The sequence below is a fragment of the Lissotriton vulgaris genome, chromosome 10, assembly GCF_964263255.1.
Source record: "Lissotriton vulgaris chromosome 10, aLisVul1.2, whole genome shotgun sequence".
NCBI classification, from domain to species: Eukaryota; Metazoa; Chordata; class Amphibia; order Caudata; family Salamandridae; genus Lissotriton; species Lissotriton vulgaris.
This window is the reverse complement of record NC_141698.1, coordinates 626,328,166-626,472,344: the sequence shown is the minus strand read 5'-3', so window position 1 is coordinate 626,472,344 and position 144,179 is coordinate 626,328,166.

Sequence of the window (144,179 nt, the reverse complement as noted above, 5' to 3'; positions counted from 1 at the left end):
TTAAGTCTGTCCACCTCTTCCATATCTTGAAGTGCTTACGGGGGCATCCTCGTGCTTCAAATACTGGTCGTTCTAGACCCATACAAAAGTCCAGTCCGGCTCTCCATGCACTCGGGGGGGGGGCCCTCTCATCCTTCCAAGCTCGGGCCAGATCCCTTTTGGCAACCACTAGCCCCAACAACAACAAGTGACGTTTATATATGTTCCCACCAACTCCCTCAAGGATGTGTAGTAGTCCTAGGCGATGAGTGCGTGGAAGGTCCCAACCCAGTACTTCAGACAGGCAGCTCCATACACCCCTCCAGAAACCAACTATTCTAGGGCACGACCATACCGTATGGAGCAGCGTGCCCACCGCAGCCCCACAGCGTAGACATTCCGGTGACCCAATCAGTCCTGCCTTCCACAGCCGCTCACGGGTGTAGTAAGCCCTATGGAGAATTTTGAATTGGATTAACCTAACCCGCATTGCAATGGCAGACCCCCGCGGGGATTCCAGGGCCTCCCTCCAATCATCCTCATCTAGGGGACCAATGTCTGCCTCCCAGACCGCCCTCAGGGGAAGAAGGGTGGAGGAGCAGTGAGTGACCATCGTTTGACAAATACGGGAGACCTTCTTATCTCCGAGGTCACCCATGAAGACCTTCGCCTCAATTGGACTACATTCAGGAAGCGAGTCTAGGTTGGCAATGCTGGGTGCCAGTGCATGTCTAAATTGCAGATAACGAAAGAACTGGGTCTGGGGCATATGGAACTCTGTACTGAGCTCTTGGAACGATTTGAGCGTAACCCCGGACATTACATGTCCCAGCAACGAGATCCCGATTGTGTCCCAGCCGCCAAGTCCCGACAACGTGGTAAGTTCGGGGAGTCGTCCATTATGCCACAGCGGCGTTTCTGCAGTCAGTCTACCCCACCAGCCCATGCGACGTAACGCCTGTCGCCACACAGCAAAGACAATTCTTGTAACACTTGGCAACGTCCGCCGCAGCCGGGCTGAGTAGAGGATCATATGGAGCGTATTGTCGCCCATTAATGCGCGCTCTAGGGCATAAGCCGGATCGCCGCTGTCACTGTACCACCATTCATTCAGGATTAGTAGGTGGGAGGCTTGATAATCGGACAGTAGGTCCGAGGTGGCTAGGCCCCCACAATACGTGGATAAGAAGCATGTACGCAGCGCTACCCTGGCAGCCCCCCCAGCCCACAGGAAGCGGCCCAAGACAGAGTTGACCTGCCGAAATCACTGGGGTGTGATGGGGTGGGGGAAAACTGCGATAATTTTAACAAGGTTCTTGCTAATATGCCCCCCTATATTTCTAGCTCATTGTGTTGCTTCCAGGTCTTGTTTCCTGAGTCCCTTGAAGTACTTCTGGTTCAGTTTCAAGGCTGATTGATACAATGAATACAGATTAGAGTTGTATAAAAATGTTGCCATCTGTCTTTAATGCACTCAGCTTGTCTGGTTTTGCTGTTAAGCTTGGATAAACAGTACTAGATGATATTTAGCAGTTGCCAAAGTTAACTTCTGCAGCATGTGGTTGCAGTTTTCTCTGGACTGTTAGGTTGAATCATTGCAGCACACCATACAATTGGTGAGAACTGGAAACAATTGTCAGTTTAATAACGGGGTCTGTGCCATACTCAGCTTTATCACATACAATACTCTAAACTAAGCACCTGGATGTCCACTCCCATGTGTAGGCTGTTAAGTTCCATAACATTTATATAACACACTTTAACCCCTACCGGGTGAAAACTGTTTAGTTTTGCCTATCGATCTCAAAAGGAAGAATGGCTGAGTGACACCCACTAGGATTTAAACATGCGACCATGTGGTCATGCACAAAACTTAGAGTGAATACATTAGTCCACGGAGCCACCAGATCAAACACAGCCCGCAAGCAGAAGGTGCACTCAACAAAGTAGGGAAAAGGTTAGCCAATGTCTCTGATATTTCTTAAATTGTCTAAGTTTAAAAATGTGGCTACAGACGAAAATATTCCTCTAGACAGATAGACAGACAGACATTTGGATAAATGGTGTGGAAGTATGTTTTGACTAAACAAATGTTCTATGAAAAGGAAGAACAAATTTTTTCTGCTTCCTTGATTATAAAGATCCTTCCAACAAGCTGTAAGTTGGATCCAATATTGGTGCTGAACTTAGGGCCTAAGTATGATGCAGTGGGACCGCCACTGTCAGGCCGTCGGTAGCTGTCCCACCGCCATCCAGCCCATTGGATCCCACCACTGTATTAGGATGCAGGCGGTCAGAGTTCGGCTGTCGGGGGAAAGGCCGCCGTGTTCGACAGGATCAAGGATATCGTCAGGGTGGCGGTCGGACTCCTATTCCCTGCAAGGGTGGCGGCGCCTGCTCAGGCACCGCCGTACGGATTAGGATGTTCTTTAAACCTGTACTTTAATGGCAGTTCACCCACCATGAAAAGGCAGGCAGAAAGTGAGAGCTGGAGTCCAAGTGGATGGGAAAGTGTTGGATACCTTTCCTGAACAGCAGGTCACTAGATGGAGCTGTATTGTCTCAGTATAGAAGATATGGAATGCTGCTGCATGCTGAAGTCCGGCGCGATTCAAGAGCTCTAAATTTTCTGGGGATATTCTGTTGTCAACGTTGTAAATGTAAATTGATACTTGTATAGCGCACTACTCACCCGCAAGGGTCTCAAGGCGCTTGTACGAATACCGCTGTGGAACCCATCCTGGCTTTCCCTGTGAGGTGTCCACTACTGGACACCCCCAAGGTGGAGGCCAGGCCTCCTTAGCGTTGTGGGGGCCGTTGTGGAGTTTAAGCAAGCTATTGCCCCGAGTAGCAGAGTGCGACTCTATGATTGGAATAGGCACCAAGGCGAGAATTATCAGGTCCGTGGAATTTTGAGCCCAAGACACGCCGAGGCGGGGAATTAAACCCTGGTCCAGGAATAGACCTCTGCATCAGGGTCTGCCGCCCTAATCATTGAGCCACACTTCTCCAGCTCTCAAGTTAGTGTAAAGCGCATATAACCTCAAAACTTGGGTGGAAGGTTGATATTTTTCAAAATCGCAAATAAACATACCCATCCCATGGAATCCAACACTGTTTCAAAGTCAACCATGAACTCTGCATCCCCATGGCTTTCTTCCTTATCTTCCACAACATATCCACTAGTCAAAGTCTGTTCTTGTTTCTCCTTCTCTATCAGTTTTATTCCTCGTTCTTGGCTTCTCCTATTTTCTTGCTGTGTTTTCTTCTTTCCTACTTCACATTTCCTTATGTCCTAGCTCGATATCTAATTTTGTTCTACTTTATTACAAATGAATAGCATTTTTCATTTTTCCAAATTTCTTCCTATTGTCTTGTCTCCTTTTCCTCTAATTTTTTTTAACTCTCTCCATGTGGCTTTTTTCTCATCTCCAATCTTTAACCTTTCCTCTGTTTTCATTTACTTACAATTTATAGCGTTTTCCCCTTTTCGTGACACTAAATCATTAATCAAACTTGTGAGATATCTGAATTAGTTATGTACTTACCATTGGATAATAGAGTTAACTTGCAGTTTTCTGCTACAAATCTTGATACTGCCAATTCAGCTATTCTTCCTTCCAAGATGAACACAATGAGTACGGTTGAGTACTAGCCAAACATATTATTTACATCATGTTAATCTTCTTTTTTGGATTTTTTTTTTTAAAAAGCTCTATTGTTCCAGCCAAATCTCACTGAATGATGCCAAGTATCTAGCATCAAACAAAATACTTAAATTCTGAATTTATGAAACATTATTACATGTGTAAACAATGTTTCTTTCACCAGAATCCTTCAAGGAGATTCCTCTTTGTTTTTCTGAAACTGCACAAACTGAGCAAGGCCATGTGGAAGACTGATTATGGGGAAACTTATTTATTAGTAAAATATCACAATTTCGTTTCAGTAATTTAAGTAATAACATACTATGTAAGATAAAAGAGCCTCTCTGTCTCTTACTGGCAGCTGTTTGGGTAGGAGTGATTTAAGTATAGTTTCCGATTATTTGATTAAAGAGACGCATTTATTTAGTTGGTCACACTTAGATATTTGCCGGTGAAACCTCTGCTTTTATGCACTTCTGTAGATATCACAGTCCTTAGTCCTCAGCATAAAGCTCTTCCTGCATCTGCCTCGATGCTCTCCTCTTTAAGGATGGGGGGACGTTGAAGTTTTCTTCTGCCAGGCCTCCAAAGCCAAATCGATTCAAATTGGTCGAAAAAAGGTTAACCTTCTATTTTTCTATCCTTTATTGTCATTTGGAATTACAAAAAAGCAAGATTATACAAAAACAAATATTACAACATTACAATATAAACTAGGGGAAAGCAACAACATAACATCCAGTGAGTGAACTATTCTGAGAGACAGACAGACATCTTTGTTCGATTAATAAAACACAAACACAAAATTAACTCTATGCTCTCATATGTAAAAGACAAATAAAAGACAGAAACACAAGAAAATTGGCCAACAATGCACGATCCAGAAATCTATTAAAAAGCGACAAAACCAGATTAAAAATGCAAGGATTTAGCGTGATTTATGGATGATTTTAAAAAGCTCGCTACAGCTTTGCATGCACTTGGGGAACCTAATGCCTTTAAATAAAACAAAGGTGGTTTACCTTTAAAAAAGGCCTTACCTTTTAGTGCAGATATCATAAATAGTTCTCTAAAACGATTATAAAACGTGAAAAAACAAAAAAGTGCACGAGTGTTTGAGGCGAGGATTCACCACATGGGCAAATTGGTTTCGCTTCCTGGATGTACGGATCTAAAGAAAAGCATAAAAGGATTCAAATAGAGTATAATCAAAATCTCGTAAGACCAGGTGTAGTTTGAATTATTGCATATTCCAACACAGATGGCTTCTTCATGACTATCGGTAGTTAAGCATGGGCAATGACGTCCTCCCTAACCTATAATTTGTCTGCTTGTATTATACTTTGTGGGCTAGTAAATAATTCTGGCTTTCAAAGCGAGATGGCTATTTTTTTAAGATGCTGTATCCAAGGTATCCAAGGCCTATAATCACAGAGTAAATAGTCTCCGATAACAGAGCGCTTCAGTGAAGCATGAGGATGTATTCTAACAGTCAGCCATAATAAAGTGGGTGTTAATTTAACAGTGTCCTCTATATAACCCAAACCTAATTCTTCATGCAGGAAGACATTTGAGTTGTTGGGTGGAAGCCCCAAGAGCTGCCTACAGAACGATTTCCTTCTACTTACAAGTTCTGGCTAGACTGATATTCCCAAATGGGCTCCCCTTAGATCAGAATTAGGATATAATTGCAAGTGTATGTTTCTCGAAGTGAGAGGATTGGTTTGTTTCCAATCTCCTGGGCAAAACTAAATAGGGCGCATACAGCTTGATCGAATTTCACTCACCTGGCATAAAGGCACAGTGCCCATGAGATTAAGGAGTCAAAAGTAATACCCAGATATGGAAAATGCGCCAACTTGCCTTAAGATCTTGCCCTTGGTTGATATAGTTCTAACTTTACTATTAGTTCTGCCACAGACCATGTAGTAAGTTTTGCCAAAGCTAGTTTCCAAGTCCAAATTTTCCACAAATGCCACAAAAGAGTCAAACAATGTTTAAAGGCCAGTGCTTAATTTGAGCTGGTGGGCTGGTGCTGAGCACCGTCACTTATTTCTCAGGGCCAGGTGTATTGTAGGAGTGAAAAATCAGGTAGGGGGTAATGAACCACTTGTCCTGTGTTCCCAGGGTCTATAATAACGTTGGAACGGCCATTGTAGTAAAACCCTCATATGCGGACACAGGTGTCGGACGGTATATCTTGGTTCTCCGTCGTTCAGTGCTGCAACAGCATTATCATTGGGTCTTTTCCTTTGTAGTTATGCTGACCTCCGCACGGAGGTAGACCAACTGGAGTGACAGTAGTGGCCAGGAATGAAAAGAGGGGGTGTGGGTGCTGAGGTGAATGTGAATAATAAAATTCCTTTTTACCAGTCTCTCGTGTTTTTATTCTGTAGAACACTGGTTGAGGAAGCTAAAAACAAATGTGTGCGTTATCGAGCCTAGTTACTAGCCCTTCGCACTGGTGAAAAGGATCGACATGTTTCAGCCTCCTGGTGCCTCCTAAGCTCTGCTCTCCACTCACCCGAAGTTCACAGTCACCTGACCTGATTCAGCGCAGATCCCAAACACCGGCAGGCCTGAGTTAATTTTATATGTTGCCCTGGACAGTGCAAGCAGTGAGAAGGGAACGGCAGCGAACAGAACCTGAAACATTCAGAACAAGTGCTCAACCGCACCTGGCATTAAACGCTGCTCACTGCTGGCATGCTTCCCTGCACGGAGACCATTCTTCCCCAGCCAGGGTCACTCATGTAAAGTGTTCCAATATCTTCAGTCTAAATAGCGCTATATAAAACTGAGCATGAATTCCTCATTTCCACTCCCCTCCTATCCTCCAAGACATGCCCAGAGTTCTGCTGAGATGCTACAGTCAGCTTCTTAAGAGCTGTACGGTCCGGGGTACCATTTCATGCCAGGTGTGATGTCCCCTTCGGTGCACAAATTTGAAGCTGTACTGGCAAATACGTCATTCTCATAGCGCTATACGTTTTGAATGGCAGACTGCGTCAAGAGTGTTGCTTATATGGTGATATTTATTGGTGGTAAATGGGCAATAGGAGAGTCCAATAACTGCCATGTCAGTGTGCTGTGTGGAGGGATGGTGTTTTTTCCTTGTTTTCATGGCAGTGGTGCAGAGGGTCCACACACTGTCTTTGCATGGCTGCTGGGCTGTCTTTGGCCCGGTGCGGAAGGTGCACACGTAGGGAACTTACCAAGGAGGAGGATGCGCTGTACCTACTATTTGAGTCAAAACTTTCAAAATCTGTGAGACATAGTGTAGGCTGCAATTCTTTTAACTTTCAGAGGGGTGAGCTTAAAAACCCAGGGTGGTGGGGGGGGGGGGGGGGGCGGGAATCGGGAAGGTGAAACACTTCAGATAGGTAGAAAGGTGGCTTGTGGAGGGAAATCTACAGATGAGAGGTGATATTTCCATTAGCCTAAAATCATTTTAGGCACTATTGAGAAAATAACAGGAAAGTCATCAATTTTCAAGCTATATGATGATGGAGAGAGTGCCTGGATGCAGGGGCTGGTGAGTCAGTGGAGTAATGTATTAATTGCATCGATCTGTGTTTGGCCTCATAGTCATAAGTTCGAAACCTGGCCAGGCCATGCAGGCTTTCATCCTCGAGACAATATGAGTATTCTTAAGTTGGAAACACAGGAGTGAACATGCGTTACACAAAATACACATTATGAAATGGAAGCAATCATGCAAAACAGTGAGGAACAGAAGCAAGAAAAGGTGTTTCTAGTGAATGATAGCAGGGGCATAGGGACCAGTGGTGCAGCCGGTACAATGTACTGTAGCCCAGAGGTGGGAGGGGCCCAGTCTGGCCTGCACCAAGTGAGGATATTTCAGAGGGTGTCTGTGTCCAGGATGTGCAGTCCTGGTGTCATCGGTGGCTCCAAATGCTGGAGCTTAGTTTAGGAACCTGCACACTACGCTGGTAAAAAAATGTCGGAAGGCCTTGCCAAACTCAGTTCTACTGCTCTCTTCTGATGGCCAAAGCACAATAACTCCACACAGGAATCCTGCTATTTCCAGAACACCAGCGCATCCCCACGTCTCTGCAAATGCTGCTCTCTCCTAATCCGTAGTTTTCACTGGCTGGGATTCAGTGGCCCTTCACTCACAGCTCTGCTGTGCCACCTCAGCCCTGAACTCTGGCCTTTAACTGACACTTTTATCTTTTATTAGGATTACCAAATGTGATGCCACAAAACATATTTTGATGGCGTAAATCCTTAACACAGTTAAAGAATTGCTATTGTGTGTCTTGGACAGCACAGCTATGCATTGAGGAGACAGGCCAAGCATGATACAGCCCTGTCACTCCTTAACTGTACATAATGAATTACTGTATAGGTAATAAGCAGAGGTGTACTCCTTTCTGTGCTCTCCCTCAGTATCTGCTTTTCTTTCGCCCCTTCACACCTCACTCCTTCCCTTCTCTCCATTCTTCCTTCTGCCCTACATCTGTGTTTCCTCTTAATCGCTGCGTTTTCATTTTTCCCTCTTTCCCTTCCACTTTCCTTTCACATGCTGTCTGCTCTTCTTCCCTAGCCTTTCTCCTCTTTGCACTTTTCATTCTCATCATGTTCAACTTCAATCTTGAACTCCCAATCTCTGCTTTCACTTCTCTTCACATTCTTTGTCTACTGTATCTATCTTTGCCTTCAGACCTCTCCTCCTTCCTCACTCTCCCTTTTACGTTTTTTCCTTCTTGAGCATATATTTATTTCCACTCCAGGAATCTGTGTTTGATGTCAGGATCATACATTTAAATCTTGGTATGGCCGCTCAGTCTTTTTTTCTGAGGTCAATAAAATGAGTGCCATTGTGCTGGATACCAGCATTTTTATTCAGTGTCAAGGCCTCCTCTGGTGAATATGTGCTTTTCAAGCATAAATGGTTTGTTAAGGACACAGATATGTACGTTAATCTTTTGTTTTTCAATTTCTTTGCAATATTATACAGCCCTTATTCCCTCTGTCCTTCCTTGACCCAGTACCTTTCATACACGTATCCATTCCCCGGACCTCCTTTCTTTCCTTCTTGCCATCTTTTTTTTCCCTTGTTCTCTTCCTCAGAACCTCCAGCCATGCCTCCTTTCCTCTTTCCATTCTTGCTTCCTTGCACTCACATCATTCCCCATCCTCCCTCCCTTGGTGCATTTCTAACTCTTTTTGTTCCTTACTTTATTTCCTGTTCCTTCCTTCATCCCTTCTTTAATTTCTTCTTTTCTTATCTTCAACACGTCCTTCTGCTTTTCTTCCTCATTTCCTTTCTCCTTTCTATTCATCCATCACACATCATCCACTTCCTTTCTCCCTCATTCCTTCTATCCCTTCATGTCTTCCTTTCACATTCTTTTCTTATTTATCCATTACTCATTTAATTCCTCACTCCAGTTCTCACCTTCCTGCATGCATGGGTTGCTGTCTTCTGTAATATTTTCTTTCCTTCTTCCCTTCCTATCTTTTAAATAGCACAGTACAAGTGCATTCTCTTTTGTTTATAAAGCTGCCCCAGGCCATCACATGACCCTACTAATGCTAAATTTTGAGCCTGTTAATATACAAAAAGAATAGCATTGGGGTAATCACACCCCTGACGAACCCAATTCCAAGTGCAAATGAATCCCTTGGGCCGTATGTCATTGAAGCTGTGACATTATTCTTAAAATATGTAAAAAAAAAACATTAGGGTCTTGCCCATCCCAAATTCACTCAATCAAAGGCACTGCTAAGATCCTTTGAGGTAAAATCAGATGGCCCCACTTGGTGAATGTATATTTTCTGACTACTAGATGACTAGATGTAGGTTGAGGCATTATTTAACTGTACTTAGGCTGGTTCTAAATCCGTCCTGGGGCTAAGTTAGGACATTCTTGTCCTCGAACAAGCACTGAATCCTTCGTAAGATGGCCTGCCCGACCACTTCAACTAGTCAATACAATAAAGAAATAGGGCTGTAACAATGGCTCTATTTTAAACACAGGTACAATTACCAGACCTTCCAGCATTTGACGATTCACGGAATCATTGCAAAATCAACTGAGGAGCGCGATGACCGCAAATTTACCATTTTGGCTGCAAAAAAAGGTCTCCCATCAGACAGCAAAAAGACGGTGACTTCATATTGGCTGTATGCATACACGTCACTACTTACCGCTGCATAGCCATAATAGGCTTATAGCTGCTTCCTAATGCCGCATTACAGTTTTCCTGAACTGAGTACAAAAATGCATGTTCTGAATAGGGCTGAGAGAAGCTAAGGAAAATCAGGGCATGCCACCTGCTCCAGGGTCCAGTTGGGGCCTTGGTTCAAAGTTTACATGCAGAGCAGAGCTGGGAAGGGCCTTATAAAACCTTCCCTATCTCAGAAAGCTATTTTTATGACTAACCCTGCCCCACGTTAGTGCTTCGAGAGAGCCGTGGTCTGCTGCTTGTTTCACATTGGCAAGTTTATTTTTTCATTTTTTAAAGATCCACTGCGTGCAAAGTACTCATATATATTATTGATAAAACAAATCATCAGCGTATTATTACCAGCAATGGCGTAGTGTCTCTATAAATCTGTTTAATGGGCTCTTTAAAGTTAATTTGCTTGATGGCGTTGGAAACACACACGACTGGTAGATTGACCAGCAATTGCATTCTAATCAAGTCAGTCTCTGCATGCACCTGATGGCTCAGCTCAATATATATATTGATTAGGCCTGGGTGGTGAACTCTGCTCCGTTTGCAGAGTTTGCAGAGTTTTCCGCACCCCAGGAAGCACACGGAGTTCTGAGTTTTTTCCTCTCTCACAATAAGTTGGCGAGCAAGGAAAATCCAGTGCTAGACCAACACCCAGCGAGATTTCTCAACGAGGGTGGTCGCAGATGGTCGCGACTGCTTGCGCTGAGAAACCATCCATTCGTGTTGAGGAAGCTGCCTCTCGAGTAGCAAATCTACATGAGTGGCAGAATGAGGCAATACCCTCTTGTGCTGCGCATCGTGCCGTTCTCGCTGATTTTCCAGCACGTGGCAAACACCTGGCACTACAAATCAGCATGAGCGGCGCAACCTAATGCACTCCACCGCTTGCGCAACTCCGTGTAGCGCAGAGGAGTTTTGGGGTCACTTTGCAGAGTTCAGCATGGCAGAACTCTGCAAACTCCACCCAGGCTGAGAATAAATCAGAAATAGAGTGACTTTTGACAAGGATGTGGCCTCAAAAGTAGCAGAACGAGTCAGTCATGAGACTGCCTTGGCGCCATTTCAGACGTTTGTTGGTGTGAATCTGTTTTTCCCATAGGCAGGCCACCTCTCACCCGTGACAAATTGAGTAGTTGCTTAATCACAAGTAAAGAAAATGCACACAATAATGCCTTGCTGCTAATTTTGCTTTCTTTGAAAGACCATTTATCATTGGGAAAATTAATTCACTTCACTGCCCTCTGGAGCAAACTAAATCTATTTGCGTCCGCCCACATGCTTATTTCAAAGTGGAATACTCTGCTAAAACAGTTTCAATTGATTTGAGGCTGAAAAGGAATGATCATGGGTCAAATAAAGTACTGCAATAATGCAGAAAAATGAAGATTTTTGTGCTGCAAAATTTTAAAAATCTATGCCGCAATATCATGGGGGGGTGGGGGGTCTGAATTACACCTGCATGTTGAGTTACTGGCAGAATTAATGGCATAGGTGATAACAAGGGTTTTGAAATCTGGATTATGCTTATAAAGGTCCATAGGCCCTGTTTGGACTGGGGGCTCTGCCTGAGGGCTCTCTAGGATCGCAGTGGTCAACATTTGTAACTCAAACTTGATGGACAGAGGATACGTTGGTATTGATTTGACTGATTTGCATATGGCTGGGTGCAAACTGAGGGGGCTTGGTGTGCGAAATAATAATGGATTGGGATAAGGCCCTAGTAATTACCAGTGGCTGAGATTAGTTCAAGCATTCCATCCATCACTTTTTTGTATCCTTTAGTGTGTTGGGTATGCCCAGACATGGGTCATGTACACACTGTGCCACTGAAACCAAGCCCTAACTAAAGCAAAACCGGACCTGGGTTGCTTGTTTTCTGGTTCAGGGTGGACATTTCCTGGAAGTTCTATCTGAACTCTGCCTTTAGGAGGAGGGTCAAGATTGATTTGCATTTTGCTGAGTCAACTGAAGTGGTACAAAAGGGGGTGGTGATGGACCAATCAAACACTCACACCCAGTCAAAAGATCTGGGTCTAATCCATCACCGTTCTTTAGCCCACTCTGCCACCCCAGTTCAGACATGGCTATATGCAAATCAGTCTGACCCTGTGCCTCATGGGAACAGTCCAGCCCGAACTGCCAAGCCATGTCTTCCCTGGACCGGAAACAAGCTTCTGAGGACCGGTTTCTGGCATTCCAGCCGTCTTCAGCCCTGCTTGCTTGAATCCAGTGGCAAAGTGAGCAAGGGACCCACGTCTGAGCATACCCTGCCACACTTATGGCGGCCAAAAGCGGTACAAAAGGGGGTGGTGATGGACGGAGCATCTGAACCAATCAAACACCCACACCCAGTCAAAAGATCTGGGTTTAATCCATCACCGTTCTTTAGCCCACTCTGCCACCCAGTTCAGACATAGCTATATGCAAACCAGTCTGACCCTGTGCCTCATGGGAACAGTCCAGCCCGAACTGCCAAGCCATGTCTTCCCTGGACCGGAAACAAGATTCCGCGGACCGGTTTCTGGAATTCCAGCCGTCTTCAACCCGGCTTGCTTGAATCCAGTGGCAAAGTGAGCAAGGGACTCACGTCTGAGCATACCCTGCCACACTTATGGCGGCCAAAAGCGGTACAAAAGGGGGTGGTGATGGACGGAGCATCTGAACCAATCAAACACTCACACCCAGTCAAAAGATCTGGGTTGAATCCATCACCGTTCTTTAGCCCACTCTGCCACCCCAGTTCAGAGTCAACTGAAGTGGCATGGTGTGCAAAATTATGATGGAATGGAATGTGTCCCTGAATAATTACCAGTGGCTGAGCTTAATTCGAGCTTTCCATCCATCACATTTTTGTACACATAACATGTGGCAATTTTGTAGCACTGTCTCCGAGTGCATTTTGTGCCAGTTCAAACAAAAGCTAAATTATGTATTTACTTATTGGTAATCAATAAAGGCATGGCTTACTATCCTATCGCTGCAAAAAATAAGCCCAGCCTTAGATTATCTGTGGATCTGTTTCTCCATATTAGGTATCATGGAAATAGCAGCAGACAACTCTCTTCCTTGAATTAAAGCACTGCCTACAGACTGACATTATGTTTCTGCCCTAAGTTCCACTTAGTGAACTCAAGCAGATACCACTGCCCTGGACAGAATGGCATATATGGCTTCTGTGTCCAAGCCAGTTTGATATCATGATTCATCACTGGGTTTGCGATGATGTGGACATAGGGCACAACAGCGTTAATGTAACAGGTAGGTCATGACGTTTGGCAGACCTGCTCTCTGCAACGTCTAGGTTGCATTTTTTAAATCTTATTACGATGTAGCCAGCCAGCAGAGCCCATGGGGCCCTTCTAGAATTGAATGTGTGGGGCCATCCATCACAACATTGATTGCAACCAGAAGGTGGTGTGTTAACCATCAGATGTTAAGGAGATCTGCCAGCTTGGTGGGGGGGGGGGCAAAGATGGTGACTGGGGCGGATGTGGAGTGAGGGAACTCCGCTTTGCATTCCTTACAGTATCCTGTCATATCTTCACCCAGCACTGTTCTGATATGGCGCGCCACTCACCTGAACATCAGGTTGTCTGCAGGAGTGATGATTGTTCCTCTCTCCTTTTGGAACACCTCTTTGGACTACTGAATGGCCACAGGAGTTCCAGTAGGTGTCCCAAAAGGGATGGGGATTTGGAAGAGAAAGAGAAAGAGAAATAAATATGTAAACACTGCTACACCACACAGCCTGGTCCAGCCCAGGACACCCACGTGGGATCTGTATGTGCTGTGGCTTCGTTGTTGCAGAATTATCTAAGGGTATGGACAGTGCTTAATTTGTAAAATATCAAGTGCCAGGGTTCTGGACGGGAGGCCACTGCAGCCTGCACCACACATCACCCTTGTCATCCTTCCAAAACAACTACTAACCATCTCTCTCACATGTAAATGCAACAGTTCAGATTATTCCAGGTCCCCAAAGCTAAAGGTATGGCTGGGGAGGCAGGTATATTGTATTCCTAAACAATGTTGTTCTGCTCATCTCTAAATTAGATGAGCAGCACCACCATGTGGTAGACTGCTCTAAGTATGGTATTGACAATTTGGTACTGATGCCGAGCACCGGAAACCAATTAAGTACCGGTGCAGAGCACTGGAAAGCACCGGCTCAAATTAAACACTGGTATGGAAATGACAATGGATAAGTATAGAGACACTTCTGGGCCACTACATCATACTCACAATTGAACATACACTCTCTGTTAGCATAATCACCTGGTATTCAAATGGGCTCTTCTTACTCTCTCATCTACATCAATAGAAACAAGCACTGGCATCCAATAGAATGTCTCTTTCACGTCTGTGCTGTTTTGCAATATTCTTCATGGAATAACTCACAAATAAAAATACTCAAAGAAAACAAATCTAATGACCTTCATCAATACCAGGTCCTATGGATTATAAATCATCCACAATATTCTATACACTATACACACCTTGGTCGTGCTTCAAAATTCATGCAGGGTGTGTGTCATACAGTGCTGCAAGACACATTACACTTTTAACATTAAAAAAAATGCACGAAACACCAAACACACGTAGAGCATGTATCATACAGTTTTGCAAGGCACACTGAACTCTTAGCATTAGTATTCATGAATAATTATACACATAGATCGATTACACAAAGACACGTATGGTTCACAAGTATTGGAGCATATATGCTTATGCAATCAGTTCTATGAATGACGAATGTCTTAATCATTTACATCTAACAGAATTTGTTGCCAGGGCTGAGCAAAACAAAACACACACTTTACATAAAATTTGGGGGCATATTATCAATAGGGCTCCCGGTTTTATGGTATTTATTTTTTAGCCATTTCCGTCTATATTTATCCATATTTATATTTTGGGCATTTTATCTGTATTTACCCACGTTTATTTTTCCCGCAAGTAAAAGACAACGCTGCAGCTAGTATTTTTCCACCTTTATTTAAACTGACAAGAAGTGTATTTGTGAGTGGGTGGGGCAAATTTTACTATTTTCGTTGGTGCATTGAAAACGGCTTTCCTTGAGAAGCTATCACCAACAGGTGGGGGGGGGGGGGCGCAGTTCATGGGACTTTCTTTCTTGTTTACTTATTTAAAAATGTTTCTATTTAAAAATGATATAGACCGTATAATTGTAATTTTAAATGTTGCCATGTCTGCATAATGTCCAACTTAATTAACTAAACTGAAACTGCACGCTCAATGAAACATTAATAAATCCTGCTGTAGTGTGTGAAAAAAAACTAGGGAAAACGTATTGGCTTTTCTAGACAAAATATATGTATCAGATAAATGATTTTATGTAATGGTTCAGTGTGCATTTGAGATGTAATACAGTCCTGCACTGCAATGCAAATGATCTATTGGAGGTGGAATGATACAAAATAACAGCCTACTATGGCCAGAGGTGAGAAGGTAGTGGTCTTCTGTGGCAGCTGGCAGCTTTCTTCTGGCGGCGCTGGGTATGGCCTCGGCGGGGGAGTCACAGTCGAAGCACGGTTAAACACTTTATAACTAGCAAGGGCCAACATTATATTTTTGTGCATTAGTTTGCATAAGGTAGTTGTATTAGGGTGGGCAGCACTTTAACCTCTCAGTAAGGGTTCCACGCAAGTCTTTTAGCAAATGTTATTGAGGCAGAATAATTATGTAGGAGAAATAAATGAAGGAAATACTTTTAAGAGAATCTGTTGTCAAATGAAGACCCTCACTCCTGTAAGGAGTGAGTCGTGGAAGTCCAGTGTTGATGTAATGAGCATTACTGGTAAGTCATATAGCCACATGCACCAGGTTGGTACATGTAAAAAGGTCATGCACTATAGCCTTCCAAGTCCCTAATATAGTTACACTTCACACGCTGTACTGTTTTTCTCTCTCTAAAAGTGAAATCTCTCATGTATAGTCAAAGATTCACAATTTTAGAAAAAAGGGACACAGAGATATCTTGGGCTGATGTGGTTTATATTGCAGCAATCACTCTTTAATAGCTCTGCTACGTATTGGGATAGATTTTTACTTAAGTGTAGGCATGTGATTATTTGCCTATCTTTGTAACTCCATAGAGTGGCGGGAGGCCAGCAACAAACATAAACCACATTTAAAGTTCTCCCTCCAGCGTCAAACGGTTTCTCTGTCTTGTTTTTATATTATGCTCCATTGGTGGTGATGCTCAGACAGAATCTGTCGTAACATCTTTAAATCATACAGACTTGCACCCGAGTAAACAGGTGCACTTCGAGGTGTATGTCACAGGAACTGGAGTACGGGGGAAAATAACGCTGTGTCTGTCATGTCGTCACCGGACCTGTAACTAATTAAACATCTGTCTTTTCAAAACTCCCCATGAGCCTGAATGCATGCTTCGCAGCACGTCTTAAGCATGGCGACCTCTCTCTTTTACAATACCTCCCCCCTACGTCGTGTGGCAGAGACAGCTTCCCGGCCACACACCAAGAGTTTTTGTGCTGCCAGCCACACCCGAGAACGTCACAGGTCTTTAAAAGACCAATCACTTGTTAATGAGGCTTTGTTTAAATACTGATAACACCAGAGGTGATTGCTCTGTGAGCAATCACCATACCATCCTGTTTCTTTCAACTCTCTGCTGGAGCACGCTGCGCCGCAAAATGTGCTAGTGTTTTCCCGTTTTTACATATAAATACAGACAAAGGAAAACTTGTTTGCCGTCTGTATTTATATGTAAAAATCTGTTTAAATGGAAAACCAGGAGCCCTAATTATCAAGGACCGGTGTTAAAATTATCGCCGTTTTATCGGCAGGAAACTGCCGATAAAACGGCGATAATGGGCTTGATAATACGCCCTTGTTAATTCCCTTAGAAGCCCATGTCCGTGTGTTTACATGGGCTTCTATGGGAATTAACAAGGGTGTAATATCAAGCCCATTATCACAATTTTATCTGCAGTTTCCTGTAACTAAATAGGCAGCCTCGCGCCTGCGTGCACGTAGATGCACTACGCCATGCAGCAGAAGAGTGCTGCCTGCCCGGTCTTCTATTTGGCAACCGCTCACTGATTAAAAGCCACAAGTGAGTCAATCGGTGGACTGAGCCCGCAAGCCAGCCAACAGTGGCATGTCGAATGATAAGGGCAATTAGCCAAGGGATAAGGATGAATTCATTTGGCATGTATAGTTTATATATGACTCGATAGTGAATAAAATGATGGCATTTGAAATTTGACCCTTGATGTTTTAGGACTGGGTCACATTAACACAAAATTTCAATGAATCCCCCAGCACGACTTGCATATTAAACATGCTCACGTAACGTCTTTGTACACATGCAGAATTACAGAAAATTGCAGACCCTAGTAGATACCTTTTATCACAAGGATAGGTAAATATATACAAAATAGTTACAATTGAGATGATGTAAAACACAGATGGTTACAAAAATTCACAAAATCGTAATTTGAAATCGAACAGACCATAATGGTTAAGGCCCTTAAACTGTCATACGAAGTGGATTGTGCATAATGGAGCCTGTTTGATGGAAATGACTTAAACAGTCACATTGGCTGACAGAGGCCGAGACAATGGGTAAACTCATTATACAGGTGTCAGTTTATAGCAACTCCATTTGTCTAGTAGTCTCCTCAAGTTCGTTCAGACCCATATTCACTGTGTCTAGACAATGGATCCATTTACATTCCTTCAAGTTCAGGGAGGATACCATTGAGCCTCTTCTCGGATGTGGTTGTATTTTCTCTACTACCACCCATTAAAGGCTATCCGGGCTATGGTTCCTACATTTGAAATGTTCCACTAGTGGTGCTCCTTGTACATCACATTTGATCCTGCTCGTGTGTTGTAATATTCTGACCTTCACTTTTTGTGTAGTTTGCCCTACATACAGCATATCCCTTGGACACCTAATTGCGTAAATCAAGTTTGTACTATTGAAATTAGTGTATTGGGAGAGATTGTATGTCCTACTGTCATGTGTAACAGATGACCCTATAACGGTCTGGGGGCAGGCTTTGTAGTGTCCTCATCTGTGCTGTCCCATCAGGGGGGCACATTCCCAGTTGGCTCCTGAAGTCTGGTGGCTTAGGTGGTTCTAGATAGGCCTTTACCACCGTGTCTTTAACATTTCTTCCTCTCTTGAAGGCAAAGATGGGGTCCTGTGAGATCCCAATTTCAGTTGATACCAGACCCCAGTACTTTCTAACTATATTTTTAATCTTGTGGCTGCGAGAATTAAATGTACTGACACATACAAAATTATCTTGGGTGGGTGCTTTTTATTTCACTTGGAGAAGAAGGCCAAGGGGACAGTACAAGGCACGTTTCGTTGCCCTCTTCAGCAGTCCCAAAGGGTATCCTCTTTCACGTAGGCATCGGGTCAGGAATTCTGTCTCTTTGAAAAAATCAGTTCTCCATGCACAGATGCGTCTTAAGCGAAGAAACTGCCCTCAGGGTAGATTATCCCTCAGGCTGCTGGGATGGTGTGAGTCATATTTCAAGAGTGTGTTCGATTCCATTGGTTTTCTGTAGAGGTCGGTGTACAGTTCTCCCTCTTCTATTTTAAAGGTGAGATCCAGGAAGCTTATCGAATCACTGCTGCGTGACATAGTGAATTGTATGTCCGGAGATCTGTTATTAAGCCAAACCTTGAGAGACAGCAAACTGGTTTCACTGCCAGTCCATAACATTATGACATTATCGATATAATGCTTCCAAACCTCTATCTGGTCCAAAAAGGGGTTGGTGTTGCTGTATAAATGCTCATCCTCATATTGGTCCATGAAGATGTTCACTAGACTAGGAGCGAAACTTGCCCCATGGCCACACCCTTGCACTGGTAATAGAATGAATGAATGAATGAATGAATGAATTCGCGATTTGTGAAAGCGCAACTTAACCCGGAGGCATCAAGGCGCAGAAGATGGAAAGAAAACAACTGAGTGGACGGAGGCATCCGAACGAGGCAGCACTTAAAAATATGATTGAGCGAATAGCCAGGTTTTAAGATTCTTCCGGAAAAGGGCAAGTGATGGCTGAGTTTTAAGGTTAGTAGGAAGCGAGTTCCATAGCTTGAGGGCGAGGGAGAAAAAAGTCCTCCCGCCCCATCTGGCCTTGGTGATCCGGGGGGTCGCAAGAAGATTTTTGTGTACAGATCTCAGGGCTCTACCCGGGGTATAGAAGGATACGAGAGACCTAATGTCCTCGGCACCCAGGCCATGAAGGGCCTGATAGGTCAGAACCAGAACCTTAAAGTTGATCCTTGCCTGAACAGGTAGCCAATGAAGGTCTTTTCTGATGTCTGTAACAGAGGCACGTCTTGGGGCATTCACCACAAACCTGGCTGCAGCGTTCTGAATAGTAAGAGGAGGACAAGTTTTTTGCAGATACCAAGATAGAGGGCATTGCAGTAGTCCAGGCGGGGTGAGATAAGAGCAATAACCAGCTGTTTCCGGGCATCGGGGGAGAGATAGTGTACTAGTTTCCTGGGGATCCTCAGGACCCCACAACAAGTTGACACGGTTTTGCCAACTTGTTTATCAAATGCCAGTGTGGTGTCAAAGGTGACCCACAGGTTTCTGGCAACTAAGGACGGCAGGGGGCAGGTTCCGAGGGAGGGTGGCCACCAATCCGAGGACCAGAGATCTTGTTTGCCACCAAAGATGAGGATCTCGTTTTTTTTCCCCGTTTAGCTTAAGGAAGTTCGTGGACATCCAGCCTGCCACGGCTTCCATGCAGTTCTTGAAGTTGAGGGCCGTGGACTCCACAGAATGGGATAGGGAGACCATTATCTGGGTGTCGTCGGCGTATGACAAGACTTCCAGTCCGAAAGATCTCACAAGCTTTACAAGAGGAGCCACATATATGTTGAACAGCGTAGGGCTCATAGATGAGCCCTGCGGGACCCCACAGTGCAAAAGCTTGGCAGAGGAAAGGAAGCCACCCAGTTTGACTCTTTGGGAACGTTGGTTAAGGAAGGAAGTCAGAAGACTAAGGGCAGGTCCTTCCACTCCCATTTCACCGAGCCGCCTGGACAAGATGGTTTTTAAAGAAAAAATGTTTTTTAGTCATAGTGATGTCTAGCAAAGCAATCACAAAATCAGTAGGCACCCAATGTGGCCTTGGGCATTAGTCCAAAGTAGTTCTCACTGCTTCCAATTCCTTCCCTTGGGGTATATTTAGCGATGAAAGAGCAACAATGTAGACGGTCTGTAGATAGTAGCTTCTTTATTTAGAACGGTTAAAAGATCAAGGTACAAAGTATCAGGACCCACAGCGGAGTCTCCAGCTCAGTCTGAAGTCAAGAGAAAAAATGCCAGAGCACAACAGGATTCTAGAAGATAGAACAACAGGAGGAGAGATAGAAAGAGACAAAGGGCAAAGTATAGAAATAGAAAAGAGGAAAAGAAGAAGAACCACTTTACAGAATACTTGTATAAAGTGAAGATACATCTAGCGCCACTAAGAATTCCGTATTGGCATCAAAGGACAGCCCCTCCAAGAGTTGGATAATGTGCATTAAATCAGGTACAAAAGATCTGGTCTGAAGTACCCATGGCTGCAAAAATCCATCTATATATTTGTTCAAGGGCTCTAGGACAGAATCACAACCCGAGATTACTAGTGCGTGTTGGATCCCTGAGGCGTGAGCCGGGGGCTGTCAGTTTTAATTGTGTGCATTTGAAAATCTTTGCTTTAAACCTTCGTTATTATTTACTTTTAACCTACCAGACTAGGGATTCTTCTGCACTCGTCCCCGCTCCCAGCGCAGCAGAGTCAGCACTGACGCTGTGTGAGGCAGGGCTTTAGGAGGCCTTATTGGGGGAACCAGGGTTGGCGCTCGAGCTGTTGGTCGCCTCCCACCCACCTTTAGCCTGTATAAAGGGATCTTGTCATCCCGTCCGCGCAGCGGGCGGGCGCAGCGGGCGCGCCGGCGGCGCGCCGAAGGCGCGCCAAAGGCAGGCCCGCCTGCGCCCGTCCGCGACCGGACGGGGGCAGGGGCCACGACCCCTGTCCATTTTCATGGTCCTCACATAAGATATAACTTCAATGAGTTGCTTAGTCTGAGACCCTCGGCTAAAGGAAAATGTGACCATCTGTATCACCCTTTAAATCTCCCCTTTCATTGTCAACACTGCCATCTTTACCCAAGAGGCACTACGACTACTGAACATCAGCAATTTTTTAAAATGTTTCTTTTAAATTGCAGATCCCTGCCTAAGCATCTAACAGAAGTATCCCTATTGCTCGAGGAGCACAATCCGGATGTAGTCTTTTTTATGGAGACATGGTTAAACCCGTCCTCTGTGCCTGACCTCGTTCAAGCATTACCACAGGGCTATCAAATAGCCAGGACAGATCGTATATCGGGGAAGGGAGGAGGCTTAGCTATAGTGTTTAAAGATAGTTATATCTGCCGATGCATCTCCACCTCTGTTCTGGACTGTGAAAGCACGTCGTTTAGTCTGGAACTGTCACCAAACTTAAATTTCTCGGGAGTATTGGTTTACCGCCCCCCTGGCTCGGTGAGACAGTTCTTAGACTCTGCGCCCTCAGCAGTTGCAGATCTTGCCATTACATCGGCTAACTTCACGCTGTTGGGCGATTTAAACATGCATTTTGAAGACATCAACGATCATGCTGCCCAAGAACTAATTGCCGGCCTATCTGCTTTACAGCTGCCCCAACGCGTCTCCTCACCCACACATGTGAAAGGACATTTGCTGGACCCTGTGTTCAGCAACTGCCCGGGCCTAGTGATAGAGCCCCCTATTGCTCTTCCATGGACAGACCATCGACTTGTCCCGTTAACTTAGTGCATCCCCAAATTGCCTGCTCTTTTGACAGGATCACGGGAAGCTCGAAATTGGCCCAAACTGTCAATCGATGAATGGGCTCACGAACTTCAAGCCACAATACCTTTTATTACTATAGATCCTACAGTAGCCAATGATACCTTTAACAACTGGATAACCCAGTCATTGGATACCATTCTTCCAGTGAAGAAAACACGGTCCAAAAGATCTAGAATTTCAGCCCCCTGGTATACCACAGAGCTTAGGGAGATTAAACGTAAGTGCAAAAGGCTGGAGAGGAAATGGCGTCTGGATTATACAGATCTAGATAAAGCTGTATATAGAAGCTCCATCAGAGACTATAAGCTGGAGATTAAGAAAGCTCAGTCCCAGCATTATACGCAAAAGATCACTGATGCTAGGTCCAATTCCAAGGAAATATATAGGATAGTAAAAAGCCTTACTATCCTCCCTCAGCCTCCTATAAACAGTAATAATCTACAAGTTCGCTGTAATGAGCTGGCAGACTATTTTTTCAATAAAATAGATCTTATTTACTCTGCCTTTCCAATCACTCATCCAGATATCTCAGTAGCCACCTCGGGGCATTCCGAACATGGCGTGACAGATAATATGTCACCAGTGCTGGAGAATTTCCCTTTGCTGCACTTAGACTTTTTAGCCACCTTAATGACCCAGGTAAAATCGGGCTCTCCCAGCGACCCCGCCCCTCCGAGCTTTTTAAGGACCGTTAGTCAAACCATCCTCCCGGTTATGCTGGAGGTACTTAATGCCTCAATTTCCACTAACATAGTTCCATCTAAGTGGAAAGAGGCTAGGGTAAAGGCCCTTGCCAAGAAGCCTAATCTGAATATCAACAATCTCAGCAACTTTCGCCCAATCTCCCTGCTTCCCTGGGCCAGTAAGTTACTTGAAAAATATATCAACAGCCTCCTGACCAATTTTCTAGAGAAAAACAGTCTCCTGGATCCCTCGCAAACCGGCTTCAGCCCCAAGCATGGGACGGAGTCGGCCTTATTGGCGGTCCTGGAGGAAACAAGGGGCATTTTGGATCGGGCAGGATCGGTGGCAGTCATCCTCCTCGATGTAAGTGCCGCTTTCGACACTGTAAACCATACTACCTTACTACAGCGCCTCCAGGAGATTGGGATTCAAGGAGGAGCGTTGGAGTGGATTTGTTCATTCTTAACCAATAGAAATTTTCAGGTCTTTGAGGGAACTACCATCTCTACCAGAAGGTCCTTGGATTGTGGAGTCCCGCAGGGTTCTTCACTCAGCCCGACATTGTTTAATGTCTATATGAGGCCGCTGGCTGGGATTGTCCGTCCATATGGTATTAAGATCGTGACCTATGCGGACGATACCCAGCTGGTGGTCTCTCTGGCGAGGGCTGAGGACCCTGTGGGTACAGTGGATCTGGTGGTCTGCTTGAGTGAGGTCAGCAGCTGGATGACCCTGTCTTGTCTCAAACTTAACGGGGACAAGACAGAGGTCATGCTGTTGGGCCACTCAGCTCCATCTGCGATCGACCAGATCTGGCCAACCTGCTTGGGCACTCCTCCAGTCCCTAGGGATATCATCAAGAGCCTGGGTTTCTGGTTGGACAAGTCCTTGACGTTTGACCATCAGGCTGTTGTACTATCTGCCACCTGTTTCGGCCTCATCAGAATGTTGAAGAAGATCCTTCCGTTGTTACCTTTTGAGGCAAGACAAATTGTGGTTCAAGGACTGATTCTTTCGAGGCTGGATTTCGGAAATGCGCTTTATCTCGGGGCCCCAGATTTCACACTAAAGAAGCTACAGGTGATCCAAAACTGTGCGGCTCGGACCCTGCTTCAAATTCCCCGCAGGACCTCTGTGAAACCTGGACTAACAAGACTACACTGGCTCCCGGTGAAGGATAGGATTAGTTTTAAATCTCTCTTTGTCGCTCACCAGTCTTTCTGGGAAACTGGTCCAATGATCAGTCGCCCATTAATTACTCCCTACCTTCCTTGCAGACAGCTACGGTCTACCAATGCTTTACGTGCTGTTGTGCCAAAGGTCAAACGGTCTAGATCAGGAGGTCGCTCCTTGTCCCTGAATGCGGCCAGGCTTTGGAACAGTTTACCTTTTTATTTAAGGTCCAACTCGGACCTTACCTCTTTCAGGAAACATTTGAAAACGTTTTTGTTCAATAAATAGTTTGGTTCTGTTCTGCTCACTTACTCAACTGACAACACACTGTTAGCTTTCAGCGCTTGGACGCCCCCGGGCAGCTATCTGCGCTCTACAAAACCCATTTTCATTTCATTCATTCATTATCGGTATTCCTGGTGGGGTGTCCAATCGTTTGTGTACCTTAGGTAAGGTGTAGATCGTCGGGATTCTGGGATCTTTAGTATCGAGGTATTCATATTCGGGTTGGCTCAGGAATCCTAGGGCAAGGCCCTTCTTAGTCACATCTTCAATCTGTTTTTTGACTTCAGTAGTTGGATTTCTTAGTATCCGTTGGTAGTTCTCAGTTATGTGTAGCTGTCAATCAATTTCTGTCATATAGTCATGTGTGTCCTGAATCACCACTGCTCCCCCTTTGTTGGCAGCTTTAATGACTATTGTTTCATTAGTACCCAAGGAGCACAGAGCCAAGCGTTCATCTTTGCTGATGTTGTAGTTGATGTATTTGTGGGTACCAAGCAGGTCCATGGTATCTTTTAGTACTTCTTATTCATATGCCAGGATTCTGTTGCCCATCAGGTGTGGCCTGAAAGTTGTTGTCGCAGGTGTCGGGTGATAGTAATGGTTTCTAAAATTATATTTCAACCTAATCTTCCTAAAGATGCATTGAAGTTCCAGTTTAATGTTGAAGTAATATGGTGGTGTTGTGGGGACAAATGTCAAACCCTTAGAAACCACAGATTTCTCTGCTTCCGTAAGTCTGTAACTTGAGAGATTTATAATTTGATCATAGATGGTCAAGGCCAGTCTATTCTCTTCCACATTAGTATTTGTCGGGGTTTCGACACCTAGGTGATCATTGGGGTCGGGTCTTGTAACGTGAGTTGCCAGAGGCGCAGTCATGCTGTCCAAGTCGTTAATGGCTAAAGGGAGTTCTACAGATGGGTCAGTAGTCGGTGAAAATGTCAAGTTGGTATTAGACTCAACTGGATGATGTACAAGTGGTCGAGTTGTCAAGAGCTCTATAATTGGTGCAACTGTCAAGTTGGTATTTGGTTCCACTGTGGGAATTACATCAGTGATTGGCATAGTGCACCTAGAGTGTTCAGGTAATGAAGTTGGTTCCACTGAGGGCAGCTCCATAGTGTTATCTACCACCTGTACGTTTGCCTGCGTGTCTGTATCTCGCCATGGAATTCTGGTTGATATAATTTGACCCTTGTATTGTCTCTCTGATTGCTCCTTCCTCTGTTCCAACCCCTCTGTCGGTCCCAATTCTGTTCTGCGCCACCACCCCTGTTGGAAGTGCGGCTGTCTTCTCCTAAAAAAGGCTGGCCCTGGTAGCTCTGGCGGCTTGTCGATGGTCTGTCAGAATCTGAGTCAGACCCACTGCCTAGCGAGGAGTCCGAAAATGTTGCAAAACATCTAGGGCCCTGTCTGCTTCTATTAGTAAAAAAGCCCTGGTTATCTTGCTGGTAGACGACTTTCTTATCGTAGTTCCTCACGTCCTTGGTGAGTTTGTTCAGAATTTTGTTCAATGTAATTGTACTGAATTCAGCTAGAGTCTTGTCTGCGCGCTTTACTGCCTCTTTTGCTTTGGACAAAGTCCTGTCATCCAATATTTCCTGTTTGAGCTCCACTATCTCCTGTGTCAGTCTTTTTACGTATTCAATCGCAGTTTCCACCCCTAGCACCATCCAGTGCCTGGAGCAGCTGTTTGATATGAAACTGAAACCCTCTCTGAACTTGGGGACATCTATGAAGATGGCTGGCTCATTTCTGACCTGCAACCCTTTCAGAATTATATTTGATTGGAGATACTTAGTTAGGACATGACCATGTAAGCGGGAGTGTATCAATTTCTTCTCTAGTCTTTCTAGCTTTGTTAACTTGTTATTAAGGGTAGTATCTAGTGAAGTTTCATTTTTTCAAAACAGCAGGTATATGGGAAATTACATTTGTGACAATGTATCATCTTCAGTTACACAATCTCCTCCTTTGCTTATTCTAACATCAGCAGGAGAAGTTTATAGGATGACAATTTAGCCATGCACTAATCACAATCATAAACAACACAATTTTTACCCTGATCCTAGGGACTATAGCCTATGCTGTATAAATCACAACAAATTAGGAGTCTACCACTTGTAGCTCTAGATAGTAGTATCTGCACACATGTTCGGTTAGTATTACTTACCCTTATGAGAACAAGTTAACAATGGGTCTGTGCACACATTGGAGGTGTATGTAGAGCAATCTCTCTATCTCATAGATTCACTTGGGGTTGGTGTAGCAATGTTAACATGGTACAAATTGCAAATACACAGAACATTCAGGAGTAATGATCTTCTTTTTTCGAACGGTTGGCCAGCCAACACGTGTTTCAATTGGGGGTTACCCCTAGACTTCTTCAGGGCTTATTGGCAAGCTGCAAAGGACTTTGTGGAAGATCTAGGGAAAATGGCGAAATGAAGGGTGAGAAGGATCAATGATGAAGGTGGCTTCTTGGCGGGAAAAGTAATGCGTGGCGAACAGGTGAGGAAGTTGAAGAGAGGTGGCTCACCTCTCTGCCGGTTATACTTCCGTCCCAGCTGTCTTGGGAAATTCAATCATTCTAAAGTTTCTGGTAGGTCCTAAAATGAGGACTTTAGGGTGGAGCTGGGTCTGGCTTCAATTTCAATTTAGTTGTAGAGAAGAGCAGGAGAATACCTCCTTTAGTAGGCGGGTCTACTCCGTGGTCGTCCTCACAAGCAGCGGACCCACTGCACTAATCTTTAAGCCACAGCTCCACTTGCCGGTACCCTGCACTGGAGCCTCTCACCACACGATCCAGGCACTCCCAAAGGATTTCCATAGATCTTCAACAAAGTCTTTTGCAGCTTGCCAATAAGCCCTGAAGAAGTCTATGGGTGAATGTTCTGTGTATTTGCAATATGTACCTTGTAAACATTGCTACACCAACCCTTGTGAATCTATGAGATAGAGAGATTGCTCTACATACACCTCCAATGTGTGCACAGACACATTGTTAATCTGTTGACCGTGTGTCTTTATTTAGGGGTTCGGGGTTAGCCCCACGTCTGTAGCACCATTGGATATATTCAACTCAGTCACACACTAACGCACACTCGGAAGAGGCGCCATCGCATACCGCATATCTTAAAACCCTTTCTTTTGCAGTTATGAGAACAAGTTGCCAATGACTTCTTGATGTAAACCATTTCCTTCTTCTTCACCCCTGTCATTTTCATTCAGCAATACTTCAACAATACTTCAACATCAACTTGGACCTCCACATTGTAGTCATCATCGTGGATGAAGGGAATGTTTCACAACAGGGCAATGTTGTGCAGCATACAATAGAGCATTGCTGTTTTGCATAATCTCATGTGCCTCGTTGAAGGGGACGTCCCCTGATGTTGTTGGATTTCTCAGTGTGGATAACAACAATGGTCTACAAGGATAGGCAGAATCTCCTAGAAAAAATAAAAGCATATTCATTTCAATTCAATAAATCTTTATTCGGATATAACATATCCATAAAAGCACAAAACAAAATACCAGCAAAAATGTACATTTAAAAACATTACACAATTTAAAACAGTAAACACACAGGGGCCTGTGATATGCAACATGCACAGCAATAAAATACATGTATTACAAAATGACAAATATGTGCAAAGCAGCCAATTCTTAAAAACTTATGGCAACATTCTTGAAAACGTATGGCAAAACTTCTCATGACAGGTAGCAGCATAATTTGATATGAATATGGTCAAATGTAAACAACTAGCAGCATAGTACATTTAAGTGCAATCAAATATAGGCTGTAAAGTTAGGACAGTGAAGTACATGGCAACAATTTCTCCAGAGCACCATCCAAAGTCCAAACTTAAGATCCATGTCAAATAGCAGCAAGATGTAATTATGTGCAATCAAGTCTATTATAAAGTACTCATTGAAGCACGTAAACGAAAAGCCATTTTCAAAAAAGTGCTGACACAAAAAATCTAATCTTCCCTCTTATGCTTGAGGATTTCCATATAGGCTGTTCTATAGTCAATAATAGCAAGTGCCTTGAATAAAGGAATCAGCAATTGTTTAGTATATTTTTGATAAAAATGACAAAAGAATAACAAGCATTTGCAATGCAATAGGTCTCGCATTAGGAAAGTTTGAGCTATTGGTATTGTAAATGACACATTTTTTATTTATGTTTTGCTTTTGAAAATAGTTGAAATAATAGCTTTGTCATTTACAATGCCAATAGTTTTAACTTTCACAAATGTGACACCAATAGCATTTGTAATGCAATATGTGTTGTATTTACGTGACTTAGATGTATTGATATTACAAATAACAATGGCTTTTAATTTTTAAAAAATAATTAATACGTACAGGAAAGGGTGCAGTACGGTAGAGATTGTAGGCAGGGCTCCATCCTCAAGGGGCAGAGAGACATGAATGGCGAGGCGCTTGTCCCACTGGCGATAGTGCCAAGTGGCCGTCCTGGAGGGTAGGAGATCGGTAGTGTTGTGTGCGAGACGCTATTGTCATTGTTGTGAGTGCTTTAGGGTAGAGAGCTGCGGCGGCGTGTGTATGCGTGCGTGTCTGTGTGTGTGCAGGGGGGTGGGGGGCGGCAGCGTGTGTATGTGTGCGCGCGCCTGTGTGTGTGCGTGTGCGTGCATGCAGAGGGGTGGGGGCTGGCTGTGTCTGTGCACCGTTAATGCATGCAAGGGGAGCGAAGCGAAAGCAGGGGCTGGGAGTTCGTCTGCGCAAGCGCGGCTCAGACGCGCGCTCCAGAGGTCAAAACTGACTAAGAGAAGCACGCGTCTGCCTCGTGTCTTCATTCCTAAATACGGGTGACAATAGGTCTAAAGCAGACACCATCAATGCTTACGCATTGAAGGTAGGTCTGCTCGACCTAAAAAAGAGGCTGTTGTTTGCGGTGCTCGTGTTTTCTTTGCTATTATGTTTCTTCAGCACGAAATGCATCCTCACATCCAAAATGGACAAGAGGGCGCATTTCACGCTGAAATAAATTGCTAAGTGTCAGATTTGCATAATTTTTCCAAAATTGTGTCTAATTACACGTAAGGAAATTATGCAACTATTGTTTTTCTCCCTTAAACAAGATCCCTATTTCACTCTGAGCTTTTAATCTGAAATGCATAGCAATCAGGAACATTTAACTGGCACAGGACAGTGCAGGGCCTACATGGAAATAAAACATTACAGTAAGTGGGTCAAAGGTGGACTCAGGCGATTCAGATCAATGCCACAATTTCAGGATATCGACATTAAATACATTTTCATACAATATAGGAAATCATTTTCATAGTGAGTGGGTATTCTAAAAACCCTCGTGGGCTTGAATTGGGCATCCCAGGGTTAGAGGTACTGGGTCAGTGTAAGGCAGTTCGGTTCCAAAGGTACCATCTCTTACAGGTAGCCGATGGAGAAGCCTCCGTTCCTGGATAATGCGATCATTTTTACACAAGATCCCAGTCTGCAGTAAACTGAAAGCAGAAGTTGCATACCTAATGATTTAGAAATGTTTGCTTTCAGCGTGACAGAAGTCTATAGTGGATGTAGAGCCGAATAACGCTGATGTATATGTTTGAGATAACTGTGCTCCATGACACTCCAGCACTGAACCGCAAACACAGCTCTGATGGTGCACCTCGGCATTACCCTGCAGCATCCCGGTCTATTCTAGCACCAGGACGCAAACAGAGCTGTGCGGGCTTTCCTCTGTCATTCCCCGCATTACTCGTGCTACACTGGGGAGGCCTAAAAATCAGGGCTGTGCCGCTGCACCTCAATCTTGCTCTGCGGCACCCTCTGCCCTTCAGTACTTACAATATTGTTGACTCGCCCATCTCTACGTGCCCTTTTTCTTCCGCATTCGTCACCAAGCACGCCCCAGTTACGACCTCGCCTGTTGACGCTGTCTGGGCGGAGCTTGTTCCGTCTTGTTTTCACGTGCGGTTGCTTTAGTCCAAGCAGTCAGTGACATGGAGGCTGGACAGGTGTCTGCCGATGGCAAGAACAGTAAGGGTGTGCATTGCCAGCGATGTGGCTCTACGGTGCTGCTGCCTGGGGCCGCGAAGTACGAGAGGCGCGAGGTGAGGGAATCGCACAGGTTAAAGTGCATTCAATATAAATGCTTGCCAAATATTAGTAAGGGGGCGCTGCATGAGTTGAGGCGGAGCTGGGACGTACAGGAAAGGGTGCAGTACGGTAGAGATTGTAGGCGGGGCTGCATCCTCAAGGGGCGGAGAGACATGAATGGCGAGGCGCTTGTCCCACTGGCGATAGTCCCAAGTGGCCGTCCTGGAGGGTAGGAGATCGGTAGTTTTGTGTGCGAGACGCTATTGTCATTGCTGTGAGTGCTTTAGGGTAGAGGGCTGCGGCGGCGTGTGTATGCTGCGTGTCTGTGCAGGGGTGTGGGGGGCGGCAGCATGTGTATGTATGCGCGCGCCTGTGTGTGTGTGTGTGCGTGCATGCAGAGGGGTGGGGGCTGCCTGTGTCTGTGCGCCGTTAATGCATGCGAGGAGAGCGAAGCGAAAGCAGGGGCTGGGAGTTCGTCTGCGCAAGCGCGGCTCAGACGCGCGCTCCCGAGGTCAAAACTGACTAAGAGAAGCGCGCGTCTGACTCGTGCCTTCATTCCTAAATACGGGTCACAATAGGTCTAAAGCAGACACCATCAATGCTTACGCATTGAAGGTAGGTCTGCTCGACCTAAAAAATGGAACATTGATTGATTACCATGATTGCCGCAGGGACGAGGCGTTTGCTCAAGGTTGATGTTAAAGCCTATCGGGAAGCACAATGAGTATTTTAAGGTGTCTGCCCCAAGGCGAAAGAGAAAACTTCTCTCCCAGCGACTTATGTCCTTCAGAAGGTAGCTGGGTGGCAAATGTGATGGGGTAATTAGCGTCCACCAGGGACATGTCCCGTACGACTGATGATTTCGAAAGTTCTATTGCATGTCTTATATCGCTGTAGCGTTCATATAAAGCCTCCTGAATGATCTTTTTATTTATACCCTCCATGTCACTTTGATTTAAAAAGATGTGGTCAAAATTCACGCTAATTAGGCTTTCCCTAACAGCGGCAAGCCACAGTATATACCCACCCTTGTCACATTTAAGGCAATCAGCTATCATTTCTCTTGTTAACGTTGCTGCTGGATTTTGCAAACCTTTAGCCAAAATACCTAATATACTCCTCAATATAGAACAATTTTAACTCCTTGTGGCAAACAAAATGTGAGCAAGAAATTGGTGTCCCCAAAAGTCTTCTGCAAAATCTATTTTCTTCTACCTGAATACTACAACATTTTGTAAAACCCCAAACTTCAGCACCATACGTTGCTGTGGGTATGCATTGTGTTTTATATATTTTCATTATAGATAGCACTACCACAGTTTCTTTAGGTTGTGGAAGGCACAACATTGAGTTAGTGGCCTTTAAAAATTGACTCCTGCTGTGCGTCAAATGGGCTGCCCAGGAACCATTATCTGAAAATACTAGCCCCTGATATGGGAAAGTGCGAGTCCATAGCAAGCGTTCAGAACCTGAAGTAATTGGATTAATAAGGTGATTTTTTGGGTCGCAGCTCATTCAAACTTATTTCTTAAAATTAGTACAAAGATCTAGGCTGGCCATCAAATCTATAAAGCCCCTAACTAAAATGCGTAGTGCATCCGGAGTGCGGCCCATTAGGACCGCATCGTCCGCGTATAGGAGACGGGTAGAGTATTGCCATTAATATTTGGGACATCAGTAGTGAGTTCAGACAGTACGTTGTGTAAATCATTAATGTATAAAATAAATAGGAGTGGGGCCAGTACGCAACCCTGCCTGACCCCTCTACGAATAATAATGTCACCTGAAACTTCCCTGTCCTTACTAATCCTCACCCAAGCCTTCAAGTCCCTGTGTAAATAAGCTAAAAAATAAACAAAAACCTCATCCAACCCGTATTTTAAAAGATATGACCATAAACGCAACCTGTTAACAAAGTCATAAGGCTGAGGTAAGGTCCATAAAAGCCAAGTAAATGGGAGATTGCCGGGCTATAGTATATTTGCCGATAATCAGATTGAGATTTAGGCATTGCTCCACAGTTCCCAATTTCCTTCTAAAACCTGGCGGACACTTGTTTAAAATGTGTTCCTCCTCACCCCAGGACCTAATTGTATTGAATAGCACCTTTCCAAGTATCTTAAGTGTTTTATCAATCAGGGACCTCGGTCTATAACTACTAGGTTTGGATTGGTCCCCCTTTTTATAAATCAGGACGATAATGCTGGTCAATCATGTGCTAGGAATAAAAGAATTTGTTAAATTATTTAAAACATTAAGTAAAAGGGGCACCCAGAACTCTGGTTCATGCTTAAAAGATCAATGGAAAGCCCGTCGTGCTGTGGGCCTTGTTGCCTAAACTTTGATGGATGGTGTCCTAAACTTCTTATACTGATATTTGAATTTGCAACGCATCATGAATGTCAAAGGGGTCCTCTCTCTGATATGAAGCTGTGTATATTTTAGTAAAGTGAGCTTGCCAGGCTTCACTGGTTATGTTGCAGATTAAAGGGTTAAGTGTAAGGCCCATAGATCTCATTTCCTTAAGTGCTGCCCAAAAACCGTTTGTATTATTGAGTCTGGTGGCATAGGCAAGATTATCCAAACGTTCTTTCAAGATCTCGTCTTTCCGCTGCCTAGCCAATTGTTTATAATATCGCCTCAGCGATCTAACAAGGCTTACATCCCTTGGTATCACTGTAAGTGCTACACAGAGCACTCTATTTGCCCGTGAACAAATAGAACGTTCTGTCTATGTATCGGTTCACACAAAGTTTCAACTAAGGAAAGAAATAATTGATCAATTTTGAAACAAGTGTGTAGGAAGGTGGATACCTGACTATGGTTACCCCAGATTTTTTGCCTAGTGTTTAGCTGGTTTTCGACTTAGTTAGCCTGGGATCCTGCTAATCAGGGCCCCAGGCTATCCGCCCTCTCTGTAAAATGGACTCCATGTACTTTAGGTACATATCCAATTGGATATTGGGTCATCTTAGGAGCCCCTGTACAGTGTACTATAGGTATCCAGGGCATAGGTGCATCCAAGGCCTACCAGGGGTTGCAGCATGTATTATGCCACCCCTGGCTGGCCACTCACATTGACACAACTGGCTGATCACTCAGCTGGGGCAAGGTTGTGTAATCACCCCTTGCTTAGATATAGTATTCCTACATCTAACCTTATATCTAGACACATATATACCTATAAGTCACTCCTATGGCAGGCCTTAACAATCCTGGGGGCAGAGTGCTTGGTTTTATGTGAAATGGTGCTCTAGCATGAGCTGAGCCTGTCCGCATGCTTTTGGAACCATGTCCTTAAAGCTGTTCTAGGATATTGCCATACCATATACTCTTAAGTGCATTATGAACCTGGCGGTTAAATGCTAACTCTGGTTTGGCTTTATCAAAACATGTTGAGTAAGGTGTCATATGTTTTGGAATACTACCCCCTCGCCAGTTCTGGCGACGGGGGTAGCATTCCACCCTTCTAGAGGGAGAAGACATGTTGTTCCTACTAATCCCGGTTAAAGTTAACCAGAGCCTCAGCATCACAAAATGGATGCTGCTGCCACAGACACAAGTCTGACCTCCTGCTGCTGGGAGTCCTTCCAGCGAGGGAGGCTTGGACAATAGGTTTCCTGCCTTGGGAGGTGCTAGCACCACCCCAGACTGGCTTTTGTGTATTGGGCAGGGAGGGCTGAAAGAAATGAGACACTGCCGGGCACACAAGGTGTCCCATGCATAGTCCAGTTCAAACCGGTGCTGATGCACTTCAGCCCCAGCTCTGGCACGAAACTGGACAAAGGGAAAGGGATGTAACCACCCCCTTCCCTGGTCCCACCCATAGGAGGGACCTAGCAGGTAATCCAGCCCCTAGATTTGGTATATAGGTAGGAGCTGAGTCCCAAGACTTTAGATTTATCCTGACTGAAACTCTGAAACGATACTCTGGACCTTCGACGATCTACTTTGCAGGAAGACGACTGAAGAATCTCCCTTGTGGTCAAGGAGTGACCACCCTGCACAAGCAGGCACTATCCAGCGATCATCGTGTATCAAGAGGGAGAGAGAGGACCAGAAAGCTAGTCCAAATCCCCAAAGTTATATGAAGTAAATCAAAAAAAGACTAGCTTGGATGAGAGGGGTTTTGTTACCAGAAATTATTAATTTTGGTTAAAGGACTCAAGTATGTTTTGTCAGGGGTTAGTGGCACCTTGTGGGTGTGCTCATGAAGCCCTCACCCACCAACCTAGTTGGTGGCATGCTTCATCATCGGGCCCACCCAGTGACACCTAACGTGTCCCGGGTGTGCTTCGACACCTGATTACAGTGGAGCAGGTATGTAGCTGAGTGTGTGGTGAAGACTGTTATGATAAATGAGATTAAAAAGGCTTGGCCGTGGTCCCAGTACCCGAAGGTGAATTAGATTTTAATACCTGGGCCACCGTCAGCGGTTAAAAATAAGGCTGTGGGATGTTAGAGGCGGGTTACAACCTCCTACATCCTTTGTAGGTCAACATGTTTCAGCCAGTGCCTTATGAGTATTCTGGCTTTCTTCAGGACGAATTAAAAGGGGATGTGAGTGTGATTAAAACTAGTGGATGTGTATTTACAGACTATGTGTTTTACACGCCCTAAAGTGTTTTTCTATGTGTGAGAGGGGGATTCCCTTCTCGAAAACACCTGTACATAAAACATACAAAACAGAGACAAAACATACAAGGGATAAAGAAGAGTCACTTTCAGTATATTGCATTATATACATCTGTGTGCCGACTTAATAGCGTTGTAAGTGCAGGCTATAAGCGGCTACAGTGTAATGGTATTGGTGTTACCATTATGGTGAGATTCGCACAGGGATTTCGGGGGTGGAGTGGCTAAAAACACGGTATTGACAACAAATAGTGTACGAGTGGGAAGTAAAACGTAAGCAACATTTCTAACGCTAGTTTAAGCAGATTTCTGCTTCAAGGTTTGTGAAGTGGCGAGGGTTGGCCCTGTGGGCGAAAAAAAGGTTTTTGCCACTTAGATTCAGGAGACCTGTTGGGAGAGAAAAGCGCTTACCAGTGAAGAGGGTGGTAATCCATCATACTCGCAGAATTACTGGGCAGAGCCTGCATTGGACCTGTAGTGCCTCCTTCGCAGAACCGGTGGGGAATGGCAGTTTCCGCTGAGGTCTTATACTGTGGTTGATTGGATGATAGTTTGCACCTGCATTGGGCAAGTAATGGTAGAAAGACTCGGGCTGTCGAGTCATTGTGCTTGCAGGGCTTTACCGGGGATCTATTGTGAGTGTGTACGCATGCGCGGTGTGGTTGCTTTTAATGCGCATGTGCCTGATGGAGTGTTTCAACCGCTCATGCGCATTGAGCATTAGAACGCGCATGTGTCTCTAAGGGCAAAGTTGAAGCCTCAGTATTGAAGTCATAGAGTCATTAGCATGTCAATGAGTTCCAGGGAATGGCATCGTTGAGGCCCTCAGTGGCTGTAGAGAGGCGGTATATCCATCGCTGTTCTTTGCTCAGGAGTTTCTTGTCATTATCGATTGTGCTTTCTGGGATCTGCTCAATGATTGTCCAGTTTAGGTCATTGAGCGTGTGGCAGTGCGTGATGAAGTGGTTAGTGAGTTTGCTCACATTTTTCTTGCATCTTATTGTGCTTCGATGTTCAGTTATCCTGGTTCGGATTTTGCGGGTTACTTGTCATCCCCACATAGCGGAGGCCACATGTGCAAGTGAGAAGATATACCACATTGCGTGAGTTACAGTTAGTGTGGTTTCGTTGGGTCCATATTTTGTTGGGTTCAAGGTTCAGGGTTTTGGTATGAGTGGTGAGGTGGCACACACTACAATCATTGCAGGGGTAGTGGCCTGTGATCTTGGGCAGTCCCCATGCATTCAGAACGGTGTTCGTTGCAAGTTTAGGTTGTGGTCTGGGACGGGTGCTCACCAGTTGGTCCATCAGATTGTGACATCTCTTGTATGCGAATCTTGGGGTTTCCCATTTCCTCTGTCCAGAGTTGATTATCCGCCAATGTTTTTTAATTATTTTTGCCACTTCGTTGGACGCTGTATTGTAGGTTGTGACACAGGTGATGGGCTGTTCCTGATCCTCCTTTGGTATGGTCTCCAGGAGGGCTTCACGGTTCTGATTTCTGGCCCTCTTCTGAGTTTTGTGAATGATGGCTTTTGGGTAGCCACGGTTCTCTAGTTTGCTTGCCAGATCCGCCGATTGTGATTTATAATCACTGATTTTGCTACAGTTTCTACGTATTTGTAAAAACTGGCCGAATGGTAGATTTTCTTTGAGAGGGCGGGGGTGAAAGCTCGTGAAGTGGAGCAGTGCATTCCTCGCGGTTGGTTTGTAGTATGTTGTTGTGATCAGGGTCCCATCTTTGGCTGTTATGTCCAGGTCTAGGAAGGGAAGGTGGTGGTTGCTCGCTGTGCTGGTGAAGTTCAGGTATGGGTCCCTGGTATTGAGCCAGGTCATGAATCTGTTAAGGTCGTTCTGGGATCCCTCCCAGATTACCAGAATGTCATCAATATACCTGTGCCATTTCAGGATGTGATGACTGAAAGGGTTTGTTGCAGCAGCGATGTTGGTGCTTTCGAAATGGTGTACATACAATCCTGCTACGCTTGGGGCAAAAACGCTGCCCATGGAAGTTCCATTGGTTTGTAAGTAAAAACTGCCTTCATATTCAAAGAAGTTTTCTTTGAGTGCCAGAGTTGCACATGCCAGTATGAAGTCCCTCGGGGTATGGTAAGGCCAAGGGGATTCCATTAGGATGTCGTGTAGGACTTTCAAGGTGGCATCCTGGGGGAGACTGGTATACAGGCTCTCCACATCTAGCCCTACCAGGAGTTGTGTGTCAGGGTTGAAATTCATATTGTCTATGACCTGCAACAGGTGTTTCGTATCCTTTATGTATGTGGGTGTGTTTTGCACCAACGGGTTCAAGAAGAAGTCACAGTATCGTGACAGTGGTTCCAACAAAGAGTTTATACCCGATACGATGGGTCTTCCAGGTGGGGGATTTTTGCCCTTATGTACCTTGGGTACCGTATAGAAATACGGGGTCCTGGTATGTGTGGGGCATAGATAGTCTGCTTCCTGTTTGACGATGTGTTCAGCATCTACTGCCCTCTTCACTAGTTCATGGATAGTGGTTTGTAGTCCTTCCGATGGGTCTCGTTCCAATCTGCGGTAGTTTCTGTTGTCGCTTAGAAGTCTGTGACACTCAGTGTCGTAGTCCGTCTTGTCCTGTAGGACGATGCCTCCCCCCTTATCCGCTGGCTTGATCACCAGTGTGGGGTTGTTTTGTAGGCGTTGTATGGTTTGTCTGTCTTCCCAGGACAGGTTGTTAAAGTGGTTGGTCGGATTGAGATTCTCAATGCCGTTGTATACAGCCTGTTCAAAGGTTGTGATTTCTGGAGGGATGGTGGAGGGAGGGGGGACAAATGTGGATTTTGTTCTGAGACCCGTGGTATTGGGGTTCTCGTGGGGTAGCTCAATTTCCGGGGTTGGTTTTTCAAAAAAGGATTTCAATTTGAGTTTCCTGAAGAATTGTGCCAGTTCCACATGCAATTTAAATTTGTCGAGTCTGGTGGTGGGCACGAAAGATAGTCCTTTTTCCAGAACGGACTGTTCCTTCTTAGATAGAGGAGTACTGGATAGATTGAATACCAGTGATGGTTGGTCCGTGGAACTCAATGTTTGCTTGTTCCTGGTACTGCTTCTTTCGCCTTCTGGCGTGTGTTCGAGCTCACTGAGTTCTCTTCCTCGGCCCAGTGGACCTGCGTGTGTTGTTGGTTTGTTCTTCGCCGGCCTCGGGATCTCCGGCCCTGTCCTAAAAAAGGAATGTGTGGGCCATGGTTGCCTGGGAATAGTGGCATTGGTCCAGGGGGGTACATGGGTGGGAAGCCATAGTAGGGATTCTGCATGTGGCCAAAGTTCGGTGGGAAGCCGTAAAAATGGCCTTGTTGCCCTCCTTGCCAGTGATTGGGCCATCGTTGTCCTCTTCGTCCTCTTCCTCCTCCTCCTCGTTTTTGTGAGCCGCCGCTGGAGTCACTGGAGATGGAACTATCATCACCTGAAGAATTGGACATATTGTTGTCCTTGGTTGGTGGTGTGTAATCCTCCTCCGAATATGGATACACTTTGGCGTAACTGAATTTTTTAAGGTCTTTGTCAAACTTCTTTATTTTTGCTTGAGTCAGGTATTCTTTGTACTCATTAATTTCTCTGTTCTGGTCATCCAGCTTTTTCTTATATGCAGTGATGGTTGCTTTGAAATGGCTTTCTGTGGCTTGGATTTCAATCATAATAGCATCAGATAGTCGTTTTGCTGTTTTAATGATAAGAATCATCCAGTCCCTGGTGCAGTGCCAGGCGATCTGGGCCCAGTCCTTCCTGAAGGTGGCGTCGTCAAGGAAGATCCTGTGTGCGTTGGTTACTAGTAGGCCCCTCGGGCCGTGTTAGTTCTGATGTACAGGGCTAGGATTGTCCCATGCAGGATGGTGCGAATTCTGTTGCGCCTTTTCTCGGTAAGGGTCTCCCAATCAGTGGTTTGTGCGATGGTGTTAGCGATGCTGAAATCCGCTTGGAAGGACGGGTCAGATAGTATGTCTGCCAGGTCACTTTCAGAAAAGGTTAAGCCATGGTTTTCCGCCATGGTTTGGGATGTACTCTCGCAGCTGTGCGCTGCCAATATTATCGTTTATCAAGAGGGAGAGAGAGGACCAGAAAGCTAGTCCAAATCCCCAAAGTTATATGAAGTAAATCAAAAAAAGACTAGCTTGGAAGGGAGGGGTTTTGTTACCAGAAATTATTAATTTTGGTTAAAGGACTCAAGTATGTTTTGTCAGGGGTTAGTAGCACCTTGTGGGTGTGCTCATGAAGCCCCCACCCACCAACCTAGTTGGTGGCATGCTTCATCATCGGGCCCACCCAGTGACACCTAACGTGTCCCGGGTGTGCTTCGACGCCTGATTACAGCGGAGCAGGTATGTAGCTGAGTGTGTGGTGAAGACTGTTATGATAAATGAGATTAAAACGGCTTGGCCGTGGTCCCAGTACCCGAAGGTGAATTAGATTTTAATACCTGGGCCACCGTCAGCGGTTAAAAATAAGGCTGTGGGATGTTAGAGGCGGGTTACGACCTCCTACATCCTTTGTAGGTCAACATGTTTCAGCCAGTGCCTTATGAGTATTCTGGCTTTCTTCAGGACGAATTAAAAGGGGATGTGAGTGTGATTAAAACTAGTGGATGTGTATTTACAGACTATGTGTTTTACACGCCCTAAAGTGTTTTTCTATGTGTGAGAGGGGGATTCCCTTCTCGAAAACACCTGTACATAAAACATACAAAACAGAGACAAAACATACAAGGGATAAAGAAGAGTCACTTTCAGTATATTGCATTATATACATCTGTGTGCCGAGTTAATAGCGTTGTAAGTGCAGGCTATAAGCGGCTACAGTGTAATGGTATTGGTGTTACCATTATGGTGAGATTCGCACAGGGATTTCGGGGGTGGAGTGGCTAAAAACACGGTATTAACAACAAATAGTGTACGAATGGGAAGTAAAACGTAAGCAACATTTCTTACGCTAGTTTAAGCAGATTTCTGCTTCAAGGTTTGTGAAGTGGCGAGGGTTGGCCCTGTGGGCGAAAAAAAGTTTTTTGCCACTTAGATTCAGGAGACCTGTTGGGAGAGAAAAGTGCTTACCAGTGAAGCGGGTGGTAATCCATCATACTCACAGAATTACTGGGCAGAGCCTGCATTGGACCTGTAGTGCCTCCTTCGCAGAACCGGTGGGGAATGGCAGTTTCCGCTGAGGTCTTATCATGTGGTTGATTGGATGATAGTTTGCACCTGCATTGGGCAAGAAATGGTAGAAAGACTCGGGCTGTCGAGTCATTGTGCTTGCAGGGCTTTACCGGGGATCTATTGTGAGTGTGTACGCATGCGCGGTGTGGTTGCTTTTAATGCGCATGTGCCTGATGGAGTGTTTCAACCGCTCATGCGCATTGAGCATTAGAACGCGCATATGTCTCTAAGGGCAAAGTTGAAGCCTCAGTATTGAAGCCATAGAGTCATTAGCATGTCAATGAGTTCCAGGGAATGGCATCGTTGAGGCCCTCAGTGGCTGTAGAGAGGCGGTATATCCATCGCTGTTCTTTGCTCAGGAGTTTCTTGTCATTATCGATTGTGCTTTCTGGGATCTGCTCAATGATTGTCCAGTTTAGGTCATTGGGCGTGTGGCAGTGCGTGATGAAGTGGTTAGTGAGTTTGCTCACATTTTTCTTGCATCTTATTGTGCTTCGATGTTCAGTTATCCTGGTTCGGATTTTGCGGGTTGTCATCCCCACATAGCGGAGGCCACATGTGCAAGTGAGGAGATATACCACATTGCGTGAGTTACAGTTAGTGTGGTTTCGTTGGGTCCATATTTTGTTGGGTTCAAGGTTCAGGGTTTTGGTATGAGTGGTGAGGTGGCACACACTACAATCATTGCAGGGGTAGTGGCCTGTGATCTTGGGCAGTCCCCATGCATTCAGAATGGTGTTCGTTGCAAGTTTAGGTTGTGGTCTGGGACGGGTGCTCACCAGTTGGTCCTTCAGATTGTGACATCTCTTGTATGCGAATCTTGGTGTTTCCCATTTCCTCTGTCCAGAGTTGATTATCCGCCAATGTTTTTTAATTATTTTTGCCACTTCGTTGGACGCTGTATTGTAGGTTGTGACACAGGTGATGGGCTGTTCCTGATCCTCCTTTTGTATGGTCTCCAGGAGGGCTTCACGGTTCTGATTTCTGGCCCTCTTCTGAGTTTTGTGAATGATGGCTTTTGGGTAGCCACGGTTCTCTAGTTTGCTTGCCAGATCCGCCGATTGTGATTTATAATCACTGATTTTGCTACAGTTTCTACGTATTCGTAAAAACTGGCCGAATGGTAGATTTTCTTTGAGAGGGCGAGGGTGAAAGCTCGTGAAGTGGAGCAGTGCATTCCTCGCGGTTGGTTTGTAGTATGTTGTTGTGATCAGGGTCCCATCTTTGGCTGTTATGTCCAGGTCTAGGAAGGGAAGGTGGTGATTGCTCGCTGTGCTGGTGAAGTTCAGGTATGGGTCCCTGGTATTGAGCCAGGTCATGAATCTGTTAAGGTCGTTCTGGGATCCCTCCCAGATTACCAGAATGTCATCAATATACCTGTGCCATTTCAGGATGTGATGACTGAAAGGGTTTGTTGCAGCAGCGATGTTGGTGCTTTCGAAATGGTGTACATACAATCCTGCTACGCTTGGGGCGAAAACGCTGCCCATGGAAGTTCCATTGGTTTGTAAGTAAAAACTGCCTTCATATTCAAAGAAGTTTTCTTTGAGTGCCAGAGTTGCACATGCCAGTATGAAGTCCCTTGGGGTATGGAAAGGCCAAGGGGATTCCATTAGGATGTCGTGTAGGACTTTCAAGGTGGCATCCTGGGGGAGACTGGTATACAGGCTCTCCACATCTAGCCCTACCAGGAGTTGTGTATCAGGGTTGAAATTCATATTGTCTATGACCTGCAACAGGTGTTTCGTATCCTTTATGTATGTGGGTGTGTTTTGCACCAACTGGTTCAAGAAGAAGTCACAGTATCGTGACAGTGGTTCCAACAAAGAGTTTATACCCGATACGATGGGTCTTCCAGGTGGGGGATTTTTGCCCTTATGTACCTTGGGTACCGTATAGAAATACGGGGTCCTGGTATGTGTGGGGCATAGATAGTCTGCTTCCTGTTTGGAGATGTGTTCAGCATCTACTGCCCTCTTCACTAGTTCATGGATAGTGGTTTGTAGTCCTTCCGATGGGTCTCGTTCCAATCTGCGGTAGTTTCTGTTGTCGCTTAGAAGTCTGCGACACTCAGTGTCGTAGTCCGTCTTGTCCTGTAGGACGATGCCTCCCCCCTTATCCGCTGGCTTGATCACCAGTGTGGGGTTGTTTTGTAGGCATTGTATGGTTTGTCTGTCTTCCCAGGACAGGTTGTTAAAGTGGTTGGTCGGATTGAGATTCTCAATGTCCTTTTATACAGCCTGTTCAAAGGTTGTGATTTCTGGAGGGATGGTGGAGGGAGGGGGGACAAATGTGGATTTTGTTCTGAGACCCGTGGTATTGGGGTTCTCGTGGGGTAGCTCAATTTCCGGGGTTGGTTTTTCAAAAAAGGATTTCAATTTGAGTTTCCTGAAGAATTGTGCCAGTTCCACATGCAATTTAAATTTGTCGAGTCTGGTGGTGGGCACGAAAGATAGTCCTTTTTCCAGAACGGACAGTTCCTTCTTAGATAGAGGAGTACTGGATAGATTGAATACCAGTGATGGTTGGTCCGTGGAACTCAATGTTTGCTTGTTCCTGGTACTGCTTCTTTCGCCTTCTGGCGTGTGTTCGAGCTCACTGGGTTCTCTTCCTCGGCCCAGTGGACCTGCGTGTGTTGTTGGTTTGTTCTTCGCCGGCTTTGGGATCTCCGGCCTGTCCTAAAAAAGGAATGTGTGGGCCATGGTTGCCTGGGAATAGTGGCATTGGTCCAGGGGGGTACATGGGTGGGAAGCCATAGTAGGGATTCTGCATGTGGCCAAAGTTCGGTGGGAAGCCGTAAAAATGGCCTTGTTGCCCTCCTTGCCAGTGATTGGGCCATCGTTGTCCTCTTCGTCCTCTTCCTCCTCCTCCTCGTTTTTGTGAGCCGCCGCTGGAGTCACTGGAGATGGAACTATCATCACCTGAAGAATTGGACATATTGTTGTCCTTGGTTGGTGGTGTGTAATCCTCCTCCGAATATGGATACACTTTGGCGTAACTGAATTTTTTAAGGTCTTTGTCAAACTTCTTTACTTTTGCTTGAGTCAGGTATTCTTTGTACTCATTAATTTCTCTGTTCTGGTCATCCAGCTTTTTCTTATATGCAGTGATGGTTGCTTTGAAATGGCTTTCTGTGGCTTGGATTTCAATCATAATAGCATCAGATAGTCGTTTTGCTGTTTTAATGATAAGAATCATCCAGTCCCTGGTGCAGTGCCAGGCGATCTGGGCCCAGTCCTTCCTGAAGGTGGCGTCGTCAAGGAAGATCCTGGGTGCGTTGGTTACTAGTAGGCCCCTCGGGCCGTGTTAGTTCTGATGTACTGGGCTAGGATTGTCCCATGCAGGATGGTGCGAATTCTGTTGCGCTTTTTCTCGGTAAGGGTCTCCCAATCAGTGGTTTGTGCGATGGTGTTAGCGATGCTGAAATCCGCTTGGAAGGACGGGTCAGATAGTATGTCTGCCAGGTCACTTTCAGAAAAGGTTAAGCCATGGTTTTCCGCCATGGTGTGGGATGTACTCTCACAGCTGTGCGCTGGCAATATTATCGTGTCAAGAGGGAGAGAGAGGACCAGAAAGCTAGTCCAAATCCCCAAAGTTATATGAAGTAAATCAAAAAAAGACTAGCTTGGAAGGGAGGGGTTGTGTTACCAGAAATTATTAATTTTGGTTAAAGGACTCAAGTATGTTTTGTCAGGGGTTAGTGGCACCTTGTGGGTGTGCTCATGAAGCCCTCACCCACCAACCTAGTTGGTGGCATGCTTCATCATCGGACCCAGTGAGCTCGAACACACGCTAGAAGGCGAAAGAAGCAGTACCAGGAACAAGCAAACATTGAGTTCCACGGACCAACCATCACTGGTATTCAATGTATCCAGTACTCCTCTATCTAAGAAGGAACAGTCCGTTCTGGAAAAAGGACTATCTTTCGTGCCCACCACCAGACTCGACAAATTTAAATTGCATGTGGAACTGGCACAATTCTTCAGGAAACTCAAATTGAAATCCTTTTTTGAAAAACCAACCCCGGAAATTGAGCTACCCCACGAGAACCCCAATACCACGGGTCTCAGAACAAAACCCACATTTGTCCCCCCTCTCTCCACCATCCCTCCAGAAATCACAACCTTTGAACAGGCTGTATACAACGGCATTGAGAATCTCAATCTGACCAACCACTTTAACAACCTGTCCTGGGAAGACAGACAAACCATACAACGCCTACAAAACAACCCCACACTGGTGATCAAGCCAGCGGATAAGGGGGGAGGCATCGTCCTACAGGACAAGACGGACTACGACACTGAGTGTCGCAGACTTCTATGCGACAACAGAAACTACCGCAGATTGGAACGAGACCCATCGGAAGGACTACAAACCACTATCCATGAACTAGTGAAGAGGGCAGTAGATGCTGAACACATCTCCAAACAGGAAGCAGACTATCTATGCCCCACACATACCAGGATCCCGTATTTCTATACGGTACCCAAGGTACATAAGGGAAAAAATCCCCCACCTGGAAGACCCATCGTATCGGGTATAAACTCTTTGTTGGAACCACTGTCACAATACTGTGACCTCTTCTTGAACCCGTTGGTGCAAAACACACCCACATACATAAAGGATACGAAACACCTGTTGCAGGTCATAGACAATATGAATTTCAACCCTGACACACAACTCCTGGTAGGGCTAGATGTGGAGAGCCTGTATACCAGTCTCCCCCAGGATGCCACCTTGAAAGTCCTACACGACATCCTAATGGAATCCCCTTGGCCTTACCATACCCCGAGGGACTTCATACTGGCATGTGCAACTCTGGCACTCAAAGAAAACTTCTTTGAATATGAAGGCAGTTTTTACTTACAAACCAATGGAACTTCCATGGGCAGCGTTTTCGCCCCAAGCGTAGCAGGATTGTATGTACACCATTTCGAAAGCACCAACATCGCTGCTGCAACAAACCCTTTCAGTCATCACATCCTGAAATGGCACAGGTATATTGATGACATTCTGGTAATCTGGGAGGGATCCCAGAACGACCTTAACAGATTCATGACCTGGCTCAATACCAGGGACCCATACCTGAACTTCACCAGCACAGCGAGCAACCACCACCTTCCCTTCCTAGACCTGGACATAACAGCCAAAGATGGGACCCTGATCACAACAACATACTACAAACCAACCGCGAGGAATGCACTGCTCCACTTCACGAGCTTACACCCCCGCCCTCTCAAAGAAAATCTACCATTCGGCCAGTTTTTACGAATACATAGAAACTGTAGCAAAATCAGTGATTATAAATCATAATCGGCGGATCTGGCAAGCAAACTAGAGAACCGTGGCTACCCAAAAGCCATCATTCACAAAACTCAGAAGAGGGCCAGAAATAAGAACCGTGAAGCCCTCCTGGAGACCATACCAAAGGAGGATCAGGAACAGCCCATCACCTGTGTCACAACCTACAATACAGCGTCCAACGAAGTGGCAAAAATAATTAAAAAACATTGGCGGATAATCAACTCTGGACAGAGGAAATGGGAAACACCAAGATTCGCATACAAGAGATGTCACAATCTGAAGGACCAACTGGTGAGCACCCGTCCCAGACCACAACCTAAACTTGCAACGAACACCGTTCTGAATGCATGGGGACTGCCCAAGATCACAGGCCACTACCCCTGCAATGATTGTAGTGTGTGCCACCTCACCACTCATACCAGAACCCTGAACCTTGAACCCAACAAAATATGGACCCAACGAAACCACACTAACTGTAACTCACGCAATGTGGTATATCTTCTCACTTGCACATGTGGCCTCCGCTATGTGGGGATGACAACCCGCAAAATCCGAACCAGGATAACTGAACATCGAAGCACAATAAGATGCAAGAAAAATGTGAGCAAACTCACTAACCACTTCATCACGCACTGCCACACGCCCAATGACCTAAACTGGACAATCATTGAGCAGATCCCAGAAAGCACAATCGATAATGACAAGAAATTCCTGAGCAAAGAACAGCGATGGATATACCGCCTCTCTACAGCCACTGAGGGCCTCAACGATGCCATTCCCTGGAACTCATTGACATGCTAATGACTCTATGACTTCAATACTGAGGCTTCAACTTTGCCCTTAGAGACACATGCGCGTTCTAATGCTCAATGCGCATGAGCGGTTGAAACACTCCATCAGGCACATGCGCATTAAAAGCAACCACACCGCGCATGCGTACACACTCACAATAGATCCCCGGTAAAGCCCTGCAAGCACAATGACTCGACAGCCCGAGTCTTTCTACCATTTCTTGCCCAATGCAGGTGCAAGCTATCATCCAATCAACCACAGTATAAGACCTCAGCGGAAACTGCCATTCCCCACCGGTTCTGCGAAAGAGGCACTACAGGTCCAATGCAGGCTCTGCCCAGTAATTCTGTGAGTATGATGGATTACCACCCTCTTCACTGGTAAGCGCTTTTCTCTCCCAACAGGTCTCCTGAATCTAAGTGGCAAAAACCTTTTTTTCGCCCACAGGGCCAACCCTCGCCACTTCACAAACCTTGAAGCAGAAATCTGCTTAAACTAGCGTAAGAAATGTTGCTTACATTTTACTTCCCACTCGTACACTATTTGTTGTCAATACCGTGTTTTTAGCCACTCCACCCTCGAAATCCCTGTGCGAATCTCACCATAATGGTAACACCAATACCATTACACTGTAGCCGCTTATAGCCTGCACTTACAATGCTATTAAGTCGGCACACAGATGTATATAATGCAATATACTGAAAGTGACTCTTCTTTATCCCTTGTATGTTTTGTCTCTGTTTTGTATGTTTTATGTACAGGTGTTTTCGAGAAGGGAATCCCCCTCTCACACATAGAAAAACACTTTAGGGCGTGTAAAACACATAGTCTGTAAATACACATCCACTAGTTTTAATCACACTCACATCCCCTTTTAATTCGTCCTGAAGAAAGCCAGAATACTCATAAGGCACTGGCTGAATCATGTTGACCTACAAAGGATGTAGGAGGTCGTAACCCGCCTCTAACATCCCACAGCCTTATTTTTAACCGCTGACGGTGGCCCAGGTATTAAAATCTAATTCACCTTTGGGTACTGGGACCATGGCCAAGCCGTTTTATTCTCACTCATCATAACAGTCTTCACCACTCACTCAGCTACATACCTGCTCCGGTGTAATCAGGCGTCGAAGCACACCCGGGACACGTTAGGTGTCACTGGGTGGGCCCGATGATGAAGCATGCCACCAACTAGGTTGGTGGGTGAGGGCTTCATGAGCACACCCACAAGGTGCCACTAACCCCTGACAAAACATACTTGAGTCCTTTAACCAAAATTAATAATTTCTGGTAACAAAACCCCTCCCTTCCAAGCTAGTCTTTTTTTGATTTACTTCATATAACTTTGGGGATTTGGACTAGCTTTCTGGTCCTCTCTCTCCCTCTTGATACACGATAATATTGGCAGCGCACAGCTGCGAGAGTACATCCCAAACCATGGCGGAAAACCATGGCTTAACCTTTTCTGAAAGTGTCCTGGCAGACATACTATCTGACCCGTCCTCCCAAGCGGATTTCAGCATCGCTAACACCATCGCACAAACCACTGATTGGGAGACCCTTACCGAGAAAAAGCGCAACAGAATTCGCACCATCCTGCATGGGACAATCCTAGCCCAGTACATCAGCACTAACACGGCCCCGAGGGGCCTACTAGTAACCAACGCACCCAGGATCTTCCTTGACGACGCCACCTTCAGGAAGGACTGGGCCCAGATCGCCTGGCACTGCACCGGGGACTGGATGATTCTTATCATTAAAACAGCAAAACGACTATCTGATGCTATTATGATTGAAATCCAAGCCACAGAAAGCCATTTCAAAGCAACCATCACTGCATATAAGAAAAAGCTGGATGACCAGAACAGAGAAATTAATGAGTACAAAGAATACCTGACTCAAGCAAAAATAAAGAAGTTTGACAAAGACCTTAAAAAATTCAGTTACGCCAAAGTGTATCCATATTCGGAGGAGGATTACACACCACCAACCAAGGACAACAATATGTCCAATTCTTCAGGTGATGATAGTTCCATCTCCAGTGACTCCAGCGGCGGCTCACAAAAACGAGGAGGAGGAGGAAGAGGACGAAGAGGACAACGATGGCCCAATCACTGGCAAGGAGGGCAACAAGGCCATTTTTACGGCTTCCCACCGAACTTTGGCCACATGCAGAATCCCTACTATGGCTTCCCACCCATGTACCCCCCTGGACCAATGCCACTATTCCCAGGCAACCATGGCCCACACATTCCTTTTTTAGGACAGGGCCGGAGATCCCGAGGCCGGCGAAGAACAAACCAACAACACACGCAGGTCTACTGGGCCGAGGAAGAGAACCCAGTGAGCTCGAACACACGCCAGAAGGCGAAAGAAGCAGTACCAGGAACAAGCAAACATTGAGTTCCACGGACCAACCATCACTGGTATTCAATCTATCCAGTACTCCTCTATCTAAGAAGGAACAGTCCGTTCTGGAAAAAGGACTATCTTTCGTGCCCACCACCAGACTCGACAAATTTAAATTGCATGTGGAACTGGCACAATTCTTCAGGAAACTCAAATTGAAATCCTTTTTCGAAAAACCAACCCCGGAAATTGAGCTACCCCACGAGAACCCCAATACCACGGGTCTCAGAACAAAATCCACATTTGTCCCCCCTCCCTCCACCATCCCTCCAGAAATCACAACCTTTGAACAGGCTGTATAAAACGACATTGAGAATCTCAATCCGACCAACCACTTTAACAACCTGTCCTGGGAAGACAGACAAACCATACAATGCCTACAAAACAACCCCACACTGGTGATCAAGCCAGCGGATAAGGGGGGAGGCATCGTCCTACAGGACAAGACGGACTACGACACTGAGTGTCGCAGACTTCTAAGCGACAACAGAAACTACCGCAGATTGGAACGAGACCCATCGGAAGGACTACAAACCACTATCCATGAACTAGTGAAGAGGGCAGTAGATGCTGAACACATCTCCAAACAGGAAGCAGACTATCTATGCCCCACACATACCAGGACCCCGTATTTCTATACGGTACCCAAGGTACATAAGGGCAAAAATCCCCCACCTGGAAGACCCATCGTATCGGGTATAAACTCTTTGTTGGAACCACTGTCACGATACTGTGACTTCTTCTTGAACCCGTTGGTGCAAAACACACCCACATACATAAAGGATACGAAACACCTGTTGCAGGTCATAGACAATATGAATTTCAACCCTGACACACAACTCCTGGTAGGGCTAGATGTGGAGAGCCTGTATACCAGTCTCCCCCAGGATGCCACCTTGAAAGTCCTACACGACATCCTAATGGAATCCCCTTGGCCATACCATACCCCGAGGGACTTCATACTGGCATGTGCAACTCTGGCACTCAAAGAAAACTTCTTTGAATATGAAGGCAGTTTTTACTTACAAACCAATGGAACTTCCATGGGCAGCGTTTTCGCCCCAAGCGTAGCAGGATTGTATGTACACCATTTCGAAAGCACCAACATCGCTGCTGCAACAAACCCTTTCAGTCATCACATCCTGAAATGGCACAGGTATATTGATGACATTCTGGTAATCTGGGAGGGATCCCAGAACGACCTTAACAGATTCATGACCTGGCTCAATACCAGGGACCCATACCTGAACTTCACCAGCACAGCGAGCAACCACCACCTTCCCTTCCTAGACCTGGACATAACAGCCAAAGATGGGACCCTGATCACAACAACATACTACAAACCAACCGTGAGGAATGCACTGCTCCACTTCACGAGCTTTCACCCCCACCCTCTCAAAGAAAATCTACCATTCGGCCAGTTTTTACGAATACGTAGAAACTGTAGCAAAATCAGTGATTATAAATCACAATCGGCGGATCTGGCAAGTAAACTAGAGAACCGTGGCACCCAAAAGCCATCATTCACAAAACTCAGAAGAGGGCCAGAAATCAGAACCGTGAAGCCCTCCTGGAGACCATACCAAAGGAGGATCAGGAACAGCCCATCACCTGTGTCACAACCTACAATACAGCGTCCAACGAAGTGGCAAAAATAATTAAAAAACATTGGCGGATAATCAACTCTGGACAGAGGAAATGGGAAACACCAAGATTCGCATACAAGAGATGTCACAATCTGAAGGACCAACTGGTGAGCACCCGTCCCAGACCACAACCTAAACTTGCAACGAACACCGTTCTGAATGCATGGGGACTGCCCAAGATCACAGGCCACTACCCCTGCAATGATTGTAGTGTGTGCCACCTCACCACTCATACCAAAACCCTGAACCTTGAACCCAACAAAATATGGACCCAACGAAACCACACTAACTGTAACTCACGCAATGTGGTATATCTTCTCACTTGCACATGTGGCCTCTGCTATGTGGGGATGACAACCCGCAAAATCCGAACCAGGATAACTGAACATCGAAGCACAATAAGATGCAAGAAAAATGTGAGCAAACTCACTAACCACTTCATCACGCACTGCCACACGCCCAATGACCTAAACTGGACAATCATTGAGCAGATCCCAGAAAGCACAATCGATAATGACAAGAAACTCCTGAGCAAAGAACAGCGATGGATATACCGCCTCTCTACAGCCACTGAGGGCCTCAACGATGCCATTCCCTGGAACTCATTGACATGCTAATGACTCTATGACTTCAATACTGAGGCTTCAACTTTGCCCTTAGAGACACATGCGCGTTCTAATGCTCAATGCGCATGAGCGGTTGAAACACTCCATCAGGCACATGCGCATTAAAAGCAACCACACCGCGCATGTGTACACACTCACAATAGATCCCCGGTAAAGCCCTGCAAGCACAATGACTCGACAGCCTGGGTCTTTCTACCATTTCTTGCCCAATGCAGGTGCAAACTATCATCCAATCAACCACAGTATAAGACCTCAGCGGAAACTGCCATTCCCCACCGGTTCTGCGAAGGAGGCACTACAGGTCCAATGCAGGCTCTGCCCAGTAATTCTGTGAGTATGATGGATTACCACCCTCTTCACTGGTAAGCGCTTTTCTCTCCCAACAGGTCTCCTGAATCTAAGTGGCAAAAACCTTTTTTTCGCCCACAGGGCCAACCCTCGCCACTTCACAAACCTTGAAGCAGAAATCTGCTTAAACTAGCGTAAGAAATGTTGCTTACGTTTTACTTCCCACTCGTACACTATTTGTTGTCAATACCGTGTTTTTAGCCACTCCACCCCCGAAATCCCTGTGCGAATCTCACCATAATGGTAACACCAATACCATTACACTGTAGCCGCTTATAGCCTGCACTTACAACGCTTTTAAGTCGGCACACAGATGTATATAATGCAATATACTGAAAGTGACTCTTCTTTATCCCTTGTATGTTTTGTCTCTGTTTTGTATGTTTTATGTACAGGTGTTTTCGAGAAGGGAATCCCCCTCTCACACATAGAAAAACACTTTAGGGCGTGTAAAACACATAGTCTGTAAATACACATCCACTAGTTTTAATCACACTCACATCCCCTTTTAATTCGTCCTGAAGAAAGCCAGAATACTCATAAGGCACTGGCTGAAACATGTTGACCTACAAAGGATGTAGGAGGTCGTAACCTGCCTCTAACATCCCACAGCCTTATTTTTAACCGCTGACGGTGGCCCAGGTATTAAAATCTAATTCACCTTCGGGTACTGGGACCACGGCCAAGCCGTTTTAATCTCATTTATCATAACAGTCTTCACCACACACTCAGCTACATACCTGCTCCGCTGTAATCAGGCGTCGAAGCACACCCGGGACACGTTAGGTGTCACTGGGTGGGCCCGATGATGAAGCATGCCACCAACTAGGTTGGTAGGTGAGGGCTTCATGAGCACACCCACAAGGTGCCACTAACCCCTGACAAAACATACTTGAGTCCTTTAACCAAAATTAATAATTTCTGGTAACAAAACCCCTCCCTTCCAGACTAGTCTTTTTTTGATTTACTTCACTATCCAGCGATCAATGGCTTGCTTTGTCGACGCTCCCACCGGAGCCCGAGCACAGAGCCTGACAAGAACCAGACTTCCAGACTTCCCACAGCCCGATCCACAGTCCAAGCAGAGCTGAGACCTGTGGACGTGACGAGAGACGTGGGACCGGCCATCTTGAAAAGTCTGCGACTTGCTAATTGTGCAGCACCCGAGGCACCCTCGAAACTGTGCATTGGGGATTGAGAAGCCCCAGCCCCGAGCATCATCTGCACCGAAGATCAGCCCTGCACACTCAACGAGTTCTGCGTGGGGCTCTTCTGCATTTTCCTGCTCGATGCGTCTGCCCGGTCACTTGCCCACTGACTAGTGGCCATCTTGGCAACGAACCTTTGAATTTACACCACTGGTCTGGTTGCTCCAGACTGCCCCTGCTTCCCTGAAAAGAAGCAGCCCATCAGACCTTGCTGGTCTGATTAAGAAGCCAACCTCGATTCCTGCATGGGTTGCCTTTGCCAAGGCTTTTTGACTCCATTCCGGAAGCCGACACCGCCGACAGTGAGAGCTTTCGTGGGACAGCTCGTGCCTGTCTCCTGGTCATCGTCGACGCCTCCTGGACCACGTGGCTGCAGAGACAAGCTTCACGACATAACCTGATTGCTTCACGACATCGCCTGGTTCCTTCCTGGTTCCTTCCTGGTCACTGGCTAGTGACCCAGACTCTGTCCCCTCTGCTTTCAGGTCCTCTTCATCCTCGATCCACCCTTGGATCCAACCGGACACTTCTCTCCTGGTCGCCTGCAGCATCTTTCTTCAAGGCTCCATAGGATTCAGCGACGAAACCCGACACACTTTGACACCTATGCACCCGCTTCCTGTGGGTGAGGTAACGCGAGTACTCCGGTGCTCCTGTGGGTATTGACTATCCAACTGTCTAGGTTTCAAGTAACTTTCATCGAGTCCAGTCAGAAGTGCCCTAAAATAACTAGTTTCCATCTTTTACGTTCCCATTCATTCTCTATGGTAACTCGCGTGTGTGTAGATACTGCACACGCATGCCGTGGACCTCCTGCTTCCTAACTCTTGGTACCTCAGCATAGCCCCAGCGATTCCCTAGGCCCTAGGCCTATTTACTTTCCGTGTAGTGGTAGTGGTCCTTATACCACTATTTTAGTATATGGTTTAGCGTGCCCCTAGGGCCCTACTGTATTTTAATTAAATATCTTGTATTGTGCTTGTGCCTCTGACCTCATAAAGAGTCCAGAGGGATTGTCTAGAAATAAATAACATATATTTTATATATATCCTTTGTGGTGTCCTTTCATTTGATATTAAGGGGTTACATATGGGAAAACAGCTGGCTTCACATGCCCTCTTGAGTTTAGCCTAAGACTGCTTTGTCAATGCTACCACTAGGATAGCTGGTCTATAAGGTTGACTTTACAACCATCACCATAAGGAACGTCTTAGTCTTGATAATCTAAGAAAGGTATGGTAACCAGCACAAGTTCCACAGCACCTGTTGTACCGGTGCTGTGGAACTTGTGCTGGTTACCATACCTTTCTTAGATTATCAAGACTAAGCACGACAAGAACAGCATTAGAAATACAAGCATCTTATAGACAGGTGTTCCTGAATCTGTACGAGTTTTATCTCTTTGAGCACATCTTGTCAGGATAAAGAGAAATTACCATAAACATGCTGTTTTTGAGAAAAATCTACCAAGATGTACTGATTTGTGATTATCAATTAACGTTCATGCCCTGAAGAAGTCTCGTTGTCTGAGACGAAACGCGTTGGCTGGCTAAGAAGGAAATCCATTTGTGTTCTTGGATTTATCCTGTGTTGAATTACTACAATAAAGACCTTGAAAAAGAAAATCTTGCAAGAATCCGGACCTTTTTTTACAAGATCGTGCACTTTCATATGTATTGTGGACATTTGAAACCATAAAGAAAACACTTTCTGGATGGGTGCTGATTTCTTACCATTTATTGCAGGGAAATTCTTGTCTACACGATCTCTAATGCGCTCATATATAGGGGCCCATTAGGATGTCGGGCGGATCGCCACTGCAATGCGGGCGGTGGCGATCCGCCCGACATCCTTGTCCGCCCGCCACCCGCCCACCACCCATTTCACCCCGCCATATTACTATGGCGGGGGGACCGCAGCGGACGGAAGGCGACCGGGGCGGAAACATTTTGATATGGTGGCGGTGTCTATCAGTCTATGCAGTATGCGCCCGCCACTGTGGCGGGCACCTCCTAATACCCCCCACGGGATCCCCGCTCTTATGGCGGGCGGTCCCATAATCTGATAGGATGGCGGGCGGACTAAGTCTGCCCGTCATCCTAATGACCCCCATAGTGTCTACAATAATCTCAATTGAGGTGTCCCCAAGTCTAAGAGAAGATGGAGCTGATATGGACTGAGTTTGAGTATGGATAGAGTGGTTTAATATTTCAGATGGTGTTAAATCGACGGTGACATTAGCAGTTGCTGTGTCCACTGGAACCACTGTTCCTTGAATCAATGAGCTCAAGGCGGCACATTGTTTTTTTAAGCGTGGGGGTTGTTTCCTCTTGGAGCTAGTAGGTTTGGTCAGTTTTCTTTTCGTTTTAGCCCCGGTAATTACTGGGTTGGGGGAAACATTCGTATTTGGAGCTATATCCTTATTACAGGTCACTGCTGTTTACCTGCTGCTCGCCTCCCTCGATCTTCCCGCTCCCCTAGCCCCGGTCCGGCACGGCTTGTGCCGATTGCTCCGGAGGGCTGACGGGGTAGCGGGTGCCATTTTGGGTGAGGCGGCGGGGCTCACAGGGCAGCGCACTAGCCACCGCGCCTTGAGGCTGATAAAACACCACCCCATGCGAACGTGAGGCGGACGCGTGCAGCGGGCGCGCCAAAGGCAAGCCTGTCTGCGCCCGTCCGCGGCCGCCCAGGGCCAGGGCCCCCCCCCCTGCCCGTTTTTTGTCGTATTCCACTCCACAACTATTGGCACTACAGGTACAGTGGCTCCCTCAGGCAGCCATTTGCGCATGGATTAGCGAACTTGGTCTAGCCCTCCCCTTTTTCCTTGCTGCTCTCCCTGTCATAAAATCTTCCTAACCCTCCCTTCCTTTGGCTTCCCCCGGGCCCCCTCCTAAAGTTCCTTCGCTACTCACGTCTCCCCATCTTTCAGCCTTTCTACTCAACACTAGATCGGCTGTCAAACATCACTTAGAATTGTTTGACTTCTTGGACTCTGTTAAGCCTGATTTGCTATTCCTGACTGAGACCTGGTTTCGCACCGACTCTCTTCCTAGTGTTTTATCTGCCCTTCCCTCCCCCTATGTTATCCTTAGGGCCGACCGACCCGAGAGCCGAGTAGGCGGTGGAGTGGCTTTGGTTGCTCGGGCGGACCTCTGTTTTCAAATACTCCCTTTTCCTTCCTTACCCTTGGTGGATTGTTTGATCATCCGCTCCACCTTTTCCCAGGTTCCACTAACGTGCGTTCTTGTCTATCGTCCCCCCTCGCCCTGTCCCCGTTTTCTCCCTGCTATTTCTGATCTCCTAGGAACCTTGGTAATTAACAACTCCTCGGTCTTACTTCTTGGGGATTTCAACTTCTGGCCCAACGATCCTGCAGAAGACATGGCTTCCCACAATTTCACTGAGCTTCTTCTTAGCCTGAACTTTGTCTCTCGTGTTCTTTCCCCTACCCACATCCATGGCCACACATTAGATCAAATTTGGACCCTTAATACTTTGGCACCCGCCCTGTCGGTCCAACCTTGCCCCTGGTCGGATCACTTTTTGATTTCTTTTTCTTTGGATCTTAGTATTTCTCCCACTACTCCATTCTCCAAACACATCTGGGCGAGGAATTGGAGCAGAGTTGACATTCCTGTCCTCTGTTCCTCTTTATCCGCCTCTGATCCTGACCTGGATGACCTCACGCCATCCAGGCAGCTAAATGTTCTGAATAGCTGGCTCCTGAGGGCCTGCGATCAAGCTGCTCCTTTGAAACGTGTTACAGCAAAACGCGCCCATGATGCGAACAAATGGTTCTCCCCGCCCTTAAGGTAAAAAAACTGGAGGTACGCCAAGCTGAGAGAGCCTGGAGGCGTGCCTACTGTCCTCTGTCGAAATCCCGTTACACCTCTACTCTTAAAGAATATAAAAATGACATCCTCCGGGCAAAAACTGCCTATTTCTCAGGGCGAGTTTTGGCTACAGAGAACCGGTCTAGAGAGATATTTGCCATAGTCCGGGAACTGTCTTCCTCTGATAGAGTCTCTTCTAAGATCCCTCCTTCCCAGCTGCTGTGCAACTCTCTCTGTGATTTTTTCGTTGAGAAAGTTGCCCTTATCAAGGCTGGGATTCCGCCCCCCTCTTCTACTTTTCGTGACCCCCAGCCCCCCCCTCATTCCTCACGTGTGACTCTTTTTCCCCCCTTGACTAGAGACACCTTTCTTTCCCTACCGGTCCATGTTAAATCTGGTTCCCCTGTGGATATTGCCCCGGTGCGTATCCTTTGCAGGCTCTTCACGAGCTGCTACCTTCCCCCCTTACCTTCCTTAATGCTTCCCTTGAACGGGGGCTAGTTCCAGCCCTCCACAAAACTGCCATTGTCATCCCCCTTTTAAAAAAACCCGGGGCTGATCCTGCCCCCCCTCCAACTATCGTCCTATTTCCCTCCTCCCCTTTCTATTGAAGGTCCTGGAGGCCTACGTCACCCAGGTCCTAGGCGCCTTCGTGGAGGAGAGTGGGGGACTTGCTTCCCGGCAGGTCGGTTTCCGCCCCCGGCACTCCACCGAGAAGGTGGTTATTTCTGTGATGGACGACCTTAGAGAGGGGCTAGACACCAATACTCCCAGGCCCTTGTCCTTTTAGATCTCTCCGCCGCCTTTGACACGGTTGACCACTCCATCCTCCTCACCCGTGTCAAGGCGGCTGGTATCGAGGGCCCCGCCCTGGTCTGGATCAGCTCCTTTCTAAGAGATCGCTCTCAGGCCGTCCATCTGGCGGAATTCACTGCCCCCACTCAGTCCGGTGTGGTGTTCCTCAGGGGTCTTCTCTCTCTCCTTTATTATTCAATCTTTACATTTCCCCACTTATCTTTGCACTTCAGCAAATGGAGGTCACCGTGTATAATTATGCCAATGACCTCCAACTCATCTTTCATCTGTCTCACTCCCCCACCAGTATACTCAATTTCCAGTCTGTCATGCTGTTCATCAGTTATTGGATGAACGGCAACCATCTGAAATTAAATCCGGACAAGACTGAACTTGTTGTTACTGGTCGCACTCCTAGTCCCTGGTCCCCCAATTTCTGGCCTTCCTCCCTGGGTACCTCCCCTTCACCTTCACCCTCTGTAAAAACCTTAGGGATCTCACTTAACAAACACCTTACCCCCCACTCTCAGATTAGTTCTGTTGTCTCTTCTTGTTTCTTTGCCCTCCGCACTATTCGGAAAATTTCAAATTTTTTTCTGTCCCTGCCTTTAAATTGATTTTGATGGCGATGGACCTGTCCCGGCTGGACTACAGGAACATTGTTTACAATGGTGCCCCTGCATACGCTCGACATCACCTTCAATTAGTCTAAAATCAGGCCGCCCGCCTGATCTACGGCCAGCCAGATTCCATCACACCACTCCCTTACTTCTACTCCTACATTGGCTGCCTATCAAGGAACAGGTTCTCTTTAAATTGGGCTGCACTACTTTTCAGGCTTTGGCGGGAACTGCCCCTGAGTTCATTTCTTCCGCCATCTGCACTTATTGCCCCAACAGAGATCTCCGCTCCTCCACTAAATTCTTTCCCTCGGTCCCTCGGTTCAAGAAAAAGAAATCCGGGGGCCTGAAATTCACTGTCCTGGCTCCCACTTTTTGGAACTCCCTCCCCTTTCACATCAGATCCATTCCTTCTTATCTTGAATTCCGCAGGGCACTCAAGACCTTCCTTTTTTCTCACGCCTTCCCATCCCAGTAATTCTGCCACCCCAGTCTACAGACCCCCTGGACAACGCACACAATTCAGCGAAGACATCGCCGACTTCATCAGCCCACACGCCCTCTGCTCCGCTGACTACATCCTCCTAGGGGACCTCAACTTCCACCTGGAGAACAACAACGACCGCAACACCACCACCCTGCTGGACAACCTCGCCAACCTGGGACTCAAGCAACTGGTGACCACCCCCACCCACTACGCCGGACACACACTCTACCCCGTCTTCTCATCCAGCAAGGACATCGCCTTCAGCCACGCCACCGGACTCCACTGGACGGACCACAGCTACGTCCACTTCAGCTTCGCAAGGACCACGATCCACCACCACCAGCAACAGGCTGCACGCAGGAACTGGAACAAGATCACAGCTGACCAGTTCGCGTCCTCCCTGAGCATGAACCCTCCCACCAGTACAACGAACCCTAGCTAGGCGGCCAACAACCTCACGAAGTGGATCAGCGACTGCGCAGACGAGCTCGCCCCCTGAGGACCCCGCCCAGCAGACCCGGTAGCAAGAAAGCCCCATGGTTCACCGACGAACTCAAGAGCTCCAAGAAGAACTGCCGAGCCCTCGAGAGAACCTGGCGCAGAGACCCAACACCGGACAACATGACTGCCCTCAAGCTCGCCACCCGAAAACACCACCAACTCATCCGCGCCACCAAGAAAACTGCATTCAAGGAACGACTGGATAACAACGCCCACAACGGCAAGGAACTCTTCAACATCGTCAAAGAGCTCTCCAACCCCAACGCCGGAAACAACGACATCACCCCTTCGCAAGACCTCTGCAACTCCCTCGCCTCCTACTTCCACAACAAGATCGCGGACATACACAACAGCTTCAGCACTCAACCGACGATCACCACGACCGAACCACCGCCCCCCACCACCACCCTCCGCGCCTGGACTCCGATCAGCACCGAAGACACTGTCCGCACGATGAACTCCATCCACTCCGGATCTCCGACCGACCCCTGCCCCCACCACGTCTTCAACAAGGCTGACGCTACCATCGCACCCCACCTGCGGGACATCATCAACACCTCCTTCGACACTGCTACCTTCCCGGAGAGCTGGAAGCACGCCGAACTCAGCACTCTACTCAAGAAACCATCGGCTGACCCCACCGACCTCAAAAACTACCGCCCCATCTCGCTGCTCCCGTTTCCTGCTAAAGTCATCGAGAAGACCGTCAACAAGCAGCTGGCCGCCTTCCTCGAGACGAACGGATCCCTCGACCCCTCGCAGTCTGGCTTCCGGGCCAACCACAGCACCGAGACCGCCCTGATCGCAGTCACCGATGACATCCGAGCGCTGCTCGACAACGGAGAAACAGCGGCCCTCATCCTCCTCGACCCCTCCGCGGCCTACGACACTGTCTGCCATCGTACCCTAGTACAACGCCTCAGCAACGCCGGAGTCCAGGAGAAGGCACTTGAGTGGATCATCTCCTTCCTCGCCGGTAGGACACAGAGAGTCCGCCTCCCTCCGTTCAGATCAGAAGCCACCGAAGTCATCTGCGGCGTCCCTCAAGGCTCCTCGCTCAGTCCAACCCTCTTCAACATCTACATGAGCCCCCTCGCAGACATCGCACGCCAGCACAACCTCAACATCATCTCCTACGCCGACGACACCCAGCTGATCCTCTCCCTTACCAACGACCCCGCCACCGCCAGAGCCAACCTTCTCGAATGGATGAAAGAGGTAGCCGAATGGATAAAGAACAGCCGCCTGAAACTGAACTCAGATAAGACGGAAGTCCTCATCCTGTGACCCTCACCAGCCGCGTGGGACGACTCCTGGTGGCCCCCCGCCCTAGGCAGCGCACCCAAACCAACAGACCACGCAGGCAACCTGGGCTTCATCCTGGACTCCTCCCTCTCCATGACCAGACAACATCCTGCGCATGCTACGTAAGAACTTCCGGTGGATCCCCACCGAGACCAGGAAGACGGTCACCCAGGCCCTCGTCACCAGCCGTCTGGACTACGGCAACACTCTCTACGCCGGAACCACTGCCAAACTCCAGAAGAGACTCCAGCGGATCCAGAACGCCTCAGCACGACTCATCCTGGACATCCCCCATCGCAGCCACATCTCCGGAAACCTGAGAGATCTGCACTGGCTCCCGGTCAACAAGAGAATCACCTTCCATCTCCTCACCCACGCACACAAAGCCCTACACAGCCAAGGCCCAGGATACCTCAACAGCCGCCTCAACTTCTACGCTCCCAAACGCCAGCTTCGATCAACCAGCCTCGCCCTCGCCGCCCTTCCCCGCATCCGTAGAGCCACCACAGGGGGACGGTCCTTCTCCTACCTCGCCGCCAAGACATGGAACTCCCTCCCCACCCACCTCCGCCTGACCCAGGACCACCTCGCCTTCAGGAAGAAACTCAAGACCTGGTTGTTCGAGCAGTAGCAGTCCCCCGCCCCCCCCCCCCCCCCCCCCCCCCCCCCCCCCCCCAGCGCCTTGCGATCCTCTGGGTAAGTAGTGCGCTATATAAATGCGATGATTGATTGATTGATTGATTGAGTCTCGGGTTAAGCATCCTTCAGCGCCAAGAAACCGCGTGGTATATGTGCGCTATACAAATTCCTATAAATTCAAATTCAAATTCAAGATCCTCAGCAGCCCCATTACCCTTGTCACCCTGATTACGTTCCTTATTGCAGCCACTTTCCAAAATGGGTGATTGCCCAGTGGCATTGAGTGATAAATTCAGCATCAGGGGGGGACTAATACAATCACCTACCTCAGTCAAAAGAGCAATCTGTGGGGTTGTTAGTCCCAAGGACAGTCCCCTCTCAGTTAAATCAATCTCGGTGGTAATAATATGAAGTGCTCTTTTCAACATGCTGTCAATGGAAGTGTAGATGCAGGAGCTTGGTAGGATGCTGCATTTCCCCATGGCGTGATATATCTGCAATCGGAATTACAACACTTATGTTACTCACAGCAGGGAAGCTTGGAGAATGGAGCCTTTCAGAGAGGTGGCCCAGCCCGGCCTCCTTCGGTCTCTGACGGGCGCAGACGGGCCCGCCCTTGGCCCAGGCATGTCCGCGCCCGTCCCGTGCTGCGGGAGTTAGACGGTGCTCTTATCATCCCTCACGGCTCGGGTGCAGCATCAGAGGAGCAGGGCTGCTGGGAGATGTAGTTTAGCCTTTCCTCTCACGGCGCGGGTCAAGCGATGTTGGCATTCCCTCATGGCATGTATTTGGCGGTGTAAGCCGTTCCCCTCACGGCAGTAATGGCAGCAAGACCGGACCTTTGGGCATCCCTCCCGCCAGAAGATGTTACAAATCCTGTTGTATCCGCTTTGCTTCATATAATAACAATCGTCAATGGATGAAAGCACATGTAATCTATAGTATAGAGATGTAGCACAGTTTAATGAACTTTCAAATGAGACATGCACATATATTGCGATATATTGAAACACATATATAACACTTAGCAACAAGCCAGGACCTCACATGTCCAAGTGGAGCCATTTGATGTTGTATGCTGCTATTGCATGGTACAAAAGAATCATGGGTGGATCCAGGGAATCATGCACAGATGCTAGAGATGTACAAATCAGGTAGACACACCACTTGAATACTGATGGAATGAATATTTTTCCTGTTGTGGTACACCTGTTCTCTGTTGTGTGATGGCAACAGGGCAATGTGGGTCCCATCAATGGCAATTATGACATGAGGAATAGGGATCCGTCATCTTCCGGTCCTAATGTAATGATTGTGTACTTATGGCTCAAACAGGGAGGGGACTCCAGGAATTATTGGACTGTTTTGTGGGATTCATGTCTGACTTAGGGCTGTCAACAATAAAAACGAAATGATATGCCACGATATGTGGGCAACCACGTAGTAGATTAACTCCATTTCATATTGATGCCACTGCTCAAAAAACCATTTTTACAATTGCTCCAGGCGGATCAAGTCTGCATAACTATGTATAGATTCACTGTCCACGTTATGCAATACAGGAAACTAGTGGGGAAATAATGATGAGTTTTATAAGGATTCCTGTTTTAAATCATATTGATTGGAATGTTTTTATTAATAAGTCTGTTGTTTTAAATTTGCACTGAAGCATATTATTCAGATTTGTATTTCAAGATGAATTTATTGTAAATATTCCAATGCGATGATTAGAAGTTTTAATTGTTTTACTGCATGCTTTTATGGTTGTTTTAAACCGAATAAAGTATTGAACTGTGAAAAAAATGTGAATGCCACCCAAACCCAAAAAATCTCCTTCATCATTGGCTAATTCCTGCCCAGTCCATAGAAATTGGGTGCAACTGTGACGATGGCTCAGTATCACTTCCATTAATTCACAGAGCACACCACTAAATGTAGTTTGGGGCATCCCCTTGCAATCACCTATGGTGTGCTGGAATGACCCAGTGGCTGCAAAATAGAGGACTGACAAGGTTTTCGCAATTGGTGGTATGGCAGTAGGATTTTGGTTAAGTGGCTTTAAGGTGTGGCTCAAGTTAATGGGTTAGATCCACTATAGCCTGTCTGTTTAGTTTATATATTTTTTAATTATTTCTCTTTCTTGCATGGTGGCAACGTCTGGGAAAGGCAGAACATCCTAGGCTGCTATCTGTGCACTCTTGCAGGGTTGTTGTCTTGAGGTAAGATGATGTCTCTGAAAGAGAAAGAGTATAATAAGATTTATAAAGGGGGCTTTATTAAAAGTACTCAGACCTTACAAATCACATACATTATTTGAGTATTAAAAACATTATGCTAACCTAGATGTACAAAGACAAAAGCAAACACATATATTAACCAATTAGTCATCTACAGATGTATAAAAGTCCTCTCAATGTGCTATTGACATACACGGGTGTATCAACCAATGCTCACCCATGTGTATATATAACTTGAAACAGAAAATGTACATCTGACAAATACGTTTGTAACATTTATATACACATGGTACTGTAAAATAATACATATTTTTTTAATTAAAATTTTGAAATCTATCAACGTAGGTGTAATTTACTTCATGCTCAGTATATATTTACAGTCCACTGCTGCCATTGCTTATATAACATTTTTGTGTTTTAAAAATAGATGTAAGCATATTAGGTGTTAGTACATTATTCTAATTAATTTCATATTCTTATAACTTTAAAATGACTGTGCCTGACCTCTGCTTCTGGACAAATGGAAATTGTACGTCTCGTATAATTAACCTGCTAAAAATGTTTACGACATGAAACATGAATGATGCCATTAGTGCTAACAGAATTTTGACCATGCTTTCAAAAAACAAATATATATAAATATGAATATTTCACAACAACTGTGCTCTAAACCAGTTGCACAGTATGTGCAATGCATATGTTTGATGATAATTGAAAAATGATTGTCAGAAAAGTAAACACCATTACCGTATTAAATTTTGATATTTGAAATTTCACCCTGCTGATATTTATATCATTTTTTTATTTTAGGATAAGTTCTTTTTCTTAGGTCATCCCCATATGAAGAAGTAAATGTGGAGGGCCATAGCTGATAAAGATGATGGGAGAGGGCCAGCAGGGCAAGTCCTCCTGGCAGAGGAAGAGGATGCGACACACAGTGACAGTGATACACAGTGATTCTGCCAGTGGTCTATCCACTCCTTGATGGAGAGATGGAGGACAAAGAGCAGCAACAAGGGGATAAGACTGCCAATAAGTATATGGTCTGTTGTCTGACTTAACTGTTCCTGTAGTAGGTGAAATGCATATGTAGGCACATAAATTGTGGAAGATAGCAACATAGAGGTACCAAATATTTATGTTGCAGTAAGTGTATCATATATAAGTATTGTTAGACCTGACATCATTGGCCTGAGTCTCTCCTCCATTTTTTCTGTTTGCCTCCTCTGTTTACGATGTTTTTGCTGGAATATTGCTTTGGGCCCTGTGCCACTGCTGATTAGTGCCACAGTGCAAGTGCTCTCTAGGTTAAATTAATGTTGATTGGATTCCATGTTAGGCTTATTTGGTTTACTGTCAGTCCCTAGTATAGTGCACCAGGAGTGCCAGGGCTTGTAAATACAAATGCTGCTAGTGGGCTTGCAGCACGTATTGTGCCACCAACAGAAGCAGCCTGGTAAAATGTGTCTAAAGGTCTGCCATTGCTAGACCTACGTGCAGTCTGGTACTGTCATGCGGGCTGCGCAAGTACATCTACTTGCTAGTCCCCAAACCTTCCCTTAACTTCATGTTAGTCACCCCTATGGTAGACCCAAGGGCAGGGTGCATTGTAGCATAAGGTAGGACAAGCCCTGAGGTGTGTGGCATGTCCTAATAGTGAATTACAGCCATATTCGTTTTTCACTATTGTAAGGTTACCTGCTCTCCATAAGTTAGAATGGGCTGCCAGGGTTATTAAGCGCTATAATCCTAGCGGGCTCGGGGAGCATGGTACAATGTCGAGTTTGGTATCCCTGAACTCAGAGTTTAATAACGCATCCGTTTGGGTGGATGGTTTTTGAAAATAGCACTTTTAGAAAGTGGCTATTTTCTTGTCTGACTATTTACCGGTCTCTGCTGGTTTGGTGTGTGTGTGACAGGAGCTGGGTGGCTCCAGAGGTCTGAATGAGACAGTGTGGGGTGAGTGAGGCATTTGCATTGAGAGTAGGGGAAGAGTAGCTCCTGATAACCCGCCCTGCCTGACAAAATGCTGGATCCACCTCCTGCCGGGCGACTGATGGCTCTGTGCCTGCCAGAGACAATCCTGGCTCCACCTCCTGGTGGGCAGCTGAGGACCTGCCCTGCACAGTGAATAGGCCAGGTGCCTCGGCCTGGCTACACCCACAACAAACCCAGGATGGGGGGAATTCCCCTGCATGGACAAAGGGATCAAAGCAGAAAAGGGGTATAAGAGAAGGACCCATGAACCAAAGAATTTAGATCAATTCTGACAAGGAACCCTGAACCAAGGACAAGAAGTCTGCTGATCCAAGGACTTGCCTACCCCTTCTGCCAGAGAGCTGTTTGCTGGGGGGAATCCTGCATGATTCAGAAAAAGGGGTGGTGATGAACAGAGTGTCTGAATTAAGCAGACCACTCTTACCCAGTCCAAAGATCAGGGCTTGATCCATCACCGTTTTTTAGCTCACTGCACCATCCCAGCTCAGAACTTGGCTATATGCAAATTAGTCTGACCCTGGCCCAGTGCATCATGGGAACAGGGCAGACCAAACTACCAAGCCAATTCTTATACTGGGAATCCTGCAGTCACTTCTTTATTTTTGCCAAGGAACCAGGAGAGAGGAACTGAGTGTGTACTCTCAAGCTTTGCCAAGGAAATCTCCAAGGGCTGGAAGAGTGCCAGCCTCCTGTTGAAGTCACAGGGCTAAAGGACTTCACCATCTGCTGAAAGTGCTTGATGCTGGAACCTGAAAGTCCAGCACCTCTGAAGAAATCCAGCAATCCTGACGCCGACGGACGCCGCCAAATCCAGATCGACATCGTGAGTGCAGCTCCCGTGTCCCGCATCTTCGCCGCCGGCCGCCGGGCCCGATCGACGCTAGTAGCGAAGCCGCTACCGACGCCTCGACACTGAGCCCTCTCGACGCCGTGAGCGCTGCTCACTCTTGCAACATCGACATCGACGACGACGCCGTATCCTGCTTCGCCTCGTGAGCACTGCTCCTGCCTGACATCTGTTGACGCCGCTGCAGATCGCCCCGACTCCGAGGCCCGATCGACGCCGAAGACTCGACGCCGGGACACCTCGACGCCGTAGATCATCTTTTCTTCGTTTTCCAAGGTACTGTGTTGTGGGGGGTCGGTTTCGACTCCGGGATCGACGTAGCGCTCCTCGCGGTCGACGCCGGACCTTTGGATTAACTTTGCCTCGACGTCGTGTAACTCCTGTGGGGGTTACCTTGTTGCCAAGAATTGTGATGTTAAGAAGAAGAGTTGCTTTTGTTACTAAAGACTTTGTGCTAAGAATAAACTACACTTGAACTATTATTTTTTTCCTTCCAAGAGTATTTATTAAGATTGTGGCATATTTTTGTCGTTATTTGGTCTTGTGCTAAGCCTTATATAAACATCCTTATTTTTATAATACTACTGTGTCGTGTCCATTTGTAGTGTATTCACTTTATTAATGTATATGGTCATAAATGCTTAACACACTGCCTCTGAGATAAGCCTGTCTGCTTTGCCAAGCTACCAAGGGGGTGAGCAGGGGTTATCTGAGTGTGTGATCCCCTTGCCCTGACTAGAGGAGGTGGGTCCCTATTTGTCAGAAGTGTATACCTCTGCCAACTAGAGACAGCCGATTCTAACAAGTATGCTAAGTTTAAGTAGCTATTTCCCTCATTCGCAAATGAGGAACCTTAGTCAGGGGTTGTTTGGTTACAGGGACCAAACATACACATAATCAAGAATAGGGTGTATATCAAACAACATAGGATTTCCATCAACACATATATGTTGCACATTTACATATTGTACTATTATTCACCTCAGTAATTGAAATTGTCCATATAACAGTTGACATACAGATCAGGGCAATGGTTATTAGCTCTAAATGTTGAGTATCATAGTAAATCATTTGATTGACACATAAGAAATATGTGTTACTTAATTATTGTATACTTCCAAACAAACCTGTACTTTGACATATGTGTAAGTATGCAATAGGGAATTATGTGAAATTGTGCAATGTCCTGTTAGCCTTTTACTTTAGTATGATTAAGATGAATGTTTGATACATATATTCCATGAGGGCATATTTAAATGAAAGAGCATTCCACTGTTTTCATATTTACATATTGGATTGCTCATAATGTTAGCAAACTTTTAATGAAGCCATGATACAGACTTTGGAGTTTAAATAGGGGAGTTCGAATAGTGGCACAAACACAGTGTATATCATCCCTATCTTCTTCAAATGTGCAGATTTATAAAAACCTATGGTGTGCAAACCACATTCCTAAAGGAAACTTTCTTTACAATTTGTGTGTCCATCACTACAGATATGCTTCAGCATTTTAGTGTTGCTTTACTGTTGATCTGGTGGACCACAATAGGTTTTCTTAATATATGAGAACCTTATAATGAAATTTAAAGTTTAAACATATACCCATCCCGGATGGACATTTGACTCATATCAGTAAACCATTAATCCCTACTTCATGTATAAACTGAAGATATCTGAGATTTCCTACTGTTGTGTATCAGCTGGTATTGGACAAGGCCTTTAGGTAACAAATGGGTATGTCTTGCCTGTGGTTATGGTTGTATTATACCTGACTATTTCATGAGTGTTACATCCAGCTAAACATCACAGTCATTCAGAAAGGTGATTGCGCAGCAACATGCATGAATGTTCACTATGACCTGCAGTTTTTATTGACTATGTGAGGCTTATGGTATGTATTATATTAGCTCAAGGTTTTGTATCTTTCTGGCAGCTGCTATATTTATTATTTTGGGATTTTAGTACAAAGCCAGGAACATGTTGGCTCAAACACATATATAGCAAATTATCTGAGGTGTGATGGATCTGAAGTATTGGTGGTGTATTTTTAACATGTAGTTAGGGATTTTGCACATACATGTGACTGAATATACTTGGACAGACGAAACAATGCGCATAATGTGATGAAACATGTTTAGGTATTTGTACCATAGGACTGTTTCATTGGTCAGTGGTTATGCAGTCCACATGCACATGGTATCACTGTACAGGATTGCTATGCACAGCAGTTAATGTAACAAATGTAATTGTGATTGGATTGATGCTGTGACCTAATTAACAACCACAAAATGTAGACTAATCATTAGTTTTATTGACATATCACCATCCTCCATGACAAGTAAGGGAGACGTTGGCCAGTAAGGCGGGTAAGCAGATGACTGATGGGAGTTCGAAGGTAGTTAAACTAAAGCTGAAGGGCCCAGTGGCATGGAGGGGGATGAGGCTAGAGAGGAGGACTCAGTCTACTTGGATTCAGAGGCCTTGAGGTCAAACCATCCCCAAGTGATGATGGACCCAACAACATCTCCTGCACCTACAGCAGTGCCCATCACCACCAGAAAGATCCACTCACTCCCTACTGTTCCCTCATATGTTGGACAACACCCAACCCCTAAAAGGGCTGGCGTATCCTTCACACCTGGCAAGTCTGGTCCTGCCTCAGTCCATCCTGCAGTGACGTTTAAGGAGGTTTTGGACATGTTGTGCAGTATTTCATTTGGGCAGACAGAACTCTTTGTTGCCATCCAGGGGGACAGTCAACAGTTGTCTCAATTTCTGGCCTTCCAGGGTGTCAACCCCAGTACCCTGTGCGCCATACAAAGGTGCACAGCACATCTCAGACCCCCCTTAGACCTCACTGCCTCCCACCCACCAACCTGTGCCCCTATCGTTCTTGACCCTTCCTCTACCATAACCCCTTCCCCCCTCTCCATACCACCAACATCCACCTCTGTTTGTACTTCACCCTGGCATCCGCACACTCTGCCAAGCAAAAACACACAGACACCGCTCCCACATCTAAGCCTTTAAAGAAAAGGCCCACCCCTCCTCCTGATTAGTAACCAGAGGTGCCTGGATGCCAGCCTCTTCATAGAGGAACATATGCCCTTTTGCAGGAGGTCTGTAGTGTGCCAGTAAGTCTGTAGACAAGGTTCATATATGGAAACATGTGGCCAGAGACTATGTTTTATTTTTTTCTCATTTATCGTATGGATTTGTTTGGATTTATTTGCATTAATTTTGTTATTCATTGAGGGAGCAATCTCATTTTGTACTATATTTTTTCTGTCTAACTTGTATTTTTTATGGTGTACAAAAACCTCAATATCTATCTCACAATGAAGTGCAACCTTATATATGTGTTGAAAAGAGTTTTAAATGTGAACAATCATTAAAGCAAATGTAATAGCAGGTGTATATGACATGTACATAAAATTGTAGTCTATCATTTTTTTCTTTCGGATTTGTACTTATTATTATGGGAAGGTCAGGTTGCCAGCTACAGTAGCTTTCTATCATGCAGTACCTTCCTGATGCCAAATAATGATTATGACACCATGTACATGGTTTCACATACTTTCGATATGTGCAGTGTTTCACCATATATACATGCACACTACATATACATTGAGATACTTAGGGCATTACAGCTTTCTTCCGGACAGGCACATGACAATTTTGAGCTTATTTTTATAAGTTCCAGTGAAGATTTGCTGATAGAAAACACAATAAATGTCATATCTTGATGAGCAGAGTAATGTGAATTGCTCATATTACATGTATTTATATGTACATACCTCCCATAATGGTGCAGACGTGGTGAGTAGTCATCGAGATCGACCAGTAGATATGCAGCACCTCCCAACAGCAGGTTCATTGTGCCTCAACCAAAGCAAAAGGTTTGTAGAGGTAGCTTATCTTATTTTATTGGAGGGATACTGCAAGCTCAGGTGTGGAGGTTTGACCACCATGGAATACAGACAGAAAGCAATATCTCACCTTCTGCTGCTTTTTGTTTCTTCACTCCATCGATGGAGGAGTTGGCATGCGACAGTGAGGAAGGGCCCTGATGGACTTTAGTCTGGCAAGCCACCAAAATATAGATCAGGCGGTAGTACAGTTCCAGTGGTAGATGGCCGGACCGTCCATATTCGATGTTCCATGCGCATCCGCCAAGATATCAATGGGGCCCTGTTTGACCATCTATACTGCCTTGTGAGAGCTGATAAAAGAAGGACACAAATTTGAATGACCTCGGCATGTGTTGGAAATGGCCCTTTCTGTAAGGTAACACCCAAACATTTTGCCTTCCTCCTCCCCTATTTGCTGAATTCATTTTTGTTGGCTTTAGGACTGGGTGCACTTTACCACTGATAACCAAGGATAAAGTGCAGGTGCTCACTCCCCTAAACATGGTTTGATTGAATTACCCAACTGGTATATTTAATTTATCTATAAGTCCCTAGTACAGTGCAATACATGTGCTCAGGGCATGTACCTTAAATGCTACTAGTGGGCCTGAAGCACTGATTGTGCCACCCACTTCAATAGTCCTTTAAACATGTTCCAGGCCTGCCACTGCAGAGCCTGTGTGTGCAGTTTACAATGCCATTTCGACTTGGCATTTAAAACCCCTTGCGAAGTCTTTATCTCCCCTTTTATTACATATATGTCAACCCTAAGGTAGGGAGCCCATAGGGCAGGGTGCTGGGTAATTAAAAGGTAGGACATGTACTTTTACGTTTTACATGTCCTGGCAGTGAAAGTCTTCCTGTTAGACCAGTCATCCTTAAAGTGGTCTTCCCCCCTAAATTTTGCCTACTTACCTCCTCTTTTTGGTGTATTTCTTTGCTGGACTTAGGACTCTGAACACTTCACCACTGCTAACCAGATCTTAAGTGCATGTGCTTCTCCTTTAAAACATTGTAACTTTCACATATTTAGTCTACTTGTAAGTCCTTTGTAAAGTGGTATACCATACATCCAGGGCCTGTATTCTAAATGCCACTAGTGGGCCTGCAGCACTTGTTGTGTCACCCACATAATTAGTCTTTCAAACCTGTCTGAGGCCTGCCATTGTAAGGCCTGTGTGTACAGTTTACTGCCACTTCGACTTGGCATTAAAAACCACTTGCCAAACCTTAAACTCCCCTTTTATTACACATAAGTCACCCTTAAGGGAGACCTAAGGTAGCCCTAAGGTTAGGGTGCTGTGTCACTATAAGGTAGGACATGTACTTTCAAGTTTTACATGTCTTAGTAGTAACAAACAGCTCTTCTCATAGGCTAGCATTGGGGATTCATTAAAACACTTTTAAACTGTAATTCCTGATCAGAAAGAAGTAGCGGAATCATGTTTTATATCTTTGGAATGGCCATGATACATCCTGTTTCATGGGAAAGTTGGATTTGCTAGTTTAAAAATGCCACTTTTAGAAAGTGGGCATTTCTCTGCAGCCCATCCCTAAAACGTCTGGAGTGGGTGACATCTACTATTTGTGCATTCTTTGTTCACAGCCACAAACACAGGAAGGGTCGGTGTGACAGTGAGCTTATTTGCATTCTGAAGCCTCTTCCTGAGCAGGAAGAGAGAGGGGAGCTGGCACTTACACTTGAATAGGCATTGTCCTGTTTCTCACAAAAATGGGCTGATTACCCCCTACTGAGAGTCTGGAGCCAGGAATGAGAAGAAAGAAGGGCCTGTGCACTTTAAGGGCCTGCTTTGATGTCAACCCCCACTTCAAAGTACAATTGGATATAGGTACTGGGACTTTGACTCTACCTTTACAGTAAAATACTGGACCTGTGAAGAACTCTGTCAGAAATAAAGACTGCTATGCTACAAGGATTGCCTCTATGCTTGACTGCTGCACTGGAACAACTGCTTTTCTGCTTTGCTGTGCTGCCATGCTGCCTGCTGATCTCTGCCCTGCTGAGGACAAGGACTTGACCCATTTCACTTGAAACCAAAGTGACTACAAAGGCTTGCTAGCTTGCCATGTGTTCTGAAGTCTCAGGGCCATCAAATAATTCCTTCAACTCTGCAACAGCACCTGGACTCTACCATTTGTGATACCCATTTGTGATACCTGGCTTGCCAAGTGGTGCCAATTAATTCCTGGGTCCTTGAAAGTTAATTTCTGCTGTCCAGAACCATCATAATTTAAGCAGTGACAACTTTGCGCCAATAGGAATGACGCTTTGCCCTTCGACGAAGGAGCAGATCGACGACATTGCATTGACTGGTTGCACGGCTGGACCAGGATGGATAGTGGGGCTCCATGAGGATGCAGTGCCTGCATCTTAAAAGAGTTAATCGACAGAGCCTTCATTGCCTGCGCGGATCATAACTGACACATCGAGTCTTCGATGCTTGTTCCATCCAAGGTACTTTTTCAGAAGGAATTGCATGAGTCTTGTAGCTGGCTTGCCCTCCATCGCTGTTGGCCTGAACTTTGGATTTACCCTGGTCCAGCAGGACGTCAAGTAATCCCTAGGCACTATTTGCTTATAAGCACTATTTTTTGATTTTTTCTTTAAAAAATGTATAGCTCCAGTTCTACTTATTACATTTGTCTTGATTTGGTCCTACTCCTAAAAATATAATCTATTTTTCTAACCCTGTGTGGAGTATTTTGTGGTGTATTAATTGTGTTACTCTGTGTGTTGCACAAATACTTCACACATTGCCTATTTAGATAAGCCTGACTGATCTGTGCCAAGCTAGCAGAAGGTGAGCACAGGTTATATATTAGTGTGTATCTAGCTTACCCTGCCAAAGTGGTGGTTACTATTTGTACAGGGTGCATACATTTATAAGCAGAAACCCCAGTTCTAACACTCCCACATTCACCTTTCACTAATGTGAGGCCTACCTCTCCCATAGGTTAACATTGGGGAATCCTTGTTACATCTTATGAACTGTAATTCCCATGTGGAAGGAGGTAGATCTGTCATGTTCAGTACCTATGGATTTGTGATGATAAATCCTATTTGATTGCAATCCCTCTAAACTAAAAGTCATCACTAAAGGTCAACCGAGGTACTTTACCTCTAGTAGGATGGAGCAGGACTACTTATCAGATCTAAAAAAAAAGTTAAAAAGTGATAAAAAAGCAAAAAAAAGCTAAAAATGCTAAATAAATGCTAACAAATACTAAAGAGGGGGAAAAAAGGACCTACTGGTTATTTGTTTCTAAGACACTTGGAATGTTTGGTGGTGGGTAGGGGTAATCACAATGTAAATTACTTGCTGGAATATTAATCAAAGTATCTCTCGCTCTAAACAAATATGTACTCCTCGATTCATGTTTCCTGATTCAATTTGATACTTTATACGTTTGGTAAAAGGTTCGTCCTGAGGAGACAATGATATCAATTGTAACTGCTCATATGCATAGGTGGAATAGGAGAAACCTTTCTGCTATTATTATTCTCGTTGTTTCTTATCTTGAAAACTTTATTTGTTGGGTGTCTCCCTAGCTATGTAATCTATAGTTTCTAGGAATGTAGGACTAAGACTTTGATATTCTAAAGTGAGTTAACACTGTTATGAGGAGCTAGTAATTAATTAAGCTCGAGAATTGGGGTAAGAGAGTACCATATGTGTGTTGTAGGGAATTCGATGGGGTGGGGGAACGGTTGTTGCACCTCAACATCACTGAGGACTGTGTCCTTAAGCCTCTTTTTGGGTGGTGGTGGGGGTGTGAGGGGAGGGAGGAGGGAGTTGTTGGGGGTGGTAAGGGGTGGGGGTGAGTGAGTGGGGTAGTGGTAAAACAAAAAAAAATTGAGACTTATTTTTCAGAATTGGTAGTACAAGTTGTTTATATATTGGTAGGCAGGTATTATGATTTATCATATAGGCTGAGGGAAACATATCTAAGCTTTGTCTTTTATTACCATGATGGGGCAGGATAAACTCGCTATTTGCACCTGGAATATCTGTGGCCTCAACAATGCTAAAAAGCGGGCGCTTTTCTCTAAAATAGTTAATTTCATGCGGGTAGATATACTCTGTATACAGGAGACACACATTCCATGGGGGAAACGTGAATGCTTAAAGCTTCCTGGGTTTGAGTTGTTAGTCTGCTCTAAACAGACATCCATGATTAGAGGGGTCGCTATATACTTAAAGAGGGGTGCTGGTATATGTAAGAGGACATTGGGGGATAGAATGGGTATGTGGGCCATAGCGGAAATGCGTATAGGTGGTAAATTGTTAACAATCTGTAACATATATGGATCAAATTTAGATGATCCTGATGTGTTTAAATACTTAGATGTTGAATTGGCAACATGGCCTAGTCCACTTCTCCTCTGTGGAGATATGAACATTAATATATTAAGCGAGTTTGATCTTGCCAGTGCTTATAACTACGTGGGGAGAAAACCAAAAGTGTTTAGAGTCCTTCAGGCTCTTCTTCAGGAGCATGGTCTTGCAGATTTATGGTATCTCCTTAAGAAAACAGAGGATGGTTGTACGTATTATTCTATACCTCATAAGAAAAATGTTAGGCTAGATTTTGTTTTCTTGTCCAAACAGGTGGCAGCTGTTAGCACTATTTTTTGTTTACCACGGCTCCTTTCCGACCATAATCCATTGATCGCCGAATGTCCTTGGCCACGAATTAGGAAACCACCTAGAGATTGGACGTTTGAGAGGAAGTTATTATCCGATGAGGGGTACTGTTCACATATTAAAAAATGGGTTGTACAATTTTTGAATATTAATAGGGGCTCCGCTACATATCAAGTGGTCTGGGACACGATGAAAGCTGTATTACGGGGCGAGACTAAAAGCTTCTCTTCTTATAGGTGGAATTCAGAACAGGAGCGGATGTGCAACAGGGTTAAAGAGCTTCGGGACGCAGAAATTGCATTGACTTTAAATATCAAGGATGGGAATGATATAGACTCTTGCCTACAAAAGGTGGCGATTCTTAAGGCTGGGCTCTTGGAGACTCTTGGACAGGATCGTATGTTAAAGTATTTACAATATTGCACAGAAATGTTTGAGTTTGGGGAGAATTCGGGTAGGGTCCTCGCCAAGAGACTCCATCAGCGAAGTATTCAGAGTCAGGTGTTAAAAATCCAAGATGAACATGGAATAATATATGATACGCAGGAAAAGGTCAATGAAGTTTTTCTGGAATTTTATTCCTGCTTATATCGAGAAGACGCTTCTAGGCTTAATGTAGAGAGTGCCGCGGAAGATTTCTTAGCAGACCTTGAGACCGCTGTTATCTCCCCTGAACAGGCTGAACTCCTGGCCACCCCTATTCAATGGGAGAAGGTCATGACAGCAGTAAAATCTTTGGCTAATGGTAAGGCCAGTGTCCCAATGCAGTCCCATTAGAATTTTATAAGGTGTTCTTACCTGAAATCAGTCAGATCTTTCTTGAGGTATTAAGAGCAGCCCAGAAGGGTTTGGTGCCGGAATCATGGCAAAATACAACCATAGTCTTGTTTAAAAAAAAAGGTAAACCTGAGTTGTTGCCATCATCATTCAGGCAAATTTCTCTAATTAACAGCGATTCTAAAATGTATTAAAAAAGAATGGCAGGCCAACTTGTACAGGTGATTACCCCTCTGGTTTCTCGGTATCAGCACGGATTCATTCCGGGCCGGGATACAGCTGACCATGTCAGACGTTCCATCGCATTACTAGACTGGGCCCATGTTATGAACTCTCCCCTCGGGTTGATCCTGTTGGACGCCGAGAAGGCGTTCAACAGGGTCTCCTGGGGGTTTATGTGGGCCATCCTGAAGTGGAAGAGACTTCCAAAATAATTTATACAGGCGATTTTTGCAATGTATATCTCTCCAAGAGCGCAACTACGTATTTCCGGCCAGCTGACAAGCTCTTTCCCTATTCCTAGGGGCACACGACAGGGGTGCCCTTGTTCTCCCCTGTTGTTCGCCCTGTATATAGACCCCCTTCTTTCTAAGATCATGGCCAATCAGGGTAAAAAACCGATAAGAGTTAGCAATATGTCATATAATCTGTTAGCATACGCAGATGACATAGTCGTTATAACATCAGACGTCTCATCTGCGTTCAGCGAACTTAAGCAATTAGCAGAACGTTTTGGGGCAATATCGGGCTACAAGCTCAATGTTTCAAAGACGCAGGTGGTTCAGACACCTGGTATGGCAATATCAGATGCTCAAGTGGTTCCTGATGCCACGTATTTAGGGGTCCGTATAACCTCCGCAGTGGATACTATTCCGAATTTAAATATTCTACCGGTTATCGATGAGGTTAATACTAAATTGGAGCGATTAGGTAGCCTGCATCTATCTTTATAATGACGCTGTAGCGTTATTAAAATGTTCATTCTTCCTAAGTTTTTATATTTGTTTAGGACCATCCCTCTTTTGTTTTCTAAAACAAGTTTGGCAAAGGCAGATAGAGTCTGTCACAGGTTTTTGTGGGTCTATAGGCGTTCACGCAGGGCAGCCAAATTGATGTGTCTCCCTCGTGATCGAGGGGGTTGGGCGGTTCCTAGTCTAGCTATGTATTATTCGGCAGCAATGTTACAAGCAATGGGCGTGCTGATTTGTGGAGATAAAGCGAATGTACAAATATGTAATAGTCCTACTATTTTTGAGATTGGGTTGGGAGTTGCTGCAAAAGGTATTTTACTCGAGGTTCTTCAACCCAGCTACTATAAGAGAACTCGCTTCAAAGTTTTGATTGCTGCATGCACCATCTGGCGGCTGATCAGGAGGAACTTAGCTATTCCAAATATGAATCTATATACGCCTTTTAAAGCCACTCGAATGTTTCCTAGCATCTTCCAGGTTCAAGTTATGCACAGTTGGTAAAGTAAAGGTGTGTATGGGTTTGGTGATATGGTTGAGGACGCTGCAGTCTTACCTTTTAGTGATACAAGGGATAAATTTCAGTTATCTCCTCGTGATTTTTTTAAAGTATTTTCAGATCCAAAGCTTTACCCAAAAATGTTTGAAGAAAACTCCTGGTATGCTGGAGAAAGTGCCATTTATTGATCTGATCAAGAAGAGAAGTAGAATTGGAATTTTGTACCAATATATTGTCTCAATACTTCCGGATGATTTGACAGCTCAAAGTGCTAAGTGGGAATTGAAATTAGGTAGGGCTGGTATTGATCTAACCTCGGTGTTAGAACTTGCCAGTCAGGTTATTGTGTCAGGCTCGCTCAAGACTCAAAGCTATATGGCAATGTTTGATTTACACTACACACCCGCTAAGATAGCAAAATGGGGTGCCACAAAGGGGAATGCCTGTGCACGATGTGGGTTGCTTGCAGCCTATGCAATACATATGTTTTATTCTTGTTTATCCCTCCGTGGCTTTCTTGATGGTATTGAGCATTTTAATAATACCACACTTAAGATCAGATGTATATTGACTCCGGCACTTGTTATATTTGGGGTAGAGGTGGGCAATACACTATCTGGCAGTAACACCTTAAATGAATCAGCCCTTATATTTATTGCTAAGTCGCAGGTTTGGCTGTGCATAACTTCTCAGTGGCTTTCTCCTGAAGCTCCTACATTTGTGCAGTGGCGTGCAAGATTATTAGCTATACATCGACTAGAATTCTCTCTTTTTTCCTGTAAAGGGGGGAGGCGGCGGCAATTTGCAACTAGAATTTGGGCGCCTGTAGCGGAATGGATTGGATAAAAGAAAAAGCATTATTCAGGCTGTATTCATACCCGTTTATTCTTATATTTTCATATGTCTTTGTTTCGTTTCCTTCAGTCCCAATTGTTAGCAATGTTTTTCTTCTTTAAGTACCTGTCTAACCTGTATATTTATTGTTTATTTTATCTTGTATTAATAACCAATTCTGCTGTGTATGTTGGAATTTGTATTGTTTAATGTTTGGTCTCAATAAAACAAAATAAAAAATAAAAAATAAAAAGCAAAGCCAAATTTATCATTAAAACAATTTTAGAAAGATGGCATTTTTCTGCTTTTAGCACTGTGTTCCTGCAGACTGTCTCCAATACACGTCTGGGGAGGGTGACAGCCGGGCTTTGTGTATTTCCTCTAGACAGCCACACACAATGGCAGCTTAGGAGTGACTTGATTGGCCAACCTGGGAGGATGGGAAGGAGGAGCTGGGAACAGCCTCACACTCACACCTGAATAGGATGTGTCCTGTCCCACACAAAGGGCTGTATAACCCCATGTAGTAAGTCTGGAGCCAGTGCAGGATGGGAGGTTCTCTGTGTACTTCAAAGATCCATCTTTAAAGTCTCTACCAATGTTAAAGGTACCACTGGGTGTAAGAGCTGGACCTAGGACCCTTCCACTTTAGTACACTTCTGGACCTGGAAAGACTCTGGGCCTGATTTAGATCTCTATTGGGCTCGTCTGTGGCGTACACCTGAGCTAGCTAGCTATGCAGATGGCCTTAGAGAAGTTATGAATATGCCGGGGTCTCATAAAATTGTTTGGCTATCAAAGGTTAAGGAGCTGCTAACGGCTATTGACATTAGTGCTGCATGGGAGACTGGTGCATTGGTTTTTAAACTGGAGGTCAAGCGAGCATATTGGTTGTGGGTCGATGCCCAAGATGCTAGAGCTGAAAATCTGGGTAGACTCACAGACGAGTTTCGTCTGCACAAGACAGTACACTATCTTGAACCCTATATGGACTTCATCAGAAAATCCAAAGACAGGGCTTTATACATCCAGTTCAGGTTAGGAACCCTACCGGTTCGTGAATGCACTTCCAAGTGGAAACCCCCTCACCAAACACTTGCCACTTGTCCGTTCTGTAACATTACACTAGAAACTATTCCGCACTTTCTTTTCGTTTGCAGCGCCTATAATAAACCCCGATCGAAATGGCTAAAACCTGTTTGTAGGCAGCTCGAGACCAGGAGCCATGTCTCTGCTTTATGAATTTTACAGACAGATCCAAATACTACATTGGCCTGTGGGGTAGCTAAATTCCTTAGCTGGGCATGGGTGATTAGACATAAAGTCTTATGATAAATTTTATTAGGTCATCCTTTACTTTTACAAAATATGTTCAAAGCTGTAAATGGTTTAATATTTTTTTATTCTTGTTTTTTAATTATTTATGAAGTGGTTTTTTTAATCAAAAATGTACTGTATTTTAATCGTTATGTGCTTTTAAGATATTTTTTATATATCGAAATAAAGTTTTGATTGATTGATTGATTTAGATCTTGGTGGACGGGTTACGCCATCACAACAGTGACTGATATCCCCTGCGCCAAAACAGAAATCCCATTATATCCTATAGGATTTATATTTCGTCAGACAGGATATCCGCACCCTTGTGACAGAGTAATCCATTCGCCAAGGTCTAACTCAGGTCCTCTGTCAGGAAGAAAGACTGCTGTGATGCTGAAGGAATTCTACTCTGCTGGACTGCTGCTCTGGAAGAACTGATTTCTTGCTTTACTGACTTGCTGCATGCTGCCATTTTGGTCTTGTTGACAAAGAGAGGACCTACATCACTTGAACCTAGAGTGACTCCAAGGGCTTGCAGGCTTGCCTCCTGATCTGAAGTCTCAGTCACCTAAAAGACTTCCAACTATCCTGCTTCTGCACCTGGACTCTGCCATCTGTGATTCTGCATTGCCAAGTGGTGCCACCCCAGTCCTGGACCCTTGGAAGTCAAGCTACAGTGCTTGTTCAACACATGACTGTTGCAGAAATGGACCTGGAACATTGTTGGTTTCTGCGTGTTCAGCACCGACGCATCTTCACCATTGCTCGAATCGGAACCGGCATATCACTCCCTGTTTACATGGACCATAACTAATGCATCACTGCATCTGTGTGGCTCAGAATCTGCACTCCATCTTTGGAATCATCACTGCATGATGCTCTTCAAGCAAAGTCCTTGCATCTCCCTCAATGACCACATCAATGTGGAAGCCGAAACTCTGTACTGCATCAGAGCAAATGCATTGTCACTGCTGTGCTGCCAGGACCAACCTCAACGCATTTTGTCTGCGCTCTGCAGTTCCTCCACGACAGGGTCTTTCACATCAACACAGCCCTAGCCTAGGTAGTTTTACATCAGCTGGCCCAAACGGCCCCTGTAGCCAGCCCGCACTCTATCGTGGTTGGCATTAACTTTTGCTTTGCCCCAGTCTATCGCGACCAGATGTCCTTAGTGCTTTTATGTGTTAATTTCACTTATTTTATTTTATTTTTTTTGTTTTATTTTAGCTGTTTTATAACGCGCTCTGTTACTACCAGAGTATCCTGGCGCGAAAAAGAAAAACAAGCAAGTGGCATCAGAAACAAAAGAGAGAAACTAATAGGCAATTCTAAAAAGATAAGTTTTTAATGCTTTCTTGAAAGAGACGAAGTTTTCAATTGATCTCAAGGGAAGGGGTAAAGTGTTCCATGTCCGAGCTGCGACAACCATAAGCGAGTGGCCTTCCAGGCGTACTCGCTGAAAGAGGGGCACCCTCAGGAAATTGCAATCCGATGAGCGCAATGTCCGAGTGGGTACATAGCGGCTAAATCTTTTTCTCAGATAAGAAGGCCCCATATCATTGACTGCTTTGAAGGCTAAGGTAAGGATTTTAAAAGTTATCCGTTGCGCGACCGGCAACCAATGAAGTTCCTTCAAATGTGCTCGCACGCTTTCTCTGCTTGGAATATTGCACAGCAAACGTGCCGTCGCATTTTGGATAATCTGCAGTCGGGCCACTAGGAAAGCTGGAGTACCGCTAAAAAGAGAGTTGGCGTAGTCGAGCCGTGATAAAATTAAAGCCCTCGCAACCGACTCTCTTGCAGAAGATGGCAAATAAGGAAAGAGCTTTCTCATGGCTTTAAGGGATCCGAAGCACACCCCTGTGAGTTTTTTTATGTGTGCCTCGAATCTCAGATCCTCTCCAAACCAGACTCCCAAATTCTTTGCCGAGATAGTAACTGAGCCTGGCTGGGGGAAATCTGGCGGCCACAGAAGTTCTCTAAAATTGGGCGGGAATTGGCCATACAGCAAAATTTCAGTCTTGTCTTCGTTGCACTTCAGCTGTGCCATAGCTAACCAGTTAAACACAGCAGAAAGGAACGAACGGACAGTCTCTGTATTAGTTGCTGAATCCTGCCAGGTAAATAGAAGCTGCGTATCATCTGCATACTCTATGATTTTTGCTCCCATTTGTTCGGCCAACACAATAAGAGGGGTAAGGTATATATTAAAAAGCAGGGGGCTCAATGTAGAACCCTGAGGAACTCCAGTAGTAAGTGGCCTAATTGAGGATGAAAAAGGAGGGATCCAGACCTGCTGAGATCTGTCCGATAAAAAAGACTTCCCCCACTCCAATGCTGAACCCAGTACACCAATCTCAGCCAAGCGAGTCAGGAGGAGTGAGTGAGGGACAGTATCAAACGCGGCAGAGAGGTCTAATAAAATCAGAGCCGCTCTGCCGCCGCTGTCCAAACACTCCCTGATTGCCTCAGTAATCTCCACCAGAGCCGACTCCTTGCTATAAGCTGCCCGGAAGCCAGACTGAGCAGGATGCAAAACCTCAGAGGATTCCACAAAGGCATTCAGCTGAGCAAATGCAAGTTTCTCCCCAATTTTAGCCATAGCTGGGAGTAGAGATATGGGTCTGTAGTTACTAGGCACAGTTGGATCTGCACCTGTCTTCTTTAACAACTGTCTTCTTTATTCAAAATCAATATCCCTGGTTCTACTTATTGGATTTATATTATTTTGTCTTGTTTTATTTAGTAAATTAAACTCTATTTTTCTAACCAGGTGTGGTATCTTTTCGTGAAGTGTTTTCACTGTTTTACGCAGGGTATTAGTGTTGCACTAATACCCTGCGCATTTCCTTTTAAGTTAAGCATGACTGCTTTTTGCCAAGCTACCAGGGGGTGAGCACAGGTTAATTTAGGGTGTGTCTGTGATTTACCCTGAATAGGATTGTGGTTCCTGCTTGGACAGGGTACACACTTCTGCCAACCAGAAACCCAATTTCTAACAGCATGTGAACAAGCACTCCAACAAATCAAAAGTGGAGTCAGCAGTGTCACCAACATGCCATACTTTGACCAAACGTATTGCATCAAACTCACTGTGGACGTTGGTCCATTAGGACTGGGAGCAACCCTAACACAACATTGTCACAGAAGCCTTTTAAATGTTGAAAGATCATACAATTAAGCAGAGAAAGAAAGCTTGGCAGTTGCGTGGGAGTGTGAACACTAATATGCATTTGTATTCAGGAAAAACTTTAACATAATGACTGAGCTCAAGGCACTCATGACAATGTTTGGGAATCCCAGAGCAAAAGTGCCACCAAAATCGAGCCGTGGGAAATTCACCTTCAAAATACTTTTATTCAATTCAGCATGAAATGAGGAAAGACAGCAATCCAGCAGATTACGTATCACTAGTGGGTGTCAGCTAGGGGGAGTTGTAGGGTGGGCAAACCGCCACTGTTAGCCAAGGGCCCTATTGGTAACAACAACAAAAATGCAAAGAGGTTAAGCAGGGAGCATGGCGGTTGGCTGAAGGGCGGGCCAGGAGCAACCCTGAGGGGAAACTAATATGTATAATTAATGCATTAAACTTACTGGGTTCACCTTTCCTCCTAATTGTGCAACGGATGGTGGCACAGGAGACGGCGCGTGCTGCATTGTGGCACCTTGGCTTTGGAAATTCCGCGACGCTTGGAGCATCCTTCTGCGAAGCAGAGACACTGTCAGCAATGGTGTGGGCAGAGTCAGCACAAGTCAAGGGAGCAAGGGAGGGTCGCAGTGGCTGCTGTGTGCCAGCAAAGGCTGCAGAGAAGACTTTGCTCGCAAGCATGCCCTATTGGATATCAAGCTTGTGGGTCCTGAGGGTAAGTCCTTTCTATTAGCTTGCCCTCACTCTGCTAGTGTTGCAGAGAAACAGGTGGGACAGCAGAGTGAGCTTGTGGAGCGAGGGAGGCAGGTACAAGTGGGAGCATTTAGACCTCAGGTGGGGGAGCTGAACAGATATGCTCTGAGGTCACATAAATCTTTATAGGCAGTGAGTGCAGTAAACCCAGAGTTTGAAAAGGGGTTCAACCCCCCACCCCCAACAAATGTGTCAATTAAACATATAAAGCCCCAAAAGAATCATTTAACTAGAAAGGTGTTAGGCAGGTCCACTCTGGCTAAAGTCACAGTTGGTAGCACAACCAAACTGAAAGAGAGGCAGAATCCGTTAAATAGCAAGCCGCAAAAAAACACATTTTCGGCCCTAGAAGCAGAAGAACTGAACTAGGTCATGGGAGATGTAAGGAATGAAGAAGGAAGTGCTATATTAACTGAGTATCCAGTTGGGGGGGTCCAGACGAAATAGATACCGTACAGAGAATGTTAGGTCAGTTAGCACGAGAGATTAAAGAGTGCTTCTTGATCTCCGAATCGAACCAAAAGGAGATTCAGGCAACCTGCTCAAGTTTGGAAGTAAAGATTGAAAGTTTAGCGCAGCGTACTAAGGAATTAGAAAGTGGTGTTTTAAGTCTGCAGACAGCAATGCAAGAAAATGCTATAGAAGTAGCACGCTTGAAACAAAGAGAGAAGATGTTTGCTGAAAAATTAAAAAAATTGGAGAACAATGCACGGAGAAACAACGTCAGAATTCTGGGAGTTGCGGATGGTGCAGAAGGTACAGGCATTATACATTCCGTGATAAAATTGCTTAGAAGCGCATTTTCACAGGAGGAGTGATTCATTAATCCTAGAAGTGGACGTACAGCATGTACATAGAGATCCCTTTAAATTGCGTCAAGGGCGAAACAGCCCCTGGAAGATCTTGGTAAACTTTCTATCCTATACTCTAAAAGAGAGTCTTTTAAGTCTGGCCCTGAAGGAAAAAACACTGCAAGCATTGGGGATTAATTTTAAGATCAGATCAGCCATCTCTAGAGATACTGCATATAAGCAGTGGGAGCTGGGAAATAGAATAGGAGAACTGAAAGAGCTGGGTGCCAATGTTCAGTTAAAATTCCCAGCAACTTTGAGGGTGATGTGGCAGAATAAAATGCATATAACATTTCCGACCCTGCAGATGTGGAAAATGTTATAACTCAGGTAAAGAGTTTAATGTTTAATGTTTGGTCTCAATAAAACAAAATAAAAAATAAAATAAAAAGCAAAGCCGAATTTATCATTAAAACAATTTTAGAAAGATGGCATTTTTCTGCTTTTAGCACTGTGTTCCTGCAGACTGTCTCCAATACACGTCTGGGGAGGGTGACAGCCGGGCTTTGTGTATTTCCTCTAGACAGCCACACACAATGGCAGCTTAGGAGTGACTTGATTGGCCAACCTGGGAGGATGGGAAGGAGGAGCTGGGAACAGCCTCACACTCACACCTGAATAGGATGTGTCCTGTCCCACACAAAGGGCTGTATAACCCCATGTAGTAAGTCTGGAGCCAGTGCAGGATGGGAGGAACTCTGTGTACTTCAAAGATCCATCTTTAAAGTCTCTACCAATTTTAAAGGTACCACTGGGTGTAAGAGCTGGACCTAGGACCCTTCCACTTTAGTACACTTCTGGACCTAGAAAGACTCTGGGCCTGATTTAGATCTCTATTGGGCTCGTCTGTGGCGTACACCTGAGCTAGCTAGCTACGCAGACAGCCTTAGAGAAGTTATGAATATGCCGGGGTCTCATAAAATTGTTTGGCTATCAAAGGTTAAGGAACTGCTAACGGCTATTGGCTTTAGTGCTGCATGGGAGACTGGTGCATTGGTTTCTAAATTGGAGGTCAAGCGAGCATATTGGTTGTGGGTCGATGCCCAAGATGCTAGAGCTGAAAATCTGGGCAGACTCACAGACGAGTTTCGTCTGCACAAGACAGTACACTCTCTTGAACCCTATATGGACTTCATCAGAAAATTAAAAAAGACAGGGCTTTATACATCCAGTTCAGGTTGGGAACCCTACCGGTTCGTGAACGCACTTCCAAGTGGAAACCCCCTCACCAAACACTTGCCACTTGTCCGTTCTGTAACATTGCACTAGAAACTATTCTGCACTTTCTTTTCGCTTGCAGCGCCTATAATAAACCCAATCGAAATGGCTAAAACCTGTTTGTAAGCAGCTTGAGACCAGGAGCCATGTCTCTGCTTTAAGAATTTTACAGACAGTTCCAAACACTACATTGGCCTGTGGGGTAGCTAAATTCCTTAGCTGGGCATGGGTGATTAGACATAAAGTCTTATGATAAATTTTATTAGGTCATCCTTTACTTTTACAAAATTATGTTCAAAGCTGTAAATGGTTTAATATTTTTTTATTCTTGTTTTTTAATTATTTATGAAGTGTTTTTTTTAATCAAAAATCTATTGTATTTTAATCGTTATGTGCTTTTAAGATATTTTTTATATATCAAAATAAAGTTTTGATTAATTGATTGATTTAGATCTTGGTGGACAGGTTACGCCATCACAACAGTGACTGATATCCCCTGCGCCAAAACAGAAATCCCATTATATCCTATAGGATTTATATTTCATCAGACAGGATATCCGTCACCCTTGTGACAGAGTAACCCATTCGCCAAGGTCTAACTCAGGTCCTCTGTCAGGAAGAAAGACTGCTGTGATGCTGAAGGAATTCTACTGTGCTGGACTGCTGCTCTGGAAGAACTGATTTCTTGCTTTACTGACTTGCTGCATGCTGCCATTCTGGTTTTGTTGACAAAGAGAGGACCTACATTACTTGAACCTAGAGTGACTCCAAGGGCTTGCTGGCTTGCCTCCTGATCTGAAGTCTCAGTCACCTAAAAGACTTCTAACTATCCTGCTTCTGCACCTGGACTCTGCCATCTGTCATTCTGCATTGCCAAGTGGTGCCACCCCAGTCCTGGACCCTTGGAAGTCAAGCTACAGTGCTTGTTCAACACATGACTGTTGCAGAAATGGACCTAGAACATTGTTGTTTTCTGCGTGTTCAGCACCGACGCATCTTCACCATTGCTCGAATCGGAACCGGCATATCACTCCCTGTTTACATGGACCATAACTAATGCATCACTGCATCTGTGTGGCTCAGAATCTGCACTCCATCTTTGGAATCATCACTGCATGATGCTCTTCAAGCAAAGTCCTTGCATCTCCCTCAATGACCGCATCAATGTGGAAGCCGAAACTCTGTACTGCATCAGACCAAATGCATTGTCACTGCTGTGCTGCCAGGACCAACCTCGACGCATTTTGTCTGCGCTCTGCAGTTCCTCCACCGACAGGGTCTTTCACATCAACACAGCCCTAGCCTAGGTAGTTTTACATCAGCTGGCCCAAACGGCCCCTGTAGCCAGCCCGCACTCTATCGTGGTTGGCATTAACTTTTGCTTTGCCCCAGTCTATCGCGACCAGATGTCCTTAGTGCTTTTATGTATTAATTTCACTTATTCTTTTCAAAATCAATATCCCTGGTTCTACTTATTGGATTTATATAATTTTGTCTTGTTTTATTTAGTAAATTAAACTCTATTTTTCTAACTAGGTGTGGTATCTTTTCGTGAAGTGTTTTCACTGTTTTACGCAGGGTATTAGTGTTGCACTAATACCCTGCGCATTTCCTTTTAAGTTAAGCATGGCTGCTTTTTGCCAAGCTACCAGGGGGTGAGCACAGGTTAATTTAGGGTGTGTCTGTGATTTACCCTGAATAGGATTGTGGTTCCTGCTTGGACAGGGTACACACTTCTGCCAACCAGAAACCCAATTTCTAACAGCATGTGAACAAGCACTCCAAAAAATCAAAAGTGGAGTCAGCAGTGTCACCAACATGCCATACTTTGACCAAACGTATTGCATCAAACTCACTGTGGACGTTGGTCCATTAGGACTGGGAGCAACCCTAACACAACATTGTCACAGCAGCCTTTTAAATGTTGAAAGATCATACAATTAAGCAGAGAAAGAAAGCTTGGCAGTTGCGTGGGAGTGTGAACACTAATATGCATTTGTATTCAGGAAAAACTTTAACATAATGACTGAGCTCAAGGCACTCACGACAATGTTTGGGAATCCCAGAGCAAAAGTGCCACCAAAATCGAGCCTTGGGGAATTCACCTTCAAGAATACTTTTATTCAATTCAGCATGAAATGAGGAAAGACAGCAATCCAGCAGATTACATATCACTAGTGGGTGTCAGCTAGGGGGAGTTCTAAGAGTTTCTCCTAGAAAATTAACTACCCAAAAATGAGAGCATATCTGGTGGACATGTTGGAAAATTATATTTTATGCAATGTTTTTTAATAGAATCAAGGAGAACAACAGGGACTATGCTTTCCATAGAAAAAAAACTGTCATTACTTTAGGCTAGATTATTATTTTATGGATAGGAAGGATGTGGAGAAAGTGGTGAGAATAGAGCATCTCCATATTCACCTTTCAGATCATGCAGCAATTTTTCTTAAACTTGAACTGCAGGATTCACTGGGGCCTAGGAGATGGACAACCCATAGAAGGATCCTGCTACAGGAGAGGGTGGTTGCATAATTGGCATATGGCTCAGAATATTTTTTTCTTTGAAACTGTCTTCGGCGCCCATGCATGTGGTATGAGTTGCATACAAAGCTTGGTTAAGGGGAGCCTCAAAGGTATATCTGTGAATTGGGCAAGGGAAGAGAGAAGGGAATTTTCCAGTCTTGTGAAAAGGATAGGGGGTAAAGAAAAGGTGCTGAAGAGAGAGGGTTTAAGTGAAGAGGATAGGAAGGAGATTGTTGCAGCAATTGAGGAACTGCAGATGAAAGTTTGAGTCAAGATTGAAGAAAAGGTTCGGCAAAAGTGGGAAGTTAGTAGAGCTAGAGATATAGTGCAGGGGGAGTGCTGTGGAAAACTGTTGACGTGGAAGGCAAGGCTAGAGAGGAACCAAAACTATGTTAGGAGGATTGACGTTGATAATATTGGGCATACTACAGAAGAAAGTAGAAAGATAAAAGAGGTTTTTAGGGAGGTTTTCCTTGATTAATATACGGAGGACCTTGTAACAAATAGAGCAGACATAGATGCTTGACTCCAAAAAACACAAAACTCCCTAAATTGACTCCGGAACAGCAAGGTTATCTATGCCAGAAAATAACAGGCAGCGAGATACTGATTGCTGTTAAGAAAATAAAGAAAGGCAAGGCAGCAGGTCCCGATACAATTCCCAGCAAAATGAATAGATTGTTCCTATCTGGATCAAACTGTTCAATTTTATTCTGCCGAAAGGTATGCCAATACCGAAGTCATGGAACAATGCAGTTATAACGTTAATCCCGAAGCCTGGAAAGAACCCCTGTCAATGCCAATCATTCTGTTCTATCTCTCTACTCAACACAGACTATAAAAATGTTACTTGTATTCTAGCAGCAAGTATAAGCAAGGTAGCCGGATACCTAATACGCTAAGATCAAAAAGGTTTTATACCCGGTAGAAACCTGAGAGAGCTGAATCATGCCTTGATCTGTACCATCGATTTAGCTACAACTAAGGGTCTCCTCCTTGCTGTTGTGACTGTAGATCAGTGGTACTAGTAGTAAGGCCTGCGGGCCGCCATCGGCCCGGCAGGCCTTCCTTGGTAGCCCACGGACCTTGTAGGTAATGTACCCATGGCCTCCCAGCTCTTCACAATTTCGCCTCAAAATTAGGATGGCGCAGTTTTGAAACCGTCAAGCCTTCCCAAGGCTGGACATTTTCAAAGTTGCACCCAATATTACCAGTGACAGATAAGAGTGGAGTGAGAGAGTGGAGAGGTAGAGAGGTAGAGCGGTAGAGAGAGAGGTAGAGAGAGAGAGAGAGAGAGGCAGAGAGTGAGAGAGAGAGAGAGAGAGAGAGAGAGAGAGAGAGACTGTGAGAGAGAGTCTGAGAGAGAGAGGCTGTGAGAGAGATTGAGCGAGAGACTGTGAGAGAGACTGTGAGAGAGACAGAGAGAGACGGTGAGAGAGAGAGACTGAGAGAGAGACTGTGTGAGAGAGAGAGACTGTGTGAGAGAGAGAGGGAGACTGTGAGAGAGACTGTGACAGAGACTGTGAGAGAGACAGAGAGAGAGAGACAGAGAGAGAGAGAGGGAGAGAGAGAGACTGAGAGTGAGAGAGACCATGAGAGAGATAGACTGTGAGAGAGAGACTGTGAGAGGCTGAGAGAGATACTATGAGAGAGACGTAGAGACTTGGAAAGAGACTGTGAGAGAGAGACTGTGAGAAAGAGCCCAAGAGAGAGACTGTGAGAGAGAGTGAGAGAGACTGATAGAGAGAGAGAGAGAGGGAGAGACTTAGAGAGAAAGAGACTGTGAGAGAGAGAAAGAGAGAGAGAGAGAGAGAGAGAGAGAGAGAGAGAGAGAGAGAGAGAGAGAGAGAGAGACTGACGTCAGTACTTTGTGAAGTCAGTACTTTGTGCCACAGGAAGAAAACAACTAAAGATTACTGTAGGGGAGAAGCAAGGGAAAGAGCATGAGCTGGAAAAGGGCAAAGCTAAATAAAGAGAGAAATATAGGGGAAAGAGCAGGACATGCACTTCCCTGGAGTGGTAAACACAAATGGTAAAGAAATAAAAGAAAGGTTGGTCGCTGATATCAGCATTTCAAGGAAACAACTCATTCAATCAGGGTAAAGCCAAATTCCTCTTGGAGTGGGACCAGCACATGAATAGTGAGAAAATACATAAAATCAGGATAAGACAATGGAATGGACAAAAAGCCTTGCGATCATGAGCAGGGGCTTAGCCAAAGCCCACTCTATGTAATTTTAGAACATCGGAATGTTGGGAGCTCCATTGAAAAGAATGGAGTGCTCTGGGCTTATAATGGTTGGTATAAACCTGGAGCTCCAACATTCCAATGTTTCTTTGTTCACAGTTCTGGCTGTGAACAAAGGGTTCAGGGAGCCTGAGGGGATTCCAATCCCCTCACGCTCCCAAAAGGCTTTGTTTTTTTAGTTAGAACATTCTGTCCTCTAGTGACAGAATGTTCTAATAGCCTTATAGCCCTTCGTAGATGGGCTATACCGCTATTAAAGTCCCTCTACCTTGTTAAAGGCCCTCGCCTTCGGCTCGGGGCCTTTAACGCTGGAGAGGGACTTTAATAGCCGGTATAGCCCTCTACGGCGGGCTATAAGGCTATATTGTATGCAAAGCTGTGAAAGACTTCTGAAGCCATCTATAGCGAGCCCACAGAAATGATCAGAACAGTCAGCTACACTGGTAGTGCCTATGGGTAGTAGATCCAGGGTGTGTGATGGCAGTGTGGTAGCGTGGATATGAAGGTGTCCACCTTGTAGAATGCTATGCACCGGAACTGCAGCCAACAAAAAAGTCATCTTTTATTTTTGCTAATTTCTAAAAACCTAAAGCACAAAATACTTCAATACATGGTAACAATGATTTGTTATAAATGTAAAGCTATTCTTAAATGATAGCATATCACAGATGAATATACAGTAAGTAGTATTAATATTTGACATACAGCATTACTATTGACAAAAGGAAACCTGTAAACATATCAGGGAGAAAGGATGAAATAAACAGTGAAAGAGGGATGGTCTTCATCACCATGGCAGTTTGTCATATTTGTATTGCTGCAGCACGGCAAGATCGCTATCCACCGTCCTTCCAGCAATGGCAAGGGCGTTTCTTAGAGTCTGCACTATAAGAACGTAAAGGGAGGAAGGTCAGGCGGAAGGGTAAGAAAATCTGGTGGGCGCTCTCAGACTGGCCTCAGCGGTCATGGAGTTTGCTCCAGGAATAAAAAGTAAAGTCTTGGAGTCCTCTTGACGTTCTTCAATTTTTGGTCCTTTCCTTTCCGCCATTCCGTTAGCAAGACATTACAGGCTATTGCGGGGTTAAGGGTGGGCCAAAAGTGATCCTGTGATAAAATTGGGGTCAAAGTGTGTATGAAGCATTGCAATGCCTCTTAAGATTGTTATTGTCTGCTAATAAAATGTATTATCAAAATGTGCTCTTTGTAGTTACATCTGCTTTTGAAATACAGCATTGTCGCATTGTCTAATAATGGTTTGAAATTGATTTTATTTTATTTGCTCTAGCACCGCCCCCTGACCTCGCCCCCACTGACCCCACCCCTACCAGTGCGGCCCTCAGTCACAAACCACACTGTAATTTTGGCCCCGACAGAAAGTTTGTGAGTACCGATGCTGTAGATGCTGCGAAGGCATTTGACCGGGTTAATCAGAGCTATTTTTTGGCAGTATTGGATCATTTTGGAATGGGTAAATTATTGATAGACACACTAGAGAAGATTTATAGAAGCCCAACAGCTTGTATTTTGGTGAATAAAAGTCTATCGCTCTCTGTGGAGATAGAAAGGGGACAAGACAAGGTTCCCATCTTCCACCCATACTTTTCGATCTTTATATCGAGCAGTTTGCTCAAAGCTTGAGACTGAACGAGGGAATAAAGGGCATTTAAGTTTGATGCATTCTCTAGGAAGATTGTGCTATATGTGGATGACCTAATGCTCTTTACCTTAGACGTACATTTGGCCTTACCCCAACTAACAGCAAAGGCAAGAGTATTTGGTACCCTCTCAAGATATAAAGTCAACGAGGAAAACACAGAATTAATGATGTGGCATCAAAATGAAGGGGAAATAAGAAGCGTTACGGATATCAGATATCTGGGAGTACATATAACCAGAGATATAGGGAAACCTGCCACATTAAATTTCACGAAGACAAGTCAGAAACTAGGAAAATGCTTGAAAAGATTGCAGAATCTTCCACTGTTTATTTATTTAATTTAATTTAAATTTAATTGTGGGTTTATATAGCGGTAGGAATCGACTCCCGGAGGAGTATCTCCGCGCTTCGACCGCTGGGGAACCCGTCCTGGCTCACCCTGAGAGATGGTCCCTAATGGGTATCTCTAAGGTGCGACCAAGCATCCCCGGCGGTCTGGGGGGGCCGTTGTGAAGATGAGGCAAGCTAATGCCCAGAGTTGCCGAGTGTGGTCCCTGACTGGAGTAGGCACCGAGGCGAGAATTATCGAGCCCGCTGACCCTGGTCCACGACCCTGCCGCGTCGGGAATCGAACCCTGGTCCCGGGCCGTCCTCTGCTTACGGGTCTGCCGCCTCTAACCAGTGAGCCACACCACTCCACTGGGTAGTTATGGGCAGATTAATCTGATAAAAATGTCCCTCCTGCCAAAAGTTACTTTTTTGTTTGATAATAGCCCCTTAAGTTTTGAGATAAAAAGCATTTTAGCTTAACAGGGGAAAATAACGTCCTTTGTCAGGGCCAATAAGGGCATACGTCTTTCCGGAAGAAGTTGAGGAGGAAGGCTGGAGCAGGGGGATTAGGGCTTCCCAAACTACAATTATACTGTTGGGCCTTTCAACTTAAAAATAACAGAATGTTACTATCCTGTCCAGACGAGACTCTAATTGGTAGAATATATATAGAGCAATGCTTTGTGAGTTACCTGCGGAAGGCTTTCTGTAAAAATGTGGGACTTTAAAAAGGATAGATTAAAATGCCTCCAAGCAGCAGCTAAAATTTGGTTTGAAGTTAGATTTATCCTGGGTATCACATACTACAGTAAACTGTTATACTTATGGGATTCTCCAGCCACTTCGCAAATTATGCTAGATACTCTCACAGATCCCTTGAGACAGAACGGTATAAGTAGATGGGGTCAGTTGTTAGATGTAGATCATAACCTGACCTAGGAATACTGGAAGTATAGGACTGAAGGGAGATTCTCTAGATTTAAAATAGTTCAAGTAAATTCATGGATGAAAAATCAGGATTGTACAAGTGAAAGCCCAAATCAAATGGAAATGGATCTTCAGGACTCACAGGTCAGGAGGAAGGAAGTGGCATTATGGTAATCACATCTACACACAGCAGCCAACGAAAAGATGAGAGCGCCATTTTTGGCATGGAAAGGACACTTGCCGGACGCCGAGTTGGAAGAATTATGGCAAGTATCTCTATCTACACTTTATGTGATAGTTAAATCTGATGCATGAAGGAAGAACCATTTTTTCACTCTCTGTAGAATCTATTGGGCCCTGAAAAAGTTGGCAAAAATAAAAAGAAATGGTGACTCCAAATGTAAGCATTGTGGAAGAAATGATGCAGATGAAATGCATATGTTTGCTACTTGCTCAAAGCTTGAAGAATTCCTCCTTGCTGTTGGGAAGACTATTTCTGACGTGTTGGGTAACAAGGTGGAGGTAAGCACGGTTTTAAATATATTTGGGATAAGGCAGCAAGACTTAAAGTGTTCGTGTCTTAATGCAAAACAAAGATACTTGATGTTTTACCTAATCCTCATAGTGAGACGGGAAATTTGTAAACTGTGTATTCAAAGCTTAGCCCCTTTGTGGTAGAAGTTCAGGGGCCTTTTTTGAAAAGGTGGACATGAGAGAATCAAGAAGTGTTGCTGGTGGCGTCCAATGGACCTACTGAGTACTTTAGTAAAAGGACTAGTCCAATTATTACATCTTCTTACAGCATCGGGCATAGGAAGCAACTCATACAAGAAGGGGCCCAATAAACAATTCATTGTTGCTTGAAGAAGCTAGTCCAATCAGTTAGGTACCAGGGTCGTTACAACATGCAAGGTGCTTACTTTTGTGATTGAAGAATGCATGAGGACTAAAAAAAAAAAAATGTCAAACAGCAAGGCCGCCTCCCCAGGACAATTTACAGGGGCATTAAAACACTGCAGTAAACACTTGGGTTATCAATAACTATATAAAAGGGTTCAGTGGTGATGCAGTTCTTAATGAGTGTCTGGGGAGGCCTAACAGTGAATATGCATTTTCGGAAGGAACAAATATTTAGTTAGGGCATTTGTGCGAAGTCAACATATATGGGTAGGTTTGATGGTTTCTGTCGCCCATGGTGCATGAATGTTATCAGGTTTAATCACGGCAGAGTTTAAGTCTGTGGTCTGGATGTTTAAAAACTGCAACTTTCTGGTGACCTTTCACACATATGCCAGAACTGAAAATTACATTTTTAGTTTGTAAATAAACATGGACACGACAAACTCAGGGGGATATTCTCAAGAACGTGCGATAATTACCACAAAATCCGCTTAACACAACTCTTCACATCGCAGTCTAACGCCGGAAAACAATGCAGGTTTAGCGTTGTATTCTCAACACGGCCGTACCAAACTGACCTCTTGATTTGTCAAGCCAGTTAGTTTTCCGACTGTTGAACTAAACCTACCTCAGTGCTTTTCCTTTAGGTTTATTTGGGCGTACTGGACACTCTTTAACGAAATGTCCTGGTTTTCCACAATAGAGACATTGATTTAACTTTCTCCTTCTGTCTTTTTCCTCTTTAGTCAGAGGTCCTTTGATGGTACCTATCTGCATAGGTTCTCCTAAATCTACCTTGGGTGTTGGTTCAGTCTTGACACTAATTCTATCTTTGACAGAAAATAGCTTTTGGTTAAGATTTTTCTTTTTCCCCTCTGCGTTCAGACAAACGATGATTTAGTTTAACCACTAGATCAATGAACTCCTCAATATCATCAGGTGGATCTAAAATTTGTGTAATCATATCTTTTAACTCATCTTTTAAGCCTTTATAAAAGAGCGAACCTCTCTTACCTTCGGGCCAGCGAGCTTCTATTACTAATCTGTTAAACTGAGATATATAATGTAGTAAGTCTGATGAACCTTGTTTTAAATGAAGTAGTTCATGATCTGCAGATTGAACAAAAACATGTTTAGCAAACAATTTCTTCATCGTATTTTTAAAACGTCTAAGGTCATAAAGAATGGGGTCATCACGTTCTACTATTGGTACTGACCACAGGGCCACGTCTCCTCCTAAATAGGATAAAATGATAGCTATCTTAGAGGAATCATCAGGAAAAGCTGTGGGTTTGGCAATAAAATGTAGATGACATTGATTTAAAACGATTGAGAACTTGTTACTGTCCCCATAAAATCTTTCAGGTTGTGCTAAGGGAACTGGTACAGGAGTGACCACTTGAATCTGAGTTGGTGCTGTAGGGGAACTAGAATGCAAGGTTTGAAGTCCTGGTTGGAAAGTTGGTGGTTTCAATACTGATCTCTGAGTTGGGGAAAAACTCCAAGTACTAGGGCCAGATTGAATACTGTTTTGAATTACAGTAACATCTCTACGAAGGGCAGCATTTTCGGTTTGTATAGCAGTCAACATATCTGCAATATCTTGCAGAGAAATCGAGGCGGAAGGATCCATAACGTCTGGGCGAAATATTCGTCGTGGACTTTGCCTTCTGTCAAGGTTACAAGCACTCTTACCTGTAGGATGCTTGTAGATGGATTTCGCAGAGACGTTATGGACCAACTTCACCGAATTCTAGGCAACACCCAGTGATTTCGTTGTACACTTAGGTAATTAAATAGAAAAAAGGGAGGTAGGCCGGATCGGGGACGCTACCTGTTCCTTGGTTGTCGACCTGCGAGGCAACAAGAAAACTTTTGTAATTTTTACCCCTTTTTTCAGTAAACAAATACTATCTAATCTACTCTACAATATTCTCTTTCGTTATACTCTAAGAGAGCCTACCTGCGACTTTTCAAGCTAAGCGTCGCGTCCGTGTTGTCATTGTGAAGAGTCTTGTATCTGTGTGGGTTGTTGTCGAGAGAGTTGAGGCCAAATAGGTAGCCCTAAATTAAATAATTACATAAAGAATAAGTTACTATCCTTCCAATGTTGTATAACACCACATCACATTATCTACAGTTCTTTGTATCACTTACTCTATGTATTCACTCAAGTCTTTCTCGTTCTTCACAACCTAAGTAGAAATATAAACTAAACAGAAAAGCAAATATTTATTTATTTATTTATTTATTTAATTTGTATAGCGCGTTATAACCACCGGGGTCTCTAAGCGCTGTTTGTCCAGATTGAGTAGTGGGGTTCGGTATTTACTTGATCTTAGCACAACGCCTAGAGGCTGCTCCATGCTTGCTTGAACAGTACAGTTTTCAACTTTTTTCTGAAGGATAGCAGATTGCATTCCTTCCTTGGTTCTGGGGCCAGTTTGTTCCACAAAGCTGGGAGTGTGTTGGAAAAAGCACGTCCCCCCACCGTGGCCAGTTTAAAACGGGATTGGGACAAGAGGGTAGCGTCCGACGAGCGCAAAGTCCTGCTCGGTGTATATGGGGATAGGCGGGATTTCAAGTATCTTGGTGCATTACCATACAGCGCCTTATGTACGATACACAATCCTTTGAATACAACCCTCTGCCGAATCGGGAGCCAATGTAGCTCCTGCATCAGAGGGGAAGAGTGGGTAGTCCTACGTTTCTTGTAAATCAGCCGGGCTGCGTCATTCATAACCCCCTGTAGCTAATCCAGCAGCCGCAGGGGTAGACCGATATACAGGGAGTTTCCGTAGTCCAGCCTAGCCAGGATTGTGGCTGAGACCACATGTCTCAAGGTGGAAAATGAGAGTAGTGCAGAGATCTTCCTCAATTGTCGCATCAGGCCTATACATGTGCCCACTACTGTGGTGACTTGTTTTTTCATGGAGAGTTTATCATCCACGTACAGGCCCAGACTGTTGACTGCAGTTGCCGGTTCCTGTGGCACACCCAGCTCCACAGGCCAGAATTTCTCGCTCCAGGGGTTGCCCGTGATGGAAATAGGCAACACTTCCGTCTTGTCTGGGTTGATTTTTAAGGAGTTCTCGGGCATCCAATTAACCGTGGCTTTGAGTATGTCCTGCAACCTGGTAGACGCTCCCGGGCCATCATCCAGCCGGATGATTATCTGCTATAACATAACATCAAATGTACTTTTCCCAAGATTTCTCTTTGATTAATCTCAAGTCTTTTTGTTTCTTTCAGGAAATCAAATGTCAGGATATCTCCTTTACCAGAATTCAACAAATGCCTTCGGATATTCTTTCAGGTAAGTTCTTAGTCTTTTCAACAAATTGCTGCTTGCTTGCGATGGGCGCCTTGTAACAATAAAGAAAGGTTTCACTTAGCTTTAAGTTCCGTGTTCTTCTTGCAGCGCTGCGTGAAGAAGAAAAGGATTCCAGTCCGAATGTCTTGGGCGTTGCCAGGCGATCAGACTCCCAGGGCTCTTCTGAGGTGAGTTCCTATCGAGGGCGGCGGAGGCAAAGCGTCGAGGGACGTCGGGTGTGGCTATTTATAGTCGAGCCACACCCGGGGGATGATGACGCACCACGCACCTTTTCTTTGCGTGCGTGTGCGTTTCTGGAAAGTTCTTTACCTTGCCGGTCTGCCCCAAGTTGTTCGTCTGCAATAAGTCTCCCAGAGCGGATCCCCAAAATCAAATGAGGTTACTGCTTGGCAATTCTATACATCAGAACTTGATACAGTAATTGGCAATTCTATACATCAGAACTCGATACAGTAATTTACCATGAGTAAGAATGTGAAGTTCAAATGATACGCGTAACAAAATAAACAGAAAATATTTATAGTCACATCAAAACATCATACCTTTCACTATGGCGTGCTGGATGCACGGGACAGGGGTGGGTTTTCTGAAGGGATAAACTGCTCTCTTCTAGAGCTTAGTGTGTTGAGAGTTACGGATTCATGACAGTACTCCCCTCTCAAGAGCCCTCCCAAAACCTGAGGAACTGGTTTAGGTTTTCCGGGATTCTGAAAATGAAAACGCCTTACCAATCGAGGAGCATTTTGTAGGTTAGAAAGAGGTTCCCAGGATCGTTCTTCTGGGCCATAACCCTTCCAATGTATCAAATAAAACTGTTTTCCACGGATTCTTTTTGAATCTATAATGTTCTGAACCTCAAATTCCGGAACTCCATCTACTTGTATAGCTGCGGGGGGTTTCCTAAATCTGGTCATAGGATTGCAGGGTTTTATCAACGATACATGGAATACCGGATGAAATCAGTATTTGGTTGGTAAAGTCAATATAACACTAACAGAATTGATCAGCTTTTTAATATTAAATGGCCCGATAAACTTAGGACAGAATTTTTTACAAGTTTTTATCTTTAAATTTTTTGTGGATAACCACACCTTATCTCCAATGGAGTATTTGGGTTGTGGTCTCCTGGGTAGATCTGAGGCACTATTTTTGTCTCTCTTTTGCTTGAGCTAAATGATAATGGGCCAGGTCTTGGATGTGAACTAGTTTCTTAATATGATCCTCCAATGATGGGATTATAAAAGGAAACCGTATTGATCCAGGGGTGTTTTTAGGATGAAAACCATAAATACTAAAGAATGGTGATAGAGTAGTGGAGGAATTATCCATGTTATTGTAAGCAAATTCCAAGATCCATAATATGTCTGACCATTCTTGCTCTTCCTCTGCTAATGCACATCTTAAAAATTGCTCTATGGTTTGGTTGGTTCTTTCGGTTAGGCCATCCATCTGAGGATGATAACCAGAAGATGTACGGACATCCATGTCTAAAGTTTTTCCTAAATTTTGCCAGAAGTGAGAAACAAATTGAGGGCCTCTATCTGAAATTACTACTGAGGGGATGCCATGCTGGCGAATTACTTCTTTTGAGAATATTTGTGTTAACTCTTTAGCAGATGGATTTTTCTTTAATGGGATAAAGTGAGCCATACGAGAAAAATGGTCTACCACGGTTAAAATAGTGTTAAAACCGTTCTTAGTTTTAGGGAGTTCTACTATGAAGTCAAGGGATACTGTATGCCAAGGTTGAGGTGGTATCGGAAGAGGAAGTAGAAGACCACTAGGTGCTTGGTGTTGTGTTTTATTCTGGGTGCAAACCACACAGGTCTCGATATAAGTTTGAACATCTTTAAACATAGATGGCCACCAAAATTTTCTTTTAATTAAATGACTGTTTTTTGTTACTCCTGGATGTGCAGATATTAAAGTATCATGATGTATGTGTATCACCTTTTTTGAAGTTCTTGTGTGGGTACCATAATTTGCTCTTTCATATACAACAAGTCATCTCTAATTTGCAATAAAGGATACTGATTTTGCCATTCTTGCACAGTTTTTTCTTGTATCTTTTTTTTTATTTCTTCCACTATATCGACTTGAACAACTCCAATCTTAAAACAGTGATCAGACAATACCGGCTGAGTTTTTTCAGGTGAACAATCTTTTTCTTCTGTGATTCCCATAGGTGACAAAGCATCAGCTTTTAAGTTCTCTCTTCCTGGACGATAAGTGATTATAAAGTTCTAATCATGAAAGAATAGTGTCCAACACAACTGTCTAGCCATGAGAGCTTTAACAGAACGTAAAAATTGTACATTTCTATGATCCGTATAGATAGTTATAGGATGTCTAGCACCTAACAAATAATGACACCATTCTTCAAAAACTGCTTTGATGGCTAACAATTCCTTGTCAGCAATAGCATAATTTTGTTCAGTAGGGGTGAGTTTTCTTGAGTAATATGCTATAGGATGCATCTGACCGGTCTCTTTATGCCTTTGAGATAGAATACCCCCAATGGTAAATTGTGAAGCATCTGCTTCGACTATAAAGGGAATGGAAGGATCTGGATGCATTAATACTGGTGCTGAAGTGAACTGCCTTTTTAGGTCTTGAAAGGCCTTTTCTGCATCACAATTCTACTCAAATTTTACATTCTTTCGTAGTAACCTAGTTATTGGGGTTATAATTTGAGAAAAGTTACAAATGAATCGTCTGTAAAAGTTGGCGAAACCTAAAAAATTTTGAATTTGTTTCACTGTGGAGGGACTGGTCCAATCGAGAACTGCCTGAATTTTCTTTGGATCCATCTCAATACCTTTGGGACTTAAAACATACCCAAGAAATTCTACTCTTGTAGTATGAAAAGTACTTTTTTCTAGTTTTATGTACAAGGAATTGTCAAGAAGTTTTTGAAGAATAGCTCTTACTTGTTGTACATGTTCTGTGGTGTTCTTAGAATAGATGAGAATATCATCTATGTAAACTATGCAACAAATGTCCCAAAATTCCCTTAAAACTTCATTTATAAAAAATTGGAAAGCTGCTGGAGCGTTGCAGAGTCCGAATGGCATGACCTGATACTCATATAAACCGAATTTGGTACGGAATGCAGTTTTCCATTCGTCTCCGCTTCGAACCCTTACCAAATGGTAGGCTCCTTGCAAGTCCAATTTGGTATAAATGGTAGCATCTTTCAATTGGTCTAATAAGGTTGGAATTAGTGGAAGTGGATATCTATTTTTGATGGTCACATTATTTAGAGCTCGGTAGTCAATACAAGAACGCAATTCACCTCTTTTTTCGGGATAAAAAAGAGAGGTGAGTATACTGGTGACTTAGAATGTCGAATGAAACCGTTGGCCAGATACTCATCTAAATATTCCCTCAAGTGTTCGTTTTCTTTTTCGGTGAGAGCATATATTCGACTACATGGTAAGGTAGCCCCTGGCACTAAATCTATTCGACAATCAAAATCCCTATCTGGTGGTAGGGTATTGGCCTTTCTTTTATCAAAAACATCATGGAGATCAGAATATTCTTTTGGGACTCCTTCCAACAGTAATACACTTTTAGAGTTCATGGGAAAATTACTACCTTGTATTAGTAACTCCGAAATTTGGGGTTGAAAACAAGAAGATTGACAATATTCAGAATCAAATAGTACAGTTTTTTTCACCCAGTCAATTTTGGGATTATGCTTTACGAGCCAGGGTATTCCTAGAATCAAACGAAATTGAGGGGCATCAAAAATGTCAAATGTAATGTTTTCTTTATGTCTGTTTAAGCAAGTCATTTGAAGAGTCTCAGTGTGAAATTGAATCAATCCAGATGATAATTATTTTCCGTCAACTGCTCTAACTACCTCTGGTGGCTCTTTGGATTCTGTTTTAAAATCTAATTCCTGCAAAAAATGAGTGTCAATAAAATTGCCTGTTGCCCCTGAGTCAATCAAAGCGTCAACAGACCAAACTTTTTCTTTTCTAGAAAGAGACTGTAAGGAAATCTTTATACTGAGATGATGAGAAGTTACCTCTGGAGTTGTGGAGGCCAAACTAGATAACATACTCGGCAAACTGACCTCTTGATTTGTCGAGCCAGTTAGTTTTCCGACTGTTGAACTAAACCTACCTCAGTGTTTTTTCCTTTAGGTTTATTTGGGCGTACTGGACACTCTTTAACAAAATGTCCTGGTTTTCCACAATAGAGACTTTGATTTAACTTTCTCCTTTTGTATTTTTCCTCTTTAGTCAGAGGTCCTTTGATAGTACCTATCTGCATAGGTTCTCCTAAATCTACCTTGGGTGTTGGTTCAGTCTTGACACTAATTCTATCTTTGACAGAAAATAGCTTTTGTTCAGATTTTCCTTTTTCCCCTCTGCGTTCAGACAAACGATGATTTAGTTTAACCACTAGATCAATGAACTCCTCAATATCATCAGGTGGATCTAAAATTTGTGTAATCATATCTTTTAACTCATCTTTTAAGCCTTTATAAAAGAGCGAACCTCTCTTACCTTCGGGCCAGCGAGCTTCTATTACTAATCAGTTAAACTGAGATATATAATGTAGCAAGTCTGATGAACCTTGTTTTAAATGAAGTAGTTCATGATCTGCAGATTGAACAAAAACATGTTTAGCAAACAATTTCTTCATTGTATTTTTAAAACGTCTAAAGTCATAAAGAATGGGGTCATCACGTTCTACTATTGGTACTGACCACAGGGCCGCGTCTCCTCCTAAATAGGATAAAATGAAAGCTATCTTAGAGGAATCATCAGGAAATGCTGTGGGTTTGGAAATAAAATGTAGATGACATTGATTTAAAAAGATTGAGAACTTGTTACTGTCCCCATAAAATCTTTCAGGTTGTGCTAAGGGAACTGGTACAGGAGTGACCACTTGAATCTGAGTTGGTGCTGTAGGGGAACTAGAATGCAAGGTTTGAAGTCCTGGTTGGAAAGTTGGTGGTTTCAATACTGATCTCTGAGTTGGGGAAAAACTCCAAGTACTTGGGCCAGATTGAATATTGTTTTGAATTACAGTAACATCTCTACGAAGGGCAGCATTTTCGGTTTGTATAGCAGTCAACATATCTGCAATATCTTGCAGAGAAATCGAGGCGGAAGGATCCATAACGTCTGGGCGAAATAATCGTCGTGGGCTTTGCCTTCTGTCAAGGTTACAAGCACTCTTACCTGTAGGATGCTTGTAGATGGATTTCGCAGAGACGTTATAGACCAACTTCACCAAATTCTAGGCAACACCCAGTGATTTAGTTGTACACTTAGGTAATTAAATAGGAAAAAGGGAGGTAGGCCGGATCGGGATGCTACCTGTTCCTTGGTTGTCGACCTGCGAGGCAACAAGAAAACTTTTGTAATTTTTACCCCTTTTTTCAGTAAATAAATACTATCTAATCTACTCTACAATATTCTCTTTCGTTATACTCTAAGAGAGCCTACCTGCGACTTTTCAAGCTAAGCGTCGCGTCCGTATTGTCGTTGTGAAGAGTCTTGTATCTGTGTGGGTTGTTGTCGAGAGAGTTGAGGCCAAATAGGTAGCCCTAAATTAAATAATTACATAAAGAATAAGTTACTATCCTTCCAATGTTGTATAACACCACATCATATTATCTACAGTTCTTTGTATCACTTACTCTATGTATTCACTCATGTCTTTCTCGTTCTTCACAACCTAAGTAGAAATATAAACTAAACAAAAAAGCAAATTACGAAACATAACTTCAAATGTACTTTTCCCAAGATTTCTCTTTGACTAATCTCAAGTCTTTTTGTTTCTTTTCAGGAAATCAAATGTCAGGATATCTCCTTTACCAGAATTCAACAAATGCCTTCGGATATTCTTTCACGTAAGTTCTTAGTCTTTTTAACAAATTGCTGCTTGCTTGCGATGGGCGCCTTGTAACAATAAAGAAAGGTTTCACTTAGCTTTAAGTTCCATGTTCTTCTTGCAGCGCTGCGTGAAGAAGAAAAGGATTCCAGTCCGGATGTCTTGGGCGCTGCCAGGCGATCAGACTCCCAGGGCTCTTCTGAGGTGAGTTCCTCTCGAGGGCGGCAGGAGGCAAAGTGTCGAGGGACGTCGGGTGTGGCTATTTATAGTCGAGCCACACCCGAGGGATGATGACGCACCGCGCACCTTTTCTTTGCGTGCGTGTGCGTTTCTGAAAAGTTCTTTACCTTGCCGGTCTGCCCCAAGTTGTTCGTCTGCAATAAGTCTCCCAGAGCGGATCCCCAAAATCAAATGAGATTGCTGCTTGGCAATTCTATACATCAGAACTCGATACAGTAATTGGCAATTCTATACATCAGAACTTGATACAGTAATTTACCATGAGTAAGAATGTGAAGTTCAAATGATACGCGTAACAAAATAAACAGAAAATATTTATAGTCACATCAAAACATCATACCTTTCACTATGGCGTGCTGGATGCACGGGACAGGGGTGGGTTTTCTGAAGGGATAAACTGCTCTCTTCTAGAGCTTAGTGTGTTGAGAGTTACGGATTCATGGCAGCGATGAGGCCAATCGCGATACAAAAGTCAGCAATAACCAGCGGCAGGCCTGCAATTCCCACGAGTCATGCTGGAAAATGCACCATAAAAGCAGAGTAAAAAACGGTGAGATGACAATGTACGAGCACAACCCCACATCCGTGACGTCGAACAAATGACCAGTGTCCTGCATCAAATAGGCATCTCCTCACAAACAGTCACAATGTACAGTGACATGCAGTCTGAATGTAAACTGCACCAATGCGGAAACATACATGGAACACACTGTGAAACTGCATCTCCCCTTCACATTGCAGAGGGACAATCAACACCTCCTGTAAACAACCTTGTCATGTCCATGATCAATCAATTATGAAAGCATGGACGAATATAGGGGCATTGACTCCCCCTTACGTACATGCCGCCCATGTTGTGGGACTTGAGTCACAGGGTGCATCCCTGCATCATGGTGGTACATATCTGACCACAAAAGAAGCCTTGTCGTCAATTGTAGGTCACAAATTACAGCCAATATGGAATGATTTGGGACACATGTAAAACGCCGAAGAGTGGGATTCTGTAATAACTGTGAAACACAGAACTGGCAGTTCGAATACGTGACATCCTAAACAGCCTCTCTGCACAGAGGTGACACACCTACCATCCATTAACAAATTATGAAATTGTTATCACTACCAACGGAGGCTGGTGCATAGGGGCGAAAGGGGAGTTGCCCCACTAGACTCGGGACGAATCTCGAAGTCAAATCAACGATGACTCTGACTGTTTTTTGTTTTTTCCTCGGAAGAGAGTCGGTCAGACACACATCCTATGCATGTGCTGGCCGGGGCGAGGACTATTGCTCGCCCTCGAAGCACATGCGACAGGAGTGATGTCATCCTGAAGGGAGTGACAGGATTAAGCGCAAAATTTCTTTAGGGGCGCCTATGCTGCGCCCCAGGCATCTCCAGCAGCGTGCCACTGAAATTATTGGCAATGGGCAGGGCAGTGGGTGGAAACAACCCGAGCACTCCCTCACCTTCACGCTAGTCCCAGACCTCCTGATTGGACAGAGGGAGGTAAGGGAGTGGGCTGCAGATTGCGGGAGAGCCCGCCGACTGCCTATCAGCGCCCGAGGCAGTGGGAAGGAGAGAGGCAGGCTGCGAGTGGGAGAGCGCGGGACGATGACTTTAAAAAAATTGTGATGCAGGCGTGACCAACAGTGCCTGTGGGTTTCGCTCCACTCCGTTCCCAGGCCCAGCAGCACAACAACATTTCCAGGGCCGGGCCGCTGGATTCAGCAAAGATCAAGGTGATGACTCGAGCCGCCGTACCTGGGCCCCATGTGTGAGTAAGAGCAGGTAAAAGGTGTCCGAAGGTTTAGAACAAGACTTGCAATGCAGCACCTGGCGTGGGATTGCCTTGAAGGGCAAGGCTCGTGATGACGCAGAACTGGAGTGGGCAGGCAGAGGTAAGTTAATTTTTTTACATTTATTTTAATTAAAAGTCCCACCGAGTGACATACCCCCCCTCGCTGTGCGCCCTACCCCCTCCCTCCCCTTTCACGACCGCCCCCCCACCCGTGAGTTATGCCGGCCTCTACTGATCACTACATGTCGCACTCACACTTGTCTGAGTGATGTGCTTGTACAGATGAGTGAATTGCACTCAGGGAATGTGTCTTGGTATGCATTTATTTGCACATACTATGCCTGTGGTCATTTTGTACTGTCCCATGATTGCTAAGGACTGTCACAATGTGATGTGCTCATGAGAAGAAATTGTCAATGATGGTGTTCCTACGGGCTATTCCTGTTGCCGCTGCAGTGGGGTGTAGTCCACCTGCCTCATCTTCATCATCATTGTTCGGTGCATCTTGCACTTGTATCCATTGGGCATTGCTGCGTACACATATGTTGTGCAATACACAACATGCAACAATCATCTTGCACACGATGTCTGGGCTGTACAGGAGCCTTCCACCTGTGATGTTGAGGTGCCTGAAACGTGACTTCAACACGCCAAATGTGTGTTCTACGATGCCCCTGGTGCGTTTGTGTGCCAAATTGCACTGCCTCTGGGCCTGTGTGTTCGGGGCTCGGAGGGGTGTCATAATCAAAGCGTAGAGTGCATATCCTTGATCACTTGTGACAGTGCAGAGAGACATGATGTGTTGGCAGGCTCACTGGTACATTGGTGTGTGATATGTGTGACTTAGTGATTCCTGTATGACATGTACTGCTTGTTGCAAATGAATAGCATTAATGTGTATTACGTAGCCTCACTGCTGCTCCTCCCTCCCCTGAGTCTATTCACTAGTGTGCGCAGTGCGGTTGCATCACTTGCACCCCTATGGCACACCATTGTCATGCCTGTCTGCACATGTCGCAACTGTCAATAAAGTTTTCCCCTTTGGGTGAACTTAAAAGTAAACCACAGTTTTACACTAGACATGCAAAGAAATCACCCACATTCACAAACAAGGAGCAGTTAATGAAAAACATGAAATAGTCACTTGACGACTGTGACGAGCAAGTGCAATGAGGACTGACTAATACTATCTTCTAAAAAGGCCTCTCTTCCTGGTCTTCAACCGGAGATCAGCAAGAACGAAGGAAAAAGGAGCCGGAACGTGAAGCAAACACTGCTTGTGTACTGCTGGCTTCTGAATACTTCGACAAAGCCCAAAAATACGCACCGCCGATCATGGATATTTAAATGTACATTCTGAAGGTGGCCGATTATTGTAAGCAGTTGACTGTAAGCAACGTTGCTTGCTATTTATCAAGATATTGTGTTAAAGTGGGATATTACTGTTTTAATCCTGAGGAAGGTTTTTGGCCTTGAATATTTGTGTGCCATAACTGAAACGCGTCGATGCACTTCTTTGTGGAGAAACATTAAGTGATAGAAATAAGAAGCTCCTGTAACTGTGAAATCTGAATTACCATCTGGAGCATATCTTATTGAGCCATTGAAACTGGTGTTCTTTTTCTCCCTTTTAATTGGAATCATTTTCCTTTTATATTGTCCCATTTTTTGTGTAATGAATTTATGATGTATCACAATATTTTTTAATCTGGTTTTTAAATTTACTTAAATAAAATGTAAATTTTTTCTGTATGACTATTTCATGTTTTTCATTAACTGCTCCTTGTTTGTGAATGTGGGTGATTTCTTTGCATGTCTAGTGTAAAACTGTGGTTTACTTTTAAGTTCACCCAAAGGGGAAAACTTTATTGACAGTTGTGTCTTTTGGTACCCTACCCCTTTGGTTTGTTTGGGTCCCTCTCTTTTGTTAGAGATATAGTGTCTGCACATGTCCACAAGCCTGACAACGACACAGTGATGTTGTGCGCTGAAGGTGGGCGGCCACGTGTGTGTAGTCCTATGGAAAGGAAAGGGCGGCACAGAAGTAGAGTTCATGCCGGGCTGAACTCGCCATGTGGTTGAGGGTGTTTATGCTGCAGTAATAGCGACACACACAACAGTTGGCATGTATGATCCCAGACCCCGAGTGGGCTTGCGCTCCTTTATTTACACCACGACCCAGCCCGCACTCCAGGGGCATGCTACATACCAAGATTGCCCATTGTGGGTTTGGTGGCGCAGGCACTACAGCAGAGACATACGCTTTAGTTACTTCCTTGGCAAGGCCTAAACTTAACCACGCCCAGAGCCATGTGTTGAGTTACCACACCCCTACGCTGTACTGCCGTACGCTGGTCCACTCCACTTACGCTCACAGGGGGGTACGATGCAGCCACATGTCCCAGGTCTACCCCACTGCCTGAGGTGATAAGGTTGCACCCGCTGTACACAGCACAATGTAATGTGGTAGGGCCCGGGGCCCTCATGCATACATAAGGACCACACAAACACACTTAAATAGTTTTTAGGAACTGACTATGGGCACGCGCGCCCTGCACCTTTTATTGCCAGGGTCACATGTCCAGTGACGCCTGTGCTGGATGGGTGTGGGGTGAGTGTAAGCCACCCCTCAGGGGTTGGTTGGTGCTGGCAACAACTACAACAGTGATCAGACAATCAAAAGTTCAAAGTTCAAACAGCAAGGGTCAATGACTTGAGCTGCACAGAGTTAGTGGCCCAGATGCACTGCAGCCAGCACAGGCACACTGCCACGGGACAGTGACTTGCGATGCACTGAGGTAGGGTTACGAGAGCTGAGTGGGTCCTCGTTGATGTCCAAGGAGAATGTCGCGGATTGTTACAGGGGACAGTGGAAGGTGTCCTTACAGGGCATGATGCAGAGGGCAGAAGCAAGCAGAAGCAACCAGAAACAGGCAAATTGAGGAGTAGAATGCTACAGACTCCTTTTTAATACTATGCCAGTATCAGCTACATGATGATGAAGACAACCCCAAGGCTAGAGACTCAGATGCCACCAAAGTTCAACCAGAGAGTGTCCTTGACTTCCGTAACACAGAGTCAGTGGCACCAGAGCAGGAAGAGGATGCAGTCTGTGATGAGGCCTGTACAATATTATGAACTCTGCCATGAAAAGATCAAGACTCAGTTCCAATTGTGTTACCTACTCGACCGTAGTGTGTGCTGGAAGCAGCGGTCAGCAGTGACACTTAGCCATGTGCGGTCGGCTTGTGATGCACAGAGTTAGTGGCACCAGTGCAGTTGTTGTTAGTTTTAGATCACCTGCGTAACAGAGATCTTATTTTCTTCCGGACTGAACCGTGTCTTCCTCTTACTCCTCTCCTTGCGTACCTTTGATATGAACTCTGCCATGAAGAAATCAAGACTCAGTTCCAAATGTGTGACCTACTTGACCGCAGAGTAGGCTGGAGGCAGCAGTCAGCGCGGGTCAACCGCTGTTCAGCCAGCTCCTCCTGAATCTCTAACACACGACGTTGAAAGGGCCTGTGGAGAGGATTTGTAATTGGCGGAGGTAGATGCACCAGAGCTGAGTGGGTGAGCAGCCTGTGACGATGCTGTGTCCTGCCTGGTACGGACTGTATTGAATTGGTGTAAGGTCTGCCGAACCGCAGTGTAGGCCGATGCCAGAAGTCAGCAAGGGCCCACAGATATGTTTGGTTGGAATGCTATGCACAGAGTTGGTGGCACAACATCAAAGGGGGTATAGTGATATAAACCCTGCCATAAAATACGTACTCTGCCATTGTGTAATCAAGACTTAGTTCCAAATGTGTTACCTACTTGGCCGATGTGTATGCCGGTGGAGTACGTCAACGAGAAAGGAGTACTGCGGGCCTTGCCTTGCGGAGGACGTGATGGTCTGAGGAAGCTGCAAGGTCGCGGGCCTCGGGCTTGGAGCTTGCACCGGCATGCATTAAGGCCTGAATGCGCAGGGGTGGACAAGACTGGTTCTGGGACCAGCGGCCCGGGCTGCAGCAGGTACACAGGATCACAGGCACCGCCGCTCACTCCGTCTGCCTCATGGCGGGGTGAGAGGTGTCGCCTTGGCAGACACGTTGGCCATTCTGGAAGAGAACCACGCCCAGGGCTATGTGCTTTTTAATCACACCTCTACGCTAGTCTGGCGTACGCTGGGCCAGCCTACTCCGCACACACTGACAGGGGGGACGTAACAAACTACATTTCCATGATCTTCCCCACTGGCTGGGATGACATGTTTGCGTCCACTGTCCACAACACTACCACCACCAGCAGTATATGCCGACATGGATATGTCTGTGGTCTCTATACTGCAGTCTGGCTAGCACATCCACGCTACACTTGGCATTGTGTACATTCTCATTCATGGGTCGCTGCCTCCTTCGCACATGCCTGGTTCCCATCTCTCCCCATATTCTGCTAATGTGTGGCTGAGGTGCCATGCCGTTGATGGCTTATTTACATGGTTACCCCAGGTTACCGCAGTACGTTGTGCTATTGTGTCTGGTGGGTGGGCATGTTGTTTGGCATGTTGTATGTGAGTTTGTAACATGTGCATTCCCAGAGTTGTGAGTTGCATGATTGTGGAGTTGAGGTGTGTGGTGTGTTCATTCGGTCCTTACCAATGAGCAGTGCATTTCCGTAGGTGCCATACTGGAAGCACTGGTTGATGATGGGCTGTCGGAAGATGTAGGAATCATGCACACTGCCTGGGTAGTTGGCAACGACGTTGGTGAAGAGTCCCCGGTGGTCCACTATTGCCTGCACATTGATGGAATGCGTGTGCTTTCTGTTGCGGTAATTGTGTGAGTGTCGGAAGGGGGCACAAGTAGGACATCTGTGCAGTCAATTGCACCCAACACGTGCGGGAAGCCAGCTATGGCTTAGAAGCCTTGATTGGTCTCCAGCTGTTCCTGCACAGTGTGGGCGAAGTATAGGTACTGGGGTACCAAGCTGATGATGGCATCAAGGACAGGTGTGAGGAACTTGGATAGGGCTGGCTGTGAGACTCCTCCGACTCTGGTGGCTGTTGGTTGGAAGGTACTAGAGGCTAACAGGTGCAGCACAGCCAGCAGCTTTGTCTGAGGTGGCATGTCAGTTGTCCGCTGTGTTGGTACCATCAGCCTGTGGGCAATGATGGTCAATATGCGGAGGATGGTTGTCCTTTTGAGTCTGTAGTAGGCAATGACATTCTCTGGTGTTAAGTCTGTGAGGCTGGTGCGTTTCCTGAAGGTCTGCTGTCTTTGTCTGCGCTGCCTCTGTGGTGGTCCGGGAGGCGGTTCCGGGGGGCGGGGGAGGGAGGGTGGTGGGCCTGGAGGTGGTGGTGGTGGGTGTTGTGGCCCTGTTGGGGCTCCGAGCTGCATGATCAGTAGCTCCATGGCATCTGTGAAACTTCTGGTGTGGCTCTGGGCTCAGCTCCCTTTTCTGGTGCAGGTTGTCGTCTGACTTTGCACCAGGTCAGAGCAGGCGTTCATTTTCGGCTGCTAACACCCCTTATTGCCTGTTTTGTGATCTTATCGCCGATCTGGCTGTTTGTTGAGAATGTTGCGGTGTGGTGTTATTGAGGCTTTTTGCACGGGAATGCATACTGTGCATCTCATTAGCGATACTTGCCAGGGTCATCTGTGGCAATGTTTTTTGTGGCTGCTATCACAGGTAAACTGGTGGTATGGGCTGTTGGCACCAGCTTGTGAATGGGGCGATAAATTTATTGCCGCTTTGGCTGCGATAAAGTGCTGATAACTCTGCGATAAATCCTTGAGAATATGCCCCTCATCGTGCTGAGGTTCAAAGATGGTCTAAGAGCGAGTTCGTCACACAAGGTCAGAGGTCAGCTAACAGTAGAGAAGCATTCTTCTCAAGCATGATTGCTTCATGACTCTGTAGCCATCCACCACCATTGCTCCGCACCCAAAGACTGAGAAAAGAGCAGAGGCTAAGACCAATACATCGACAACCTTGCCCATCTAGTTAAAGAAACTTCAAGCCTACTATCCCATCCCCCTCTCCCAGGCCTTTTCTTGTGTATTCTTCGAACACAGAAGCGCCAGTATAGGCTCGCAAAAAACAAACGCATCCTCTACCCAAATGCTACAAGAATTATGATTGTAAGGTGTCTGGCGCTGCTTCACAGCCCGATGCCCTCTAACAGGCAATATGGGCTTGGGGTCAGTACATGACCTTAAGGGGAAATGTTCCTGCCGCTACATACTATTGGGTATTTACTCCAAAAATTAAGGAGATAAAAACAAAACACACATACATAATGCAAAACGGGGCCCCGGAAAAATAAAAATAAATAACGGGACAGAAAACAAAATACATAAATAAACATGTATTTGCGATGCAATAGGTCTTGCATTTACGAGTGTTTGAGCTATTGGCATTGTAAATGACAATACCTTTTATTAAAAGGCATTGTCATTTACAGTGATAAATAAAAGGCATGTAATTTACAATGCCAATAGCTTAAACTCTAGCAAATGCGAGACCTATTGCATTGCAAATGCGTTCAGCGCGGCGTGCTAAAAATTTCCTTAAAAAGTGTTAAGAGAGAGCGGGTCCTACCAAAGCTATTTGATAAAATAGTGCTCGGAGGCTGTAATTAAAGCCTACCGAGTAAAAACAAATGTAACAGGGGGTGTCGCCATGGTAGGTTACAAAATGAAACAAGGAAGTACTAAGGAGGGACTACTAAAGTTATTGACCAATGAACAGCCACAGTTTACATTGGAAAATGACACAAGGCAATCAAAAATGTGGGCAGTGAGTGGGCGGAGCTTCAAGGCCCTACCTGAATACAGCACGCCTTGCAGAGCAGCCCATGTGTTGCCCAGGCTCGACCTTCTTCTTGCTCCAGCATGGGCCCAGCCAACTCCCTTAACCAATATTGGCGCTGCTCTCATGCTGTGAGAGCAGCGCCAGGATTGCATGGAGTGGGCTGGCTAGACGCTCCTTCAGGCCCTGTAGGCCTGTGTTTGGTCTCCACCCAGCTGTCTAGGACTGCTAGGTGGAGATCTTCAAAGTGCGCAGTCATTTTTGCCGTCACAAGACAGCCGACCAAAATGACGTGTACTTTGGAACATCCAGCCAGCCAGCCACTGCTCCTGTCCTCTGCTGCTTGTATGTCTCTGGGTTCGGGGCTGGCGCTGCTGCAAGTGAGCAGATCGGAAAAATAAAATGACAATGAAATCTTTTTCAGTGCCATTTTTTTTTCCTACGTAGCTTGCAGCAGGCGAGGGGGTGGCGATGGTCATACCTCCAAAAGTAATTCACGTCCTCTTGCTATTTGGAGGAAGACTTCCCATTACTGATATTTTCTACTTTCCATGACCATGGAAGTGCCTTCCCAGTGTTTGTCCTGTGGTTGGAGTGTCTGCCTTTTTGCAGTATTCTCCATGTACTTGTGTACTCTGTCCTGTGGTTGGAGTGTCTGCCTTTTTGCAGTATTCTCCATGTACTTGTGTTCGGTGCCCTTTTGTAACATGCACACACCACTTTGCCCTTGTAACACACGGTTGCTACCTCTCACATGTTTTTACCTTTGATACTTGCACAAGTGCCACCTTGCCTACGTAACGCTTGTTCTTGCGCCTAGCACTTATTGCAGTATTATACCTCAAATTATACTCTGTTTTCTCTTATAATTACACACTTGTCACTTTACCTCTTGTGCACTTTTGACTACCTCATGTATTTTTGGTTGCTCACAATTTTTACTACCTCAAGTATTTTGTTTGCTCACAATTATCACTATTACCTATACTACCTCATGTATTTTTGGTTGCTCACAATTTTTACTACCTCAAGTATTTTGTATGCTCACAATTGTCACTTTTACCTTTACTACCTCATGTATTTTTGGTTGTTCACAATTTTTACTACCTCATGTATTTTGTTTGCTCACAATTGTCACTATTACCTTATGTAAGTAACGTATGCTTTTGTAATCTGCTCTTGTGTAATGTTTCTCACTATGTTTCATCTCTGTTCCTAATGTGAAGCGCTCTGACGCCTTCGGGTAAAGTCCGCGCTATATAAAAATGCATAAATAAATAAATAAATAAATAAATCCGACCAAGCGAAGAAACCGCTGCTGCTACATATCCAGACACCCAATCAGCATCAAGAGAATGCCATCACCAGTCAATGAGTACTTACACTTTGTAATGGGTCAAGCTGGGCCACCATCCATGTTGCTAGAAATCATCGAAAAAGCCTCACACACAAGCAGATGGCAAACTGACAGAAGGGAAAACACGAACTCAGCTGGGACAGTCGAGGCACATTGATGAAAACTCACTCAAAGAGGGAGTAAGCCACAAAGACCTATCTGCATTTCAGCATATTCACAAAGAGTTGACTGTGACCCCGCAAGTCACCTAAATAATAATTCCAACTCTAATTTGAGCACAAATTTAAGACCTGGCCCATGAAAGACACCGGAAGATGGTATGAACCAAAAGAGCCCTTTAATTCCATAGATTATTTTCCGGAATGTACTAAATCGTTGAGGACAAAGGCCTAGATGTATCAAGATACCATTTAGCGATTCTCAAATAGCGATATTCAAGGAATCGCTATTTGAGAATTGCTAAATGGTATGTATCTAGAAATTCGCTATTTTTTAGCGATTTCTTAAAATTCCTTATTGCGATTAGCAAATTGCTAATCGCAATTAAGGAATAATTTCCCACTCATTTCTATGGGCCAGGAGGCCCATAGGAATGAATGGACAGTTATTCTCAATTTGCGATTCGCAATTTGCTATTCGCAAATTGAGAATAATTTCAAGGGTGCAAGGATGTCTTAAGGACACCCTGCTACACCCCCTGAAATTGACATGTGTGCGCATATGGCGCACATACATGCCCTAAGGGCATGTATGAGTATCACATGGCACCTTTAGAAATTTCAAAAAGTGCTTTTTTAAAAGAATTCGCAAATTACCACCAACTACAAGTTGGTGGTTATTTGCGATTTCTTAGCCTAAATTTGCAAAGCTTAAATGCTACATACATAGCATTTAAGGAATCGCAATTTGCGATTTCTTAAATGCTTGCGCAAAATTAACGAATTGCAAATTTTGCGATTCCTTCATTTTGCGGTGCGATTTTTTGTACTGCGCATTTGCCGATTTTTTTGTCGCAAACGCTGCTGGTTTGCGATTCGCAGTGTTTGCGACAAAAAAATGACTTGATACATCTAGCCCAAAATATCATCAGTGACAACTTCTAAGTGATGGGCCCAAACCAACACCACTCCAAATGTCCTCACCACCAGAAGACGACTGGCACACCGCTGCTTTCTTAGGTTCACGGCAATCAGGCAAATACGTGATCGCATTAATGGCAAAATACTTGAGATTTCCCACGGCGAGGCAGATCTCGACCACAAGTGCGAAAACAGTGATTCCAAAGCTGGATGAAATATTTGCACAATGTGGCATTTCAGAGATGGTTAAGACTGACAATGGACCTACATTTAATGGAAATTAATTTCCCGACTTTGGCATGCACCTAGACTTCTAGCACTGGACAATAACACCATAATAGCCTCATGCCAATGGCATGGTTGCACAACTCAGGTGGACATTAAAAGTGGTGATACAACAAGTGGAAGGTGAACACCTGCCACAACAAGCTCTGCACACTGTCCCATGGGTGTAGCAAACCCCCCCACATAGCATCACATGTCATTCCCTGACTGGGAACTGAGACCCAGAATACTAAGCTGGAGTCACCGGCTCAACCAGGACCAAACACACAAGTCGGATTTTAAGATACATGCTCGGGACAGAGATGCAAAAGGAGAGAGATAGAGCATGAGAATGCCCGAAGACAGGCCAAGGTTTCCGACATCCGGCCAAATGACTGGGTGCTAGTGAACATAGTGAACACTAATTTAATTAGTAATGTGTATTTGTTTCTGACAATATACATTCACTTCCTCACCACTGGCAATACCTTATTACCGTATGTGATTCAAATCATTTAAGCAGTCTCTACAATATAGGGGATTTACTACCATCTCCCACGAATAGGTTCAATAGAGTTCATAATTCTTAAAAGGATGATTCCAATACTAATGTGCAAATCAAAGTCTAAATTCTTGCTGTCAAATTTATCCAGAATATTTCTTTGGGTACAAGGTCCTTCACAACTGATGAAAACTTAATGGAATCCAGTCTCCTGGCAACAAAATGTCAGCTTCAGCCACTGCTATCACAGTTGCCTAACAATGAATGCTGTGAACCATGAGCAACTTCCACTCAATTTTTGTCAAGTTTAGTTACTTCTATTGCAAGTCTCAAGAAAATCCTCTGGTGCTCTGGAAAATGTAGTTTGTCTTGATTCCACTTGCATGTTTCGTGTTGCGGATGTGTCACCATGAAGCTTCACACCCAGCCATGCCTACAGTCTGTGTGTACCGCTGACCTCCTCTGCAGCAGAAAACTTGAACACTGTTGAAGATTAGAGTCTAACTGCAGTGGCGTCGCTTGGGTTGCCAGCACCCGGGGCAAGGCAAGTATCCTTCCACTTTTCTTTGAATGTTTTGCACCCATAAGATTGCTCCTGCACCCCTAATAATGCCCCATAGAATTTTGTGCTGGGGCAACCGCCCCTGTGGCCCCGCCCAAGCTACTCCACTACCTACCTGGCATACCCAAGGAAGCACAGTCCACAGATCATGCCCACGTACATACATTTGTATCCATTTTCACAAGGTCTGGAAAGGTTGCACGGGTCCCTGCCAATCTAAACTAAGGTGGAGGAATCATTCATTCCCAAATATTGGGGCATATTATCAAGCCTGGGCGATAAAATTATCGCCGCTTTAGGGGCGGGAAACTGCCAATAAAGTGGCGATAATGGGCTTGATAATATGCTCTATGGAATTCCAATCGAAGCTCATGTTAAATGTGAAGGACATCTAAAATGAGCTTCGATTGGAATTCCATAGAGCATATTATCAAGCCCATTATCGCCACTTTATCGGCAGTTTCCTGCCGATAAAGCGGCGATAATTTTATATCCCAGGCTTGATAATATTCCCCATTGTTTTATGTTAGCTGCAGAGCTACATCTGTTGCTGACCCTGTCCTATTGCACCATCATTGTTTTAATGGTGAAGGGGTACTAGAACAGCTGATAGTTTACTTCTTGCAATTGATTAGAAGACCCAGAGCACTGCAAAGAGTCCTTTATTGGTCTGCAGTTGAAACAGGTCCAATGTATTGCTCAATATTTGTATATAAGTAGACAACTGACATGTGTTTCGTCTTTGACGACTTTTTGAAAGTTGTAAATTCTAAAACCCATACATAAAATGTTGTTTTTTCAAGGAAGAGGTGCACCTTATTCTACTAATGTATTTACACTGTATGAAAGAGTTTTCTTTTTCATGTGTTTCACACTACCTTGGTGGCATAGTGCTTTGGCACATAGAGCACACGTTACTTTGCATGTTGTTTACTTACCCAGTGTCTTTGGAAGTGCTGAACATTTATATACCACTGCCACCATATTTTTCTTTGTGTTCCTTCATAAACTTTATTCGTTTTTTTAATAAACCATAAAAGTCCCATATACACACAAAAAAGTGAAATACAAAAGCGTGAAAGACTTGAAACCAACCAGGAGCAGCTAGCCCAGGTACAGCACATACATAGAGCGTTATCAATTATCAAGTTTCAGCTGCATCATAACAATTTTCCTTTTTTTTCTATTTTTTACCCCTTTTTATAAAAGTGCAACCCCGGATCTCAGCAATAAAACAGTCGTTTTTCAAAGTGCCATTTTTTTTAGTGCAAACTTTCTTGGCTAAACAACAGTATGTAAACTTTGTGTACTGTTTGGAATTGAGATAACAGATCAAAAGTGTACCTGGGTACCTGCCAACTGTCCCGATCCTCCTTCACACACAAAAAGTGATGGTAAAGAACCTTAGAGTTGCCCTTGCACTCTGTTGCCCTTATAAACTAATTGCCCACAGGGCAGCAATTATGAACAGGAGATCAGGGCACCTACAACAGAGAACCTGTTAAGTGTCCCAGTTCACATAGTTTTGCAGAAGAATGCAGGGCAAAGTAGTGAAGGGAAGCTACTCGCTTAATTGATATCCAGTTGAGAACAGCCTACTGGGTAGCTGACTGTTCTCTCAAAAAATAAATCCCTTAGGCAAGGCACAGGCAGAAGCTGAAATAATCACAATGGGCCTTAGTATGGCTCGGAAGCACAATGCACTATGAAGGCTCTCAGCTGGTCCAGTTAACAAGTATTGGCATAGCCAATAGGGCTAGCTTCTGGGACCTTATAAGTATGTAGTTAAAACTGAACTTTTGTCTAAACATATGTTGCACTCTTAAGTTAGTAGTTGAGAGGTAACCACCGAAAAGTTGCAATGTTGTACTTAAAGAAACTTAGGGGGGGGGGGTTTATAAAAGAATGGTGACTGCTTGATCTTATGCAGGGAGGCGTCTAGAGAAACTATGGCCTGTCTTGCAGACGGGACAGAGATACTAGCCTGAGAGGGAGTGAGTGACAGGTCCTCACGGGCAGGGTTGGATTGGGATCAAAATCAGCCCGGGCACACAAATAAAAAGTGGGCCACATTTGCATATTGCCTTGCAAAACACTGCTTCAGCGAAATTTTATTTTTAAAAAGGGGGGGGGGTTAAAAAAAAACGCACAGATTAGGTTACAGTGGTGAAACACCTGAATACAAGCGAGGCAGCTTTTGCTCAGGCCCCCTGCACTGCTCCATTTACATATATTAATGGCCCGGCCCAGCGAGAGAAAGGGAGTGACTCCTCTGCAGTTTTTAAGAGCGAGGTAATGGATGCCCATTTACCTCCAGAAAGGCCACTCAGGCACCCACTGGGCCGCTGGCGGCATTGAACAATACAGAAACAACACAAATCGGACCTCCAAGGCTGCTAAAATAAGCCGCCCACAGTTGGAACTGGACACCGGCCCTTCGGGCATTGCCCGAGTGCCCTTGTTACCAATTCGACGCTGCCCACGGGCAGTGACCCCGTTGCCTCCTGTCTGACTGGGGCGGCAGCAGAAGAGACTATAAATGCAGCGGCGGATGTTACAGCCCGCAGACCCGTCCGCCTCCTCTTAGCTTACAGCAGATTCTCTCATGTATCGACTGCTCAGCCTGACTGCTGCTATGGCCGCTGAAGATGCCGTGGTCCCGCCCGAGCTATCCCGGCTCATGGAGATGGACCCGTGCTTGAAGCCCATCGAAATGGACTATGACTACATCAGGAGGTATAGTAGACGCCCAGCCCCTTGTTGTATTTCTATCTAGGACCCTAATTCGATATTCCCGATTCATGCCCTTATGTGGTTATAATAAATAGTATCCTTATAAAGGCATAAGAATCATATCCATATTTAGTAAAGCCCATGCAGTCCAAAGCACGGCAAGGCTACTACCATTGACTCCTAGAAAGCACAAAGCGTTCTCTAAACAAACCAAGCCTCCAGCAGCCCGGGAATTCCCCCCCCCCGCTTTTGTTTTGATTTGCACAAGAACTCCTGGAGTCCAGAAAGAACTGTTAGTTCTTAGTGACGTCTTATGTCCAACCTTACGTCAAACCCAGCACCTTTCAGGTATATATATACCAACGTTGCCTTAAGCAAACACACAGTGGTGGGGAGCAGAGCAACCTTCTACTTGTCCGAGAGCCCAGCTGTTGCCAGAGCCAAAGGAAAACGCCCCTTCCTTTGACGCACTGAGAGAGACGCTGTCTTTTTCTCCAGCCGAGAAAATCCAGCTCTGGTGTTCCCAAGTCACCCTCGCGGGTTGCTGGGAGATCGAGTCCTGAGAAGCGAGATACAAGATATCCTTCATTCTATAACCAAGGTACGGAGCTGATTAAAACCTTAGAGAGAATTCTTGATTCCGATACTTGGCAAAAACCTAACTTAACTTCAAACTGCAACTTACTTACTCCTTCCCACGTATTAGGCTTAGGTCAGGTACACAGGGGTAGGCGTATCTTAGAAGCACCAGTTGAGTTCGTTAGTCAATGTTTTTATGTATGTATATATTTTATCAATTTTAAAGTATCATATGGCTGAGAAACCATATCAATGCTTTTACAGTATTATTTCATAATACTACTTTTACTGTACGCACTTTACTTTATAATAAGTATTGCAATTGTGGCAATTCATTTCTCTTGCATGAGAAAGAAGACTGCTCAATAAAATAACACATTTTATTGAAAACGCCCGTCTCTCTATTTCTCTGCATTCTGGTGAAATTAAGCATGCACAATTGACTGAGTGAAATAGCTGTCTATTGTTTTCATACGACTCTAGAGATACACTCTTTATTCTGAGGGAGCAAAGTTGTCATGTTTATGCGGTTGACAGAAACTAATCCCTTCCTGTCTAAATCAGGACGGTTTACTCTTTCCTGAACATTCGAGAAAGTTTCTAGGGACCTGTGAGCTAGCTGGCAAAACTAATTAAGTCTAACATAGTCAGTAGAGACCTAGATGACCTCAGTCCTACGTCTACACTGCTGTTTATGTTATTCCAATGTGCAGAGCCTATTGGGAATATAGGAACTACACTACATGGCGCCCAACGTTTGGTAAGGCGATAATCTAACGCAAGACACTAGAGTAACTCAGTCGTGCTTTTCACACAGACCCCTTTCTCCCGTAAAAACTCCAATAGACGTCTGGAGTGGGTGAAAGGTTAATATCCGCCGGAACTTAGTAGGATGAGAATCCTATGTATTAGTTTTTGGTTTAGTCAACGGTGAAGGATACAGTGTTCCAAAATAATGTGCACCTAATCTTTGTTTCCTTGAAACTTGATCTGCAACAAAAACATTTTTAGTCAATAAAATGATGGAAAGTGAAGAAGAAAGAGAAAAAGAAGCATTAGCAACTCAACTCTTAGAGGAAGACACAAGTCTCCAGCAAGGTGACCTGAATGCTATAATCATTCCGGTCAATATAAGAAAAACTATAACTCTTAAACTTATAGAAAATGGACTATCACCAAGAGGTGGTACGGTCATATTCGTGATAGAGGCACATGAGTATCGGCAGACAGAGGTATTCTATTCATGGATACATTTTCCAGCAGCACACGCTGTGACAAAAGATTTCCACTATTACAAAATAGAGGAACCTCCGGATATATACACTCCTTTCGAGGACGTTGAAATCCCTCTAACTTACCAAGAGCACCTGCTCTGGTTTAATGGTGCCCTAAAACATCAAAATCACATCACCAGGCACGGTCCACTAGGTAGACCAGGAGCCACGTGGCCGGTTCTAGCCAGCTACACACCACACCCAGACATTGATAAAATGTCGGACCGGGAACTTTCAGCTCAGCTAAAACTTTTAATTAAAATACATAGACAATTGGTTCAATATGTCATGCGGACTTCAACAGTCCAACCAACAATTAATATCCCACAGCTGACCCCTCATCAGGGGAATACAAACAAAATTACACCACAGAACATACAATCATGTCTTGGTAAAACACCCATAAAACTGGAACAAATTCCATTCTGGTTAGCGCAAAAAATAACTCAAATAGAGGCAGTATTTCCTAATACTACACCTCATGAAAAACACAGAATTTTGACTATCTGCCTCCCAATGGGGGTCGCACCACATGTGGAGGACTGTGACACATGGGGCACAGTCTTTGCTTCCATCTACACAAAAACACATGGTGTTCCGTCTACGGCGGTCATACCAGATGTATTAAGACAAATTCAGAACGAATACGGTCCAGAACCCGCTTTAACTCTGGGTATGAAATTACTAAAAGACTTTAAGCAGGTCTCGGCTATATTATTGGCCAACATAAAAGGAGAAGCAGCATGTGTGGCAATCCGCCAGAAATTGAAGGAGACAGATATAACAGACCAACCATTTGAACTTGCCAGAATCATAGAAAAATCCTATGAAGAGCTAGGAAGAGATAGTTTGGGTGGGAAACCAATAAAACCCCAATTAACTGAAAATCCTGAAAAAACATTTATTAAAAATAATCTAAATACTCCAAAAAAGAGTTGGGATGGTAATAAACAATCCACTCCCAAGGAAAAACGATTCCAGTCCAGAGGAAGGTCTCCTCAACGGAGAGAAAGATCTCCTGGCCGAGGAGGCAAGTCTCCCCAAAGGGAACCCTCTGAAAAAATATATAATCTTAGAGATAGGCATAAATTGAGAAAACCTGATAGATATCAAGATATTGATACACGTCCCTCTCGCTCTTTTCAGACTTCCTCACAGAAATCGGAAAGAAGAGGACGGTCAGAACACAAGGAAGAGCATGTCAAGTCCAAAGACAAAGAACATGCTCTTCAAAGTAAAAAATCACAATTTCCCAGAAAGAAGGTAGCAAGTATTAAAATTAAACATGCCGAGGATTCTGAGGACATAACTGAAAAACGGAGAGTGGGCCCAGACAATGCTAGATAGCGCAGCAGAAGTTACCATAGCTCGCAAGATCCTGATGAATCTTCTGGAGACAGTGGACACGAATGAATACATTCAGGTGAAAACTGCAGACACACGAGTTAGTGTGCCCCATAAACTATATGAAATAACATTACGTATAGAGGGAGATAAAACTAGGAAAATAAAAGGTCTCTTTTGGGAGAATCTTTCTAAAGGCTAAGATATCCTGTTAGCTGAAAAAGACTGGCCACCAGAGTTTGTCAGGGAGTGCCCTCATGGCGAAGAAATGATTATGCCTGCCTTCTCATTCATATTCCAATTCATAAAAAATACACATTTGCAAGAAAATGGGCAGTGGCCCAAGCCCCTGCATTATAAAAAAAATCATGTAGGATGGGATAAGGACTCTCCTCACCACAAAATCCAGTTAAAAAATCAACCTACTGCACAAAGGCAGTACCCAGTTAAACAAGAAGCTAAAAAGCAAGTCAGGGAGATCTTAGATCATCTTGAATATCAAGGGGTGATTGAAACATGCACCTCACAAATGAACAATCCTTTGTTTCCTGTCTCCAAGCCAGATGATTCATATCACCTAGTTTTGGACTACAGACACTTAAACTCCTGCTGCAAAACTTTTGCAGTACATAATTCACACAGTGCAGCACTAATGAACAACATCGTGCGCAAAAAATATAAAACAACATTAGATATTTCTAATGGATTTTTCTCTCAAAACATTGCACCTGAAAGCAGGTATTTGACCGCTTTCTCAATAATGGGGTCGCAAAAACAATTTTGCCGACTCCCACAGGGATTCAAGAATAGCCCAGGATTATTCTCAGCAAGGGTAACAGAATTACTACAAATATATGATGATGAGGCATTATCATATGTCGATGACATCTATCTTACAGACGATGACCTGGAGACTCACTTAAAAAGAGTGAACACCATAATTCTTGGGTTCGCATCAGAGGGTTAAAAATTCAACTTTAAAAAGTCAAGAATTGCCCATCTAACAGTCTTATTTTTAGGATATGAATTATCAAGTGAAGGCAAAAGCCTGGCAGACAACTTCTTAGAGAAGTGTGCAGTACTCCAAGCACCAGAAACGCTGAAAAATGTACAATCAATACTAGGCTTCCTGAATTTCGGTAGAACATACATTCTAAACTATGCAGAGAGGGTTAAACCTCTCTATGAATTAATGAAACCTGATTTCAAACCAATACATTGGACTCAAAAACACACAGAGATTTTGAGATCATTACAGACAGACATGTTAACTAAAACAAAACTGCAAACACGCGAAAACGTACGCAACCTTGTAATCCGAGTCATCCCAGGAAAATGCGGATTCACATACCTGACCTCTAATGAAGGAGAAACGGTACCTATAGAGTACAAATCACATTTGTACACTCAAGCTGAAATGAAATTCAGTTCTACAGAAAAAATTCTGACAGCGGTTCAAACTACTGTAGTAAGAGAAAGAGCCCTAGCCCAAGGCAAGAGAATACTCTGTTTATACAGCAGAATCCGCCCTTGAAGCATTAACAAGTCCACGCAATCTGAATGCAGTGGCATTAGATACAAGATGGATACAATGGGTTAATTCTCTTGCTGCAGAAGAGGTGAAATACTATTTGATCTAGAATACGAACAAGAATATCCTCTGCCAATTGAAATTCTGCCCCTCGAACAATATACCTCTGTAATCTATATGGACAGATTTGCACACCATTACAATGTAGAGAAAGAATCCTACAATGCGGCGTGCACGATTGTTAAAGGTCGCTTGCGCTCTGCTAAATTCAAACCGATGATTACCAAAACTGAATCACTCAGAAACTGTTCAGCTCAGCGGGCTGATATAAGATCTTTAAAGATGGCGCTTGAAAATTCCGATCGCGAATTCCCCACACTAATAGTGTGCGATTCGCATTACTGCGTCAAGTCATACAACAGTGACATGCAGACATGGAGCAAAAATGGTTACAAAGATGACACAGGTGCCACAATAAAGCATAAAACGCTTTGGGAACAAGTAGTTCTTTTGCAGAAAGAACTACAAAAGACTCACGTGATACATACACTGAGTCATCAACGTGATGGCGTTCACGTTGCAGAGAATTCATTGGCTAACAGAGCCACAGCGGCAGCGGTTCAACCGGCTTCCGTAGCCACAAAAAAGCGTTCAAAAAAACACATAAATGGAGAAACCATGCTGGCGGTAAAAGTGTTGTTAAAAGGCGATTATGCAGCATTACCTCTCAACTATCCACTCAGTATTACATACATATTTGACGCAAACTCCGTTCCTTTTGCTCAAATCCCTGGAGTGGGGGATAGAGTAATTCCAAACACGAACCGGAGAGTTTTCTTGATTGAAGACGCACACATGGGACTGGGTCCGAGGCACCAAAAGATCTTAAAATCTCTAATAGAATTACAATCAGAATACTGGTGGCCGGGGATGAGCTTGCAGATTTATAAATTTACAATGGATTGTCCAGACTGCAACAGAGATCGCAGTTGTGAACCGGACCAGACTATTGCCAGGACACCTTTATTAGAAAGCATCAGGTGATCTATACGCACAAATCCAGCCGGAGAAATGCGTCCCCATAATTATTAAGACTGAATTTACTTAAAGATGTGGCCCCAGCGCTCGGCTGATGCCAGAACTGTTATAAAAGATTTGCGAGTCTTTATCGGCACATACGCAATTGGCATGCTACATTCTGACGAGGGTCCTGCGTTTAGCTCTCGAGCTTACAAAGAGGCCATGACCAGCATGGGCATTGCATTGCGGTACTCTTCTCCCTTCCATCCTGCGGGAAATGCGGTAGTGGAAAGAAAAAAACGTGACATAAAGCAATCTATAACAGCGAGGGTATTAGGTTCAGGTGATGGGTGGGTCAAACATCTAATAGGTGTCCAACGTAGTCTTAATAACATGCCAAAAAGTCCGTATGAGTTTTTGTTTGGTACTAGAATGATTATCCAGGATCTGGATCATCAAACTTCAGTGGTAGAAGAAAAAACGTTTGATATCAAAGATTGTTTGGCTGTTTTATAGGACTTGAATGAAACAAGAAAGAGTCTAAGTAACATAAAGTGTAAGCCAACAACCACTGAAGAACCACCGTACCAGCAAGACCTGTCTGGATTCCAAAGATTGGGGATCTGGTCAGAGAAAAGATCGCGGTGAAGAAGGAATTTGGGCCTTCTTACAGAAAAGCAGTGCCTGTCTTAGCTGTCAGCGGGACAAGATCAGTAGTACTACCGCCACTTGCTGGTAAAAAGGAAAACAGAATTGTTTCCATCGACCTGGTGAAACCACAAACATGTGGCCGATAATAAATAGCAGGCCCAGTGGATTACCAAGAAATAGCAGAAGACCACACTTTGCTACAATCCAAGAGGTTCAAACTGAGAGACTAATCACATTCGATAAACCTGCAGTAAATAAAAAAGGACTATGCAACAAAGCCATGGAACTTGTGCCTCTTGAAACACAAATTGCAACAATTCCTGATGATACACCAATCTACAACGATGTAGCCTCAGACTGTACAAATGTAACAAAAGAAAATGCAAAGATCAATGGAAATCCGGAAGCAATCCCACCAATTGACAGAACTGCATCTGGCTATTTTATCAACTTTGATGACTTTTCTGATGATCCAAGTGAACATGGAGACGAGCCAGCAACAAAACTTTCAAAGAAAAAATAACCAAGCTTTTTCACCAACTAAAAGAGACATATCTGATTTCACCATGGATTGAATTTTGGACTGTGTTAGGTGTACTTTTCCTCCTGCTTTGGCTCATCATGGTTTTATGCTTGGGTAAATTCATTGATGGAAAATATAGTACAATGGACACAGCAAGTCAGAACATCAACTTGGTCCTAAAGTCTCACAGATCCCCTCACATCGAGAAAAGAGAACTATCATCAGTGAACATCACAGCCAATCAAATACCTGGGGGTATAGCATGGGACAGAACTGACTATGAAATGTATGGCCCGATTGAGCTCTTGAAGTATCCACACAAGTTTAAGGTTTCCTTAAGTGATTTTGTGATACCAAGTTCTTTTTCTGATGATTGGGACTTTGAAAATATTAACAATATGATGTCCGATTTAGTAATGTCAGCTAAATTTACAGAACATGATTATTTACAGGGTTCATCAAATTATGAAGAATTATACTGTTACAATCACTATGTTCATCACTATTTGCATAAATCTGCACAACCTAGAAATGTTTTTACTTATAATCAATGGGAACATTGTCCAACTCCACCAAAAGGAAGTTAGAAGAACTTTTTTGAGAAATTTCCATACTTCTCAGGGTTTAACAACAGTGATCCAGAAACGTTTTATTTTAAAATGTTAAATAAGACAGGAATGAAAACAATGTTGACAAATACTAAACTGATTTATTCTGAAAAGTTTTATGACAAAATGTCTACATTTGGTTTTGAATTTTGGAAAAATAACATTGAAACAAAAACCATCTGGGGAACAAAAGACTGGCAGGTACAAGGTCTAGAATCATTATTTAGAGCTTGCATGATCCCAGAGCAAATAATATTCCTGAATGATACCATTCAACAAACTAGTTGTCTTGGTTTAGCTAAGATAAAAGACTTAAATAAACCGTCTATTACGAAGCCCATACCTGATAGTAATAGTACTACGGATGTGGAAATAGACGTATCCCATATTTTTCACCAAAACAGAACAAATCCTGATTGGAAAGACACAAATAACTGTCAAGATAGATTCCTGAACAAAAGACAGGGGTTCAAACTGACCAGGCCAGACCCATGATATTCCCAGAGACAACATCCAGGGATAGTTACAACATACAGTGTAGAGAAATTATTCCTTGAGTGGCTACAGAAATCCACACTGACTGAAATTAAGCAACACTTGACTTTACTTAAAGAAGGTGCTGACTTGCGAGATTTCATACTGGGACCTCGCAAACAGCGTCAAAAACATTTCATAGCGGCCGGTATATACGCTGCATACAACGAAGCTTGGAAAGTAATGCTAATTGAAACAGCAGAAAAAATACGAGAAATTGATAGTATAAATTTGGAAAAATAACTTTCTGTAGTGGACAATGGGTTAACGACTCTGTCTTCCAGAATATATTCACTGGACAGTATTGTATCATCTGCCTTTGATATAATAGAGCAAGACTTGCTAATTTTACAACATGGTCCGTCCCAATTGCGTTCTATTGTACAGCTAGGCTGGACGTTGCAAAACCTACGTTCAGGCTATGTGCCATGGCGTCTAATCAACATAACGTAATTATTTTCTATCTTTAACCTTATTGATAAACAAATCAGTTTGGCACAAAAAGGAGCAGACTATACGATTCTGAGCATTGAAAAACTTGAGAGATTATATCCCGTTATAATTCCAGATCAAATAACGTGATAACTTTATTAATATGATCCACAGTGCCTCTTTTAGGGATAAACCCATGTTGAAATCTTGAGACTAAAGACGCCACAACTCTAGATAGGCGATTGGCTAAGATCTTCGAATATATTTTGTTATCCACATTTAATAAAGATATGGGTCGGTATGATCCAACATTATCTACCGGTTTGTCTTTTTTACAGAATACAACTATAGTTGCTTCGGACCATGTAGGGGGCGGGTTACCCTCTTGTGCAGTCAGAATTACCTGAAGCAATTCATCCTTTATGATATGGAAAAACCGTTTATAAACTTCTGCTGGCAATCTATCCGGTCCAGCAGCTTTACCTACTACAAGGCTTTTCACCGCCATCTCAACCTCTTGCATAGTTATTGGTAAATCCAATTCTTCCGCCAGTTGGGGATCTAGAATCTTCAAGCCTACCAGCATTCTATCATCCCATTGAGCGTTTGAATCCAAACTGTCATCCCTAGCATAAAGTTTTGCATAAAAACTTTGGAATATTCCTAGAATATGTTCTGGATCTGAGTGTGAATTGCCTTGAGGATCTTTCATTGAACTAATATCCCGCGCTGTTTGTTTCATTCGTAACCTGACTGCCAGAATTTTGCCTATTCTCTCACCAAATTCATAACTCATCATTTTAGATGTTAAAAATCTCCTAGCGATTTCCCTATCCCAAAAACCTAAAATATTGGTTCTAGCCTTAGCCACCTCATTTTCTACCTCAAAGAGTCCTGTTTTACCTTGTGCAACTTCCCTAGTTAGCAAGATCTCTGCCTTAACCAAAAGTTCATACATATTATCAAGTTCTCTTTTTAGCTTTTTTCGTTGCCCCATTGAAAAACTAATGCATTCCCCCCTAAACCCCGCTTTAAAAATGTCCCATACTACAGAAATATTGGCTGTACCATGATTTTCAGTAAAAAAATAATTGAATCCAGTTTTGCATATGTGCAATAAATTCTGCGTTTAAACCTAATTTCCGATCATATGAAAAATTAGATTGTACAATCCTTTTCCCTAAGCGATGAATATCTATCACTATAGGGGAGTGGTCCGAGGTTATCCTAGGATAGATTCTAATATTGGTTCCTTCTAACAAATTTTGAGGTACAAAAAAATAATCTAATCTCACTAACTTTTTATGAGGATGTGAGTAGAAAGTAAATCCACTATCCCTTTCTCTCAAAATGCTCCAAGCATCTACAAGGCCTTGATCTTGCAATAAATTAATAAGAGCTCTATATACTCTCGGTTTGCGGCCATTATATAATACCTGTGGCCCCACTAAGGCGTTATTAGTCAAATTTATATTCATATCACCACAGATCACTATCGGATGTTGGAAACTAGATAATTCTAAATTAATTTCAACCAGCAGGTCGGGATCATCCAAATTAGCCCCGTAAACAGTGACCAATGTTAGTTGTCTATTCCCAGTTTTAATTTCTACAATAGCCCAACGACCATTTTTATCCACCACCTAGCGTCCAACAGTTATCGAGCTATCTTTGACTAAAATAGCCACTCCTCGTATCATACTGGACTGTTTAGAAGCAGAGACCAACATGAATCCTAAATCTCTTAAGACCTCCCTTTTGACCCAAGGAATATGAGTTTCCTGAATACAAACAACATCAGGTTGAATATATTTTACCTCCGCCGCAACTTTGTGTCTTTTTGTTACGTTATTTAATCCAGATACATTCATGGAACATATTCTTAAACTTTTTCCCAGCATTTTAATTCATAATCAAAACCCCCAAAAACAGTCATTTTTAAATCATAGTCATAATGTCCAATTTTAGCCCTTCTTTGATAGCAGATGAGCTTAACAATTCTTACGCCCTTCTCTCCAAATTTTCTTTTTTTCATATTTTTTCCTAGTATTTGCCGTGACCTCTTTTTTCCCCCACCTTTTTCTCCCCCCCCCCGTGACCCATTCCCACCCCGAAACCTTCTCCCCCCTCTCAGCCACCCTTCCCCCCCCTGCCCGCAACCCTTCATAGAGGCTTTAGGACTTCTGGTCCTGTGATGAAAGTTTGCCCCCTCCCCTTACCGCCCCCCAACAGAGTTTTAACATCATCTCAATCAAAACCATACCCTTTTACTTTGGGTGGTAAAATCCTAACCTAATACAGCATATTTAGCTTTTGATCCAGTCAACCAGATTTTATAGTTTTATAGTAACAGCAAAAATTCTTTAGCAGCTGTTTCCATCGTAAAAAATCTAGTACGCTCCTTATGAATAACTTTAAGCTTTGCCGGAAACATTAGGTATGCCTGTGCACCTTTCCCTTGAAATTGTGCAATAAGCTGTCTAAGGTGCCATCTTATCTCTACAGATTGTTTACAAAGATCTGGTCTAACAAAAAATTCGCAGCCAAGAACCTTACATTTCTTATCAGGGCGAGCCTTCAAGAATATTTCCTCCCGAAGCTTGGAAGCTATTAAAAGCCACTAAAATAGCTCGTGGCTTCTGATCTCTATTATTGGATCTGAAAGGAAATTTATGGGCCCTCTCCACCTCCCGATCCCAATCCCATTTCCCCGATTCTGGTATTGCAGCTTTCAAGAGAGAAACTATAAAGCCACGTACATCTGACCCTTCTTTCCCTTCTTCAATTTGCAAAAATCTCAAGTTATTTCTCCGAGATCTATTCTCAATATCTGTGAGCTTCCAATTAACATCTTCCTTGGACGCGATATGTAGTTCTATAGTCTTTCGTTGCTGTACCATCTCATCTTCTAGAGAAGATATGCGTGCCTCTGCCTCCGTTGCTCTAGCCAGAAATTCAGTATGAGACTTTACCAGCCTTCTCACAGAATTTTGTAACTTTTTGCAGGAATTCTGGACTTTCATACTGTCCTCTCGGTTTTCTTCCCTGTGCTGCATCATGGTCTGATAAATCAGTTCTAATGAAATATCCTCTGTTTCCAAATCCAGGTTGATATGGCCCACATTAGCACTCAAAGACTCTTCGTGCTCCATGTCTTTTTCACTCATATTCAGTCTGAGTCTACGAACAGTGCTGGGATCCAGACCATCTCTCTCCATATTTTCATTCAGACTACTATGTCCACTTTCCTCCTCTAGTCCACCATCTTCCATGCTCATATGTGTAGCATATAACTCTACCAAGCTTTCAGAAGAGGACATAGAATGCTCCGACAATGAAAAAAGTCCGCTGAATCTGTTTCTCCCACTGCTTGTATTACTATATCTGTATTAACCTCCACCTCATTCTGCAGCAAAGGTGCATCGGGAAGAGAGTTCATCCTGGGGACAGTATTATTGGCCTCTGATATGGCCAAACCTGTTATATCCACAACGTTGTCTAAATTGGCTCCTGTAGTCAGTTCCTTCTCTTTTTCAATTTGCCCCATTTCAGGAGTAGGGGCTGAGCTAAGAATACATGGCGTTTGATCAGGTTCTAAAGCGGGCTCCGTAGAACTCCCTTGAGCATTGTCAGCTCCCATCTCATGAGCCGTTTCACCACCCGGTTTCAACTGTTTTGAGTTCATATTATCAGTTTCTTTACTCTTAGGGGCAGCGACCATATCTGGTATCTTCTTACGAACTGTAGCCTCCCCCTCCCTCCCTACTGAGCTTCCATGCACAGTACCGGTCTTACTCACTGAGGGTGGAGGAGGAGGGGTTGCGCCAATTGCAGGTGCTGTCGCTCTTGTGCCAGAGGTCGTCTCAGCAACATTAGGCATCTCCGTGGCAGTTCCCTGCCCTCGCGCTCTCCTTCCTTTCGGTCCCATCGTACTTCGCCAGCCGCTCCACACAGCACTCCGTCTCCGCTTGCTACCTTCCTCCTGCCTTCCTTGCTACGAATGAAGGCAGGGCGTCCGCCAGGTGTGCCACGTTAACCACCGAATCAGGTGCTGCCGGTAAGACGCGCAGCGCATCAGAAGCCGAAACCAAGCTGTAGTCGCTGTAGCCGCCTGTGCCAAAATCATGGATAATTTAATTTCGAGCTTCGAATTTTTCACCGGAGAGGACACGCAAACTTCCCACTATACCATATATCGTATGGCTCCGCAAAAACGTCTCGTTTCTCACCACATTCAACTCGACTCTGTGGGGTCCGGCAGGAGCAACAAACTCACGCGTCCAGCACGGACGCCATCTTGCCTCCGGATCCCCGCTTAAACTCAATGTATCCAAAACTCAGATTCTTTGTTCAGAAGCTATAACTTGGCAGGATGAGAGGGTGGTGGGAGAGGTTACTTATTTGGGGATACGGATTAAAACAAATATGGGTGAATTGGTTGATGTAAACTGGAGCAATGTATATCATAAGATTAAGACCTCTTTGGAGAGATGGGATCGTTTATATTTGACCATTATTGGAAGAACTAATGTTATAAAAATGAACGTCCTTCCCAAAATCCTTTATTTATTTCGTTCAATTCCTTTGGAATTCCCAAAACCCAAGCTACAGGCCCTACAATCACTCTGTGGTAAATTTATTTGGAGTCCGGGGAAACCTAGGCGAGCGATGAAGTATCTGACTTTACCCACTGAAAGGGGAGGGCTTGGTGTACCTGATTTTTTTCTTTATTATACAGTATGTTTTTTGTTAAGAATGAGAGTTTTGACAATAAGAGGAGCTATGGAGTATACTCATAATCATCCTTCTATATTTGAGATTCTGATAGGAGCACATGTGAGACACATTTTTTTTAATGAAATTGACGGCAACTATTACAAAAGGACCCGATTTAAGGTCCTCATTAGTGCTCACAAGACTTGGAAATGATTGACTCGTACTATAGATTTGGGAAAGTTGTCGTATTACACTCCTTATTTTAGATCCAGATTATTACCTATGATATTCTCAGATGGGATGGCTCGGAACTGGCAAAGAAAGGGGGTGACTAATTTGGGGGATTTTTTTTCGGGTGAAGGTAAATGCAAATCATTTGTTGAAATGAGCGAAGAGTTTGGCTTATCTAGAAGTTATTTTTAAAAAATTTTACAAATAAGGGATTATCTTATAAAACATAAACTATGGCTAAAAAGCATCAAGTAGTAGAGGGGATCGCACGACAGGTGAAGATCGGAACTCTTTATCGAATGCTTATGGAGGAGAAATCTGACGATTTGGAGAGAATAAGGGCAAAATGGGTGGAGTTATTGGGAGATAATGAGATTGATGTGGAAAATTTGGTATCGCTCTCTAAAGATGTTCTGCTCTCAGCTAATTTAAAAGCACAATTTTTCAAAACCTTATTTGATTTATATTACACACCATCACGAATGTTAAAATGGAAAAGAGGCTTTGATGGTAAATGTTTTCGTTGTAAAGCTGATAATGCAGATAGTTTACACAATTTTTTTTCCTGCCCAGCTTTAAGAAGGTTTATACAAGATATTGAATTTTTTTTGTCTTTAGTGCTTAATGTTTGTGTAATGATTACCCCCTCTATGTTGGTGCTGGGTAAGATTCCCAATGAAAATCGGTTTAATGAACTTTATCGTTTTCGCCATTTCATTTTTTTCACTATGACTGTAGCACGGTTATGTATTGCCACAGAGTGGCTTCAAGAAAAACCACCATTATTTCAGCAGTGGCAAGCACGACTGTATAAACTGTATAAATTAGAATGGAGTCTTTTTTCAGTTTCCGGGTCAAGGAGGAAAGTAAAAATGGGACGGAGAATCTGGGGGACTTTCTCTGATTTCTATGAAGACTAAAAATGTACGTCTAAATCTAATGTGTTCCTTTATTGTGTAAATTTGATTAAGTGGGGTCAGTATTTATAGGTTATACATTTGAGTTATCTCACGCTCTTTTGTATTATGTTGTATTATGATGTATTTTTTATTTTATGATTTATGAAATATTTGACTGATGTATTTTGTCGTGAACCAATAAAAAAAAAAAAAAAGAAAAACTTGAGAGATTACCATTGACAATGTCAGAGAGACCTGTCATTGAATGGATAATACACGGAACAATTACAATTCCGATAACAACTTTCCAGTTTAAATATTGCCAAGAATATATACCAGCAGGCCAGTATGAAAGGTTGGATAAAGGATACATCAAATCAACCTGGTATTTATCTTACACACACAAATGTTATAGTGAAGGGAAAAAGGAGGTATTCCTTAGTGGTAATAATTGTAAAAAATCACTAAGCGGTACACTTCTGTGTCAAGGTATTAACTTGCATGGAGCCTGCGAAGGGTCTTTAAATAACCTTTCATGTCACCTGCAAGGCACTCCTGCAACACAGATGGAACCATTCTTCAGACAACTCTCCAGCGGTAGTTACGTTGTAATAACTGACCACAGCTGTTGTGGAATGGTGCCACGAGAATGCTATCTCGTAACCGTTACTTCCAGGGTCGTTTGCTGTATGCAAGTATTGTATCCAAACAGCAATCCAGACATGTAGGCGGCAATATGACCTTATGTGAATATCTCTTCTATTCGAATTTATACTTTAAGCAGAATGAAGTCTATTCTTTTGCAGACAACTGTGCCGCTGACCTCGTCCAAAGAAATGTATGATCTGCAAGTTGCAAGGACAACATCAGAGATACATACCCTTTTATCGACAAATTGCCCCGTGCATTTCGTAGAAATGTTAAGTCAAATTTTAAACATGTCTGATACCAGTGGCATCGCACATGTATTTAAGACTATTTGTTCGGGACTGTTAACACCATTTGAAACAGTTCTGGGCATCTTCCCGAATTTTGTCCATTCTGTCTTTGGCGGCCTACCTTTAATTTTGGGACTCGTAGCAGGAATTTAATTTTAGTTCCTTCTGCTCCGATATGGCAAGCCAAGCCGCAGACAAGACTCCAGCAACAATAGAAGAAACGATCCTAGCAATACGCTACCGAGACCGTATCACTGAGGTCCTCGGAGTAGCCCGGCTAAGAGATCTGAGTACAACTTGGTTTCTTTCATTCAGACCAATCTGGCAGCATTGCATCTTACCTGTGCTTCGATGTCTGCTATGAGGAGAAGAATGCGTGTTGGACGTCTGTCTTACACTACCATCAGCCGTACCAATGGATATCGATACTTTGCTTTGTCCCGTAACGACTCATGCAACGTGTTGTCCCCTGAGCTACCTATTATGATGACGGCATTCGTTGAGACGTCACCATTACGAGTAGGTGGCGGTGAAGTACGAGAGGAAAGCAGCACCAAACAGGTACAACCTTCTGTGAGCATTGCTGATCCAAACATCGATGATAGCAATCACGCACAGAACAGCACAGTTACAGTATTTTCAAACTTGGTCGAACTTTCACCTTATGTTGTAGACCAATTTTTTGCAAGCCTGTCTGATATGATGTTCTCCCCTGAACAACGAGAATAACTTTTTAAAACAACAAGCACACAGCGTTCCCTGAACTCTGAATTTGGCCTTCAGTTCTGTTAAACAAAGCAACTGAAAACATTTGGAACTATTTTTCCCCTGAAAGCAAAATTATTTTTTCTTTCAAATCAAAAATATTTACCATTTTTTCCGGCACATGGTACTTTGCTTAAAGTAGAACTATTCTTAGAGAACAGAGCTTCTATTTTTAGAGACATTAGAGACAATATTTTACCTCAGCCTCTAGCACATGTACATTATCGTATAAATATGTGATGAAATGGTCTTGACCTTCTCTTCTGTATACAGAGCCATTTCATGTGTAATTTTCGCAATTCGTTCAGCTGATATATATGCATTTAACTGAATGATTACCTTGCTTGAAAAAACGTACAGTACCAATACTCATTTTCGTGTATAAACCATACACCATTTCAAATGCAATTATGTATTTTGAGTGGGTTAGAAAACACACATGCATCGTATGTTTAATATTGCTTATTTTTAGTAATGATGGACATTAATACGTGGAGTGGGTGTTGTATTTCTATCTAGACCCTAATTCGATATTCCCGATTCCTGCCCTTATCTGGTTTTAATAAATAGTATCCTTATAAAGGCATAAGAATCATATCCATATTTAGTAATAGCCCATGCAGTCCAAAGCACGGCAAGGCTACTCCCATAGACTCCTAGAAAGCACAACGCGTTCTTTAAACAAACCAAGCTTCCAGCAGCCCGGGAATTCCCCCTGCTTTTGTTTTGATTTGCACAAGAACTCCTGGAGTCCAGAAAGAACTGTTAGTTCTTAGTGATGTCTTATGTCCAACCTTACGTCAAACCCGGCACCTTTCAGGTATAAATATACCAACTTTGCCTTAAGCAAATACACGGTGGTGGGGAGCAGAGCAACGTTCTACTTGTCCGAGAGCCCAGCTGTTGCCAGCGCAAAGGAAAACGCCCCTCCCTTCGACGCACTGAGAGAGACGCTGTCTTTTTCTCCAGCTGAGAAAATCCAGCTCCGGTGTTCCCAAGTCACCCTCGCGGGTTGCTGGGAGATCAAGTCCTGGGAAGCGAGATACAGGACCTCCTTCATTCTATAACCAAGGTACGGAGCTGATTAAAACCTTAGAGAGAATTCTTGATTCCGATACTTGGCAAAAACCTAACAACTTCAAACTGCAACTTACTTACTCCTTCCGACGTATTAGGCTTAGGTCAGGTACACGGGGGTAGGCGTATCTTAGAAGCACCAGTTGAGTTTGTTAGTCAATGTTTTTATGTATGTATATATTTTATCCATTTTAAAGTATCATATGGCTAAGAAACCATATCAATGCTTTTACAGTATTATTTCATAATACTACTTTTACTGTACGCACTTTACTTTATAATAAGTATTGCAATTGTGGCAATTCATTTCTCTTGCATGAGAAAGAAGACTGCTCAATAAAATAACACCTTTTATTGAAAACGCCCTTCTCTCTATTTCTCTGCATTCTGGTGAAATTAAGCATGCACAATTGACTGAGTGAAATAGCTGTCTATTGTTTTCACACGACTCTAGAGATACACTCTTTATTCTGAGGGAGCAAAGTTGTCATGTTTATGCAGTTGTCAGAAACTAATCCCTTCTTGTCTAAATCAGGACGGTTAACCCTTTCCTGAACATTTGAAAAAGTTTCTAGTGACCTCTGAGCTAGCTGGCAAAACTAATTAAGTCTAACATAGTCAGTGGAGACCTAGAGTACCTCAGTCCTATGTCAACACTGCTGTTTATGTTATTCCAATGCGCAGAGCCTATTGGGAATATAGGAACTACACTATACCCTGCACACAGACCCCAAGAGCCGGAGAGGAGGAGCAATCACGAAGTCACAACGTGCACTGCACCTGTACCAATATCTCCGCCTCCCTGGGCTGCCACGGCCTACAGCACGTCCCTTTCAGTGAGACATATAAGTGAGAAGACGGGCGTGGAGCAGCAGGGCTTTCCACGCTCTTCATCTTCAGGCAACACTGCGCGTACACCTAGCTTCCTCCTCTAAAGCGACTGGGGCATACCTAGTTGAAATGTTGTTGGCCCAGCGCCGCAGGGTAGTAATAGGGCCCCTAGCGAATGCTCGTGCCCTCCTCCAGCATGCAAAACGTAGCTCTACAGACCCGGAAATCCCACCCATTGGCGCGAGAACTACGCTCCTGTCTGAATGTCACCAAATGGAAACTGCTCTCCTGTCTGAATGTCACCAAAATCCTTAGGACAGCTTACTGCGTTCTGAACGTAGAAAGTCTGCAGCTGTAACCTTCCTCTGCCCTCTGAACGTTTCCTGGAAAGGGCAGCCACGCGGGGAGAAGCATGACTTTAGTCTGACCCTGTTTGCAATGCCTCCCGCATAATAGGCACTCCTAGTTCAGTACCACTCCTTTTATGTATCGATTACTATTTTCTTCTGTAAATGCGCACAAGCCGGTAGTGTTGTAACCGCACCATTGGCATTAGTGAAAGCAGACTCTCTTGCGCTCAGAGGAACTGCGCTTTAATGCGTTTCCAAGAGGTTAAACAGTCACTTCCTAATAGTATCCTGCCCCTTCCACGCTCAGCATAGCATCATTGCCACGCTAATGCAATCAAGTGCAGCATAGTTATACTAAGCAAGTTAAAGGGTTGTAGTGTTAAGCCACTACTACACTTATGTTAAAGTAATCTGTGCACAATGGCGCCCCTTTATGGATGTGGGCTTGAATTTTAAATAAGCACGCGAGTGGTGCGAGAGCCACAGCGAGCGATCTGTTTTCAATGATCGCGCCCGTGTCTGGGCACAATAGTTGAAAACAGATGTGGCCTGTGTGGGTAACCGCAAGCAATAGGCCGTGGGCGGAGCAAAGGCGGGACATGCACCCGCCTTTGCCCAATTGCGTGCTGTCTTTCTTAGAAAGACGCACACAAAGCTCAATAGCCCTGGAGAAAAACAAAAGCACACGCACAAGCGTGTGATGAGCTTTCTAAAGCCCATTACTAAAAGTCGAGCAAGCAGCGAATGTGCGCTGCTCTAGGCTCGACCTAAAAAAAAAAAAAAAAAAAAAAAATGCAGGTTGGAGGAGAATAGATTATGATGCTTGACCAACACAGCCATCTCTGGTCATTTGGCAAGCCCATGGAGGATTATTTCTTAGACCCCCCCCACCCCAAGTCAATTTTCAGTTTTTTTGTAGTGCACATCTCATGGTAAAAGTGGAACACACTTGTTGGGAACTCCCAATGATGATTAATCAGCACAACATTTAGCAGTATGAAAATCGATATGCTGTGCTTTTTTTCAAAGTTTGCTGCAGAGTGCTGAAGAGGGGCAAAGTTAAAAACAATGCACATATACGATTTTCAATGAAGTGTTTGAGTAAACCTTAATTACGGAGATGTGAATGCTGCCTCTTAACTACTATCATGTTATTGAATAGTAAATGTAGCAATAGGACCATCTACATATAGACAAAATGGTAGACATTTAAAATCGAATTATGGGCCTGATCACGATGGCGGACGGACTTCAATCCGTCTGCCATCCTCTCCTATTTGGGACCGCCCAGCAGGAATTAGGATGCGACCGCCATCGTTGCGATCGCATCACCCACCTTTCACATTGCTATGTTAAAAAGGGATGTTTTACATATCCCTGTACTACGTGACAGGCACTATGTGGTGCCTGACACTTGGTACAGAGAAATGTAGGGGGGCACCTATGGTGCCCCATAACACCCAAAAGAATGGGTCAGGGTGGAAGGTTGGCCTGCTACAAAGCCCAGTGTCTATCCATGCCAGCCTTTTCATGGAGGGTAACACGGCATTGAAAGACTGGTGGGGAGGGAACATCCTAATCCCTACGGTGGTGCTTGGTAGGCACGCCACCATTTTAGGGATTGGGAGGCCCTCCGGTGCACCAGCGGGCTCAAGGTGCTCGTCGGATGAGTGGCAGTCGAAGTTTCCGACCGCCACAGAACCGCCTACCGTCCTATTGGGTGGGCGGGAAATGGCCTTCTGATGGCAGTCTCGATGTCATCATAAAGGCCCCCTATGTTCCTATACACTGTACACAGACAAGGTTTGACATTTCTGGGGGTTAACTAAGCACTATTAAATTACTTAGGAAGTGCATATACCGCTAATTAAGAAGTGACATTAGACATTTTAAAAGCAAGTAATTATAGCGGCCAAAAATCTCTGGGTGAATATTCGGCCCAACATAAGGAATTACCTGGGGAATCGGACCAGGGATTACTGATTCTCTGGTAATTCTTCATTTCATAGTAGATCCTCAGGATCCATCCTGTAATGGGCTGGATTTTACCTATGGCAGTAGTTACCTCTACCTTCAGTGGTGGGGAAAATCCAGTCCATTGACTAGGTTATTGATAATGATCGCCTAAATCATCAAAATATATTTTCTGTTTGAGAGATCTAATGTGGATTTTGAAATGGGGGCTTTACAAAATTTTATTCTCCTGTTATCATTGAGAAAAATGTAAGCAGGCATCATGGATAGTGCATACCAGTTTACATGAATTACTTGAGCAGATGCAAAGTATTAATGTTTCGAAATATATCTAAATGCGTTTCTCGCCCATATTTGAAACATAAGTCCTTCTCTCATTTGCTTTCCTTTTCCTCTTCTTCTTCGTCTCTTTTTCTCCTGTTTCTCTCTCTCGCTCTATGTCCCCTGCCTGAACTGTAGTCTGAGACATCTCCTCGCATTCTCACCTTGTCACCTCTGCTCTTGACCTTCTGTGTGCTATTTCCTTGGAGCTCAGCAAGTGACAGTTCCGGCCTGATTTCGCCATCCTGCATAGACACCGTGGTGGACGTCATCTGCAACGTGAGACTGCATTCTTTGGTCAAGTGGAGCAGATTGTCCAGCCAAAACTGGGTTATACATTTATATTAGGTGTCCATATGCAATATCATTTATAACGTGTTGTTATGACCATATTACATCACTCACTGAGCCAGTTTTTGCTAAATATTGATCAGGGCATTACTGCCTACTGGGATTTGTGTTGATGTTTTTCCTGTGCTTGTTTTGGCCTGGGTTACTTCCGCACAACCATCAAGCAACCGGACATGGGGAGCTTTTGCTAAGATTGCAGACTTGCGATTTATTTGCCTCAAGCCTCTTTCTCTCCTTTTCCCTGTAACTCTTTCTTTCTTTCTTTCTTTCTTTCTTTCTTTCTTTCTTTCTTTCTTTCTTTCTTTCTTTCTTTCTTTCTTTCTTTCTTTTCCGTCTTTTCCTTCATTTCGCCCTCCATGTTTCTCTGTATCTGTATTTTTTAGGTCGAAGCCTACTAGACAAAGCAGCAGTCTGGTTTGCTAACAACATCTTGGGTAAGGCTGATCCATGTTATTTTTTACTAGCACATAACAACACTTAAATGTCTTTAAATGAACTGTGCAGATGTGCAGTTGGAGTTCCAAGATATCCTGCCTGTAAGCAAGCTGATTGTGGAAGGGACTTCTGTAATTCATCATAGTGTAGGGTCTGTCCGACAGAGACTCGCTAAGTAAGGGCGATCTTTGTCACTTATCCCCATTGTATTTACCAAGACACCTGGAGCCGTGTGCCTGAGCACCAAGTGGAGTGAACCACATTATGAGCCTCATTATGATGTCAGTCGGAAAGCATTTCTACCGACTCGGTCTCGGAATGGTTTCTTTTTTTAATCAGAATCAGGAGCCTGACCAACTAAGTACAATGGTTCTGAACACCGTTTGGTCGGACTCCCACTGACTTTAATGTGAGTCTGTGTTCCGACCGACAACACAGGCTCTCATTGCAAAAAGGGGTGGGTGGGGAAAATTGTGCTCCCTGTGGCCAGCACCCCATGTTGCCTGCCACACTGTGCATGGTATTGAACATGGTTCCAATGGGTACCCCCACGGGCCCCATCCAGAGGACCCCAGGTGAAAGGAGGCCTGTTACAGGCCCCCAAAGTAGGATTCTGAAAACCGATTCGGAAAGGCTGTGCAAATTCGATATCGTAATACGTCGGTCGGAAATGCGCTCCATAGACCAGTATTAGTCGGCTTCAAATGACTCGGTTACTCCGAATGTTGTTCGGAACCAAGTCGGAAAGTCCCAATGATTTCCGAGTATCGTAATTGGTCAGTCGGAGAGGCTTTCTGAATCGGATGCGGACGAACCGAATGCCATTCGGAGGCTTTCCGACCGACATCGTAATCAGCCCCTATGAGTCAGGTACCCACCAGAGTTTTAGAGTGAGTCACGCATTGAGTGAAGTACCCACTGGAGTGTCAGAGTGAGGCACGATTGACAGCCAACCACCTGGAAGAGGACCACTGACGAAGAGTCCGTTACTGCTGCAACCACCGGTTTCTATCAGCTCCTTTGAAGACTGCTGTATGCCACCTGTAAGTTTCCTGTTACTAATGAGATCCTGCTGTCAAGGAATGGATGAACGTGGTCTAACACTGTTCCTATTAACTGGGTGAGAGATTAAGTGTGCCTAGACCCAAGAAAGTTAGTGCTGGGGTTAAGTAGTTTGAGTGCACGAACAGCACCTATAGAAGTTACCTTGTCCTCTGAACCTGAGGGAGGAACCCAGAGAAGGGTGGGACCCAGTCACGGACAGGAGGAAGTTATTGGATAAGTCGGCAGAGGCCCCTGAGACTTGCACCTATGAATTCTGCATTATTGAATGTGTAGTGGATTGCTATGTTTTCTGTATAATAATGTGCTTATCTTTTCTACAAAGAGAAGCACTGGACTGGGCATAAATCTTATTGCCTCGCTCGGTGGTTGGTATTGATTCATGAGCTGTTCGCCCTCTTTGCCACTGAGAGTCAAGTGCAGAAATGGTTATACTTTGCCAAGCTTGCAGGACCCCTTCCCCTTTGTGAATGGGTGCACAATGTTTTTTAAGAGCAGGCAGTGGTCCCAGGCAACCCTGCCTGCTATTAAAAAATGAAACTGAAAAGTTTCATTTTTCTTTTTTTAAATGCATCCCATATTCCTTTAACCCCTTGCATCCTGATGACGGCCCCCATCCGTCATGCACTACGGCGCTCGTGTGTTGATGACGGCTGGGGGCCGTCATAAACCCGCCCACTCGCTATTTTGCCGCACAGGCGCAGAATCGCGGCAGCATGCAAGGGGTTAAGGAAAACGGGCTATATTTAAAAAAAATCGCCCCCACCAGGCTGGCGGTAGCCACCGCCGGCCTTGCGGGGGCGATCCGCTCGCCTTCCTACCCTTAATCACCCCCCGCCATATTAGCCTTAATCACCCCCCGCCATGGCGGGGGTGACCGCGGCGGACGGAAAGACCGTCCGCCGCTTTTCCGCCCCGGTCGCCTTGCGGCCGGGGCGGAAAAGGTTTAATATGGTGGCGGTGTCTATTAGACACCGCCAGCCATATTAGTATTGCCCAAAACAGATGCCTTTCTGTGGCGGCGATGCTGCCACGGATAGGCATGCAGTCTTCACTTCAGGGGCCCCCTGCGGGCCCCCGGAGTTAAGGACAGGTGGGGGGTGCACACGGGGGGTACCTGTGGTACCCCCTGCATTTACATTAACAAAGCCGCAGCACCGCGCGGTGCTTGCCGCTTTGTTAATGTAAATGCAAATGTGCATTTTTATCATTTTGGCGGGCGGTGCTGAGAGCACCGCCCGCCACAATGATAAAAATGCAGGATGTGCCCGCCACTGTGGCAGGCACATCCTAATACCCCCCACGGGACCTCTGCCCTTATGGCGGGTGGTCCCGATTTCCGATAGGATGGCGGGCGGACTAAGTCCGCCCATCATCCTAATGACCCCCTTGGTTTCTCATTTTATAAGGAATGTCTTTAAATAATGGAAACATCATTTCAATATTTTTATCTATGTTTTAAAATTTGTAATAAGTATATTTTTCTCTCTACAATTTTGTGATCATTTTTGTTTCCTTGAATATTAAATTATTTTTATTAATGATTTTTTACAGTAAAAGAAATACATATGTAATTTAGTTTTAAAATTTAGAATACTATTAATTTTGTGACTATTATTTTTGTACTTAAACATTATTCTGATTAAAATAAACTGTATGTGTCAATTTCAAAATTACAATACATTTTTTTATAGGCTTCACAATTTACCTTATTTATATTTATAATTATATGATTTACTTTTTGGGAATACTTAAAATGACCTTCTGTAATGTTTTCTTTTTAGGATATATCCTAAAATTGTGTGGGAGTATGTAAATTTTGATTTCTAAAACTCTAGCACTTTCCCTAATGTGGTTACGTTTGTGGTGGAAATAGTAAATCTGACCTCGCCTCCAAAGTTCAGTGGAGTGGGAGCAGTAAGTCTGAATCCCCACTATCCTCATCACTTTCCCCAGTGTGGTTAAGTGTGGAGTGGGAATAGTAAATCTAACAACTTCGAAGTCCAACTCTTTCCTCAATGTGGTTATGTGTGAGATGGGAATAGTACATTTGAACCCCCCCAAAGTCTGTCACTTTCCTTAATGTGGTTATGTTTGCAATAAGTATAGTAAATATGAAATCCCCAACACTTTCACCCAAGTGTCTAGATGTGAGTGGGATTATTAATTCTGAATCTCCCAATGTCCAATACTTTCCCCATTTTCCCCATTGTGGTTACCTGTGTAGTGGTAATAGTAATTATGCACCTACCCAAAGACCATGGCCTAATTTATGAGGCTCCTTGCGGAACCAGAAGGTCACTTTTTTGATCGTCTGGTGGCACAATGTCCCGGCATATTTACAAGCCTACATAAAACCACTTTATGTGGCTGTTCATGGCCTTGTTAATATGTGCCCTAATCAAGTAGAACACTGTTTGAAAGGGGCTTTCCATGGGTGTTGCTGTGGGTGTTCCCATGCAACACCCATGGAATCTCTACATTCCCAGATTTACGAAAATCTAACAACACCCCAGGGGTGGCGTTACGGAGGCGCAACGAGGAGAAATGTTTACATTTCTCCACAATTTTTACTTTTTCATTCTTTCAGCACAGATAGAAAGAGGAAATCACCTGAATGGATTGATTTTGTGCAGGAAGGTGTCCCTTCCTGCACAAACTCAATCAGCCTGCAACACAAGCACCCTTGCACGGGTGCCTTCCAGTAGCAGCCGGCACAGATCAGGCAGGGGGGGCGAGGGGCAGGGGGTGTCAATGGGATTATTTAAAAAATTAAAAACCTACCTTACCATCTGACTTAGCGAAGGAGCTGCCACTTCCGCCTGGGTTGGTGCATGGCAGCCCAATCTCCGCCGGCGCTGGGAAGAGGATAGGAATGCACCGTATCACATAGGTACGGCGCATTCCTGCCCTTTTGTTTTGATGTAGGGCAGCATAGCAAGATTCCTTGCAGCCCTGCCCTATGCCAAAACCTCTTAAATGAGGCCTCAATACGTTAACAAATCTGGTTAAGTTTGGAGTGGGAATATTAACCCTCAAAAGTCTAACACTTTCGCCACTCTGGTTATGTTTGGAGTATCAATAATACATTTCAACCCCCTCAAATTCCAATACTTTCAAAATTTAGTTTATTTTGGAGTGGCAGTAGTGAATATAAAATTCGCAAAGTCCAACACTTTCCAAAATGTGGTTATGTTTCGACTGAGAATACTAAATATGAACGATGAAAACTCCAACAGTGGGATTAGTAAATTCTAACCCGCATACGTCCAACACTTTCCACAATGTGGTTTAGTTGAAATGGAAATAGTAAAAATGTAACCCACATAAAGTCCAACACCTTTTGCAATGTGGTTATGTTTGAAGTGGGAATAGTAAATATAACCACCCCCAAAGTTAAACACTTCCCTCACTGTGGTTACGTTCGGAGTGGGTATGGTATATAAGAAATCCTCAAGGTCCAACACTTTCACCAATGTGGTTAAGTTTGGAGAGGGATTATAACCTTTTAACCCCCCCCCCATCAAAGCTCAACACTTTACCTAATGTAGTTAACCTTTGAGCTGGAATACTAAATTTCAACCGTCCAAAGACCAACACTTTCGCCAATGTGATTAGGTTTGGCGTGTGAATAGTAAATATGAACGAACACCCCTACCAGTTCAACAATTTCCCAATGTAGTTAAGTGTACTGTAGGAATAACAAATTTGAACTATACAAAGTCCAACACTTTTTCCAATATGGATATGTTTGGAGTCTGAATAGTAAATCCGACACCTCAAAGCCCAACACATTCCCCACTATGGTTAAACTTGGAGTGTTAATAGTAAATCGAAATCCTCCAAAGTCCAACAGTTTCCTCAATGTGGTTGAGTTTGGCGTGGACTAGTAAATATGGCCCTCTCAAATACAAAACCTTCGCTCAATATCCTTTCAGTTGGAGTGGGAATAGTAAATCTGCCCACCCCCAAAGTTTATTTTCCCAAGGTGGTAAACATTGGAATGGAAGTAGTAAATTAAACTTTCTACTCAGTAAAACACTTTCTCTAGCTTTGTTATGTTTTATTGGGAATATTAAATCTTATATCTATAAACTATTGAAATTTGTTTGCAGTTTGTGTTTTGGGCATTAGCATGTTCTAGCAGTTTATAGTATAAACTATTGTTTGCCTATTAATATAGTTTTTGTAAGATATCTTTTTTAGATTGTATTCTATACATTTTCTAAACATCTCTTTTAATTCATACAATTTTTAAAGTTTGGTGAGCAATATTTTTCTATAATTACAAGTTTTTTAGTTTTTTATTTACA